This window comes from Paracoccidioides lutzii, assembly GCF_000150705.2.
Source record: "Paracoccidioides lutzii Pb01 unplaced genomic scaffold supercont2.1, whole genome shotgun sequence".
NCBI lineage: Eukaryota > Fungi > Ascomycota > Eurotiomycetes > Onygenales > Ajellomycetaceae > Paracoccidioides > Paracoccidioides lutzii.
In genome coordinates this window covers 969,068-1,113,246 of record NW_015440947.1, presented here as the reverse complement: position 1 = coordinate 1,113,246, position 144,179 = coordinate 969,068, and the positions used below count along the sequence as shown (strand labels likewise).

General features: G+C 37.9%; 24 protein-coding genes across 24 annotated transcripts; 15 read left to right on the top strand and 9 right to left on the bottom strand.

The window, feature by feature from the left end:
• Positions 1-10,052: 10,052 nt before the first annotated feature.
• PAAG_00290 (oligosaccharyltransferase) lies at positions 10,053-11,727 on the bottom strand (the record flags this gene model as incomplete). The annotated part of the gene is made up of 5 exons (XM_015843968.1): positions 10,053-10,086; positions 10,628-10,730; positions 10,806-11,161; positions 11,220-11,317; positions 11,380-11,727. 5 exons carry the CDS (start codon positions 11,725-11,727, stop codon positions 10,053-10,055), a joined length of 939 nt encoding a protein of 312 aa, XP_015700303.1.
• Positions 11,728-11,895: 168 nt separating this feature from the next.
• On the top strand, positions 11,896-15,376 carry PAAG_11082 (hypothetical protein; the record flags this gene model as incomplete). Its single annotated transcript, XM_015846790.1, has 9 exons — positions 11,896-12,054; positions 12,115-12,402; positions 12,451-13,555; positions 14,082-14,290; positions 14,350-14,400; positions 14,457-14,483; positions 14,543-15,010; positions 15,083-15,244; positions 15,302-15,376. The coding sequence occupies 9 exons, from the start codon at positions 11,896-11,898 to the stop codon at positions 15,374-15,376; spliced, it is 2,544 nt and encodes an 847-aa protein (XP_015703594.1).
• Positions 15,377-15,479: 103 nt separating this feature from the next.
• On the bottom strand, positions 15,480-17,946 carry PAAG_00287 (autophagy-related protein 7; the record flags this gene model as incomplete). Its single annotated transcript, XM_015843967.1, has 7 exons — positions 15,480-15,563; positions 15,614-15,976; positions 16,033-16,500; positions 16,556-16,700; positions 16,767-17,509; positions 17,582-17,690; positions 17,756-17,946. The coding sequence occupies 7 exons, from the start codon at positions 17,944-17,946 to the stop codon at positions 15,480-15,482; spliced, it is 2,103 nt and encodes a 700-aa protein (XP_015700302.1).
• An 850-nt stretch (positions 17,947-18,796) lies between these two features.
• Positions 18,797-20,152, top strand: PAAG_00286 (deoxycytidylate deaminase; the record flags this gene model as incomplete). The annotated part of the gene is made up of 6 exons (XM_002797701.1): positions 18,797-18,818; positions 18,893-19,217; positions 19,274-19,635; positions 19,690-19,822; positions 19,887-19,974; positions 20,030-20,152. The coding sequence occupies 6 exons, from the start codon at positions 18,797-18,799 to the stop codon at positions 20,150-20,152; spliced, it is 1,053 nt and encodes a 350-aa protein (XP_002797747.1).
• A 549-nt stretch (positions 20,153-20,701) lies between these two features.
• Positions 20,702-22,462, top strand: PAAG_00285 (imidazole glycerol phosphate synthase hisHF; the record flags this gene model as incomplete). The annotated part of the gene is made up of 3 exons (XM_002797700.2): positions 20,702-20,824; positions 20,881-22,323; positions 22,382-22,462. 3 exons carry the CDS (start codon positions 20,702-20,704, stop codon positions 22,460-22,462), a joined length of 1,647 nt encoding a protein of 548 aa, XP_002797746.1.
• A 365-nt stretch (positions 22,463-22,827) lies between these two features.
• On the top strand, positions 22,828-23,647 carry PAAG_11081 (hypothetical protein; the record flags this gene model as incomplete). Its single annotated transcript, XM_015846789.1, has 3 exons — positions 22,828-22,870; positions 22,946-23,090; positions 23,296-23,647. The coding sequence occupies 3 exons, from the start codon at positions 22,828-22,830 to the stop codon at positions 23,645-23,647; spliced, it is 540 nt and encodes a 179-aa protein (XP_015703593.1).
• A 32,295-nt stretch (positions 23,648-55,942) lies between these two features.
• PAAG_00284 (hypothetical protein) lies at positions 55,943-56,485 on the top strand (the record flags this gene model as incomplete). The annotated part of the gene is made up of 2 exons (XM_015843966.1): positions 55,943-56,194; positions 56,381-56,485. 2 exons carry the CDS (start codon positions 55,943-55,945, stop codon positions 56,483-56,485), a joined length of 357 nt encoding a protein of 118 aa, XP_015700301.1.
• A 207-nt stretch (positions 56,486-56,692) lies between these two features.
• On the top strand, positions 56,693-59,328 carry PAAG_11080 (hypothetical protein; the record flags this gene model as incomplete). The annotated part of the gene is made up of 3 exons (XM_015846788.1): positions 56,693-56,934; positions 58,380-58,701; positions 59,293-59,328. The coding sequence occupies 3 exons, from the start codon at positions 56,693-56,695 to the stop codon at positions 59,326-59,328; spliced, it is 600 nt and encodes a 199-aa protein (XP_015703592.1).
• Positions 59,329-69,105: 9,777 nt separating this feature from the next.
• On the top strand, positions 69,106-71,211 carry PAAG_00283 (hypothetical protein; the record flags this gene model as incomplete). The annotated part of the gene is made up of 4 exons (XM_002797698.1): positions 69,106-69,277; positions 69,342-69,639; positions 69,714-69,814; positions 69,869-71,211. 4 exons carry the CDS (start codon positions 69,106-69,108, stop codon positions 71,209-71,211), a joined length of 1,914 nt encoding a protein of 637 aa, XP_002797744.1.
• A 615-nt stretch (positions 71,212-71,826) lies between these two features.
• Positions 71,827-73,726, bottom strand: PAAG_00282 (autophagy-related protein 22; the record flags this gene model as incomplete). The annotated part of the gene is made up of 2 exons (XM_002797697.2): positions 71,827-73,442; positions 73,606-73,726. 2 exons carry the CDS (start codon positions 73,724-73,726, stop codon positions 71,827-71,829), a joined length of 1,737 nt encoding a protein of 578 aa, XP_002797743.1.
• Positions 73,727-74,134: 408 nt separating this feature from the next.
• On the top strand, positions 74,135-75,349 carry PAAG_00281 (PP-loop ATPase superfamily protein; the record flags this gene model as incomplete). The annotated part of the gene is made up of 1 exon (XM_002797696.2): positions 74,135-75,349. The coding sequence occupies one exon, from the start codon at positions 74,135-74,137 to the stop codon at positions 75,347-75,349; it is 1,215 nt and encodes a 404-aa protein (XP_002797742.1).
• Positions 75,350-87,984: 12,635 nt separating this feature from the next.
• On the bottom strand, positions 87,985-89,523 carry PAAG_00280 (rhizobactin siderophore biosynthesis protein rhbD; the record flags this gene model as incomplete). The annotated part of the gene is made up of 1 exon (XM_015843965.1): positions 87,985-89,523. One exon carries the CDS (start codon positions 89,521-89,523, stop codon positions 87,985-87,987), a length of 1,539 nt encoding a protein of 512 aa, XP_015700300.1.
• A 9,890-nt stretch (positions 89,524-99,413) lies between these two features.
• Positions 99,414-99,593, top strand: PAAG_00279 (hypothetical protein; the record flags this gene model as incomplete). The annotated part of the gene is made up of 2 exons (XM_015843964.1): positions 99,414-99,512; positions 99,570-99,593. The coding sequence occupies 2 exons, from the start codon at positions 99,414-99,416 to the stop codon at positions 99,591-99,593; spliced, it is 123 nt and encodes a 40-aa protein (XP_015700299.1).
• A 5,003-nt stretch (positions 99,594-104,596) lies between these two features.
• On the bottom strand, positions 104,597-106,000 carry PAAG_00278 (hypothetical protein; the record flags this gene model as incomplete). The annotated part of the gene is made up of 1 exon (XM_002797693.2): positions 104,597-106,000. One exon carries the CDS (start codon positions 105,998-106,000, stop codon positions 104,597-104,599), a length of 1,404 nt encoding a protein of 467 aa, XP_002797739.2.
• A 2,421-nt stretch (positions 106,001-108,421) lies between these two features.
• Positions 108,422-109,285, top strand: PAAG_00277 (hypothetical protein; the record flags this gene model as incomplete). Its single annotated transcript, XM_002797692.1, has 1 exon — positions 108,422-109,285. One exon carries the CDS (start codon positions 108,422-108,424, stop codon positions 109,283-109,285), a length of 864 nt encoding a protein of 287 aa, XP_002797738.1.
• Positions 109,286-109,848: 563 nt separating this feature from the next.
• Positions 109,849-111,667, bottom strand: PAAG_00276 (hypothetical protein; the record flags this gene model as incomplete). Its single annotated transcript, XM_002797691.2, has 2 exons — positions 109,849-111,159; positions 111,269-111,667. The coding sequence occupies 2 exons, from the start codon at positions 111,665-111,667 to the stop codon at positions 109,849-109,851; spliced, it is 1,710 nt and encodes a 569-aa protein (XP_002797737.2).
• A 1,168-nt stretch (positions 111,668-112,835) lies between these two features.
• On the top strand, positions 112,836-113,881 carry PAAG_00275 (hypothetical protein; the record flags this gene model as incomplete). The annotated part of the gene is made up of 3 exons (XM_015843963.1): positions 112,836-113,133; positions 113,331-113,676; positions 113,854-113,881. 3 exons carry the CDS (start codon positions 112,836-112,838, stop codon positions 113,879-113,881), a joined length of 672 nt encoding a protein of 223 aa, XP_015700298.1.
• Positions 113,882-114,790: 909 nt separating this feature from the next.
• Positions 114,791-116,417, bottom strand: PAAG_00274 (hypothetical protein; the record flags this gene model as incomplete). The annotated part of the gene is made up of 3 exons (XM_015843962.1): positions 114,791-114,933; positions 115,063-116,171; positions 116,251-116,417. The coding sequence occupies 3 exons, from the start codon at positions 116,415-116,417 to the stop codon at positions 114,791-114,793; spliced, it is 1,419 nt and encodes a 472-aa protein (XP_015700297.1).
• A 699-nt stretch (positions 116,418-117,116) lies between these two features.
• Positions 117,117-119,243, top strand: PAAG_00273 (F-box domain-containing protein; the record flags this gene model as incomplete). Its single annotated transcript, XM_002797688.2, has 2 exons — positions 117,117-118,261; positions 118,364-119,243. The coding sequence occupies 2 exons, from the start codon at positions 117,117-117,119 to the stop codon at positions 119,241-119,243; spliced, it is 2,025 nt and encodes a 674-aa protein (XP_002797734.1).
• A 680-nt stretch (positions 119,244-119,923) lies between these two features.
• Positions 119,924-121,493, bottom strand: PAAG_00272 (hypothetical protein; the record flags this gene model as incomplete). The annotated part of the gene is made up of 2 exons (XM_002797687.2): positions 119,924-121,312; positions 121,392-121,493. 2 exons carry the CDS (start codon positions 121,491-121,493, stop codon positions 119,924-119,926), a joined length of 1,491 nt encoding a protein of 496 aa, XP_002797733.1.
• Positions 121,494-122,398: 905 nt separating this feature from the next.
• Positions 122,399-126,936, top strand: PAAG_00271 (hypothetical protein; the record flags this gene model as incomplete). Its single annotated transcript, XM_015843961.1, has 4 exons — positions 122,399-122,594; positions 122,799-124,789; positions 124,843-125,951; positions 126,009-126,936. The coding sequence occupies 4 exons, from the start codon at positions 122,399-122,401 to the stop codon at positions 126,934-126,936; spliced, it is 4,224 nt and encodes a 1,407-aa protein (XP_015700296.1).
• Positions 126,937-128,933: 1,997 nt separating this feature from the next.
• On the top strand, positions 128,934-135,509 carry PAAG_00269 (hypothetical protein; the record flags this gene model as incomplete). The annotated part of the gene is made up of 1 exon (XM_002797684.1): positions 128,934-135,509. The coding sequence occupies one exon, from the start codon at positions 128,934-128,936 to the stop codon at positions 135,507-135,509; it is 6,576 nt and encodes a 2,191-aa protein (XP_002797730.1).
• Positions 135,510-136,677: 1,168 nt separating this feature from the next.
• PAAG_00268 (beta-hexosaminidase) lies at positions 136,678-138,477 on the bottom strand (the record flags this gene model as incomplete). The annotated part of the gene is made up of 1 exon (XM_002797683.2): positions 136,678-138,477. The coding sequence occupies one exon, from the start codon at positions 138,475-138,477 to the stop codon at positions 136,678-136,680; it is 1,800 nt and encodes a 599-aa protein (XP_002797729.1).
• Positions 138,478-140,617: 2,140 nt separating this feature from the next.
• Positions 140,618-140,842, top strand: PAAG_00267 (hypothetical protein; the record flags this gene model as incomplete). The annotated part of the gene is made up of 1 exon (XM_015843960.1): positions 140,618-140,842. The coding sequence occupies one exon, from the start codon at positions 140,618-140,620 to the stop codon at positions 140,840-140,842; it is 225 nt and encodes a 74-aa protein (XP_015700295.1).
• Positions 140,843-144,179: the final 3,337 nt, after the last annotated feature.

Sequence of the window (144,179 nt, the reverse complement as noted above, 5' to 3'; positions counted from 1 at the left end):
TCTGAGCTCTATCATATATTCTCTAGCTGCTGAATCCTTCAAATCTATAATAAAAATTAAATATAGAAATCAGATACTAGTTTCTCTATTAAAAAAAGCTTTATTACACATTCATACTATAATTTTATAAAGAAAATATACAATTATTCTCCTAGCTTATATTCTTATTACATCTTCTTAGAAACTGCAAAACAGTGTAAAAAAAAATTATTTATTCATTTAATATCATATATATAATCAATTAAATCTCTCAATACTAGTAGCTTCTACATCATGTAGATATTTTCATCATTCAAATTTACTGTAAAACTTATCATTCTATCAGGGGACATCATCAAAATTGAATGATTATTGCTATACACCAATTGTTTAAAAGTATAATCTTTGTGTATAAGCTTGCCAAGACTCATTAAGTTGATCTTCAGCTTTAGAATATAATAAATATTATTCAGTTGAATATTTAATTTCTCAGTTGAGATATATATTCTTTCAATAGTCATTACTGATGCTGTAGATATATTCATCATTTTCAACATGATATTTATTCTTTGAGATATAATCTCAACAATATTCTTTCAAAGTATGATGTAGACTTCTGATTTGAAGTCTAGAACTCAGATATTTTTTACCACTTTATGACTAAAATATATTATTTCTTTAATATAGAATACTTGCTTCACAATATTATAGACTGAAGCAGTGTTATTGATATTCATATTCTTGTCTTTATTCTTATGATTTTTCTTTCTTTTATGATCTATAGAGTATTTTTTCAGATATTTTATTTAACAGTCAATATTGAGATACTCTATTTTCTGATAATAATAATATATTTTTTTCATATTGTCACTATTCTACTTGAACTTTTTATCTTTATCTTTGTTTTAGTTTTCAAATTCTTATTCATATTTTTATTCTTTTTCTATAAATCTTAAATATTATTTATAAGATTTTTTATATTTGCTATAATAGTATTCTGTTCAATAGCTGATAGATATAATAAATATCTCAATATAGTCTCATGAAATCTATCTCAATATTATAGATATTAGTGTCTTTTTCAGTGTGATTCATTCTATCTTTGATGAATAATACTCATTTAGAAATGACACCAGTTAACAAATAGTTAAAAAGAATAAAATTTTTAATTTTATATTTTAAATAAATATATTCAGTCTGAATGATAATCAGACATTCTATAAATGCTCTATCTAAATTCTTTTTAACTTATATTAGAAAGTGAATGTGAATTGTTTAAAATAGAATCTCTCTGTGTTGCTAACTGCTATATAATGAAATACTAAGATTGATGAGAAAAAAAAGAGGTCAGAATCTGCTTAGATTATAAACAGCTCATATAATCACATGACTGATTATAAATAATTCATGTGATCATGTGACTGAATCATAATGTTGGAGAATTAATTCCCCGGCTACCCGAGGTCACGTGGATCTATATATTTATTAATTGTAGCTAGTTCACTTAAAGTCTCACAATGCAACAAGATTGATAATGATCCTTTAAAAGGTTATAAGACCCTTGAATTAGAGGTCTTTCACTGCAAACAACATGAGGAGAAGCTGTGAACAAACAGCTACAAATGAACAGCTATAAACAACATGAGAAAAAAAAAATATGAACAATAATTGAATAACATCAATAATCAATTTATATTCAAGTAGAATATTAGATTTGATAGAAGAATACATGTCAAAAAGAAGATAAAACCAAGGATCTGAGAATAGAACTCTGGAGAATAGGACTTCAAAATCTACAGATTCACTATCTACATCTATTACAGTCTGTAGAAGTGCCTCTGAAGTATTTAAAATAAATAAGATGATTTTGAAGGAATCAGACAAGTTTAATAATATATACAAAGATCTGATTGATAAAATATCAGAGAATATAATTGATTTTAGTGATCAGGTGTCAGGAGTTAGTGAAGAAACTTTGATGAGATTAAAGATTGCAAAACTTCAGTAAGAAGTTAAAATGATAAGAGCTAGCAGAAATACGTTTATTATCAATACTAGTGACAATGAAATGATTGAAGATCTTGCAAATTATCTACAGAAAAAAAATAGAACTACTGTCATAATGAAGATCTTGACTGAATTTAGAGATCAAATGAAGTATATCAAGAAATCTGTCATTCTAACTGATTCTGTGAATTATTCAATGTGAAGAGAAGAGATGATACTGATCACTAAGCAATCTAAAATCAATGATATTCTCAATGAGAAGCAATTTGCCCTGGAGAATGATGTCAGTATAAATATGCAATATTTTTGAACTGAAAAAAATATATGACTCTATAATCATATGTTGTTTTCAATCTCCTTGCAAGTAAGATCTTATTTTATAATACTTTTAGATCATTAGTTGTTAGCATATATTCTATAAATAATTATAAAAGAGAACTTCTCAAAGAGATCTGCAGTCTGCTATATCTATCTTTTTGAGAAATTGATTAGCTTAATAGCTAAGATAAAAGACTCAGATAAAGCTTTTATAGAATATCTGATCATCATTTGAACTGAATATACTTGTTTGAGATATAAAATTGAAGATTTTGTTCTTTTTGATCACTTGTTAACTGATGTCAGTGCTGGATGAGTATCATTCATCAGAGATAGAATGGACCACATCAAAAAAGATGTCAACACCTATGATATTGAGACACATTTCATGAAATTATATTAAAATATTCTATTGCATCTATTAGTTACTAGATAGAATACTGCTTTGACAAATATAAAAAATTCTGCAAATAATATTCAAGATTTATGAAAAAAGAATAAAAGTAAGAATAAGAGTTTGAGAACTAAAGACAAAGATAAAAATAAAAAGTTCAAGCAGAATAGCAATAACATGAAAAAGATATGCTATCACTGTCAGAAGATAGAGCATTTTATGATTAATTGTTGAACAAAATATTTAAAAAAACACTTTACAGATTATAAAAAAAAGTTAAATATAAGAATAAGAATAAAGACAGCACTGCTTTAGTTCATAATATTGTGAAACAAGTATTCTTTGCAAAAGAGATGATTTATTTCAGTGATAAAGTAATAGAAAATACTTGAGTCCTAGACTCTGAATCAGAAGCTCATATTACACCTTTGAAGAATATTGTTAAGATTACACCTCAGAGAATAAATATTATATTGAAGATAATAGATGAATCTACAATATCAGTAGTAGATGTAAAGAGAATATACATCTCAACTGAGGAATTAGATATTAAACTGAGTAACATCTATTATATCTCAAAGCTGGAGATCAATCTAATGAGTCTTAGAAAACTTGTATGCAAAGATTATACTTTTAAATAATTAACATATAGCAATAATCATTCAATTTTGATGATGTCTCCTGACAGAATGACAGACTTCACAGTGCATTTGAATGAAAAGAATATCTATGTGATGAAGAAAGTATCAGCATTAAAAGATTTGATTTATTTTATAATATCAAATGATAATTTTGAACCTGCATGTATCTTATAATCAAATAGTAATTCTCTAATGAAGCTATACAAGGGAGACATCAAGATTTTGAAATACATGATGATACAGTAATATCAAAAGTTAAATTATTTAAATTCAGTGAATATATCAAAAATGACTGCAGATTCTAAACTAAGAATGTGAATAAGAGATCAAAGGACTTTATCATTCTGCAAGATATATGTGCAAGCAAAAATGACTCATCTGTTCTTTGTCTCAATGAGCAGAGCTATCAAATCAGTAATGAAATTTTTTGTGGACCTTGCAGAAGAAGGAAAAACACTATATAATGAAAAAAACCTACTCACTGAAGAAGGTGCAAGATACTAAATGAGGATTATAGATAATATCACTTGCTTTAGATAAATTATTCTGATTGTCACAAAAGCAGAGGTTATACCAGCACTTATGAACTTCATTGACATGATTAAGATAATATCTCAACAGTCTGTAGAGACTTTATATTAAAATGATGACAGAGATTTCAAAAGTGATAATCTCAAGATATTTTACAAGAATAAGAGAATAGTATATGAAGTGACAACTTCAGATACATCTCAATCAAATAACCTTGCAGAATATGTAAATCAGTTAGTAGTGAATAAAACAAGAAGTCTACTATTTGATAGTGAGCTTGTCAGAGAGCTTTAGAGTAAAGTAATGCAGGCGGCTGAATGTTGATAAATACATTCTCTACATCAACAAAGATTTTTAACTGCAAGATGATAGTTCATTGATATCTTTTAAAGTCTGAACAGAGATTCAATTATCAGCTTATTGAATCTGCAAATGAAGATACAAGATTTATAAAAAGAATCTAAAAGTGACAAATAAGCTTATAGATAGAATAGATGATAAGAAGTGACAATTGATAAATTATTAAGAATTGCATTAATATCATATATAAGATTAAAAAAAATGCAAATTAGAGATTATTAAAGATGTTATTTTTGATGAAGATCTTGTTACAGAATCTGTTTCTGTCAATACTATAAGTAAAGCTATTGAGATGATGAGAGAAGATATCAAACTATTAAAGAAATTAGATGTTGTTAACTCTCTGAATGACTGATGTCATTGTCTGCTAGGACAACTAGCAAAAGATAAATCAGAGATTCTGAAGATATTGATTAATAATAACTTGAAGAATATTATTGATTCAGTTTATCTGCTCAATGAGACAGAGCTAGTCAAGAATAATGAATCTGAGATACCTGTCAGTGATACAAATTCTATCCTGAGTATGTTTATGAATCACTCAAATAACTTGACAGAAGTGAAGAAGAGCTCAGATTAAAATCACTGACTTGAGACAATGAGAAAAGAAGTTAAAATATTTAAAAATAAAAAGATATATATTATCATTGAGAAGATGCCTGAGATGAATATACTGATAGACAAATGAGTGTTTGATTATAAATTGAATAATAGAGGTGAGATAATTTATTTTATAGTCTGCTAAGTGATTAGAAGATTCCTGCAGCAGCAGAGCATTCATTACTTCAAGTCCTATGCTACAGTTGTGTAAAGAGTTAAGCTCTAAGAACTAGAGGCTAGTCCTCCTATATAATAAGGACGAATTGCTTGAGAAAGGGAAGAAAAGAATGAGATGAGAACTCGAGCTTAAGCAAGCTCGTGTAGCATGATCACATGCGCACGTGCAAATGATGGCTAGGCTGAGTCAGCCAGCCAGAGCAAATCTAGGGGTTCAACCCCTTATAAGTTGTCTCAGAGCCTACAAGTCACTTTCTATTCACTATATCAACTATCAGAGGTTAGAAATTGAAGTTGATTAACTATGTATTAGCATTTTTGAATGATGTACTGCCACAAGATGAAATAGTCTATATGCAGTTACCTATATGCATTAAGCATGAAAGGAGGGAACTGGTGAGCCTTATTAGACAGAGTTTGTATGGCATGAAGCAAGCTGCAAGGACCTGGTATTTTGTGATTACAGAGCACCTCACATCACTGAGGTTCAGAATTTCAAAATATAATGAAGGATTTCTATTTTATTCTATCTGCAAGATCTATCTAATATTGCATGTTAATTATTACACGGTAACAAACCCTAAAGAAGTAGAATTAGATTGAGTGTTGAGTGAAATATAGAAGAAATTTGATATAAAAGATATTGAAGAAGATAACTTTTATCTTGAGATGAAGATCAAATGCAGGTCAAATGATGACTTAGTGATCTCACAAATCTACTATAATGAAGAGATCTTTGAAGATTTTAAAATGAATAAGGTTAACTCTGCTGATACATTTATGATGACAGATATACAACTTGAATTCATCTTAAAAAAGGATAATGAATTGGAAGATGAGTTTATAGCTATGAGATATTGTCAGAGACTTGAATCACTCTAATATCTTATATCAAGCACAAGGTCAGATTTGGCATTTACTGTGAATTTCTATTAAGGTTCAACTCACACCTGAATAAGAACCGCTGAGTGGCTCTGAAGCATGTCCTTCACTATATAAAGAAGACTAAAGCCCTGGGGATAATTTACAAAAATAAGGGATATGATAGAAACCTACAGCTAGTTGCTTATTGTAATTTAGATTGAGCAGATGTAGACCCTCAATATAAATTAACATCTGACTATATCATCATAATTAATAAATTTTCAATATTATAGTGCTCATAATATCAAATATCAACTGCAAAATCAACAATAGAAGCAGAATATATTACTGCTAATGAGACTGTGTATGAGTTTACTTGATTGAATGATATACTGCAAGATGCAGATCTAATGAAAGAGAAGTCAAAGATCTATACAATATTGCAGATGAATAATAAAGATGCTATTGATTTGACAAAGAGAAAGTTCTTGACAAAGAGATTCTATTATATAAAAATTCATTACTATATACTTCATGACCTAGTTGAGAAGAGAGAGGTAAAGCTCTTACATATAAATTCTATAATAAATAAAGTAGATAGATTTACAAAGTCTCTGCTAAAGCCAGCTTACAATGAACTTATAGAGAAAATAGAATTGATAGAGGTTTAATCTCATTGATGAGAATGATTAATTTTACATAGTTTTACAGCCTTTAAGAAGGTATAATAAAAATATAGATTAGAAGAATAATTGTATACTTTCTTTACAAAGTTACAGTATAGAGACATAATAGAGCTTTTTCTAATAGGGAAACTAGCATCTGATTCCTGTATTTAATTTTTATTGTGGAGTTAAGGGCATTCAGTAGGAAACAGAGTAGAGCTCAGGCTCACTATAGCATGAGAAGGTGTTGAAGAATTTCCCAGCTACTTGAGATCATATGCACTTATATATTTATTAGTTATAGCTAGCTCGCTTAGAGTCTCACAATAAAATAAGGTTGATGATAGTCCTCTAAGACTTATATTCATACTGCTTATTAAAGTATTTTAAAATCAGTATCATTTTAAAATTCAGTATTTAGAATCAGCACAGATCAGCACTTTTTAAAAATCAGTTCTTTAGCACCAACATTTCCTAGAAGATAGAATCAGCACTTCATGAAGATTTAGATCATTGTATTGCTAATTCCTCATTTCATAAAAGATTATAGATAAAATCTATTACTACTTATTCATATATATAAATATTTTGAATTCTCAAAGTTCCTTCAAGAGATTCAGTAATTAGCTATTATTCAATCCTACATATACATTTTATCTGTTGTTGTTCTTTTCCCTCTATAGCGCTCGCAGCGCCTATATATCTACCTTATTATGATCTTAGTTATAGAGCTTCTCATGCTTCTTTTTGATATTTAGTTTATCTACTTTAGTGTCCTCATATAGAGATGATTGAAAATCAGATAAGATTAATATGAGCAATTAAATATGATTAAAGTCAAAATGTATCAACCTTTAAAGTATAGCAGAGCGGATCAATTTTAATCCATATATAAGTAGTTGCGCCGTAACAGTCTATTTTTAGATATTTATAATAATGTGACTAATGTTAATTTATGATTATTTTTTCTTACAGAAGTACTTTTATAATTACTTTTTCTATAAAATTATTTTTTTAATTACTCTATTATTGATAACAATTATTTATTAATCATTATTTGTTTTAATTGAGCATACTTTTGAGATAGTAAGTAGTTCAAATATAAATTTATTGAATCTTATAAAAGATGATATAATTAATATAGATTTCTGCAATTATATATTAAAGATTAAAGAAAAGCTTATAAAAAAAATCAGTTTTATAATCTTGTAATTTTAAGCTTTTTCAGTTAAATAAAAGAACTTAATTATAAATATATAATAATTATTTTTATTTCTTATTATCAGCTGTTAATATTTCATCTTTGTATTTTCAAACTTATTAATATTCTCATATATTTTTTGCAAATACTCAAATATCTTCTTTACTGTTTTAAACTTCTCAGGGTGATCATTTCTCATTTTGAGATTAGATATTTTGTAGATTTATCTGTGATGTTAAGACTCTCTACACTAGCTTCTTGTCCTCACACTGCTTATTATACTACTTATCAAAGCATTTTAGAATTAGATTCTCTAGATTCTCACACTTACTTACTAAAGTACTTATTTTTATACTGCTTATCAAAGCACTTTAGAATCAGCATCTTCTAAAGAATCAGTATTATCTCAAATTTCAGCATTCAAAATCAGCACAGATCATCACTTCTCAAAAATCAGTTCTTTAGCATCAGCACTTTCTGAAGAATAGAATCAGTACTTCAAGAAGATTCAGATCACTGCATTGCTAATTTTTTATTTCATGAAAGATTATAGATAAAATCTATTGCTACTCATTCATATATATAAATATTTTAAATCTTTAAAGTTTCTTCAAAAGATTCAATAATTAGCTACTATTCAATTCTACATATACATTTTATCTATTGCTATTCTCTTCTTTTTATAGTACTTGCAGTATCTATATATCTACTCTTTTATAATTTTAGTTATAGAGCTTCTCATACTTTCTTTTGACACTTAGTTCATTCATCTTAGTATCCTTATATTATTTTTCATTTAATTTTTAATATAGATAGTATAGTTTTCTTTGATTAAAAAATGATCAATATTGATATTAGTTTATATTTTACTTATAAAAGTTAATTTTTAAATATCAATTCTTTATTATTAATAAGATACTTAAAGTTATTAATATTTATAAATTATTATACTCTCTGTATTTTTGTTGATTTAAGTTATAAAATTAAGAAATTTACAGTCTGCTGTAGTATATTTTATATTTTTATCAGATTATTTATCTACTGATCAAACTTATTTACTCATCTTTACTTCTTATTTCTTTTATTTTTAACTCTGCTTAGAGTTTGGTATATTTTATTTATAAGACTGATAATTTTTCAATATATTTACTTTAAATTCTTTTTAAATATATTAAAAAATATTTTTTTTAAATATAAATTCTCTTAATTTTATATTTCTTTTAATCAGAGTTATTATATCTCAGTTTGATTTTTATAAACTATCAGAATTTTTAACTATTTTTAATATTTTAGCAGTTTTTTAAAAGATTTAAAATAAAAGTAATAAAGATTTAAGAGATTTTTTATTTAAAAATCTTTTTTAAAAAAAGTAAAAAAAAGCAATTGATAATCTCAATATTATATTATAATTTCAATTTAAATACAGATAAAATAGATATTTAAATATTAATTAAATAAGCTATTTTGATAAAATATTAAGATAATTTTTAAAAAATTAAATTTAAAAAAAACTCTATTTATATATCTGTTTTTTTTATATAATTGTTTTTTTTAGTATAATTGCTGGACAGTTACTGTATTTACAGAGTATTTATTTATAAGATAACTGTAAAGTTGATTATTATATCATTATTAAACAATTGTAATTGATTTTTTTAACTCAGTGATTTTACACTATTAAGAAGTATAAATAAAGTTTATTTTATACTATTATATTCAACATAGTCATAATCACTAAGAAGCTTATTCAGATATGAGTTATAGATATAAATATAAATATAGATATATATCTAGAATATGAATATGAATATAGATATAAATATAAATATAAAATTTATTTATTTAATTTTTATTAATTTTTTTTAAAAAAAATTTAATATTATATTATGATTCTATTTAGATTTAAAATAATAATAATATAAAAGTTTTAATTTATTTATTTAACTAAATAATTATAATAAGAATATTAAATTAATAATTATAATATAAAATAAAATAAATGATTAAATATAAAGAAATAATTAAAAATTAAATTAAAGTAAATTAATTTTAATTTATATTATAAATAGCTATGTTGTAATAAATATTATAAAAAAAAATAATAATAAATGAAAATATATATATATATAATCACTGAATAAATCTTTTCAAGAATTTCAAAAAATTTAAAAAATTTATATATATAAATAAATATTAATAAATTTTACTTTTAATCTTTCATAAAATAGAAAAATAATAATAAAATAATTTAATTCTTTAAAAAGTGCTGATTTTGAAATGTTAATTTTAATTTTTCAGAAAGTATTAAATCTAAATTACTTATTCTGAATCTTCAGAAGCTGCTGATTTCTAAGACAATACTAATTCTATAAAAAATGTTGATTTTTAATGAAGTTTTTTAATAAATAATATGATGACAAGAAGTTAATATAAGATGTTTTGACATCATATTTTCAGAGTAATTGTGAGATGATTGCTATACTGTTGTTAGACAATTGCAATTATTTTTTCAGCTCAGTAATCTTATATTGTTAAGTAATTTAATCAAAGTTTGTTCTACATTGTCATAGTAACTTACTACTGATGAACTACAATATAAATATTTTAATAAAATATTGATAAATAATATTATACTTTAAAAAAATCTAATTTCTGAAAAAATTTTAAAATAAATTAAAAATTTAATTTTTTAAAAATTTTAAGCTATATATATATAATAATATCAATTGTTGAACTTATAAATCTCTGATATAAAGAAGTAATCAAATCAGGTAATATTTATGAATTGATTTTACAAATAATATCTGTTCTTTAAAAGGGAGGAAGGGAGAATGGATAATCAACATTTTTTGTTCTGAATACACTTAATAGAAAACTGTATATCACAAACATAACCACTTCCCAGATAACCACGTTGATCTGCTGTGATTTAGGATTTGAAATACGAGGTATTTTTATTGCAAGAGCTATCGTAGCAAATGAAAGGCTAGCATCTGCGTAGTAGAGAAAGGTTAGAATATCCAAATATGAATAGGTTTTCTGGACGCCTATTGTGAGGGAAAACCTACAAATTGCAGCAACTATTTGTGTTTCAACGCCTAGTTGAGATAAAAAGCCAGGGGCAAAATAGATGATACCACCTTTTCCATCCCCAGTTACGTATGGTACTTTTCTTATGTGGTTGAACATATGTCCACTGGTGAAAAGGAGAATTGCAATCAGACTTAGTGCAGCCCACAGGTTTCGACTTTGAATGACAGGCAAAATATATTTTGACAACACTGTGAAGAGGGTTACGACACCCAGCAGTAATGTCGTCATTGTTGCGATTCGGCCATAGTTTATCGGGCGAACGATTGAGGGTTTATGCCCATCTGGTAGGTAGCGGTTCATCCAATTATTAATCTGGTCTGCGGAAAGTGGCCTTATTATCGTAGAGTTAGAAAATGGATGGAAATTAGAGTGGAAATGTAATTTCTTACCCGTTGAAATTATATTGGATGGGAGATGCATCAGCTTTTGCTGCGGGGCCAGCAGAGGGTGGAAAGAATAACAGAACGGGTGCAGTTTTAAGCATGAGCTGCCAAATGCAATTGTCAATTATCGGAAATAGGTAGATGGTATGGCATAACATTTACATACCTTCTGGAAGGTATCCCTCCCCTTTGAGAAATCGAGAGTGCCAAATAGTAATTTGGGAGTATCCTGCCGGGCTCCCTTAATCCAGCTCCGAGCAAGAAGCTCCCACTCCGGCTGAATTTCATGGCAAAGCTGACACCCATACCTCATGTCTCCAGCAGTTAGAAGTACAGCGACATGGTAATCGCGTGGGTCCGAGATCAAATCATTGTAAGTCGAATCATTAAGCACAATTGGTTTGACCGATTTTGCTAGAGTTTGGTAGGTTTTGTATCGGTCGGTAGTAGATATGGCAACAGATAAAGATATTATCAAGCAAAAAAAGGTCGTAAATATTGGCAATCCCCTCATGTTGACTCCTTTCTTCTTCACCCTCTTCGATGTTTAGAGAGAAACTCGCAAAGTTGGTCGCAAAGTTTGGTTAGAAACTGCTCAACGGAGGTTGTAGTTATAACCAAGTGTCTCTTTATCGCTGTTCGGGTAAAAAACTGTCACGGATCTCGGATCACGGTAAAACTAATGTCCGGGCATTGTTTACTCTCCCTGCTCAGCGTTCTTAAAAGGATACTAAATACTAACCCAAACATCGCGGTCATAACCACCTATACGCAACTGAAGGAAAAAGATTCAACGCTGATGTCATTGTCAAAGCAAAATAATTTATCAGCTCGACATGAGGTGGGCCAGTTCCGCGGCATCTTCTATCGTCTTCTCTTGCTTACAAAAGACCTTTATTAGTCGCTCTCAACTCGCACTGCGCAGCTTGAGACAGAATATGAAAAAGCTCTTTGCCAGACCGAATTAATAGTTGGGAGTGAGCAAAACCGGATCCTACACGTTCATTTCTTGCTCGCGGATCATGATAGAGATTCCCTTTATTCTGAACTGGAGGAAACGAAAGGCCATCTGGAGAGAGCAGAGAAAATAGGCTGCGAAGCGCAGGAGCAGTTGAGTCAAGTTCAGAATGATGTTGACTACCTTCGAAATTCGCTCCAGGTCCGGTTACGAGAAATCGATGATTTAAAGGTAAGTATTCAGAACATCTACTTTGATATTAAAGCTAATACCCAGTAGTCGAACATACGAGAACTCCAAGCCACGTCGGCCGACTCAGCCAAACTACTAGCAGAAAAGCGTTCTATGTTGCGAGAATTATCGAATTTAAATCACGAAATCGAGCGCCTAAAATCCCAAAACTTGTCTCATCAAAGTTTGGTTTCGGAGAAATTGTTGCTTCAACGACAGCTGAGCTCGCTAGAAGTTGAGCTTCAAAGTGAAAAACGTGCTTTGGAAAAGGTACGACTAAAAGGGTTGAAACAGAGCGAAGAGGACAACAAGAAAAGTATCCGGCTGGAGGAGTTAACTAAGGAGATCGCTAGAGAGCGGCGGGAGCGGGAAAAAATTGAAAAAGACATGAAAGCTGAAGCTGTTGAGTGGACTCGCCAACGAGCGGTGTTCGAAAACAAGTTAACTACACTCCGAAATAGGTTACGTGGATCAGAGGATGAACTAAGGCAATTTAAAGACAAGAGCAACTTAGATGGCCCTCCGCTACTGGAAGATGCTGGAACATCTCATAGAGAAAATAACCAGAGACGTAAGCGGAGCGCTTCTAAGTATGAGCCAGACATAACAATCGACACACCCAGAGCAGCTGCGCATCCTCAGAAAAATACCAGACTTCCGACGATACCTGGCGAAAAATCAACGTTCTCCACAACACCATTTTTGAACAGAACTAGCACAACAGCAGAATCTTCGGACACGTCCAAGAGCGATGCTGATGAGAAGCCCGCCCGTAGGCTGCCCAAACGGATCGAAAACGATATCGATATGCATGACCCTCCAAAGCATCGCAAATCTTACAATCAGAAGGCCGCGAAGACAACGAACTGGAGACGTCCAACAAAGCCACAAGAAGAATGCGCTAAGGTAGTTTCAGATGATGACGGTGCAGTTGATCAACCGGGACAATCACAGGCCGACTCTTCAATCTTGACGACGCATAGAGTGGCTGGAAGGAAACGGATATTACTTCCAAAGAAACCTGAAAGAACATTGTTTGACGATGACGACGGTTTTGAAGATTCCAACAAGGAGAGACGGCGTGTTCCAGGAGGGTTCCGAGCTCTCGGGGGAGGTCAGTTTGGGTTAGGTGCGTCAGGTCGACGGCTTGGGAGTATAAGAGGATTGGGCGCTTATACAGGGATCTCTCCTTTGCGACAGAATATTCGCACTGCAAAAGATTAAAAATACGTTGCGTATATGTGCTGTTTACTTTCTAATGTCCTTGACACATACCCTTAGCCACGTTTGCTTGAACTATACCAACCTGAAGTAGCTTGTTAGCATCACTTTTATCCAACTAGAATGATCGTTTCGCGATTTCCTAGAGAACAAATACAATCTTTCTCTTTAATAGCCAAAGAGCGGGCTTGATTTTCAAGGTCCCACACATACTAAATTATTGGTGTAGCCGATATATTAGACTGATTCTATCAGATTTCAAATGTCTGCAGGCTCAACAGTCCTCTTTCTGGATGCTTTCGCCTCACGTGATATCATGACTGCGACCTTCGAAAGGGAGGTAGGTCATTCGGTTTTACATTTTTCATTTTTAATTTTAACGAACGCGGGTACTGCAAACATTGAAACAAGAGCAATTCAACCAATACTAGGTAACCTGTATCTGATATAACCTCAAGTACCTATGAAACTGTGCGGCGTCCGCACACTCTACCGTGCATGGTTGCCAACTGGCGAAAATTGGCGGGTGCAACCTAACCAAATATTTGAGTTATCTATACGGCATTCCTCTTCCAAGAGATGGCAGGCCCGGCAGGCAAAGGATAGATATTCGAGAGAAGCAATAGTAAAGGGATTGAAAAGCCGTGCTGCTTTTAAGCTCCTCCAGGTTTCTAACCCCTCCAATGTTATCGGTCTTGGAAGTCGGACTGACAGAGAATCTTATAGATCAATGACAAACATAAAATATTCAAAGTGGGGCAGAGTGTCGTGGATTTGGTATGAATCAAAGTACCCCCTTTTACAACACGCTTGCATATTAACAGTGATGCAAGGGTTATGCCCCTGGGTCTTGGTCACAGGTCCGTTATCCCCGCCCCTTCTCTCTTTCAAGCTTGAAATACTAATTATCTTCTTCTAGGTCGCTGTCGAGCTCACACAACCCAACGGACGTGTGGTCGGGGTTGATATTATTCCTGCTCAGCCCCCGAAAGGTGTCTCGACGATCCAAGGAAATTTCCTTTCACCGCAGGTGCAAGCTTACGTGCAAGAATTCCTTCGGAATCCTAATCGGGGAAGAGTGCAACGTCTCAATCACTTCGAAAACACCGATCCTGATTCCCAATCAATAACCGGTTACCAGATCGAGGAAAGCGAGGGGTATATTGATCGAGAACGGAGTGCAAGCTCGCACATAACCCAGGTTGGCGGGGACGCGGAAGATGTCTCCGATACTGCTATGGGAGATAAGACGGTTGATGTGGTTCTAAGCGACATGTCTGCCCCCTGGGATCAAACAACTGGTTTCTGGAAGAAAAGCCTTAGTGACCCATATCATAGGATGATGAACACGAGCGGAATGAGTTTTCGAGATCACGCCGGGAGCATGGTATGATTTAGACACCCTACCGCTGAAATTCGTTTCCCCTTTCGTTGTGTTTAATTAATAATTTAGAAACAGGATCTCTGTAGGGCGGCACTGGAATTCAGTTTCAACGTCCTAAAAACAGGAGGCCATTTCGTTTGCAAGTTTTATCAAGGCGCAGAAGATAAAGCACTCGAAAGGCAGTTGAAAGAACTTTTTCAGACTGTCCATCGAGAAAAGCCCGAATCTTCTCGCAGCGTATGTTTTCAGAATACTTTATAATCTTTGGTTGCTCTCTGACAAAATTTCTATCAGGAATCAAAGGAAGCATATTTTATTGGTCTAAGGCGGAAACATAACGCTGTCAGAGACGCCGTTCTCCCCCCATAACTAGGATCTCCCTTCAATTGTACCCGAGTTTACTTTTAATATCTGGCCACTTATCGTAGATGATCATGAACAGAATTTGCATGGTCGTTTCATTTCTAATATCCTATATTATCTCCCCATCACCTTCTTCAAAATCGCTCTCGTCGAAGTCGATTGAAGCCGAGGCTTCTTCTGCTGCGCGTTGGACCTACGGAATTTAGTTGCGATTCTGATGTGATTCCCGAACTGAAAACTCACCTCCTTAAGCCCGCTTAGCTCTTCAACATAGCCACTTTCATTCACAGCATTTTTGACGAATTCCCACTCATGTTGCCTGTATGCGTTAATTATATTACCTGAACAAGCACTGCAGCAATTATAGCTCCTCCCTGATACGACCACGTTAGAAAAATTAGACAGGAATCCCCTAATTTGGTGAGGTATGATCCCAAGAGGATGATAAGAGCGGTTCTCGTCAGAGCAAGAGGATGCAGGAGCAGCTGGTCCGTCTGGATGCTGCAATACGGAGACAAATAATTCAACCAACAAGGCTGATGCGATCGCAGCGATACCAGGGCGTGTCACTGTACACTGTTGGTCCAACGTCTGATCCTTGATAGACTTATAGATGAATTAGCACACACACTACCTCCACGAGGCTAAGGTTGACGACCTACATCAGCGGGAGCCACAACGTCATTGCAAAAGTAGCATCCCAGTTCAGTTTCCGGTGCCTCACTATTTTCGACGCCGTGACGCATTACAACGTATGTGTCAAAACCTAGCGCTGCATTCATCACTATTTTCCCCGTCGCTTTTCCCATAACCGTCGGTAACCAACGAGATTCTCGAGTATCCAATAGCACGAATATCGCGTCGTGCTCGTGAATGAGTCTCCGAAGTTCCTCGAATTCACGTTCTGCTTTCGAGGCGTCTGTTATCGGATGGCCTGGCATCGGCACTGACAGCACATGACCGGAAGCATCAACACCTGGATAAATTTCCGCAAGCGCGGCGGCAGCACGATGCGCTTTCTTGGCGCCTCCTTCCAGGCAATCCTTAAATTCGAAAAGAGGTTGTCTCACTGGGTTGGAGAAAGACACGGTTCCGTTGTCTACAAATGTGATCTTTCGAACACCCCATCCCTATGGCTTTTGGATTAATCTTTGATAGAGACCCAATAAATTTAGTCATACTCACAAGCAAATTCCGCGCAACGTAGCTTCCAAGAGTTCCTGCACCTAGCAAAAGGCACTTTGTATTCTTTATCTTCTTGAGGTTGAGGTTGGGGCTGATCCTCCACTTCATAAGTTTCAAATTTAGATCGACGGATTGATCAGCCAATCTATTATATGTATTAGCAGCGGTGTATTTGAGTGCTCCAATAACAATATAAAAACTTCGGACCAACCTTTTCGGGTCCATGTATTCTGTGAGATCAATGATTCGTCCAATAAGTTTACCCGCGGCGTTTCGCTCCCACCCGGTGACTTTAGGCATAGTGCTCTCAGATCCAAGCTGGGTTTCCTCATGTTCAGTTTGGGCAGCATCTGATCTCAATTTTATGACGATACTTCGACCTTGATCCCTTTTTGATTGAACATCACGATATCTGAGAATTTGGACTTGACCAAGCTTCCAGCGCTGGCGTACCAGAACCAACAAATTCCTTAACATCCAACCTGGTGCGTCCGGGTAGTTCGAGGGATCAGCGAAACATACGAAGCAATCCTCAGCCAAAGCATTGCGGAAAAAGCCCGTTTCGAAACCTGAAAGGGATGAAATTTCCCATGAAAACCCAACTTCTTTAGCAATTGGAGAAAGTGGCTTTTGATTTGTTCCAAGTTCTCTGCTAGAACGAGTGTCGCTTGGGAGATCGTTGACATGATGTCTATACTTCCGAGCAAGAAAGAAGCCGTGTTGACGGGCATCCACCCCGTATCGCCATGTTTGAACAGCGTCAACTAGGGTGGAACTTTCGTTGCCCGCCAGATGTTTAGGTTCTGTAACAGGGTTCCACGCTGAATGGATTGCTGGGAAAGCAAACCAATACAGAAATTTGTATTTCTTTAAATCTGCGAAGGAAAGCACAACAAATGAGACTAGCAAAGATGGGCAAGAATAAATTGTTCCATCATTAATAGCGTCCCATATCTACCCCAGATATAGACAGTCAGCAACAAAGGAGGATACTTTAGATGCTGTGAGTCCGGGAGGGTTGCGTACCGTCTTCCCCGTTTGAAGTAAAAGAGCATTCTTGTCTGTATTGCGGTATTCTTCAATGGTGTTAACATTTTTTATCATCCCTTCTCCTCTATAGAGCCCTGCGGGCACCCTGCAAAATCATGAGTTTACATACTCCGTAGTTAATAAATGTTAGCCAGAAATGCTCCAACTTACTCATCTCGGGTCAATGCGGTCCCATGGATTTGCATGCGACAAGAAGACTCCGGAGGATCGGTAGATTTGATCTCGTAAAGACCAAGAAGCTTACGAGCGGAGTCATTAAGTTTGTCATGGTTTATTTTCAATGAGGCCAGGGATGTGTAGAAGGGAAGCTCTATATTAGAGATGAATGGTGAATACTGCATGTTGGCGATAGATGTAGTTAAAAGTTGATGGAATGGAGATTTCGCTTATGATAAATAAGCAGCCAAAGATTGTTCGATTCCCAATCTCAGTTCTCGGCAGGTGATCGATCGTGGCCTCGTGGGAATATCAGCTGTTGGATGATTGAGAAACAGAGCAGTGATTCCATAACAGAATTACTTTCCATACGTATACGTACTGTGCATAGATCTCCATAAGGATTGTCAAACGTTTCAAACTGAATTATGAAACTCCGCAAAAGAGAATCATATTAGAGCCTATAAATCTGGCTGGTAAGGCTCTCGTCAGAAGGTTGTGGCTGTTTAACCCCAGAAACTGCAAATACCCCCCACCCCGGAACGCAGCCTCCCTGACAAGTACTTTAACTAACTATTACTGCAGTTTGCGGAGTAACTAAGTTACGTCACGCCCGGAATCCCAACCAACACCGCTAGCTAGCTCCGTGGGGTTAGTCAGTTCGCATGGTTGGATTACAGCTGTCGGTACTGCAATGTATACAGTACAAGTACCGTACGTACTTTCTATAGTTACAGACGTTTGGCTCGCGAGTTTCTCCCGCAGTCACCTGACCTGTTTACATTTCAAGCAACTGTTGGCAGGAGGACAGCTGTTGAAGTTTTTCATCAGTCTACATCAATGATATAAAGTATTGTTTCCTAGCTAAAGCTGGGGAACCCTTGTGCATCTAAGTGTCTCCTTGATAATCACTATTTTGAGAACTATTTCTCCCTCACGTTAGATTCCATGACAATCTTGGAAGAGTAGTTTCTTAAGCATAGGTATATATTCACCCAATTTTCTACTCAGGGATTATTCTGTTGGTCTGTGACAATGTTGCTTGGTCTATGCGGAGGTCTGTTGCCAGAATCCTATTATTTATACATCTTGTTCTCACGAAGAGCAAAGGAAGACTGATGTAGCAGTTAGGAATATGTTCCGGAAAACACTCTGTTTCTGAATACTTGATCCAGAAACATGGATTCCGGCAACTGCAGCTCGCCCGTAAACCTGATCTTCTGGATGAAAAGGAACTTGCCCTATCCTTCGGAAATCATTCGGTTAAAAGCGGGTCTCAGATATTTCAGACTGTCGACGAGCTTCTCAGTTTCGTGACTAAAAATTGGCGGGAACGATGGGTTACTACCGATATCTGGGATGAGACAACTTTGGAGAGGCTCCTGATGAGACCATATTTTCTTCTGGTCAGCGTCGATGCCCCGGTTAGCCTCCGTTGGAGCCGCTTCACTGAACGGTACACCAGATCCACCATTCCTTGCATAATACACCCGTCAATGCTAACAATATCAGGTCTTGGCGTCGACAATTGGATCCCCCTGATCTTGAAAAGTTCGTCCTCTGGAACGACAAGCATCTGTACGACAGGGATATTGGCATAGTTTACATGACACACCGTGCCCAAGTTCGATTGTTTAACTCGTCCTCTTCATTGCATGAATTGCATGCAGCCCTGGATGAACTAGATTTAGTTAGTGAACATCGCCTGCGCCCTGGCTGGGATCAATATTTCATGCAGCTTGCTTCTCTAGCAGCTCAAAGGAGTAACTGCATGAAGCGACGAGTAGGGTGCGTTATCGTCCGAGAAAAACGAGTCATCAGTACGGGATACAATGGCACTCCTCGAAATACAAAAAACTGTAACGAAGGCGGATGTAAGATTTGCTCTAATGTAGAAGCCATATTGAGCCTCTACTAATCACTAACAGGTCCTCGTTGCAACTGCGGCGAAGGTGGTGGTGCTGCGCTGTCTACCTGTCTTTGCATCCACGCAGAAGAAAATGCCCTACTGGAAGCAGGGCGTGAGAGAATAGGCGAAGCGGCAATTCTATATTGCAATACGTTAGTTCCCGCAAGTTTCATCTCTACATACACGAGAAGAGGACTCTGACTATCTTTCCTACAGTTGTCCTTGCCTGACGTGTAGCGTGAAAATTGCGCAGCTCGGTATCTCTGAAGTGGTCTACTCTCAAAGCTATAACATGGATAAAGAAGTTTGTATCCATTCCGTTTATCATACCTGTGCAATGAGTGACTAACGCGTCTCAGACCGCATCAATTTTGGAGGAAGCTGGAGTGAAACTTCGACAATTTTCTCCTGTGCGTCATGTCTCCCCTGAAGTCAAATTTTCTATATCTTCTAACAAAATCCCTAGCCACGAAATGGGTTAATTTACCTTCAAAGGTCAGATATCACTTCTTCTGATCATGAGGTGTTGAATTCGGAGCCTATTATATGATAGTGGCGAACTTGTTGGTTTGATTTGTTCCTTTCAGCTCAATTTCAGGAGTTTTTCTGACAATCATTCCGTGCCTTGAATATATCAAACTTAGATCGCAGAATATGCTATTATACCTTTCTCCATTCGACAAACGATACAGTGGGGAGTAGCTCCCTAGTATACTGTACGTTCCTACCTCAAGTACGGTAGGAGATACTAATGAAAAGCTTTGAGTAGAATAAATTACAGGTCGTAACCTTAATACGCACAATTATTGGTTGGTCATGTGTTTAACTGACTAGCTGATCGTTTTAAAGTTTCTCCAACGTCTGACTCATTCATGACCTTCAGGGTAGATTTCAAGGATGTTTACGCTGATTATACGCTTTGGAATCTCTTGACAAACACCACCAAGCCAACTCACTAGTAGTGCAGTGGTTTTTTTCTTTTTTTAATTTATTCTAATTTTTTTTTATATTTATTTATTTTCTCATACACAATGCCTGTTGTTCATCTGCTGGATTATGTAGCGGGAAATATTCGATCCCTCGTTAACGCCATTGAGAAGGTTGGTTATCAAGTTGAATGGGTGAAGTCTCCAGATGACGTGCAGAATGCGGAGGTCAGTAAAGTAATCCTTAGGCTGAGGAGGTCTCTCTAACATGGGCTCTTTTTCAGAAACTTATTTTGCCTGGTGTTGGCCATTTTGGGTACTGTTTAAGCCAACTCTCAAAGGGGGGATTTCTTGGGCCAATAAGAAACCATATAGCTTCTGGCAAGCCATTTATGGGCATCTGCGTTGGCTTGCAGGTTCTCTGCGAAGGCTCTGCAGAGGATCCAACAGTATCGGGTTTGGGGTTAATACCTGTCCGTCTAGCGAGGTTTGACTCTTCCTGTAAGAGTGTCCCGCACATCGGATGGAACTCGGCCAAATGTCCCAGCAAAAGTCCAGAGAAATATACCAGTTTCTATGGGCTTCATCCACAAAACAAATACTACTATGTTCATTCATATGCGGCTCCCTACAATGAAAAGGTGCTTGCGGACCAAGGATGGGCAGTTGCAACCGCAACGTATGGGGATGAAACATTTATTGGTGCCATCGGCCGTGATAACATTTTTGCAACACAATTTCATCCTGAGAAAAGCGGCAAAGCCGGCCTCCGCACACTTGAGGCTTTCCTGAATGGGCAAAGTATTCAAAATTTGGACGCCCCTTCAAATTCTACATTTGTTAGTGGTCTGACAAGGCGAGTCATTACATGTTTGGATGTCCGCGCCAATGACAATGGGGACCTAGTAGTAACAAAGGGCGATCAATATGACGTCCGGGAGAAGAGCGGGTATGAAAGTGGAGGCCAAGTCAGAAATTTAGGGAAACCTGTTGAGATGGCGAAACGTTATTATGAACAAGGCGCGGATGAGATTACTTTCTTGAATATTACTTCTTTCCGAAATTGCCCTGTGGCAGATGTTCCAATGCTGGAAATTCTTCGGCGAACGTCAGAAACCGTTTTCGTACCCCTGACAATCGGAGGCGGCATTAGGGATACTGTGGACACCGATGGCACTAAAATTTCAGCGTTGGAAATTGCGACGATGTACTTCAAGTCTGGGGCTGATAAGGTTAGCATTGGATCAGATGCAGTTAGCGCTGCTGAGCTCTACTATGAAAACAACTGCAAACTCAGCGGTGGCACCGCAATCGAGACCATCTCGAAGGCCTACGGCAATCAAGCGGTCGTTGTCAGTGTCGATCCTAAAAGAATTTATGTTAGTAAGGTGGAAGATACAACCCATCGGACAATTCGAACCCAATATCCGAATGAGGCCGGCCAAGAATATTGCTGGTATCAATGTACCATTAAAGGAGGCAGGGAAGGCCGGGATATGGATGTTTACCAGCTTATTAAAGCAGTAGAGGCCATGGGGGCAGGAGAAATCCTTCTTAACTGCATTGATAAGGATGGGAGCAATAGCGGGTTTGATATCGAGCTCATCAATGATGTGAAATCTTTTACAACCATTCCGGTTATTGCATCGAGCGGTGCGGGTAACCCCAGTCACTTCGAGGAAGTTTTTAGGAAAACTACTACCGACGCAGCTTTGGGAGCTGGCATGGTAAGTATATCATTCTGAAATTGCACTCTAAATTATATATACTAACGTGTTCTACCAGTTCCACCGAAATGAGTACACAGTGAAGGACGTTAAGGAATACTTGACATCCAAAGGGCTTCTCGTCCGTGAGAATGAATAATAAACTCAGGTGAGATGGACCACGAAAATAATGTTCACTGTAACTGCAGCTTGGCAGATCTAGGAAATCTTCAAATCTTATACTACCTTCTGCGTATCTACGCATGAAGTTGTTCAAGATTTGATTCAGTTTGTTCAATAGATCCAATAGACACTCTTGCTGCAATCCAAAACTGCAGGAAAATTCAAATGGGATTGAAATAGTTATAACGAGCAGTTAATTAGCATGCCATACACGGGCTCGCGGAAACAGAACCCAGGTACACCCATAGCCCAACAAGATACAGAGCAGAGTGTCAAATAGCGATCTGAAGGGAATCAACCTTATATAACCTAGGTCCTTGGGTAGAACTACCTGGGTAAATCATGGATATTCTCCCGTCCAATAAGATTTATCGCGTGGAACCAAGTTTATGTCTGTGCTTTCTGAACTTTCTGTACTGTATGTACTGTACAATACGTACATACATACATACTCTAAAAGGAAAGGTTCCGATTCAAAAGCCTGCTGCTGACTCACCGATGCGGCTGAGCCCTTGGTTCCCTGGAGTTGACCTCGCTAAAAGGTGTAGCGGCGCCCGCCTGGGTGGCGTTGCCCTAGCGACCGCCCCGCCCACACGTGATCGCTTGTATGTAATATAGCAATAACCTAGCTAGCTCCTCCGAATAGAAGGTTCAACCATCCCACAGGTTATAGCCTGGATAGCTGGTTTTTAATAAAAATCGCGTTAAGAACTGCTGTGTACATGTCTGGATGAGTTCACCCTCTGATCTAATGACTGGACTTTCTACCTCTTTAACAGAGAGAAAGTGATCTTTATGATTGCATTCTAGAGCTGTTGGAGTGTTCCCATCACTAGATGAGGATGAAGAATTAGAAGGCCCAGAGCAGGAACCAAGTTCAAACCACACCATGGATTCATCAAGCTGCGAGCCTGGTGAAACGCCTGCTCCCAAGTCTATATGTGAATCCATGGCAGCTAGTGAAGGAACCTCAAGCCCCCAGCCTCAAATGCCTACTTCTAACATGAGTGGTATGATTACAATGAGTGTAGCAGATTTGTTGGCCTTTTGCCAACAAATGACATGCCAGAATGCTTCAAATATCAACAATGATACCTCTGTGAATGATTTCAAATCTCAGATCCATGAATATCAAAAGAATTATAAGGGGTTGAACCTCTAGATTTGCTCTGGCTGGCTGACTCAGCTTAGCCATCATTTGCATGTGCGCACATGATCATGCTACGCGAGCTTGCTTAAGCCTGAGTTCTCATCTCATTCTTTTCTTCCCTTTCTCAAGCAATTCATCCTTGTTATATAGGAGGACTAGCCTCTAGTTCTTAGAGCTTAACTTTTTACATTACAAATTGCTTCACTTCTTTCATTGATAGACTACTGAGAGCCTTAATTCTGTATCATGAAGCTTAGCAAATGTGCTGACATATGATAGACTATTGAGAGTCTTAAATTCTGCATCATGAAGTTCAGTGATAGCACTGATATATAAATAGACTGAGTTAGCAATCATGCTAACAAATGAACAAGCAACATTGAAAATATCTAGCTGAATGAGATAAAGTGACAGAGTTGTACAATAAATATACAAATGAATCAACATGAAGCAATGAGCAGGGACATTCTCAGCAGCTTTGAACAACAATGAATGATCTTTCTTCAACAGCAGAAACAGGTTCAGTGTGAGAACAGAGATTTAATAGCAGCTCAGCAAGCTGAAATAGTTAATCTATGACAAGCTTTGAACATCTCAACATCAATTCTCTCTCAATTGAATCTGTAATCACTCATTGCAGTCAGAAGATCAAAGACCAAGCTACTGAACTGCAAGAAGTATGATGATTTTAATCTGAAGCACTACTCTTAGTGAGAGCTAAAGCTTCAATCAAAACTTAAGATTGATAAGAAAGCTTTAGGTAATAATGAGGAATGTACTTGATATGTGTACTTGAGACTGAAAGAAATGACAGCAGATCAAGTTTACTTCTGAGTTGAAAATAATAAGAACAAGATCAACTTCATGATAGAAAGCTTACTGAAGCAGACACACATGCTTTTTAGTGATTCTGCACAATAGAAAAAGACTATGCAAAAGCTCAACAATATACAACAGAGTAGAAGAACTCTTTTTAACTTTCTGCTCAAATTTAATCAGCTACTGCTGGAAGCTGATGATCATGAATGAGATAATCACATTAAAAAGAGGTATTTGAAATCCACTCTAAGCATGGAGCTGAGGGAAGGCATGATGGATGTAAGAGAATCATCTCTCTACAAGAATTACTGCAAGAAGTTTAGATTAGTTGATCATCAACTCTCTGAGCTTAAGACTTTAAGGCAGTGATCTAAATGTCACAAGAACAGATCTTCTTCAGATTATATGACATCTAATTCACACTCTCTACTTCATCATGCTGTTCTTGACTGATGAAATCAGTCTCAAGCTTCTGCTGATAATCTAATGAATCTCTCTCCTGGTGTTGTGATCTCAAGCACCTGCCACATCAAATTAATAAATCAGACAGAGGTTAATTGATGAAGAGAGCAAGGCCTGTATCTGAGATGCAGAGTCAGAGATCATATGATTAAGAGCTGCTCATTCAAACCTCTTAGATGCCCTGCCACTCTCATGATAGCTAAGGTGATTCCCAAGCCAGTAGTAGACAATGATGATGTGGATATGAGCAAGGATTCAGGAAAAGAGTAGCTCCAATCAAAAGACACTGAAAGGAGTGAAATAAGAAGCTTATGAGAAAGCAATGAAGAAGATTTAAATCTAAGATAGTATTCAAACCTTTCACTGTTGATGCTCTAGTAGATAATGTCTTTTCAACTAGAGCAATGATAGACAGTGAATGTAATATCTATGATCTTATTTCTCAATTCTACATTAACAAGCATAAGCTCCTGTGCATTGAAATTCCTCTTGTTAAAATGACTGGCTTTGAAGACTTCATGGGACTCTCTACAAGCATAGTGACTAATATTCAAATTGATATAGATGGTCACATAACTGAATGAGCTTTTTTCTACATAGTGAATGAGTTACATGATCATGATATGTATCTAGATGACCCCTGGCTGGCCCAGCAAAAGGTGACCGTGATCCCTCATTGAAGAATTGTGAGATTTGAAGAGAGTGACATAGAGATAGAGCCTAGTTCAAATGCAAAAGCTGATGTGATTCTCATCTCTGCCATAAGCTTCTCTAGGCTTGTGAGCACTTGAGAGAAGTGAAACATCAAGATCTTCACTGTCAGTTTGACCAACATTCAAAAAACTCTAAAAGTAAAATCAAAGATTGACTCTAGAGAAAAGCTGCCTGAACATTATCATGAGTTTTTGAACATATTTGATAAGGAAGCTGCTGACACTCTACCCTCACTTTGTGACCCAGGTAGAGATCATGGGATTGAACTGATTAAAAAGACTGATGATAGCATAGAACAATCCCCTTGAGGCTCATTATATAATATGTCTTGAGAGGAACTACTGGCTTTGTGAAAGACTCTTACAGATTATCTGAATAAGAGTTTTATTAGAGTGAGCAACTCCCCTGCAGCTGCTCTCATACTATTTGTGAAGAAGTCTGAAAGTGGGCTAAGATTCTGTATGGACTATTGAGCTCTTAACAAAATCATCTGAAAGAATTGATATTCTTTATCATTAATCAGTGAGACTCTACAGTGAATTAAACAGGCTAAATGATTCACTAAGCTGGACATTATTGCAGCTTTTCACAAGATTTGAATCACAGAAGGTGATGAGTGAATGATAGTCTTTAGAACCAGATACAGGCTATTTGAATGGCTGGTTACATCTTTTGATTTGGTCAATGCTCTAAGCACATTTCAAAAATATATCAACTGAGCATTATGTGGATATTTGAATGACTTCTGCTCAGTCTATTTAGATGACATCTTGATATTTTTCTCAAGAAGCTTACAGGAGCATCATGAGCATGTACAAAAGATACTTATATGTCTACAGAAAGCAGGCCTGCAGGCAGACATCAGAAAGAGTGAGTTCAAGGTGAACAGCACAAAATATCTTGAATTCATCATTGAAGTGAGCAAGAATATATGAATAGATTCAGAGAAGGTTAAAGCTGTTTTGGAATGAGCAATACCTACTACTCTTAAAGGTGTATAAGGATTTTTAAGCTTTGCCAATTTCTATAGACAATTTATCAGAGATTTCTCAAAGATCATGATCTCACTGATGATTCTTACATGCAAGAATGTTCCTTTTTTGTGGATGAGCAAGGCTGAGAAAACTTTTAAGTGTCTAAAATCAATGTTTATCTCTGCTCCAATCCTGCTTCAATTTGACCCTGATCATGAGACTATATTGAAAATGAACTCCTCAGATTACATCTCAGGAGGAGTGCTGCTACAATATGATAAGTAGAGCATTCTACACTCATGTGTCTTCTTCTCTCACAAGCATTCACCTGCAGAATGCAACTATGAGATTCATGATAAGAAGTTATTAGTGATAATTGAGTGTTTAAAGAAATGAGACACTGAGCTATGAAGCATAAAGAAATTCAAAATTCTCACAGATCATAAGAATCTAGAATACTTCATGACTACACACAGACTAAATGAAAGACAGCTATGTTGAATGAATATTCTCTATTGATTCAACTTCAGAATTGATTACCAGCCAGAGAAGTTGAATGCTGAACCAGACACTCTATCATGAAGAGAGCAGAACATGTCACAGGGTGGTAATGATGAGAGAATCAAGCAGAGACAAGCTCAACTACTTAAGTTTAATGTACTGGCACCTGGAATGAAACCAATAGTAGTCACTGCTAGTGTGGAACCTGAGATGTCTCTTCAAGCTCAGTGAAATAAGGCTCACAAAAATGACAAAATTCTGCAGTGTCTGGAGCAAACTCTTCATGAGAGAAGATTCAGATTTCCTTCTGAACTCAGCATTAAGGCCTATGTCTCTGAGTGCTATTTAAATGAGAATGAGAAGCTTCTCTTTCAAGATTGTAAGTGAGTGCCAGACTTCAAACCTCTTCAAACCAGGTTAGTGCATGAGACTCATGACTCACCTCTTATCAGTCATCCCAGGTGAGAGCAAACAGCAGAAGTTCTAAGACATGAGTTCTACTGGTCAGGCTATGCCACTGATATGAGAAGAATGACCAGGAACTGCCATCTTTGCAGATCAAACACCACATGAAGAGATCAACATCAGGGACTGCTTAAGCCTCTGTAAAGGGTTAAGCTCTAAGAACTAGAGGCTAGTCCTCCTATATAACAAGGACGAATTGCTTGAGAAAGGAAAGAAAAGAATGAGATGAGAACTCAAGCTTAAGCAAGCTCACATAGCATGATCACGTGCGCACATGCAAATGATGGCTAGGCTGAGTCAGCCAGCCAGAGCAAATGATGGCTAGGCTGAGTCAGCCAGTCAGAGCAAATCTAGAGGTTCAACCTCTTATAATATCCCCCTTCTCCCTCTTTGTTGTGAGTCTTTATGACTATTTAAAGCCCTCTTTACATCTAATTTTGCCTGCTGAGAGGCCTCTCAAGTGTTCAAGGCCTTCACTTCTTGTAGAAGACTCATGTCATTCCATGTAGGCTTAGCTCAATCTACCCATTTAATGAGGTATTGCTTTTTCCTCTGGTAAGTTTGTTCACTCTGAATTTCCTCAATCTCAAACTCAGGTCCTTCTGAAGTCTCTATAGTGGATGGCTGCCAGTCAGTTTGCCTCTGACTAGACAGGGAATTCATCACTGCAGCATGTAGAAGCTTTATATTAAAGATATTGTGAATGTCAGGTGAGACATTCAGTCAGTAAGCATGAAATTATATCTTTTCTAGCATAGTATATTGATTGTATTTTGCATTCAGCTTCTTGCACAGGTGATTAGTTCTCATGTTCTCTAAGCTCAACCAGACTTTATCTTCAGGTTGAAAGCTTGAAGCTGGGTCTCTTCATCTATTTATGTATTTCTATTGAGATTGCTGAGCATCTGTCATTTTTACTTGAGCTCACTTCAACACTTCACAGGCTTTTCTCATATAATCATCTGCAAACTCAATGAGATTATGTGATGTTTCAATGAGAGATGCATCAGCTATATCAATGAAGGAGACATAGAAAAGATGTATTAAAAAGAATGAGCTCATGCCCATTGAGGCAGTATCTTTATTATTGATGGTCAGCTCTGCTAGAGAAAGTCATTCACATCAGTCATCCTGTTGAAAGCTAATGTACTTGTGTAGATAGATTTTCAGAATCTGATTCATTCACTCTGTAGCTCTGTTAGTCTCTGAGTGATAGACTGTAAAGAGTCATCTCTTAATGTCTAATTTCTCACACACTCAAGTTCAAAACATGCTTGTAAAAGCTGACCCTCAATCTGACACTATCATCTTAGAGATACTATGTTGAGAGATGATGTTGTAAAGGAATACTCTAGTCACTGTCTCTGCATTAGTTTTCTTAACTGCTTTTAATATAACTCTATTGATCAGTCTGTCCATTATAATCATGATGTTCATATATTCTTTAGAGCTCAGTAAGTTCATAATAAAGTTCATAAAAAGCTCTTGCCATATGTGTTCAGGAATAGGGAAAGGCTTAAGCAGTTCCTGATGTCAATCTCTTCATGTGATGTTTAATCTGCAAAGGTGGCAGTTCCTGATCATTCTTCTCACATTGATGGCATAGCTTGGCTAGTAGAACTCACATCTTAGAACTCCTACTGTTTGCTCTCACCTGAGATGATTGGTAAGAGATGAGTCATAAGCCTCATGCACTAGCCTGGTTTGAAGAGGTTTAAAGTCTGGCACCCACTTACAATCTTGAAAGAGAAGCTTCTCATTCTCATTTAAATAGCACTCAGAGACATAGGCCTTAATGCTGAGTTCAGAAGGAAATCTGAATCTTCTATCATGAAGAGTCTGCTCCAGACACTGCAGAATCTTGTTATTTTTGTGAGTCTTATTTCACTGAGCTTGAAGAGACATCTCAGGTTTTACACTGGCAGTGACCACTCTTGATTCCATTTCAGATGTCAGTACATTAAACTTAAGTAGTTGAGCTTGTCTCTGCTTGATCCTCTCATCATTAGTGCTCTATGACATATTCTGCTCTCTTTGTGATAGAGTGTCTGATTCAGTGTTCAACTTCTCTGGTCAGTAATCAATTCTGAAGTTGAATTGATAGAGAATATTCATTCAACATAGCTGTTTTTTATTTAGTCTGCATGTAGTCATGAAGTATTCTAGATTCTTATGATCTGTGAAGATCTTGAATTCCTTTACACTTCATAGCTCAGTATTTCATTTCTTTAAATACTCAATTATTGCTAATAACTCCTTATCATGAATCTCATAGTTGCATTTTACAGGTAAATGCTTGTGAGAGAAGAAGGCACATGAGTGTAGAATGCTCTGCTCATCATATTGTAGCAGCACTTCTTCTGAGGCATAATCTGAGAAGTCTGTTTCTAATATAGTCTTACAGTCAGAGTCAAATTGAAGCAGGATTAAAGCAGAGATAAACATTGATTTTAGATACTTAAAAGCTTCCTCAGCCTTGCTTATCTATAAAAAAGAAACATTCTTACATGTAAGAATCATCAGTGAGGTCATGATCTTTGAGAAATCTCTGATAAATTATCTATAGAAATTGGCAAAGTCTAAAAATCCTTATACACTCTTAAAAGTAGTAGGTGTCACTTATTTCAAAATAGCTTTAATCTTCTCTGAATTCATTCATATATCCTTACCTACTTTAATGATGAATTCAAAATATTTTGTGCTGTTCATTTCAAACTCACTCTTTCTGATGTTTGCCTGCAGACCTGCTTCCCATAAATGCATAAGCATCTTTTGTACATGCACACAATGCTCCTGTAAGCTTCTTAAGGAAAATATCAAGATGTCATCTAAATAGACTGAGCAGAAGTCATCTAGATATCTATGTAATGCCCAGTTGATATATTTTTGAAATGTGCTCAGAGCATTAGCCAAATCAAAGGGTGTAATCAGTCACTCAAATAGTCCATATTTGGTTCTAAAGGGTTCTAAAGGCTATCATTCACTCATCACCTTTCATGATTTGAATCTTGTGAAAAGCTGCAATAATATTCAGCTTAGTGAATCATTTAGCCTGTTCAATTCACTGTAGAGTCTCACTGATTAATGGTAGAGAATATCAATTCTTTTAAGTGATTTTGTTAAGAGCTTGATAGTCCACATAGAATCTTAGCCCACTCTCAGACTTTTTCATGAATAGTACAGAGGCAGCTGCAGAGGAGTTGCTCACTTTAATAAAACTCTTATCTAGATAATCTGTAAGAGTCTTTTGCAAAGCCAGTAGTTCCTTTCAAGATATATTATATAATGAGCCTCAAGGGGGTTGTTCTGTGCTATTATTAGCCTTTTTAATCAGTTTAATCCCATGATCTCTACCTGGGCCACAAAGTGAGGGTAGAGTATCTACAGCTTTCTTATCAAATATGTCTAAAAACTCATGATAATGTTCAGGCAGCTTTTCTCTAGGGTCAATCTTTGATTTCACTTCTAGAGTTTTTTGAATGTTGGTCAAACTGACAGTGAAGATCTTGATGTTTCACTTCTCTCAAGTGCTCACAAGTCTAGAGAAGCTTACAGCAGAGATGAGAATCACATCAGCTTTTACATTTGAACTAGGCTCTACCTCTATGCCACTCTTTTCAAATCTCACAATTCTTTGATGAGGGATCATGGTCACCTTTTGCTGGGTCAGCCAGAGGTCATCTAGATACATATCATGACCATGTAACCCATTCATCATGTAAAGAAAGACTCATTCAGTTATGTGACCATCTATATCAATTTGAATGCCAGTCACTATGCTCATGGAGAGTCTCATGAAGTCTTCAAAGCCAGTCATTTTAACAGGAGAAATTTCAATACACAGAAGCTTATACTTGTTAATGTAAGATTGAGAAATAAGACCATAGACATTACATCTACTATCTATTATTGCTCTAGTTGAAAAGATATTATCTACTAGAGCATTGACAGTGAAGGGTTTGAATATCATCTTAGATTTAAATCTTCTTCATTACTTTCTCATAAGCTTCTTATTTTGCTCCTTTCAGTATCTTTTGATTGGAGCTACTCTTTTCTCAAATCCTCACTCATATCCATATCATTGTTGTTCAGTACTGGCTCAGGAATCACCTTAGCTATCATAGAGGTGGCAGAGCATCTAAGAGGTTTGAACAGATAGCTCTTAATCATATAACCTTCAGCTCTGCATCTCAGGCACAGGCCTTGCTCTCTTCATCAATTAACCTCTGTCTGATTTATCAATTTGATGTGATGAGTGCTTGGGATTACAGCATCAGAAGAGAGATTCATCAGATCATCAGCAGAAGCTTGAGATCAATTTTATTGATCAAGAACAGCATGATGAAGTAGAGAGTGTGAATTAGATGTCATATAATCTGAAGAAGATCTGCTCTCATGACATTTAGACCACTATCTTAAAGTCTTAAGCTCAGAGAGTTGATGATCAACTAATCTAAGCTCCTTGCAATAATTCTCATAGAGAGACAGTTCTCTTACACCCACTATACCTTCCCTCAGCTCCATGCTTAGAGTGAATTTCAAATACTTTTTTTTAATATGATCATTTCATCTGTGACCACCAACTTCCAGCAGTAGCTGATTAAATTCAGACAGAAAATTAAAGAGAGCTCTTCTACTCTGTTGTAGATTATTGAGCTTTTGCATAGTCTTTTTCTGTCATGCAGAATTACTAAAGAGCATGCATGTCTGCTTCAGTAAGCTCTCTACTGTGAAGTTGATCTTGTTCTTATTATTCTCAACTCAGAAGTAAACTCAAGCTGCTGCCATTTCTTTTAGTCTTAAGTACACATACCAAGCACATTCCTCATTATTACCTAAAGCTTTCTCATCAACCTTAAGTTTTGATTGAAGCTTTAGCTCTCACTGAGAGTAGTGCTTTAGATTAGAACCATCATACTTCTTGCAGTTCAGTAGCTTGATCTTTGATCTTCTGATTGCAATGAGTAGTTGCAGGTTCAATTGAGAGAGAATTGATGTTGAGGTGTTCAAAGCTTGTCATAGATTAGCTATTTCAGCTTGCTGAGCTGCTATTAAATTTCTGTTCTCATGCTGAACCTGTTCCTGCTGTTGAAGAAAGGTCATTCATTGTTGTTCAAAGCTGCTGGAGGCATCCCTGCTCATTGCTTCATGTTGATCCATTTGTTGTACAAGTCTGCCACTTTATCTCATTCAGTTAGACATTTTCAATATTACTCATTTGTTTGTTAGCACAATTGCTAACCCAGTCTATTCATATATCAGTGCTATCACTGAACTTCATGATGCAGGATTTAAGGCTCTCAATAGTCTATCATATGTCAGCACGTTTACTGAGCTTCATGATACAGGATTAAAGCTTCCAGTAGCCTATCAATGAAAGGAGTGAAGCAATTCATAATGTAAAGGGTTAAGCTCTAAGAAGTAAAGGCTAGTCCTCCTATATAACAAGGATAAATTGCTTGAGAAAGGGAAGAAAAGAATGAGATGAGAACTTGAGCTTAAGCAAGCTCACATAGCATGATCATGTGCACACATGCAAATGATGACTAGGCTGAATCAGCTAGCCAGAGCAAATCTAAGGGTTCAACCCCTTATAGCCTCTTCTCATTCCTGAACATATGTGGCAGGAGCTTTCCATGGACTTTATCATAGACTTACCAAGCTCTAAAGAATACATGAACATCATGATTATAATGAACAGACTGACCAAAGAGATTATATTAAAAGCAGTTAAGAAAACTGATATGAAGACAGTGGCTAGAGTGTTCCTTCACAACATCATTTCTTGACATGGCATTCTTAAGGCAGTAGTGTCAAATTGAGAGTCAGCTTTCACAAGCATGTTTTGAACTCAGATGTGTGAAAAATTAGACATTAAGAGACAACTCTTCACAGTCTATCACTCAGAGACTGACAGAGCTACAGAGCAAATAAATCAGATTCTGAAAATCTACCTACACAAGTACATTAGCTTTCAACAAGATGACTGGTGTGAATGACTCTCTCTAGCAGAGCTGGCCATCAATAATAGAGATGCTGCCTCAACAGGTATGAGCTTATTCTTTTTAACACATCTTTTCTACATCTCCTTCATTGATATAGCTGATGCACCTCTCATTGAAACATCACATAATCTCATTGAGTTTGCAGATGATTATATGAGGAAGGTTCATGAAGTGTTGAAGTAAGCTCAAGTAAAAATGATAGATGCTCAGCAATCTCAAGAGAAATATGTGAATAGATGAAAAGATATGGCTTCAAGCTTTCAACCTGGAGATAAGGTCTGGTTGAGCTTAGAGAATATGAGAACTAATCACCTGTGCAAGAAGCTGAACATGAAATACAATCAATATACTATGCTAGAAAAGATAAAATCTCATGTCTATCAACTGAACATCTTACTCAGCATTCATAATGTCTTTAATGTAAAGCTTCTACATGCTGTGGTGATGAATCTCCTGCATAGTCAGAGGCAAACCAACTGGTAGTCACTCACTATAGAGACTCCAGAAGGACTTGAGTTTGAGATTGAGAAAATTCAAAGTGAATGAACCTACTAGAGGAAAAAGCAATACCTCATTAAATGAGTAGATTGAGCTGAGTCTATGTGGAATGACACAAGTCTCCTACAAAAAGTGAAGGCCTTGAACACTTGAGAGGCCTCTCAGCAGGCAAAATTAGATGTAAAGAGGACTTTAAATAGTTGTAAAGGCCTGCAACAAAGAGGGAGAAGAGAAGTATTATAAAAGGTTGAACCTTTAGATTTGCTCTGACTGGCTGACTCAGCCTAGTCATCATTTGCATGTGCGCATGTAATCATGCTACACAAGCTTGCTTAAGCCTGAGTTCTCATCTCATTCTTTTCTTTCCTTTCTCAAGCAATTCGTCCTTGTTATATAGGAGGACTAGCCTTTAGTTCTTAAAGCTTAATCCTTTATAAGGATGTCCAAATAGCTATGAATACTAAGGCTATAACTATATTCAATGACACTAATTATCAAATCTGGTGTATAGGAATTCTTGTGGACACTGAAGTCATCAGTGAAACTGATATTCTAATCAAGAATCAACATATCTGTTTAGATGATATTAGTCAAAATATGTTGAATGCTGAAAAATGAAATATTTGAATCAAAGTACTCTATTGATATTTGTTGCAATCCTTATTGGGGCCTGTACATACAATTATTGAAGTCTGGAAACCTGACAACACTGCTATGTTATAGGAAAAGATTAGTGTCAAATATGTGATGTCTTTGATAGAAGAATATCTCAATGTCATGAAGGAGCTGACTATCCTACATATCAATAATGATTACTTGGTGTTTCAAAGAAGATTCCACTACTTAGTTGCACATCATAAGAAACTGATGAATGATTCAGAGGACTTCTATCATGATCTTTTCCTTATTGATTTGAAAGAACATCAAAAGTCTTTTGTCAATACATATTTGAATGATTTTTACATGATCAATCAGAACTCTATTGATAATATTGATATTAACAATCTCATGAAGCAGTTAATAAATTGTACAAGCAAGTTTAATGAACACTTCAAACTTTCATGAGTCAACATGACTACTTTCTTCATGTCAAACTTCAACTCATCTAATATCACAAATTTGAATAGTTTTAAATGTGAGATCTGTCACTTAAATCAGTACATTAAGAACTCTTGTTGATGATTACATCTCAAACTTGCCACTGAAGAGTGAAGAAAGATAAATAAGAATAAAATTATTAAATTCATAGAAAATAGCAACACCAGCAGTCACAATAAATAAAAGAGCAAAAAGAAGAATAAAAATAATAAAAAGAATAAATCTTTTAATCTTCTAGTGACATAATCTACTGCTGTCAATGCTGCAGTCACTTTGTCAGCAATCACTGATATTATCTTCATGTTTTGATTTTTCAACACATGTGCAAGTTTTTATATGATGAGAGAAAAGCAGTTTATTATTCAATGAAAAATCTATGACAATGATCTCAAAATTCATACAGCAGATGATAAATATAGTCATATCAAAGAGATTGAAAATCTCATTCTAGAATCTGACAGAGGGGATATATCTATATATGATATTCATTATATTTCAAATCTTACTGTCAACTTAGTATCTTTTGCTAAGTTGAAGGATCAGAGTTTTCAATATGAACTTTCAAATTCAAATATTCTGTTTTACTTCATCATCAAGACTCTCAATGATGTTATTTTCACTGTGATTCACACAGCTCAGAGTTCAATTTATAAAATAGTTGAAAGAATATCAGAAGTTGACACTTATCATAAGTCAAAAGTGATCTATTTCACAGTAAAATCACATATATATGATAATGATTATGCTAAGACCTTGGTTATCACTGACAACAATGATCTTATCAATGTTCAATCTTAATCTCAAGAATCATCTACAGCTATGAAAACACTTGCTGAGTGGCATGTTGACCTGGAGCATATACGTACAGAAGTCATTATAGCTTTGACAAAGAATTCACTATTCAGTATCTGCATCAAAAGTCTCAATACTAGTTTCTTTTACAATACCTATGTCAAAGCAGGTATGATATGTAAATACTCGATCACCCTTATACCACAGGCTATAAGGCCAATAGAACAGATTCATATTGATCTGACAGATGGTGACTGCACATTGAGTAATACAAATAATCATTCTATAGAATCTTATCAAGGCACAAAATATTTTATATTAATCACAGATGATATGACACAATTTAGATGAATCTATTTCCTATATAGCAAAGATCAAGTATTTGATTATTATTCTCATTAGATTAAGTTCATTAAGAACTTCAGTTTTTCAGCCCCTGCCTACATCAGGACAAATGTAGATAAAGTTTTTCAATCATAAAAGATGACAATATTAATGATTGCTGACAGCACAGTATGAGAATCAACTACCTCTTAATCACCTCATCAAGACAGCATATCTGAATATGGTATTCACATCATTATGACATGAGTCAGAGCAATTATTATAGAAAAGGAAATTTTAAAGAAGTTCTAAGTAAACATTCTAGAAATAGTTATTTCAATCATAAATAATATATTCACATCTATAATCTTATATAATAAGAAGTATTAGCCTGCAATCATAAATAATAATAGCAAGAAGTCTGTCTGTAGTTCTCATATAATTTCTTTTTTAGCATTGATGAACATGTCACTGCAGATCATTCACTTCTATGAGCTTGAATCTGATGTTTTTGTCTATCTTCATGAATCACAAAAGCTGGTAGATAAGCTATTCACTCAGACTAAATTATACAAACTTATTGAATTTCACAGCTAGTCAATCTATCATGTGTGAAGTCTTATCTCTGATAAGATTATTGATATGTCTGATGTGATTTTCCCTACAAAAGTGCAGGAAATACAAAAAGATTTCACTATTACCATAACAATCAAAGTTGAAAACACCCTGACCTCTATTATTTATTTAATAGAGGATGATTCTGATATTTCTGATTTTTTAGAATCATATATTCCATGAATGAGGTCTGTGAAAGCCTTCATGATGTACATACCTTTCTCAATTACAGGTGGCTTGTTGAAAAGCTTCAAGAATATGATTAATCATTTTCAGATGAAATCACATTAGAAGAAATCTATACAATGTGAAATTAACAATCTTGAACATCAGAAGACTTGAACATTAATTTCACATTCTGATGTCCCTCACAGTGAGTCAATAGCACTCAGCTGCTGAGTTTTTGTCAAAAAGAATCACCCTAGTGACCTCAATGCCAATGAAGATGGCATCTTGTAGAAGTTCAGATGAGTAATTTATAGCAATTGACTCAAAAAGAGAACATATCAAGAAACATACACCCCTGTAGTTACAGATATCACAAATCACATGATGTTCATGATCACCACAAAACACAGTTAGACCCTACAGCAAGTGGATATAGTGATAATATATTTACACAGAAAATTTAGAAAAATAGTCTATATGAGACAATCCACTGACTTCAAAGAAGGAGCTTCATGTATGCTTGTTTGTACAGTTAAAGAATCTCAATACAGGTTGAATTCAGCTGTTAAAATATGATATGATTACTTGACAGCTCTGCTACAGTAGAATGACTTTATTTCAAGTTCTTATAATCTTATCCTTTGACAGCATTCAGCCTGAAAATATCTATATATGATCATATACATTGACAATCTTCATATTTTTGTGGATGCTCTGAAGGATGTCAATTGACTAGTTGATGTTCTGCATCAGAAGCTTGAGATCAAAGATTTGAATGAACTCATAAAATATCTAGGTACGAAAGTAAAATGTACAAATAGTAGCATTGAATTGACCCTCTAACATTATATCAATTGATTGATAGAAGATTTCCACCTGGATGATGCAACTACTGTCTGAACACTCATGAATGAAAGTCTATGTTTGAATGACTCCTCTGTTTCTGAAAAGAAGGCTGGTTTTACAAAACAGTGATTTCTATAAGGGGCTGAACCTCTAGATTCGCTCTGGCTGACTGACTCAGCCTAGCCATCATTTGCACGTGCGCACGTGATCATGCTACGCGAGCTTGCTTAAGCTCATATTCTCATCTCATTCTTTTCTTCCCTTTTTCAAGCAATTTGTCCTTGTTATATAGGAGGACTAGCCTCTAGTTCTTAGAGCTTAATCCTCTACATTACAAATTGCTTCACTTCTTTCATTGATAGGCCACTGAGAGTCTTAATCCTATATCACAAAGCTCAGCAAATATGCTGACATATCATAGACTATTGAGAGTTTTAAATTCTGTATCACAAAAGTTCAATGATAGCACTGATATATGAATAGACTGAGTTAGCAATCATACTAACAAATGAATGAGCAACATTGAAAATGTCTAGCTGAATGAGATAAAGTGACAGACTTGTACAATGAATACACAAATGAATCAACATGAAGCAATGAGTAGGGACATCTCCAGCAGCTTTGAACAACAATGAATGGCCTTTCTTCAACAATAGAAACAGGTTCAGTGTGAGAACAGAGATTTAATAGCAGCTCAGCAAGCTGAAATAGCTAATCAATGACAAGCTTTGAACATCTCAACATCAACTCTCTCTCAATTGAATCTGTAATCACTTATTGTAGTCAGAAGATCAAAGATCAAGCTATCAGACTGCAAGAAGTATGATGATTCTAATCTGAAACACTACTCTCAGTGAGAGCTAAAGCTTTAATCAAAACTTAAGATTGATGGAAAAGCTTTATATAATAATGAGAAATGTGTTTGATATGTATACTTGAGACTGAAAGGAATGGCAGCAGCTTGAGTTTACCCCTGAGTTGAGAATAATAAGAACAAGATCAACTTCATGATAGAGAGCTTACTGAAGCAGATACACATGCTCTTTAGTGATTTTGCATTACAGAAAAAGACTATGCAAAAGCTCAACAATCTATGACAGAGTAGAAGAGCTCTCTTTGACCTTCTGTCTGAATTTAATCAGCTACTGCTGGAAACTGATAGTCATAGATGAAATGATTGTATTAAAAAGGAGTATTTGAAATCCACCCTAAGCATGGAGCTGAGGGAAGGCATGATGAGTATAAGGGAATCATCTCTCTATGAGAATTACTACAAGGAGCTTAGATTAGTTGATCATCAACTCTTTGAGCTTAAGACTTTAGAGCAGTGGTCTAAATGTCATGAAAGCAGATTTTCTTCAGATCATACAATATCTAATTCACACTCTCCACTTCATCATACTGTTCTTGATTGATGAAACTGGTCTCAAGCTTCTGCTGATAATCTGATAAATCTCTCTCCTGGTGCTGTGATCTCAAGCATTTACCATATCAAATTGATAAATCAGACAGAGATTAATTAATGAAGAGAGTAAGGCCTGTGCCTGAGATGTAGAGTCAGAGATTATATGATTAAGAGCTGTCTGTTCAAACCTCTCAAACACTCTGCTACCTCTATGATAGTTAAGGTGATTTCCAAGCCAGTACTGAATGATGACAATGTAGATATGAGTGAGGATTCAGAAAAAAGAGTAGCTTCAATCAAAAGATACTGAAAGGAGTGAAATAAGAAGCTTATAAAGAAGCAATGGAGAAGATTTAAATCTAAGATGATATTCAAATCCTTCACTGTCAATGCTCTAGTAGATAATGCCTTTTTGACTAGAGTAATGATAGACAGTAGATATAATGTCTATGATCTTATTTCTCAATTCTATATTAACAAGCACAAGCTCCTGTGTATTGAAATTCCCTCTGTTAAAATCACTGGCTTTGAAGACTCTATGAGACTCTTCACAAGCATGATAACTGGCATTCAAATTGATATATATGATCACAAAACTGAATGAGCCTTTCTCTACATAGTGAATAGATTACATGGTCATGATATGTATCTAGATGACCCCTGGCTGGCCTAGCAAAAGATAACCATGATCCTTTATCAAAGAATTGTAAGATTTGAAGAGAGTGGTATAGAGATAAAGTCTAGTTCAAATGCAAAAGCTGATGTGATTTCCATCTCTGCCATAAGCTTCTTTAGGCTTGTGAGCACTCAAGAGAAGTGAAACATTGAGATCTTCACTGTCAGTTTGATCAACATTCAAAAGACTCTAGAAGTGAAATCAAAGATTGACCCTAGAGAAAAGCTGTCTGAATATTATCATAAGTTTTTGAATATATTTGATAAGGAAGCCGCTGACACTCTATCTCCACTTCATGACTCAGGTAGAGATCATGAAATTAAATTAATTAAAAAGGTTGATGATAGCACAGAACAACCTTTTTCAGACTCACTATATAATATGTCTCAAGAGAAACTACTGACTTTGTGAAAGACTCTTACAGATTATCTAGATAAGAATTTTATTAGAGTGAGCAACTCTCTCACAGCTGCTGCTGTACTATTCACAAAGAAGCCTGAAGATGAGCTAAGATTCTATGTGAACTATTGAGCTCTTAACAAAATTATCTGAAAGAATTGATATTCTCTATCATTAATCAGTGAGACTATATAGCAAATTGGACAGGTTAAATAATTCACTAAGTTGAACATTATTACAGCTTTTCACAAGATTCAAATCACAGAAGATGATGAGTGAATGACAGTCTTTAGAATCAGATACAGGCTATTTGAGTAGCTGATTACACTCTTTGATTTGATCAATGTTTTGAGCACATTTCAAAAATATATCAACTGGGTATTATGTGGATATCTAAATGACTTCTGCTCAGTCTATTTAGATGATATCTTGATATTTTCCTCAAGAAGCTTACAGAAGCATTGTGAGCATGTACAAAAAATACTTATATGTCTACAGAAAGCAGACCTGCAGGCAGACATCAGAAAGAGTGAGTTTGAGATAAATAGTACAAAATATCTTGAATTCATCATTGAAGCAGGCAAGGATATATGAATAGATTCAGAGAAGATTAAAGCTGTTTTGAAATGAGCAACACCTACTACTCTTAAGAGTATAAAAGGATTTTTAGACTTTGTCAATTTCTATAGACAATTTATCAGGAATTTCTCAAAGATCATAATCTCACTGATAATTCTTACATGCAAGAATATTCCCTTTTTGTGGATGAGCAAGGCTGAGAAAACTTTTAAATGTCTAAAATCAATGTTTATCTCTGCTCTAATCTTGCTTCAATTCAACTCTAACCATGAGACTATATTAAAAACAGACTTCTCAGATTATGTCTCAAAAGGAGTGCTGCTACAATATGATGAGCAGAGCATTCTACACTCATATGCCTTCTTCTCTTGCAAGCATTCACCTGCGGAATTCAACTATGAGATTCATGATAAGAAGTTATTAACAATAATTAAGTGTTTAAAAAAATGAGATGCTGAGCTATGAAGTGTAAAGAAATTCAAAATTCTCACAGATCATAAAAATCTAGAATACTTTGTGACTACACACAGACTAAATAAAAGACAGCTATGTTGAATAAATATTCTCTATCAATTCAACTTCAGAATTGATTACTGGCCAAGGAAATTGAATGCTAAACCAGATGTTCTATCACAAAGAGAGCAGAACATGTCACAGAGTACTGATGATGAGAGAATCAAGCAGAGGCAAGCTTAATTAATTAAGTTTAATATACTGGCATCTGAAATGGAATCAAGAGTAGCTGCTGCCAGTGTGGAACCTGAGATGTCTCTCTCAGCTCAGTGAAATGAGACTCATAAAAATGACAAGATTCTACAGTGTATAAAACAGACTCTTCATGAGGAAAGATTCAGATTTTCTTCTGAACTCAGCATTAAGATTTTTATCTCTGAGTGCTCTTTAAATGAGAACAAAGAGCTTCTTTTTTGAGATTGTAAGTGAGTGCCAGACTTTGAACCTCTTCAAACTAAGTTAGTGCACAAGGCTCATGACTCATCTCTTACTGGTCATCCTGGATAAGAGCAAATGGCAAAAGTTCTAAGATGTAAGTTCTACTGATCAGACTATGTTACTAATGTGAGAAGAATAATTAGAAACTATCATCTTTGCAGATCAAACACTACATGAAGAGATTGACATCAGAGACTGCTTAAGCCTCTTCTCATTCCTGAACACATGTGACAGGAGCTTTCTATGAACTTTATTGTAAACTTATCAAGCTCTAAAGAATATACAAACATTATGATTATAATAGACAGACTGATCAAGGGAGTTATATTAAAAGCAGTTAAGAAAACTGATGTGGAGACAGTGACTAGAGTGTTTCTTCATGACATCATTTCTTGACATAGCATTCATAAAGCAGTAGTGTCAGATTGAGAGTCAGCTTTCATAAACATGTTTTGAACTCAGATGTGTGAGAAATTAGACATTAAAAGATGACTCTTCACAGTCTATCACTTAGAGACTGATAGAGCTATAGAGCAAATGAATCAGACTCTAAAAATCTATCTATGCAAGTATATTAGCTTTCAACAGGATGACTAATATGAATGACTTTCTCTGGCAGAGCTGATCATCAATAATAGAGATGCTGTTTCAACAGACATGAGCTCATTCTTTTTAATATATCTTTTCCATGTCTTTTTCATTGATATAGCTGATGCACCTTCTGTTGAAACATCATATAATCTCATTGAGTTTGCAGATGATTATATGAGAAAGGCCTATGAAGTGTTGAAGTGAGCTCAAGTAAAAATGACAGATGCTCAGCAATCTCAAGAGAACTATATGAATAGATAAACAGATTCAGCTCCAAGCTTTCAACCTGGAGATAAGATCTGATTGAGCTTAGAGAACATGAGAACTAATTGCTCATGCAAGAAGCTGAACATGAAATACAATCAATATACTGTGCTAGAAAAGATAAAATCTTATACTTACTGACTGAATGTCTCATTCAGTATTCATAATATCTTTAATGTAAAGCTTCTACATGCAGCAGCAATAGATTTTTTACCTAGTCAAAGACAAATCAACTGGCAGCCACTCACTATAAAGACTCTGAAAGGACTTGAGTTTGAGATTAAGAAAATTTGAGGTGAATAAACCTACCAGAGAAAAAAGTAATATCTTGTTAAATGAGTAGATTGAGCTGAGTCTACATGGAATAATGTAAGTCTCCTACAAGAAGTGAAGACTTTGAACACTTGGAAAGCCTTTTAGCAGGCAAAATTAGATGTAAAGAGGACTTTAAATAGTCATAAGGACTCACAATAAAGAGGGAAAAGAGGAGTATTATAAGAGGCTGAACCCTTAGATTCACTCTGACTGGCTGACTCAGCCTAGTCATTGTTTGCATATGCGCACATGATCATGCTGCACATATGCACATGATCATACTATGTGAGCTTGCTTAAGCTTGTGTTCTCATCTCATTCTTTTCTTTCTTTTCCCAAGTAATTTGTCCTTGTTATATAAGAGGACTAGTCTCTAGTTCTTTGAGCTTAATCCTCTACAGCAGCATCTCTATTATTGATGATCAGCTCTGTCAGAGGGAGCTATTCACACCAGTCATCCTGTTGAAAACTAACATACTTGTGTAGATAGATTTCCAGAGTCTGATTCATTTATTCTGTAGCTCTATCAGTCTCTGAGTGATAGACTGTGGAGAATTATCTTTTAATGTCTAATTTCTCACACATCTGAGTTCAAAACATGCTTGTGAAAGCTGATCCTTGATTTGACACTACTGTCTTAGAAATGTCATGTTGAGAGATAATATTGTGAAGAAACACTCTAATCACTGTCTTCATATCAGTTTTCTTAACTACTTTTAATATAACTCCCTTGATCAGTCTGTCTGTTATAATCATAATGTTTGTGTATTCTTTAGAGCTTGATAAGTTCATCATAAAGTCCATGAAAAGCTCCTGCCACATGTGTTCAGGAATGAAAAGAGGCTTAAGCAGTCTCTGACATCAATCTTTTTATGCAGTGTTTGATCTGCAAAGATGACAGTTTCTGATCATTCTTCTCATATCAGCAGCATAGTCTGGCCAGTAGAACTCACATCTTAAAACTTCTGCTACTTGCTCTCACTCAAGATGATCAGTAAGAGATGAGTCATGAGCCTTGTGCACTAACCTAGTTTGAAGAAGTTCAAAGTCTGACACTCACTTACAATCTCAAAAAAGAAGCTCTTTGTTCTCATTTAAAGAGCACTCAGAGACAAAAATCTTAATGCTGAGTTCAGAAGAAAATCTGAATCTTTCCTCATGAAGAGTCTGTTTCATACACTGTAGAATTTTGTCATTTTTGTGAGCCTCATTTCACTGAGCTTGAAGAGATATCTCAGGTTTCACACTGGCAGCAGCTACTCTTGATTCCATTTCAGATGCCAGTATATTAAACTTAAGTAATTAAGCTTGCCTCTGCTTGATTCTCTCATCATCAGCACTCTGTGACATGTTCTGCTCTCTTTGTGATAGAACATCTGGTTTAGCATTCAATTTCCTTGACCAGTAATCAATTCTGAAGTTGAATTGATAGAGAATATTCATTCAACATAGCTGTCTTTCATTTAGTCTATGTGTAGTCACAAAGTATTCTAGATTTTTATGATCTATGAGAATTTTGAATTCCTTTACACTTCATAGCTCAGCATCTCATTTTTTTAAACACTTAATTATTGTTAATAACTTCTTATCATGAATCTCATAGTTGAATTCCGCAGGTGAATGCTTGCAAGAGAAGAAGACACATGAGTGTAGAATACTCTGCTTATCATATTGTAGCAGCACTTTTCCTGAGATATAATCTGAGAAGTCTGTTTCCAATATAATCTCACAGTCAGGGTCAAATTGAAGCAGAATTGAAGTAGAGATAAACATTAATTTTAGACACTTAAAAGCTTTCTCAGCCTTGTATATCTACAAAAAGGGAACATTCTTGCATATAAGAATTGTCAGTGAGATTGTGATCTTTGAGAAATCCCTGATGAATTGTCTATAGAAATTGATAAAGCTTAAAAATCCTTGTACATCTTTAAGAGTAGTAGGTGTTGCCTATTTCAAAACAGCTTTTATCTTCTCTGAATCTATTCATATACCCTTGCCTGCTTCAATGATAAATTCAATATATTTTGTGCTATTCATCTCAAACTCACTCTTTCTGATGTCTGCCTACAGGTCTGCTTTCTGTAGATATATAAGTATCTTTTGTACATGCTCACAATGCTTCTGTAAGCTTCTTGAGGAAAATATCAAGATATCATCTAAATAGACTGAGTAGAAGTCATCTAGATATCCACATAATACCTAGTTGATATATTTTTGAAATATGCTCAGAGCATTAGCCAAATCAAAGAGTGTAACCAGCCACTCAAATAACCTGTATCTGATTCTAAAGACTGTCATTCACTTATCATTTTCTGTGATTTGAATCTTGTGAAAAGCTGCAATAATGTCCAGCTTAGTAAATCATTTAGTCTGTCCAATTTACTATAAAGTCTCACTGATTAATGATAGAGAATATCAATTCTTTTAGATAATTTTGTTAAAAGCTCAATAGTTCACACAGAATCTTAGCTCATTCTCAGACTTCTTTGTAAATAGTACAGTAGCAGCTGTGAGAGAGTTGCTCACTCTAATATAACTCTTATTTAGATAATCTGTAAGAGTCTTTCACAAAGTTAGTAGTTTTTCTTGAGATATATATTATATAATGAGTCTCAAGAGGGTTGTTCTGTGCTATCATCAGTCTTTTTAATCAGTTCAATTTTATGATCTCTATCTGAGTCATGAAGTGGAGGTAGAATGTCAGCAGCTTCCTTATCAAATATGTTCAAAAACTTATGATAATGTTCAAGCAGCTTTTCTCTAGAGTTAATCTTTGATTTAACTTCTAGAGTCTTTTGAATGTTGATTAAACTGACAGTGAAGATCTCAATGTTTCACTTCTCTTGAGTGCTCACAAGTCTAGAGAAACTTATAGCAGAGATGGGAATCACATCAGCTTTTGCATATGAACTAGACTTTATCTCTATGCCACTCTCTTCAAATCTCACAATTCTTTGATGAAGGATCATGGTTGTCTTTTGCTAGGCCAGCCAGAGGTCATCTAGATATATATCATGACCATGTAATCTATTCACTATGTAGAGAAAGACTCATTCAGTTATGTGACCATATATATCAATTTGAATGCCAGTCATCATGCTTGTGAAAAGTTCCATAGAGTCTTCAAAGTCAGTTATTTTAACAGAGGGAATTTCAATACACAGGAGCTTATGCTTATTAATATAGAATTGAGAAATAAGATTATAGACATTACATTCACTGTCTATCATTGCTTTAGTTGAAAAGGCATTATCTACTACAGCATCAACAGTGAAGGATTTGAATATTATCTTAGATTTAAATCTTCTTCATTACTTCTTCATAAGCTTCTTATTTTTCTCCTTTCAGTGTCTTTGAGTTAGAGCTACTCTTTTCCTGAATCCTCACTCATATTCATATTGTTGTCATTTAGTACTGGCTTGAGGATCACCTTAGCTATCATGAGAATGACAGCATATCTGAGAGGTTTGAATAGACAACTCTTAATCATATGATCTTTGACTGTGCATCTCAGGCACAGGCCTTGCTCTCTTCATTGATTAATCTCTGTCTGATTTATCAATTTGATGTGGCAGGTGCTTGAGATCATAGCACCAGGAGAGAGATCCATCAGATTATCAGTAAAAGCTTGAGACTGATTTTATCAATCAAGAACAGCATGATGAAGTGGAGAGTGTGAATTAGATGTTATATGATCTGAAAAAGATCTGCTCTTGTGATGTTTAGATCACTGTCTTAAAGTTTTAAGCTCAGAGAGTTGATGATCAACTAATTTAAGCTCTTTGCAGTAATTCTCATAGAGAGATGATTTTCTTACACTCATCATGTCTTCTCTCAGCTCCATGCTTAGGGCAGATTTCAAACATCTCTTTTTAATGTGATCATCTCATCTGTGACCACTAGCTTTCAGCAGTAGCTGATTAAATTCAGGCAGAAAATTAAAAAGAGCTCTTCTACTCTGTCATAGATTGTTGAGCTTTTGCATAGTCTTTTTCTATCATGCAAAATCACTAAAGAGTATGTGTGTCTGCTTCAGTAAGCTCTCTACTGTGAAGTTGATCTTATTCTTATTATTCTCAACTCAGAGGTAAACTTGAGCTGCTGCTATTTCTTTCAGTCTTGAGTACACATATCAAGCACATTTCTCATTATTATCTAAAGCTTTCTCATCAATCTTAAGTTTTGATTGAAGCTTTAGCTCTCACTGAGAGTAGTGTTTCAGATTAGAATCATCATACTTCTTGCAGTCTGATAGTTTGATCTTTGATCTTCTGACTGCAATAAGTAGTTGCAGATTCAATTGAGAGAGAATTGATGTTGAGATATTCAAAGCTTGTCATTGATTAGCTATTTCAGCTTGCTGAGCTGCTATTAAATTTCTGTTCTCACACTGGACCTGTTTCTGCTGTTGAAGAAAGATCATTCATTGTTATTCAAAGCTACTGAGAGCATCCCTGCTCATTACTTTGTGTTGATTCATTTGTGTATTTGTTGTACAAGTCTGTCACTTTATCTCATTCAGCTAGACATTTTCAATGTTGCTTATTTATTTGTTAGCATGATTGCTAACTCAGTCTATTCATATACCAGTGCTATCACTGAACTTTTGTAATGCAGAATTTAAGACTTTCAATAGTCTGTCATATATTAGCATGTTTGCTGAGCTTCATGATACAGGATTAAGACTCTCAGTGATCTATCAATGAAAGGAGTGAAGCAATTTGTAATGTAGAGGGTTAAGCTCTAAGAACTAGAGGCTAGTCCTCCTATATAACAAGGACAAATTGCTTGGAAAAGGGAAGAAAAGAATGAGATGAGAACATGAGCTTAAGCAAGCTCGCGTAGCATGATCACGTGCGCACGTGCAGCATGATTATGTACGCATGTGCAAATGATGACTAGGCTGAGTCAGCCAGCCAGAGCAAATCTAGGGGTTCAGCCTCTTATAATGACAGCTTGTTCTTTCTTCTGTTTTTGCTTTTAAGTCTTTCTTACATCTCTAAGCTCCTTCTTAATCTGTTATTGAGTGACTCATATGATCTTATTCATCTTCTTTTGCTTCTTTGCTGCCTGGTGAGCTGTTCTTCACTTCATTCACTGTGATATGATATCTATCTCCTTCTGCTTCTTAAGAATAATATGTTGTAACTTGGCATTTTTCTTATGAATCTGTTCATTCTTTTTGGTAGCCTCTGCAGCAGTCATCTGCTTGTGAATGCTCTGCACCTTTACTGATGAAAAGAACTGTGTCAATAATAAATTTGAAAAATTTAATAATTTTATTACTTTATCACACTTGCAATATCTTCTCTTTTAATTAAGAGCTTGCTATAATTGTCTGTTCTCTATTAGAAGAATCTCTTTATCAAGAGCAAGATTTTCCTCTGCATGAATCACTCAGTTGAGATTATTAAATATTTGATGCTGCTGTTACTTGATTTACTTCATCAATTTTCACAGATCAATGATAGAAGTAGGTATTCTTGATTGATATATTGCATCTGAAAGAGTGCAAGATTGTATTTGAAGCTTTTTAAGAATATGTTTTGAATTGAATGAATGTAGACTAGTAGCAGCAAATGCAGCTTCAATATTTGAAGATGTAACTGTCTCCTTCCACACAGTGTCAAAAAGCTGTCAAAAAGACCTCTTTGTAGTATATATGAATCTTATTCCAGTTCTTATTCATTCATTCAGTTGTTTGAAATATGATTTACTCAATGATTTAAGTATCTCAATATCTAACAGCTGTAATTAGTATGTAGAATAAGAAGAAAAAACAGTAAATAGAATTCAATTCTAATTTGTATAATTGATGAATATCATATTAACATGAGATGAGTGATCATTCAATATAAGAAGTTTATATTCATAACTTGTCTTCTTTTTTGTAAATGGTTCAAAGATTTTTTTAATCACATTAACTTATATTTATCATTGCTTTACTCATTTTCTAAAGCAGTAAAGTAGATCTGATTCTTTTCACTATCAAAATCTTTGAGTCAAGTATTTTGCATATCTTTTGATTCTCTTTGATATATGAGAGCAGATAGGAGTGAAGTTCCATTTGCACAAATTGAGACAAGTAGTGTTATGAATTCTTGACTGCTATTCTGGCTGACACTTATCATACAGCTCAATTTGAGTAAATTAATCAATATAATATATTTGAGAATGTGAATGAATTCTAATAGAAATTCTTTCTTATTAAAGTTGTTGATAGTCATAGATTCAAGATTGTATTTTGTGATTTTTGTCTGCAGCTGAAAAATTAAGATAAATTAACAAAATAAGAATTAAAAAAGCAGTATAAAAAAGAAATCTATTACAAGATCAAAATAATGCTTGATGTATGCAGAATTGTCTGCAATCTTGTGTTTTTGATCAATATTTCACAGATAGAGTGACTTGATCACATTTCTGTAACACTTATAGAACTGAGTTACTCAGTTAACTTCAATAGATGCTTTTAGAATCTCAATAATAAGATTATTAAAGATTTGAGGTGTACAAGGGAAACTGCAATCTGTCAATTGATTAATATGAAAAAGAAGTCATTTTTCTTGTGAATCAGTAAGGGCTTTGCAGTGAATAAAGCTTGCTTCCTTTCTTGACATTTGAACATCTCTATAATATCTTGACATGTATATCAGCTGATTCTATATTTTTTAGTGATCTCAGTGTAATTAGATATTAATTACACATTCAAATCATCAATTGTGGCTTGTATAACTGCTTTATAGTGCATGTTGTAGGTGGTTAAAGATGAATGAAAAATGAAGATTTGAGCGGGCGTTGGGTGTAAACGGGCGTTGGGTGATTGATCACGTTATCGAAGCGAGCTGGGCTATTGAAGCGAGCTGAGTGAGCCAGGCGCTCAACATGATCAGCTGAGAAGCATGTGGCAAGAATGAATAGAAGGAACTAGAAGCTAATTGCAGGACAACATGCAGGAATTTCTTGTAGATCTGAGAGAGATTTAGCTGCTGAGCTAGACAATTCCAAATTGATGTACTGAGGCCTTGGCGGAATTGAAATATCTTTGAAGAATCCAGCCAATCCTGGGCTCTGGCCTCATAGAGAATGCGTTCAAACTTAGCGATATAGGCTGCTAGGAATTCAATTGAGGTCTGGCAGGGATGGTTTCATACAGATCAGGATTGGGATTGAGATTGAGAGCTGTTGATTTTAATAAAGCTCCTTGATAGCACTTCCAAATTCCTGATAAATGACAGCAAGAGAAGCTTCCAAAATGAAGGTAAGAAAGATAAAATTTAACAAAGGTTTTGAACACTCAGCATGGTCACAACCACTGAGGAGCTCACACAGACACAGACATGGACATAGATATAGACATAGACATAGACATAGATTTGAGCACTCAGCACAGTCGCAATCACTGAGGAGCTCACATAGACATGGACATATAAATATAGACCTGCTACTCAATCTCCAGGGCTTTTTGAGAAAGAGGAGTGTAGTATTATGTTATAGCTCAACTAGAGTCAGGATGATAATAAGACAACAGCTTCAATTCATCTATCTAACTAGATAGCTATGACAAAAATACTAAACTGAGAATTAGAATGATGAATGAATGAGCAGCTGAATATATATAGATGATTAAGAATTAAATCAGATCAATATAAGCAACTGAGTATGATTGAAATTAGAACAAATTAATCTTTAGAGCATAGCAGAGCAGATCAACCTTTAGAGTATAATAGAGTAAATCAATCTTAATCTATATACAAGCAGCTACACTATAATATTTTATTAATATCAGTAATTACTTGCTTTATTTGATTTTTATATCATTTTATCTAAGTTAAAAAACTTATATTTTCTATTTAATAAAGTTTTTAATACGTTTCTGAATTAGTTGAGAATATATAAAAAATATATAATAATATTATAGAATATTCTGACTTATGACTCTGAGAAGATATATATTTTAATAAGATTCTTCTCTAAAATAGTAAAGTTTTTTTAAAATACTTTTATATTTATATTTTTAATACTTTGATAATTTAATTTAATAATAAAATAATTAATTCAGTAAAATTACTGCTTATTATATATTTATAATTTCAAATATAAGTAAATTTAATCAAATCAATTATTTCAAATTAATTTTTTATTCTTTATGAGTTTTTTTTTAAATTCTTTAAGAGCTTAATTATTTAATATATTTTTAATATTTTAAATTTTAATCTTTATATAATTTTAGTAATTATTAAATAATTTTAATTATATTTATCTTTTAATATTTTAATTTAGTTAAAGTTTGATAATAATAATTATAGTTATCATTCTTTTAGTAAAATAAAATTTAAATTAATAAATAATAGAAAAAATTATAAAGCTTTAAAACTAAAACTTCAGTTAGAAGAACTTTAAATAATTTAAGCTAATAATAATTATAATAATATTATTATTAATTTTTTTTATAATTTTATGATAGAGTTTAAAATTTTAAGATTGATAGTAAACTTTAATATATTTTTATAATGTAGAAAAATAGTTTTTATGATATAAAAGACAGTGATATATCAAGAAGATATTTTTTAATAAGATTTTATAATCATAATATTAAAAATTAAAATTTAAAATCTCAGAAGTATGTTGAATAGTTAAGTTTTTAAAAAATTTTAAAAAAAACTCATAAAGAATAAAAAATTAATTTGAGATAATTAATTTAATTGAATTTATTTATATTTAAAATTGTAAATATATAATAGAGAGTAATTTTACTGAATTAGTTATTTTTATTATTAAATTCAATTATCAAGATATTAAAAATATAGATATAAAAGTATTTAAAATGATTAATTGTCTATTTTATTAAATATTCATCATATAAAATATATAATTTTAAAGATTTTGAGTAGTTATAACTACTATTTAAATATATTATTTAATATTTATAATATATTACTTGTAAATATTCTTTAATTAGCTATTATTAATATACTTTTCTTATAAAATTTTAATAATTAACACTTATCAAAACTACTCATAGAGGCAAATAAGCTTAAATATAAAATAGAAGAAATCTATAATGAATGAGTAAATCATTTTTATTAAAAAAACTATTTATAAAATAAATTAATTTTATATAGCTGATCTGAAAGCTTAGATCTACATTGAAAGATACTGTTGTATTTACTGCATATAATATCATCTGCAATCACTGTTTTCCTTTTTAATACTCTACTCACTATTACTGAAAATATTAATATTTCTATAAATAGAAAAAAATATTATAAAAGATTATGTTCAATTTTTTCTATTTCTCAGACTTTATTTTTGTATAATTTTTTTTATCTCTTCTGTCTTTATGTATATTTTTTCATCTCTACAACTTTTATTTAATTTACTTTTGTATATACTCTGTTTATAACTTAGATTTCATCTTTGTATGATCTTTTTTTCCTTCTTCAATGATTCTTTCTTATTCATTCATATATATTAGTTATCAACTGTTTTTAGTAACTAGTTTGTTATACTTATCATAGTTACTAACTTTATATAAAAATATAAAAATGATAATGATAATAATAACTTAGAAATAATATTAAATTATTATATATATTATTAAGATAATAATAAATTAGTTAAAAATAAAACTTTAATATTTTAAACTTTATTATTTTATAATATTTATTATTTAAATAAGAGTGATGTATTATTATTTATTTTATTTTTCAGTAGCTAAATAGTTAATTTAATTAATTAATTAAAATAATTAACTATTTAAATAATATTTAGTATAAAAAGCTTAAAATCTATAGATTTAAATTTCATAAAAATTTGATAAGATTAATGTTAAAAATTAAGCATAAAACTAATTTATATTAAATAATATCTAATTGATATTTTTAAAATAATGACTCTTGATATTTAAATATTATATTATTAGATTTAAACTCATAGTTTTTAATTATTAACTTCAAATGTCATTTAGTAACTGTCTCAATTATTCAGTCATGAGGAAAATTAGCATCTAATTGTTGTTATTAATTTTTATTTCTGAATATTAAAGATTTAAACTGAGCTAGCAAGATGTAGTGGTAAAGCTTGACCACAATATAAAAATCATACATAGTTTAGATTTTGACTAGCTAGTTCAAAACACAACATGAACATTATTCTTCATGAATTTTAAGATTCTTACTCAAACTATTTTAACCTCTAATCAATTTTATTCTAATCTTATCTCAATTCTATCTTAATCTTAATCTAAACTTAATCATTATCTACCCCGTGTTGAGGGTGATAAGGTCAAAAAGTGAGGCTCAATTTATAAATCATATTTAATCTTTTTGAAACCCAGATTAACTCTAATAACCTCATAAATCAGATTTCAGGATCAGTTACCTGGATTGCCTTAATCAGAAAATTGAGATTGAGGAAGAAGAAAAGAGATAATCTGAATTCTGCACATTTCAGAAATAATAGTGCAATCACAGTAGTTTTGAATGTTAGCTGAAATGATCAGAGAGTAGTTCCTGAATCAAATTTTCTTCCTCAGCTCAAACATTCATAGCTCTTTTGTCAAAAACACTCTTTAGACTTCTAGAAAGTTAACTTTTCACAAGATTTTCAAGTGGAGGCAACTGACAGAAAAATAGGCTAGAAAATCACACCACATTCATTAATTATAATCAGGAGCTTTTGCGGATAAAGTTTCTGAACATGTTGATAGGCTCTCCATTGTCTCAGTGGTCCCTCAGCTCCCTCTATCACAAAGGAAAGTAAAGAGTTAAATCCAATCTTCATATCTAAAGATTAAAAGAATAGAGACATGTAGTGCTCCCTTAATGACTGAAGAGATGGTGAAGAAAGTTTATCTTCCACCAGCTCTTCTTTCAATTGGAAACTCTGTGCAAAGTCTATTTTAAAACCTCTGCTTTCCTACAAATTGGAAGCAATATGAATCTAAAAAAAAGGAGCATAGGAATTCATTTTAACATGGTTTGATGTACACATATCATGTGGAGGTTAACATACTATGGGATCTTCATATGAGGTTTCATGGGGGGCAAACATTCAGTAGTATTGACTGAGACTATATATTTGCTCTTCCATTCCCCATCTTAGAATTTATTCTTTTCAATGGATGCCATTCAAGTTAATCAGTTGAAGACATCATCTTGATTTTCAATTTTTGATTTCAGTGGATACAAAGAAAGCCCAACTGTGATACCTCCAGAGAAACATGCATTTTTACACACTTTTGATGCTGTTCCAGCTATTCTTAGCTGTGAATAGAATATTTGCAGCTGGTATTGTACCACGTAAAATGCCAGCAGCTTCACTTTCACCAACACTAGCCGGACAGGAACAGAACCATACATTGTATAGGCTTTGTTTCGACAATACATTTTACGCATTCGCAGAGGAGGCATCAAATGGTATCTGGATTGTGGGAGTAACTTATAGAGACACAGCTACACTGGTTTATTTTACTAGTGCAGGTGAAATAAAATTCCTCACTCAACCTGAGAGATATATGAATTTTGACAATGACACTATGACTACTGGTATGTGGACTAGAACAATCTCCTTCTTTCTCCCTCATCATCAGTCTCTGCTAGTGGAAATAAAATGATGTCTCATTTCACAGTTCCTGGGTTTTGCCAATAGGTAGTTTATATGAATGTGTTTTTCTGACAAAGACTTCAATGTATGTTCTAGATATTCTATTTGTTACACTTACAACGACTCCCGGCATAACAGGCCTATATCACGATAATTTAGCTGGTCAAGTGCACTGGTTGAGTGCAACCCAAAAAGACACAGGATGGATTCGTAAGTGGCTGTCACTATTTTAAAGTTTTTTCCTCCTCTTCAGCAGAACATACTGACAGCTCCTAAAGTTTGTTACATGTGGGATGAAGAATGGCATCTATTCTTTGATGATTCTATATGGCTTTCACCTCCTTCAGATTGTGTCTCAACCATCATGACAGTAGAACCAGTGACTTCAATTCAAGGTTTAGCCAAGCCATAGCTTCCACTTATTCACACCGCAAGCCTTGGCGCCAAGAGGATCGCATTTAATATGTTGTCTAACAACCTTGAGGCGCATTCTGCCGCATGTGACATAATCTGTGAATATTTATTAGTTCTAGTTAGTCAGCTATTGTAGTTAACTAACTAGTTAACTAGTTAGCCTTTTTTTAATACTTATTAAGATGGAATCTTGAGCTACTGATCATTCTTCTCAGTTAAACTTAACTACTTCATCAAAAAACTCAACAATTTCATGAATTCTAATAAATCTGTCATTTATCATATATGCTCGTAGACTTACTTCTAATACAGCTGCTACAGTTTTTTTGACTTGAATTTCAAACTTTCTAATTTGATTTTTAATCTTTAAAACTGTTACGGCGCAGCTGCTTGTATATGGAATAAGGTTGATCCACCCTGCTACACTCTAAAGGTTGATTTGTTCTGACCTCAATCATATTCAGTCACTCATGTTAATCCGATCTGATTCTCAATCATATATGCTCTGAAGGTTGATCTGATCTGATTCTCAACCACTATATATATTCAGCTGCTCGTTCATTCCACATTTTAATTCTCAGTTTAGTATTCTCATTGCAGCTACTTAGTTAGATAGAAGAATTGAAGCTGTTATCTTGTTATCATTCTGACTCTAGTTGAGTTATGATATAATACTAAACTCTTCTTTCTCATAAGCCCTGGGGATTAAGTAGACAGGCCTTACATCCATGTCCATGTCCACGTCCATGTCTATATCTATACCCTTGTCTGATTAAGCTTTGCTGAGTACTCAAAACCTTTGTTAATTTTTGTCTTTTTTACCTTCATTATGAAAACTTCTCTTACTGCTCTTCACCAAGAATTTGAAAGTACTATTCAGAAGCTTCACAGTCAAAATCAACAGTTGCAGGCTGAATGTCAATCTTTACAAGCTGAATGCCAATCTTTGCAGACTGCTCTAAACAGCTCCCAATCTCAATTCCAATCCCGTCTGAAGCCCTCACTGCCAGACCCTGAAAAGTTTACTGGTCAAACCCTGAAATTTGACACCTGGCTCCCCTCAATCAAAGCCAAACTACGCGTTGATCAAGCTGCTATTGGAGATTAAATTGCCCAGTTCTACTATGTCTACTTAAATTTAGATTCAAGTATATAAGCAATAGTTCTTCTCCAGCTAGCTCAAGCTGAAGAAACAAGAAATTGAGATTACAACTTCATTCTCAATCAACTTTTTTATGTATATAATAATTCAAATAAAATAATTCAGGTGGAAGACAAACTACACAGTCTAAAGCAGGTATCAGATGAATCTTTAGCAGTCTATATTACTAAGTTTGAACGCATTCTCTATGAGGCCAGAGCTCAGGATTAGCTGGATTCTTCAAAGATATCTCAATTCTGCTAAGGCCTCAGTGTATCAATTCAGAATCATTTAGCTCAGCAGCTAAATTTCTTTCAGATCTACAAGGAATTCCTGCGCGTTGTTCAGCAATTAGCTTTCAATTCTTCATTTTCATCCACACCACAAGCTCATATTGATCGCCCTGATTGCGCTGATCACTGTGAATATCATGCTCCTATGAATCTCAATCAGATTCAAGTTAATGCTTTTGATCTTTCAAATAATTCTCCACCATATACCCTGTCAATTTCACCCTCTCAACAGGATAATTCCATCAAGAAGACTGTTATGTACACTGTGAATCTCATAATCATTGAATTGAAGACTATCATTTCTATTCACATTCTCCTAAGCTCTATGACTATCAAACTGCCAAAAGAATCTCAGCCTCTAGGCAAGGATCTGATGATGACTCTGATGTTAGTGAGGTATAGAAGGAAATCTATAAGAATTTGATAAATGATGGTCAAGGTGATTAGTCTACTGATAAGCTTAGTAGATTTTCATTTTGCTCTTTTTTTGCTTCTAATGTAGCTGCTTGAAGACAAGTACTCTTTTAAACCAGGGGGTAATGTTGCAGCGCAGCTGCTTGTATATGAAATAATATTGATTCACCCTACTACATTTTAAAGATTGATCTATTCTGATCTCAATCATATTTAGTCACTCATGTTAATCTAATCTGATCTCCAATTATATATGTTTTGAAAGTTGATTCAATTTGATTCTTAACCACTATATATATTTAGCTGCTCATTTATTTCATATTTTAATTCTCAGTTTAGTATTCTTGTCACAGCTGCCTAGTTAAATAGAAGAATTGAAGCTATTATCTTATTATCATCCTGACTCTAGTTGAGTCATGACAAAAATAACAGTTTTATTAAAAGTTTTTTAATATTTTTAACATTAACAATTTTCTTTTATAATTAAACTAAATTTATTTTTTAATTTTTGAACTATAAAAGCTCTTTAATTATCTGAAAAGTTTATAAATTATAGCTTTTAAAAAAAAATATTTATTAAGTATTTAAATCTTTAATAATTTCAATAATTTAATATAAAAAGATTTTTTGACTGAAATTCAATATTTTATCAAATTTAACTATTTTAAAATTATATATATATGTTGAAAATTTTAAAGAGTAGTAAGTAAAAAAATTATTTATTTTAAATTTAATATAATTTTTATATAAAAAATTAAAAAAAAAAAATTAATTTGAATTAATAAGAAGTTTAATATATTAATAAAATTTTAAAATATTAAATTAATTACTTTTTATTTATTTTATATTTTAATTTAATCTAAAATTTATAAATATATATTTTGTCAGATCTATTTATCTTTTTATGTAATTTGCACTGTATATAACTTCTGTGTAGCTAGTGATTACTATATAATCAATCAAGCAATCTATCCTTCACAGGTTATGAGACTTATTTTATATAAATAATTACTAATTCAAGGAATTCTTGTTAAATATAGTATATATTAATTACTGCTCACTTTATTCAATATAATATTATTTTATTTTATGTCAATTGATTGATTTGACATGCTCTTATATTATTATTTTTTTTTTTTCTGTGTTCAATCTGTTTGCTTAGCAGGTGAAAGAAAAATTTACAACTCACTAATTTTTCAGTGACTGATTACATAAGAATATGTCAATCTGTTCAATCAAGCTTATAGACAAGAATCTCACTGAATAAGATTACTCCATTATAAAGAAGATTAATACAATATGGCAGAACATATAATGACTTACTCATGATCATGATTGAGTCAATTCAGTCAATCTGATTGATCTGAAAATAATCAGAGGGCTATAAGCTTACTGACCCCTTTAGAGACATTTAATAGTTTCAATATTGAACTTTCTGAAATATCTGATCAGCAAGCTGGGCTGATTACAGCCTCTATTACAGTGAGGCTGATCCGCCTACATCATGTCAAATATACTGATTCAACTTCTTTAGAAGATGGAGTGAAGACACCTGCAGTAATCTCTAACTCACTGCCAGCAACTGACTTTGAAGAATTGCAACTGAGGAGATTAGATCTCAAATGTCAAAAGATTGATTTAGAACTTCAAAAAGAGAGGTGCAAAGAATTGCAGCTTCAACTTCAATTGAAAGGACTTCACACTCAGAATGACAAGACTATGATGTCTGCAAATCTGCCAGTGAGTTGACTGTTAGCATGAGATCTGAACTTGAGATTCTGAATGCAATATAACCTTTATGATCTAGATAGCTGTGTCAATAAGACAATCAGCCAGTTCAAACAGAATACTAAGTATGTCATTAAGCTGAATGCTCTGGTTAGATCTTTGAATTATCTCTCTTGGTATGCACATATGAAGGCAAAGCTAATTGACACTTAATGCTAAGTTATATTGGAGGATAAGCAAGTCAAAAGCCCTGATGAAGACTCTGAATGAGCTTCTTTTTGAAAGGCCAAAAATCACTGACTTTACATATTCATTTTGAATATATTGACAGCCAGCATTAAGCCCTATTTTAATAAGTATGATAAGAGAAGGATTGCTTATTCCCTTTGACATGTAGTTGAGAAAGAGTTCTTTATCTTGAAAATATAGCTCTGCAAGGAAGCAGTCCTGGTGTTTACATCAATGAGTGATGTTCAAATCACTGACATATATACATTTTTTGATAAGTTCAATGATATTATTATGAAATTAGAAATACTTGATATTTTACTATCAAATGATATGGTATTCTACTTGTTCTATTCTACACTTCTCAATATATAGCAAAACTACATGCAAAAGAAAATTGAGGAGGTATAAGAGTTCAAATCAAAGTCTGTCATGTTGGATATTCATTCAATCATAAAGTCAAGCATAAATGTGCAAGTTATAAAAATGCTCTGCTATACTGTACTACTCACAAAGGTCTTAAGATCTGGGTGGATCTATTTAGAGGTGGAGAAACACTTGATAATGAAGAAGATACATCATATTATGCAGGTAAGAAGCTCATGATGATGATCACTGATAATGCTATGCGAATGTGATAAATCTTTCTATTGAAGCATCACAATGAAGCTCTAAAATATATACAGATTTTCAATCAATTTATAAAGAATCTGCTCAATCATAGTATTGTTATTATTCACTCTGACCATACTGAGTTGAATTCAAACACTGCAGCTGTCTATATAATGAGTGAGAGTATTAAATGAAAATCAACCTCACCTTACACTTTGCAGCAAAATGTGTGTTCAAATATTCTATTAGCTTGATTATTGAAAAAGCTCAAATATTATTAATAGATTCCTCCTCCTCCCTCCAGATATAAAGTGAGGTGGTAATTGCAGTGACTGAAATGCTTAATTTTATGCCAACATTAGTCAAGCTCTATAATAGTATAGAGGATTTAGATTCGAAGCTGGTTACTCCATATGAAGCTTGGCTCAAGGCCCTGTCCTCTGCACATAGAATTCACTGATGAGAGTGTAAGACTTATTTAAAAATAGTGCTCAAGTCAAATATGAAGATGGCCTTACAATCACAGAAGTTTATATTTACAGACTATGATGGTTTTACTAATTATAGATTGATCAATCCTTCTAATAATTCTCTTTACATGTCAAAAGATGTGATATTTTAAGAAGATCTTCATTTGACAGATTCTCTGACTTTGCCTGAGTAAGATGTCAAGAATCTGTCTTCCACTACCTATATAGTCACAGTTGCAATCTTCTCTACTCAACATAATTTATCAACAGATAATTTCATGGTGAAAGAGAAGTTTCTATCTACCTCTTCAGTATTTCTATACTCTACAAATAATTGATGAATAGACTATAAGATTACTGTGTAAATTCTGATATTTTTAATGTGAAACACTACTACCCTCTCAGGGTTTACTTTTGAGATAGAGAATTCTTCAATGCTCACTGAGAATATTACTTCAGTAAGAGAGATCTCAGTAAGGAATTTCACTGACAATTTGACTGATGTCCTTACAGACTCTGAGATCATCAGCTTGTCAGTTTTAAAGAATCTCACCCAGGCTCAAACATCTGCAGATTGAAAATATTACTTCTATGCCTGTGTTAAGAAAATTAATCATCTCAAGCAGATTGATGTATGGCAGCTAGTTGAAAGAACTCCAGATATGATAATTCTATGTAGTCAATAAGTGTTCAATAAAAAGATTAATAATGTAGATAGAATCAAATAATATAAGGTCTGCTGAGTAGTCTGCAGCAATTATCAAGAAAAGAATGTCAACTATTTGAAGACATTCATATCAGTTGTATCAGTCTCTACCTCTCAAGCACTTATAACAATCTTAGTATTCTGAGAATAGCATATTCTGCAGATTGACATAGTTACAGTATTCTTAAATACCTGGCTTCCTGCCAATAAATGTATATATATGCATTAACTCACTGGGTTCTATGAGGAATGTGGTGATCTAGTATGTGAATTGATGCAAAGACTATATGACCTGAAGCAAGCAGCATTATTATGATATGAGAAGCTGTGAAAAATGCTATTGAAAACAGACTTTTATGTCAATTCTCATGACATTGATTTTTTTATAAATGACATCTACAAGGTCTATATAATCATCTACATGGATGATGTTCACCTATACAGCCTGAATATATCAGATATTGAATGGACAAAAGCCCAGATCACTGCTAATTATGAGATCAAGAATGTGAGTGAATCAAACTGATATTTGGGAATGAAGATTAATCAGAATGCTGAATCATTATCACTGTCTCAGTCACTGTTTATAAAGAACCTGCTTGAGAAATTCTCAATAAATGACTACCACTCAACATCCTCTTTTATGGAGAAAAATATTGATTTCATGAGCAATAATGAAGAACTGATTGCTTATACAATGGAATTTACATTATATTTTTATCAATCAGAGATTAACTCTCTGCAATATCTCACTGCCAACACACACTCTGATATAAGCTTTGCTGCTAGATTCCTAGAGAGATTCAGCTCTCACTCTACCTTGAAGAATTTAGCAGCATTCAAGTAAATTCTTAGATATCTACAAGACACACTCAACATAGATGTGTTCTATCAAAAAGATACAAATATAGAATCTATGGTGTTCACTGATGCTGATTGAGCAGACTGTGATTCAGATTCTCACTTTACCATCAGATATGTTATTTATATAGCAGAGAGTTCTGTTGCTTAGTGAAGCAGCAAGCAGACAGATGTTTTAAAATCATCTACTGAGACTGAATATATCACATCTTCAGAGACTGTCTATGAGCTTGTCTGCCTCCAGGAATTGCTAGAGGATGCTGGCTTCATGCCATCTCAGCTCAATAATCTTGATGATAATGATAGCTCAATCAAATCACCAGTCAATAAGCTGATGTATATGATTTAGATAAATAATAAATCAGTGATTGAACTAATCAAAAGTGAGGCTATTTCACACTGATCTAAGTATATAAAGGTCTGCTTTCATACTCTTCAGAATCTTGTTTGCAAGAATGAGATCTTGATTGATTAAATTCTATCCACTGAGAACACAGCAAACAGACTGACTAAGCTGCTTGAGCAACTAGATACACTCTATGATAACAGATATTAGAAGATATAGTAAGCAGACAGAAATGATTATATGAAGAAAATAACTGATTTTTCAACAATATAGATTTTTTCAGTCAAATTATATACTGATACCTAGCTACAGGCTATTTTTTTTTGTATGTAATCTCATATACAGTTACATCAGTGAGTGGAGATGTCAGATCTATCTGTCTTTTTATATAATTCACATTGTATATAACTTCTACATAGCTAGTGATTACTATATAATTAATCAAGCAATTTATTCTTCATATATTTGAATAAATAAAAATAAATTTTAATTTTTTTATTAAAATTAAATTATTTAAATATATTTAATATTTTAATAAAAGTTTAATAATAGAATTATATAAATAAAATTAAATAAATTTAATAATTATAATATATAAAAAATATATTAATAAAAAACTATATATATTTTATTATTAAATAAAATAAATAGTAATTTTTTAATAGTTTAAAGACATATAAAGTGTATTTTTTATTATAAGAAATGATATAAATTAATTTTTCAGTACTCTAAAAGCTTATAAACTAAAATATAAAGAGAAAATCACTATAATTTTAATATTAATCTTTAAAAGATTTTCACAAATAAAAATTTCTTTAAAAATAAATAATAAAATTATATATTGATATAATATAAATAATATATAAATAATATATTATAGAAATTTAATAGTTATATAATTTTTATAATTATTTAGAGTAATAATATAAAGTTTTAATTATAGATATAGTTTTTTTAAATAAAATTTTTTAAAATTATTTAATTATTAAATTATTTAATATTTATTTATTTTTAATATTAATATAAGTCTAATTTAATACTTTTTTAGTTTTAAATTTAATAAATTAAAAATATTTATTTTAAAAAATTATTAAAAATTTAATCAATTAATTAATAATATTAATAATTTTTATAGTTAAAATTCAATCTTAATTTTTTAAAACATTATATAAATTAACTTTTCTTCTAATTTAATTAATATTTTAGTATTTAAATAAATTTTTTAAATTATTTTCTATTTTTTTATATTTTTTATATTTTATTAAAAAATTATAAAACTATTAAATTATCTTTAATTAAAATTTTTAATTTTTTTAATATTTATTTTTTTATTAATATAAAAAAAATATTAAAATTATATTTTAAAATATATTAATTCACTTTTTTTAAATGATAATATTTTTATAATTTTTAAAATTTAATAGATTATTTTTTATAATTATAATAAAAAAATAAATTTTAATATTCTTATTTAAAATTTAATTTTTATATCTATTAATAAATTATATTATAAGTGATTTTACTAGTTAATTAATTATATAAAATAATTTATAAAAGTTTATAAATTTTAACTATAGTTTTAATTTAAAAAAATAAAGTTATTTTTAAACTTTTATAATAACTTATTGAATAGATATTTCATATTAAAAGTTTATTTAAAAAAATAATAAAGATAAGATAAATTAAATTAAAAAATAAAGAATTCATATAGATAGCAATTAAAAGAAAATACTAATTAACTTAGATTTGATTTTATGAGATTGATTTTTTATATAATTAGCTTATTACTATGTAGCATTTAGATAATAACTTATTTAATATATATTTAAATAACTAACTTCAGATTATTAAAAGAGAATTTTAATAAGTATATAAATTATTTAATTTTATTAAAAGATATGACTAATCTTCTCATATGACTACATATTAAATTAAAACTTATATAAATAGAAAATAGATCAGATGATAAAAACATTATTATAATAATTTTTCTTCATAATTATAATAATATTGACTATTATATTCTGATAATTTATAATTATTAGATTGCAGAAACTGATAATAATAGAATTAATATAGCTTCAAAAGTTATAAATACTATAAGTACTTTATAAATACTTGATAATTAATATTTAATTACTTACTAAATAAGTAATTAATAACTACTCAATATTATTTTTTTTAAGTATTTAATTTTAAGTTATTATTACTTTTACTATAATTGAAGTATATAACTACTATCTAAAATTATTTATAAAGTATTTATACTAGTTACTTATTAACTATTTTTTAATTATTTATTAATTATTATCAATATTAATTTATAAATTAGTATAAAACTTTTAATAATTTTAAATAAATAATTTTTTTATAATATAAAAAATTATAAAAAATATTAACTTTTTTAATATAGATTTAAAATTATTTATTTTATAATACTTATACTAGTTATTTATTAATTGATTATTAAATATTTATTAATTATTTATTAATTTTTTTAATTAATTATATAGATATAAAAATAAATTTTTAATTTAATAATTAATATAATTTATCAAAGTATACAATAAAAGTATTATTAAATTATTTAAAGTACTTATCAGTTATTTGTTAAATAGTTGTCAAATAAATTTTAAGTACTTATAATTTAAAATTAAAAAGTATGAAAATATTTAAAATTATTTTTTAAAATAAACTATATATTAATATTTATATAAATTTATTAATTTTATTTCTCTTTATTTTTTCTAATTCTTTTGAATATTATTCATATTTTTTTTATTTTATTTTAGAGTAAAAACATCTAGAAATAAACTTGACTAAGTGATTTCTTTAGAATAATAATTTAACTGCGTTATATACACTTATCATTAGTGAGTACATCTTATTATAAAGAAAATATCACTATAATAAAAATCTTTTAGAATTATCAATCTTCAAAAATTAATTACTAATCAATATTATATTTATCTATAATATAAAGATTATTTATATACTTATTAGAGTATATAAAATCTCTAATAAATTGAAATTTATTAATAGTGTTATATTGTAATTGACTGATATTTGATTTGAGAACTTTGATTTCAACTGATTATAGAGCTCTATTTTTCTCTTTTATTAATTTCTCTTTCTTACAATACTTAATTTTGTTATTAATATTTTTAATAGTAAGAACTATTTCTATCTGCATCTGTCAATAGCTCTTTTTGATAATCTGATATCTATTCATTAAATAATAAGTAAGTAATTCATTCTCTCAATGTATATTTAATTTTGTATATGTCAAACTCTTCTTGAAGATTTTATTCAATTACTGAGTCAGATTAGATGTCAAAACTTCAATTTAGATATAGATAAAACAGATGTTTAATTGTCAGCTAGATAAACTATTTAGATGAAATATTAAAATGATTTCTAAGAGATGAGTTCAGAAAAGACTCTGTTTATATAGCTCTTTTTCTTAGCGTCGTTCCCACGTTTACATATTATTCATATGCGGGGTAATTATAGGGTTAGTTGCTATGCCAATGCCTAGGCAGTTGTAATTACTGATTGTCTCAGCCCGTGGCCTTACGCTGTTGAGAAGGCTGGACAGAGCCCGCCTATTCTACATCATCATATCAGATGTCAAAGTATTTTTTATCTCTTATATGATCTTATCTGCTGTTTCTATTTAATGATATAGTTTTATAACTGTATCTGAGAATGTCAACTGAAAAGATGCAATAAAGAATCAAATCTCAAAAGATAAAGTAAATCTGAAATATTTTTCATCATTATCATTATAAACAAGCAGCTTTAAGCTGTCATCTATATTATATTATTTCAAGCATTGAAGAATTACTTCTCATTTGATTAAATAAATCTTATGATCAGTAAATTTAGCTTTGATAATGATAAATTTGAAGATTTAATAATAGATATTTTTTAAATTAGTAAGAAATTATCTTTTATTATATTATTCATATTCATATTGAGTAGTTTTGTTAATTACTTTTGTATGATAATGTTTATATTGCTGAAAAAATATACCATTGAGAGATTGCAATAGATAACTTATATGTAATGAAAATTTAAATACAATAATATTATAAAAATTATAATATTAAAGAAATTTTTTAATAAAATAAAATTTATGATTGTCAAGTAGTAATAATTGATAATTGTCAATCTAATATTTTTAATAATAGTATTAAAATATTTTATCTATTCAAATTCAATCTAATCATTAATGAAGTCAGTATTAAATATAATAATAATATAATCATTAGATAGATTAAAATGTATATATCAATCTTATAAATGAATATTTGATTTTATTATAATCAATGACTTTAATACTATATCATTTATAGTAATATATTTTATCATTATTATTAATTCATAAAAATATAGTAATTATATAATACTTATTGTTCATGCTTTTTATCTTCTTGAAACTTAATCTTATCAAAATTATAAATATCACTGATGTGAAACTTATACTGATTAAAGACATATTCATAGTAGTCAAATTAGTTGATAACAAAGCTTATATTCTTATTTGATATTTGTTCTGAATTTATAGATTTCTGCATGATTTTTTTATAACCTGGCAGATATTTAATGAATTAATATACATATATTTTGTCTATGATAGAAAGAGAGATATTAGAATTAATATAATAATAACTCAGTATTTAATTTGCAGCAGCTTTAATATGTTCAACTGTAGAAGAATAAAAGTTTTTATTTAATTGATAAATTCACTTCTTGATTACTTTCTTCTTGTAGAGAGTTAAGCTCTAAGAACTAGAAGCTAGTCCTCCTATATAACAAGGATGAATTGCTTGAGAAAGGGAAGAAAAGAATGAGATGAGAATACAAGCTTAAGCAAGCTCACATAGCATGATCATGTGCACATGTGCAAATGATGATTAGGCTGAGTCAGTCAGTCAGAGTGAATCTAGAGGTTCAGTTCCTTATAATATCTCTCTTCTCCCTCTTTGTTGTAGGCCTTTACAACTATTTAAAATTCTCTTTACATCTAATTTTGCCTGCTGAGAGGTCTTTCAAGTGTTTAAAGTCTTCACTTCTTGTAGAAGACTTGTGTCATTCCACATAAGCTCAGCTCAATCTACTCATTTAATAAGATATTGCTTTTTTCTCTGGTAGATTCATTCATCTCAAATTTCCTCAATCTCAAACTCAGATCCTTCTGAAGTCTCTATAGTGAGTGACTGTCAGTCAGTTTGCCTCTGACTAGATAGTGAATTCATCACTGTAGCATGTAGAAGCTTTACATTAAAGACATTGTGAATATCAGATGAGATATTTAGTCAGTAAGTATGAAATTCTATCTTTTCTAGCACAGTATATTAATTGTATTTTGCATTCAGCTTCTTGCACAGATGATTAGTTCTCATGTTCTCTAAGCTCAATCAGATCTTATCTTCAGATTGAAAGCTTGAAGCTGAGTCTCTTCATCTATTCATATATTTCTCTTGAGATTGCTGAGCATCTGTCATTTTTACTTGAGCTCACTTCAACACTTCACAGGTTTTTCTCATATAATCATCTGCAAACTCAATGAAATTATGTGATGTTTCAATAAGAGATACATCAGCTATATCAATAGAGGAGATGTGGAAAAGATATGTTAAAAAGAATGAGCTCACACTCATTGAGACAGCTGTAAAGGGTTAAGCTCTAAGAACTAGAGGCTAGTCCTCCTATATAACAAGGACAAATTGCTTGAGAAAGGGAAGAAAAGAATGAGATGAAAACATGAGCTTAAGTAAGCTCACATAGCATGATCATGTGCGCACATGCAAACAATGACTAGGCTGAGTCAGCCAGTCAGAGTGAATCTAGGAGTTCAGCCCCTTATACTTCTGACTGTCACTCAATATTCAATTGATTGAAGCTCTCATATTTCTTAATCTTTTTCTCTTAACATGTTCATATAGCATTTTATATAGAATTTTAAATTCTTATATCACATCTGTGATTTTTAAATTTGATTTTAATTTTATAGTATTTAATGTTATTTGAATCTGATCTTCCAATTATTTAATATTATTAGACATGAGGGTGGTGGTTATTAATTTTTGAAGATTGGTGATGAATATACAAGAAAAAGATTTTCATTATAGTGATATTTTCTTTACAGTGGGGCGCACTCACTAATGGTGAGTGCGCGTGGCACGGTTAAAATGTATTGTGAGAGGTTGGGGTCTGGCTAGGATGGGGGTTAGGTCACGTGGAGATGTGAGCCAAGCCTTTTAGCAAGGTCGACTCATCTACATCCTGCCTGGAGTTCGCCTCTTGCTGATTAATACTTTTAAAATCCTTCCAACCTCAACTCCCTTCGCAAACTCCCAACTCCCAACTCTCCCCCCCATCATCATCAACAACAACAGCTCCATCCAGTCGTCTTCATCTTCATCTCCTTCAATCGTGTTTTGAGATTGTCGTCCCGTCCCGTGTCAACCTCCCCATTTGAAGTCAAATTCTATCTGCTAGCGATTGGGTGTCGTCGCTCGATGGTTAAATGTACAGTAGTCCCGCCGGTCGTTGATAACAGTGTTCATTTGCCTCTCGCATAGACGCACCTTTCCTTGTCATTATTTGATATCCCGAATCGCCGTGTTGCTTTTTCATTGCATCAAGAATCTCAAGTTATTCTCGAGGGCATTTTGGTAAGGAGACAGAAAACATCGGTTGGGTTAAAATAAGTGTTGGGAACCGGCTGGCTTCAAGTCTATACTTGTTATTGTGTTGCTAGGTTGTGAAAGACAATTGAAAACTTCTTATTGTCCTTCCCCTTTACTTCGCAGAACCCGAATACCATTTATGTACAGACCCGCTGCTTAATTTTCTTCCTTGGGGGTATATCAGTCCACCTTCACTAGCCTACTTGTCTCTCTTTAATCGCAAGGCAGTCCCATCCAGTTATCGATACAACCATAACCCAGCTGAGGGTATTCCTAATCTCGTTCTGGCATTCAAAAATTACCTCTCTGTCCTTGCTCAATATATCGATCGTCAAAACTTCTAAAAAATCAAATCAAACCCGTCTGTGGTAGTTGGCAAGGTTGAGACGACTCGGAACATTGCAGTATTTTCTATCTTTGTTTAGACACATCCTACCTGATCGCAGTTCCCAAATCCAAATTATTGTCAATTGTTAACTCCTCCCATCAATTATCATGACTTCTTCTGTTCATTTCAAGTTCAAATCTCAGAAGGAGCCTTCGAGGGTAACGTTTGATGGTACGGGTATATCGGTTTTTGAGCTGAAAAGAGAAATCATCAATCAAAATCGACTAGGCGACGGAAGTGATTTTGAGCTTGCGATATATAATGAAGATACTAACGAAGGTAAGTCCCAGCTGTTTATCCAGGCTGGAAGTAGGACGTTGGAGACCTGACTTCGTTCTCATAGAGTATGACGATGATACCACCATTATCCCACGATCCACATCTGTCATCGCCCGCAGACTTCCTGCTGCCAGACCTGGCAAGGGCGGTGCTGCACGTTATGTCTCCGGTAAGATGCCAGTGAACGCTCGTAGCTCGTCTAGGATTGAGCCCCCTGCCGCTGGCCGAACGATAGGTGGTGGAGGTGCGGTTATAAACAATATTTCCGATTTGAATAGCGCACAGTCCGAAGATGAGAAGATCAAAGCATTATTTAGTTTGCAAGAAACTCAGTGGAAGGAACAGCAAAACGAAATGGCCAAGTAAGATGAGCGATATTCCATCCTATATTGTAGTCACCCATTATATACTGTGTTGCTAACGGATATCCGTTTAGTGCCACTCCAGTCCCGTTTCATCGGGGAAGGGGAAAACCTGTTAATATTCCTGACCATCCACCCCCACCTGGCTACCTATGCTACCGTTGCCGAGAGAAAGGTATGTCTCTATAAGCCCACACAGGATATTTTTATAAATTTAACAAACTTCTAGGGCATTGGATCCAGGCATGTCCTACTAACAATGACCCAAAATTCGACGGCCGTTATCGAGTTAAGCGATCGACGGGAATACCCCGCTCCCTCCAGAAACAGGTTGAAAAGCCTGACTCCCTGGCATTAGATGGTTCAAACGAAGATTCAAAACTTTCCGGGGTCATGGTAAACGCTGATGGCGATTTTGTGGTTGCCCAACCAGACAAGGCGTCGTGGGAACTGTACCAGGAAAAGGCCAAAGCTTCTGCAGCAGCCGCAGCTGAATTTGCGGCGGCTGAGGGGAGCAAGGAGATACAAGCGCGTGGTCTACAGTGTCCAATTGATAAACGCTTGCTACTAGAGCCAACGAAAACTCCATGCTGCAGCAAGACATATTGCAACGATTGCATCACAAATGCATTGATTGAAAGTGATTTCGTTTGCCCCAATTGCTCGACTGAAGGCGTATTACTAGACAATTTAGCAGTGGACGAAGAGGCTATTACTAAGCTAAAGGATTATGAAAAAGAAAAATCAGAGAAAAGGGATAAAGAAAAAGAAGAAGGATCAGTTAGTGAGGAGAGTACCAGATCCCCTCGACCAAAAGTGGCTTCGGAATCCGCCAACCACAAACCCTCCTCTGCTTTGTCTCCAGAAACTCTGACGCAACCCAATTCAACATATCCAAAGAAGCGGCCCGCAGGTGAGGGTGACGAAAACAATAATGAGGAACCAATCGCTGCACCAGCAATGAAGAAGCAAAAATCGAACGATAGCCAGTCCCAGGTTAACAATCAACATAGCTCGAGATTTAAGCCCCTGAACAGATTCTCTCCAACCCCGTTCAATCAGCAACTATCGTCCGGAAATTTTAACTCACCATCACCTCAAAATTTTCCGTTGATGGGGTTCCCTCCAAATAATATCATGCCAATGACTGGGTTTGTTGGGGGCGTAAACCATTCTCCTATATCTAACGGATATCCGCATGGCGAAAGTGGATGGAATCAAATGGCTAACAACAACATGAGTTTCGGGCCACCAAACGTTTCCTATATGACTGGATTCAACCAAACAATGATGCCAGTTGGTGGATATGGGCCCCCCAATTTCGGCCCTGCTGCGGGTGGGATGCCTATGAATAATATGAATTTCATGAGTCAACCACTTAGTCATTTGCCGCAAAGACCAACTTTCCAGCAAAATCCAGGAATCACCACCTTCTCGAACCAACAGCGAACCAGTTTCGGTAGACCATTCGCGAAGGAGGAAGACAATGCATACTTACGCCAGCCCGTAAATCCTCATCGGCATCAGGCAAGGCAAAAACGAATTAGGCCTAGTGACTATCGGGAACTGTAGGAGTAACGCTAGGGAATGGATATCTTATCTCAGCAATGACAATTTATAATCACATCATTGTACAGTACTTGTTTCGGAATATCTTGATATTTTCAGCATGGAGTTCATCGGCGGTGAGTTCTCAGCCCGTGATGGAGAGGAAAATGTGGATACAATATATTTTAACAGCATTCTGGTAATTGTCAAAGAGTCGATTTGAAGTTTATTGTGCTTTTCCCGCAATTGTCATCAACCTGTATAATTAGGCCATTACTTTCAGTCTTCAATCATGACAAACAATGGATCAGAAACCATATAGAGGTTGAATAATAATGGGAAACGCATATGTAGTTAAAACAATATATATCATGATTCCTGCCAATCCATTTATCAGAAGGAACAGAAACTTAAATCGAATTGAATCCATTTCCGTATTAGTGTCTTCTCTCGCAACCCGGTGGATAAGTTTCAATAATCCAAGACATCATCATGAATGGAAGGGCTGGGAATGAATAAGAAACTCAATCATTAACGTCAATCTGAAATTATATGGCAGTGACACGAGGGGATTACGGCGTATCCATGGATGGGATGTTGACCATTCAAATTCCTAACCACGAGGGAATGTATTTAATATTAGCCCTCCTGCTCCCTTCCTTCCAACTCATCAGCCAAAATTTTAGCATCCCGCTTCCCTCGGTCTACGTCGACAAGTAACATGAGTGGTAATGGGACCAAAATGAGGACGGCCAAAAATCCAAATGCAGGACGAATCTCTCCGTATCCATCCGTAATCATTCCGACGATCGCGGGACCAAAAATACTCGACCCCTTATCGGTGATGGCATACAATGAGTAGAAGGATGCCTCGAACCCCGGTGGTATTAACTCGCCAAAAAAGCTTCGACAATAGGATGACAATCCTCCTATTACAACGCCATAAAACGCTCCTAGCATGTACATTTCCCAAGGTTGCTGAAGCCCAAAGACTCCCAGCTTTTTAATTGATGGAATGAATCCGAGAAGTCCGTAAAAAGGTATGAGCTCAAAAACGCAAATACAGGCGATGATAGTTTGCGAAGCTTGCAAGTTCAACCGACGAGATAGATAGTTCCAAAAAAACGCACCACACACTCCGGAAACCATTGCTATTACGTTGATTAGTCCAAGGGCGGCAAGCTTCATACCCAGCTGGGTTTTAGCAAATAACACAGCAGTGCCGCTCACTGTGGCAATACCATCGGAAAGGAGAAACCACGCAGCTAAGAAGATAAGCACATCTTTGAGATGACGGACTTGAAGAGCTGTCCGACCGAGAGACTGCCATGCATAGGCAATATAATTCACCCACTGCCACATGTGGGCTCCTCGAACCGAGCTGGAAAGCGGGGGTCCGGGGCGTGGACGGAGCCACATAGCTGCAGGTATCGTAAAGATTAACCACCACAGCCCAATTCCGAAGAGAACGAGCCGTAGAGAGAATGTTGTTGAGCCCGTGGCGGCCACGACAAAGATGGATATAATTTGGAGAATAACAGCTCCAATATAACCAATGCCAATCCCATAGGAAGATATCCTCGTCGATAACTGGAGCTCCGCCGACGTTTGGGGAGATTTTAATAAAGAGTCGTGTGTAGACAGATTGGGATTGTTCTGAAGTAGAGTCGATGTGGCTGATGCCAGACAACTAGACCGGCGTCTCTGGTTAGATCTAAGCTGCTGAGGTGCAGCAGCGGATTGTCCATCATCGTACGTAGGGTCAGCCGGAGTCGATTGAATGGAAGGGTGATGACGAACAAGCAAAGGTAGAAATGAATTGAGTAATACAAAAGAAGCGCCAAAGCAGGTATTCGCTACAATTGCTAATAATGCGCCAAGGAGATAAACCTGCGGAACAACTGCCAGGAAGAGCATGGTTGAGACCGCACCGACGACAGCGAAGGCCAAGAGATATGTCTTGCGGTAGACTCCATGATCCGCCGCTCCAGACATGGAGATGATTAATAGTGACTGGACTAAGACACTGACTGAGAATGTGTACATCGCAAAGCTGGCTGTGTTTATTTGAAACCCTAAGATATATACTATACACTGTGTAGTCTCGGGAGAGTGTGGGCTGCTCAGAGAAGACGAGGCAAGACTAGGTACATCATGAGTCGTTCTCCAGGTCGCACTGCATGGTGTCGTTTTGTTTGAAAGGAGGACTCCTCGATCCCTTGCCATCTGCTCGAGGGTGATCGGGAGGAAGGATCCTACGTGCAAGCCAGGAGTTAGTGAAGAGTTCCAACAGAGAGGTGGTGGCTTTTGGCGCTGTACGGAAAACAGGCAAGTCGGTTTTGATTACCAGCTCTCTAATGCTCTCTCGATGCATTCTCATCATTGATGCAGGGAAAAGAAAGAAGCTGGATAACATACCCATAGCACACGCTGTGAACACCTCCGCTGCCCAGCCATAGCAATACCATCCTGCCAGCTCCTTTTTGCTCGTTGGACGAGAATCATCCCCAGGATACCTACCGTCTACTTGCTCATCCATCATCAAACAAGAGACGGTACATAACTTCAGGAGGCAACAGGTTAGAGAAATGAAGATGTCATTCAGCTGGCAAGTCAGCCTAAATGCAGAGCCAACGACTAATCACATGATGTAGATAAAATAATTGAGAAAATGAAGCTAGAGACAGCTTCTAGTGTAGTATACTATTAACGAGACTATATAGAACATAATAATATAATTAAATAAAATGCAGAGCTCAGCTGTTTACCTAACTACATAACTTAGCCGCCGGGCACTTATACAAACACAGGATGCTTGAGGCATCTGAACAGTTTTGGGGCCGGAGGCCTGGGATTCCTATTCCGGACTAGCGCCCCGCATGCCCATACCAGCGACTCCCCGTTCTTCTTCACGACTCAATTATCATTGAATACCTAGTCGTTGAAGATGGCCTCCACCATATGCTACAGCTGCAAATCCGCCCGCGCCCTCATAGTTAGACCCAAAAACAGACACAAGCTTTGCAAACTATGCTTCCTGGAAGTTTTCGAACAGGAAATTCATGATACCATCGTCTCCAAAGCCCTTTTTTACCCTGGTGAAAGGGTTGCCATCGGCGCAAGTGGTGGCAAGGACAGCACGGTTCTTGCCTCTGTGCTCAAAACACTGAATGATCGCCACAACTATGGACTGCATCTCACCCTGCTCTCCATTGACGAGGGAATCAAAGGATACCGAGATGACAGCCTGGAAACGGTCAAGCGCAACGCGGTGCAATATTCTATGCCATTAGAGATAGTGGGGTACGATGAATTGTATGGATGGACAATGGATCAAGTGGTTGCAGAGGTTGGGAAGAAGGGAAACTGCACGTACTGCGGGGTGTTTAGACGACAAGCGCTCGACCGTGGAGCCGCGAAACTCGGAATTAAGCATGTCGTTACAGGACACAATGCGGATGATGTCGCTGAGACAGTGATGATGAATCTATTGCGTGGTGATCTGCCACGACTATCTCGGGCAACGAGCATCGTGACGGAGTCGTCGGCGAGTGACATCAAGCGGAGTAAGCCACTCAAATATGCCTACGAAAAGGAAATTGTTTTATACGCCCATCATAAGAAATTGGATTATTTTAGTACAGAGTGTATCTATTCGCCAGAAGCGTTTAGAGGGAGTGCGAGGACGTTGATTAAAGATCTGGAGAAAATGCGCCCAAGTTCTATACTGGATATCGTTCGAAGTGGGGAGGACATGGCAAGACTTGTGCCTCCAGAAATAAGTAGTTCAGGCAAACATATTCCTCATACATCTGTTGCTGCGCTTGAGGGAGATGCAGAAGATTATTCTACCGGAGGCTGTGGAAGCCAAAATGGACTGCTGAATGGCAGAGAATTGGCAGATATAGAAAAGGATCTATCAGAAGATCAAACAACGGTCACTCATGAAACCCAAATTTTACCAACTAAGAAACCTCACGTTATTAGAGGGCCCGGCCAAAAGCCGCTGAAATTACAAACCATGGGGCGCTGTGTACAGTGTGGGTATCTTGCTAGCCAGAGGATATGCAAAGCCTGCATGCTACTCGCGGGATTGAATAAGGGGCGGCCGAAGACTTCGATCGAAGTAGCCGTGGGGAAGAAAGCAGCACAACACTTGTGAGGTAGAAGACATCCAAGTAGCCAGCAGGAAAAATAATATGGAGGATTCGATATTTTTCCTCGCTTGAATGCTATTTCACCCAATAGTTACAGGCCAACCACGAACTGACGACCTGACGGCTTCATTCTATTACGAGGGATTTCATGCCGGGATATTTTCCTGTGTTTGCCTCAGGCAAGGAAACAGAATGTGATATTCGTCTCAGGAGGATTTCCCATCAAAGAATCCGCTTCTGGATTCTTTGAGCTTTCGTCAGATGGGTATATACCCAGGAGACTACAGACAGGGAGGCAAATTTTCCTGAATGTTAACTGAGTCCATATAAGTTCTTGCGAATCCTCAATACAAACTTTATTCTACAACGCTCTTCTATTCATCGAATAACGATGGCTAATCTCCTCGAACTAAGTTACTCAACTTTGGCTAATGCCCTCTTTTGAATGTAGCAAAACCAACAGTGATCGAACGAAAAACTTTCTCGATATATTTTACACCATGAAATTTCGACCTCAGATATAATATACTCCACTACCGTTTTCTTTCACTCCAACTCCATCATATGTGGTATTTAAGTGGTGGGCCAAGTTGAATCAAAGTTTTTACTATTCGTATAAAACATGTCGAAATGATAGACACATTTCTTCTCATCAAAACTCAAAGCTGGACATCAATTGACAACATATGCATGTCAGTGAATAGGGTTCTCATATCTCACAATGTATATGAAGAAACCTTTATGTAAATACTTTGATCCTTCATTTCTAGCTTGCAACAACTTCTTCTCTGACACTTCATAATAAAGAACTATAGACAGAGAAAAATGAAATATTAACTGAAAAATATGATTCAAAAACTCAAAATTAATGATCTTTATGTGAAGGATAGATTGCTTGATTGATTATGAAGCGATTGCTAGCTACGCGGAAGTTATATACAGTGCAGATTACATAAGAAGGTGGATAGAACTGACACCCCCACTCACTGATATAACTGTATGCAAGATTACATACAAAAAATAGCCTGTAGCTAGGTATTGGTACATAATTTGACTGGAAAACCTATATTGTTGAAAAATCAGTCATTTCCTCTATATAATCATTTCTGCCTGCTTATTGTGTCTTCTAATATCTGTCATCATAGGGTGTATCTAGTCATCTCAAGTGGCTTGATCAGCCTGTCTGCTGCATTTTCAGCAGACAAGATGTAATCAATTAAGATCTCATTCTTGCAGACAAGATCTCAAAGAGTATGGAAGTGAATCTCTATATGCTTAGATTAGTGTGAAATAGCCTCACTTTTGATCAGTTCAATCATCAATTTATTATCTATCTGAATTGTATATGTCAGCTTATTGACTGATGATTCAATCAGACTGTCATTATCATCAAGATTATTGAGCTGAGACAGCATGAAGCTGGCATCCTTCAGTAATTCTCAGAGGCAGGCAAGTTCATAGACAGCCTCTGAGAATGTGATATATTCAGCCTCAGTAGATGATATTGAAACATCTATCTGCTTGCTGCTTTGCCAAGCAAAAGAATCTCCTGTCATATAAATGACATATTCAGTAATGAAGTGAGAATCTGAATCACAGTCTGCTCAATCAGCATCAGTGAACACTACAGATTCTATATTCACATCTTTTTGATAAAACATATCTATGTCAGGTGTGCCTTGTAGATATCTAAGAATTCACTTGAATGCTGTTCAATTCTTTGAGATAAAGCAGAAGCTAAATCTCTCTAGAAAGTCAGCAGCAAAGCTTATATCAGAATATGTGTTGATAGCAAGATATTGTAGAGAGTCAATCTCTGATTGATAAGAATATAATGTAAATTCTGCTGTATAAGTAATCAGTTCTTTATTATCACTCACAAAATCAACATTCTCTTTCATAGTAGAGGATGTTGAGTGATAGTTATTCATTGAGAATTTCTCAAACAGGTTTTTTATAAATAGTGGCTGGGACAATGATAATGATTTAGCATCTTAATCAATCTTCATACTCAAATACCAGTTTGATTCACTCACATACTTGATCTAATAATTAGTGGTGATCTGGACTTTTGTCTATTCAATATCTAATATATTCAGACTGTATAGGTGAACATCATTCATATAGATGATTATATAGATCTTATGAACATCATTTATGAAAAAACTAATATCATGAGAACTGACATGAAAATCTATTTCCAATAGCATTTTTTGCAGCTTCTTATATCATAATAGTGCTGCTTGCTTCAAGTCATATAGTCTCTGCATCAATTCACATATCAGATTGTCACATTCCTCATAGAACCCAGTAAGTTGATGTATATATATATATTCATTGATGAGAAGCTAGGTATTTAATAATACTATAATCATATTGATCTGCAGAACATATCATTCTCAGAATACTGAGATTGTCATAAGTATTCAATAGATGGAGACTAATACAACTGGTGTAAATGTCTTTGAATAATTGACATTCTTTTCTTGATAATTGCTGCAGACTACTCAACAGATCTTATATCATTCAATTCTATTCATATTATTAATCTTTTTGTCAAATACTCATTGATCATGTAGAATTATCATATCTGAGATTCTTTCAACTAGCTGCCATGCATCAATCTACTTGAGATGATTAATCTTTTTAATGCAGACATGGAAGTAATATTTCCAATCTGTAGACATCTGAGCCTGAGTGAAGTTCTTTGAAACTGGTCAGCCAGTGATCTCAGAGTCTGCAGAGATATCAGTCAAATTGTCAGTGAAATTCTTTACTAAGACCTTCCTCACTGAAGTAATATTCTTAGTGAGTATTGAAGAATTCTTTATCTCTAAAGCAGATTTTGAGAGGATAATAGTGTTTTACATCAAAAATGTCAGAATCTACACAGTAATCTCATAGTCTATTTATTAATTATTTGTAAAATGTAGAAATACTGAAAAGACAGATAGAAACTCCCTATTCACTATGAAATCATCTGTTGATAAATCATATTAAGTGAAGAGGATTATCATTGCAGTCACATGAGCAATGAAAGACATGTTCTTGACATCTTTCTCAGACAAGGTCAAAGAATCTGTCAAATAAAGATCTTCTTGAAATATCATATCTTTTGACATATAAAGATAATCATTAGAAGGATTGATCAATCTATAATTAGTAAAGCTATCATAGCCTGTAAATATAAGCTCTTGTGATTGTAAGGTCATTTTCATATTCAGCTTGAGCACTATTTTTAAATAAGCCTTGCACACTTATTGGCGAATCCTATATGCAGAGGGCAGGACCCTGAGCCAAGCTTCATATGAAGTAATCAGCTTCAGATTTAGATCCTCTATACCATTATAGAGCTTGATTGATGTTGACATAAGATTAAGTATTTTGGTCATCATAATTATCACCTCACCCTACATTTGGAGGGAGGAGGAGAAATCTATTAATAATGTTCAGACTTTTTTGATAATCAGGTCAACAGAACATTCAGATACACCATTTTGCTGCGGAGTGTAAGACAGGATTGATTCTCATTTAATACTCTCACTCATCATATAGATGACTGCAGTGTTTGAATTCAACTTACTGCAGTCAGAGTGAATAATTGCAACATCATGATTGAGTAGATTCTTTATAAATTGGTTGAAGGTCTGTATATATTTTAGAGTCTCATTGCAGCACTTCAATAGAAAGGTCTACTGCATTCATGTGACATCATCAGTGATCATCATCACAAGCTTCTTATCTGCATAAGATGATGTATCTTTTTTATTATCAAGCATTTCTCCACCCTTAAATAGGTTCATTCAGATATTAAGACCTTTGCAGGTGACATAGTGTAGTGGAGTGTTTTTATAACTTGCATATTTATGCTTGGCTTTAACACATATAGTGCAGAATGAGAGCTTCTTTGAGTTAATGATGACAATTTCAAAACAGAGCTCTTACAACATTTTAATTAGATTCTTCTCATCAATTGATAGCTGCTTTAGTATAATAGCAGGTAGTCAGATTGATGAGGACAAAATAAAGATATCAGTATTCAGATTCTTCAGGTTAATTAGCTGCTCCATGTCATCACAGTTGAAAAAATCTATTGATGCAGCATTCAGATCATAATCTGTTGAAATCACTCTGAGCTTTAGAATCATCAAGTATGCCAGTGATCTAAGCTTCAGATCATTCATAATACTCTTAAACATAGAGAAGATGTCAGATAGAACATATATATTATTGAAATTCAAATTCACATAGAAGATGTCATTTCCTATAGATACTATTATCTCAAAGTAATTTCCTATAAGAGGTTGAACCTCTAGATTTGCTCTGGCTGGCTGACTCAGCCTAGCTATCATTTGCACGTGCGCACATGATCATGCTACGTGAGCTTGCTTAAGCTTGAGTTCTCATCTCATTCTTTTCTTCCCTTTCTCAAGCAATTTATCCTTGTTATATAGGAGGACTAGCCTCTAGTTCTTAGAGCTTAACCCTTTACATTATGAATTGCTTCACTTCTTTCATTGATAGGCCACTGAGAGTCTTAATTCTGTATCATGAAGCTCAGCAAACGTGCTGACATATAATAGACTATTGAAAGCCTTAAATCCTGCATCATGAAGTTCAGTGATAGCACTGGTATATGAATAGACTGAGTTAGCAATCATACTAACAAATGAATGAGCAACATTGAAAATGTCTAGCTGAATGAGATAAAGCAGCAGACTTGTACAACAAATACATAAATAAATCAACATGAAGCAATGAGCAGAGATGCCCTCAGCAGCTTCAAATAACAATGAATGACCTTTCTTCAACAACAGGAACAGGTTCAGTGTGAGAACAGAAATTTAATAGCAGCTCAGCAAGCTGAAATAGTTAATCTACAACAAGCTTTGAACACTCTGACATCAACTCTCTTTCAATTGAATCTGCAATTACTTATTGCAGTCAGAAGATCAAAGACCAAGCTACTGAACTACAAGAAGTATGATGATTCTAATCTGAAGCACTACCCTTAGTGAGAGCTAAAGCTTCAATCAAAACTTAAGGTCAATGGAAAAGCTTTAGGTAATAATGAGGAATGTGCTTGATATGTGTATTCAAGACTGAAAGAAATGGCAGCAGCTCAAGTTTACCTCTGAATTGAGAATAATAAGAACAAGATCAACTTCACAGTAGAGAGCTTACTGAAGTAGACACATATACTCTTTAGTGATTCTGCACAATAGGAAAAGACTATGCAAAAGCTCAACAATCTACAACAGAGTAGAAGAGCTCTCTTTAATCTTCTGTCTGAATTTAATCAGCTACTGCTGGAAGCTGATTGTCAAAGATGAGATGATCACATTAAAAAGAGGTATTTGAAATCCACTCTAAGCATGGAGCTGAAGGAAGGCATGATGGGTGTAAGGGAATCATCTCTCTATGAGAATTACCACAAGGAGCTTAGATTAGTTGATCATCAACTCTCTGAGCTTAAGACTTTAAGACAGTGGTCTAAACATTGCAAGAGCAGATCTTCTTCAGATTATACAACATCTAATCCACACTTTCTACTTTGTCATGCTGTCCTTGACTAATGAACCTGGTTTCAAGCTTTCACTGATGATCTGATGAATCTCTCTTCTGATGCTGTGACCTCAATTGCCTGCCATGTCAAATTGATAGATCAGACAGAGATTAATCAATGAAGAGAGCAAGGCCTGTGCCTGAGATGCAAAGCCAGAGATCATATGATTAAGAGCTGTCTGTTTAAACCTCTCAGACACTCTACCACCCCCACAATAGCTAAGATGATCCCCAAGCCGGTACTGGACAATGACAATGTGGATATGAGTAAGGATTTGAGAAAAGAGTAGCTTCAATCAAAAAATACTGAAAGGAGCAAAATAAGAAGCTTATGAGAAAGCAATGAAGAAGATTTAAATCTAAGATAATATTCAAACTCTTCACTGTCAATGCTCTAGTAGATAATACTTTTTTGACTAGAGCAATGATAGACAGTGAATGTAATGTTTATAGTCTTATTTCTCAATTCTACATTAATAAGCATAAGCTCTCATGCATTAAAATTCCCTCTGTTAAAATGACTGGCTTTGAAGACTCCATGAGACTCTTCACAAGCATAGTGACTGGCATTTGAATTGATATAGGTGGTCACATAACTGAACAAGCCTTTCTCTATATGGTGAATGAGTTACATGGTCATGATATGTATTTAAGCAACCCCTGGCTGGCCCAGCAAAAGGCGACTGTAATCTCTTATCAAAGAATTGTGAGATTTGAAGAGAGTGACATAAAGATAGAGTCTAGTTCAAATGCAAAAGCTGATATGATTTCCATCTCTGCTATAAGCTTCTCTAGGCTTGTGAGCACTTGAGAGAAGTGAAACATCAAGATCTTCACTGTCAGTTTGACTGATATTCAAATGACTCTAGAAGTGAAATCAAAGATTGACCCTATAGAAAAGCTGCCTGAACATTATCATGAGTTTTTGAATATATTTGATAAGAAAGCTGCTGACACTCTACCTCCACTTTATGGCCCAGATAGAGATCATGGGATTGAACTGATTAAAAAGATCAATGATAGTGTAAAACAACCCCCTTGAGGCTTATTATATAATATGTCTTGAGAGGAACTACTGACTTTATGAAAGACTCTTACAGATTATCTAGATAAGAGTTTTATTAGAGTGAGCAACTCCTCTGCAGCCACTCCTGTACTATTCATGAAGAAGCCTGAGGGTGGGCTAAGATTCTGTGTAGACTATTGAGCTCTTAACAAAATCACTCAAAAGAATTGATATTCTCTATCATTAATCAATGAGACTCTATAGTGAATTGAACAGGCTAAATGATTCACTAAGCTGGATATTATTGCAGCTTTTCACAAGATTTGAATCACAGAAGGTGATGAGTGGATGACAGTCTTTAGAACCAGATACAGGCTATTTGAGTGACTGATTACATCTTTTGATTTGACCAATGCTCTGAGCATGTTTCAAAAATATATCAACTGAGCATTATATGGATATCTGGACAACTTCTGCTCAGTCTATTTAGATAACATCTTGATATTTTCCTCAAGAAGCTTACAGAAGCATTGTGAGCATGTACAAAAGATGCTTATGCATCTATGAGAAGCAGGCCTGCAGGCAGACATCAGAAAGAGTGAGTTCAAGATGAACAGCATAAAATATCTTGAATTCATCATTGAAGTGAGCAAGGGTATACAAATGAATCTGAAGAAGGTTAAAGCTGTTTTGAAATGAGTGACACCTACTACTCTTAAAGGTGTATAAGGATTTTTAGACTTTGCCAATTTCTATAGATGATTTATCAGGGATTTCTCAAAGATCATGACCTCACTGACAATTCTTACATGTAAGAATGTTCCTTTTTTGTGGATGAGCAAGACTGAGGAAGCTTTTAAGTGTCTAAAATCAATGTTTATCTCTGCTTCAATCCTGCTTCAATTCAACTCTAATCATGAAACTATATTGGAAATGAACTTCTTAGATTATGTCTCAGAAGAAGTGCTGCTACAATATGATGAGCAGAGCATTCTACACTTATGTGCCTTCTTCTCTCACAAGCATTCACCTGCAGAATACAACTATGAGATTCATGATAAGAAGTTATTAGCAATAATTGAGTGTTTAAAGAAATAAGACACTGAGCTACAAAGTGTAAAGGAATTCAAGAATCTCACAGATCATAAGAATCTAGAATACTTCATGACTACACACAGACTAAATGAAAGACAGCTACATTGAATGGATATTCTCTATTGATTCAACTTCAGAATTGATTACCAGCCAGGGAAGTTGAATGCTAAACCAGACACTATATCACAAAGAGAGCAGAACATGCCACAGAGCACTGATGATAAGAGAATCAAGCAGAGACAAGCTCAACTACTTAAGTTTAACATACTGACACCTGGAATGGAATCAATAGTGACTGCTGTCAGTGTGGAATCTGAGATGTCTCTTCAAGCTCAGTGAAATGAGACTCACAAAAATGATAAGATTTTGCAGCATCTGAAGCAAATTCTTTATGAGAGAAGATTCAGATTTTCTTCTGAACTTGACATTAAGATCTCTGTCTCTGAGAGCTCTTTAAATGAGAACAGGGAGCTTCTCTTTCAAGATTATAAGTGAGTGCCAGACTTTGAATCTCTTCAAACCAGGTTAGTATATGAGACTCATGACTCACCTCTTACCAGTCATCCCAAGTGAGAGCAAATGACAGGAGTTCTAAGACATGAGTTCTACTGGCCAGGCTATGCTGCTGATGTGAGAAGAATGATCAGAAACTGCCATCTTTGCAGATCAAACATCACATGAAGAGATCAACATCAGAGACTGCTTAAGCCTCTTTTCATTCCTGAACACATATGGCAGGAGCTTTTCATGAACTTTATCATGAACTTACCAAACTCTAAAAGTTACATGAACATCATGATTATAACAGACAGACTGACCAAGAGAGTTATATTAAAAGCAGTTAAGAAAACTGATGTGAAGACAGTGACTAGAGTGTTCTTTCACAATATCATCTCTCAACATGACATCTCTAAGGCAGTAGTGTCAGATCAAGGATTAGCTTTCACAAGCATGTTTTGAACTTAAATGTATGAGAAATTAGACATTAAGAGATGACTCTTCACAGTCTATCACTCAGAAACTGACAGAGCTACAGAGCAAATGAATCAGACTCTGAAAATCTACCTACACAAGTATATTAGCTTTCAACAGAATGACTGGTGTGAATGACTCCTTCTAGCAGAGCTGGTCATCAATAATAGAGATGCTGCCTCAACAGATGTGAGCTCATTCTTTTTAATACATTTTTTTCACATCTTCTTCATTGATATAGTCAATGCACTCTCTGTTGAAACACTATGTAATCTCATTGAGTTTGCAGATGATTATATGAGGAAAGCTCATGAAGTGTTGAAGTGAGCTCAAGTAAAAATGATGAATGCTCAGCAATCTCAAGAGAAATACATGAATAGATGAATAGACCTGGCTTCAAGCTTTCAACCTAGAGATAAGATCTGGTTGAGCTTAGAGAACATGAGAACTAATCATCTGTGCAAGAAGCTGGATGTGAAATACAATCAATATACTGTGCTAGAAAAGGTAGAATCTCATGCTTACTGACTGAATATCTCACTCAGCATTCACAATGTCTTTAATATAAAGCTTCTACATGCTATGATGATGAATTTCCTGCCTAGTCAGAGGCAAACTGACTGACAGTCACTCACTATAGAGATCTCAAAAGGATCTGAGTTTGAGATTGAGAAAATTCAGAATGAATGAATCTACTGAAGAAAAAAGTAATACTTCATTAAATGAGTAGATTGAGCTGAGTCTATATGGAATGACACAAGTCTCCTACAAGAAGTGAAGGCCTTGAACACTTGAGAGGCCTCTCAGCAGGCAAAATTAGGTGTAAAGAGGACTTTAAATAGTTGTAAAGGCCTGCAACAAAGAGGGAGAAGAGAAGTATTATAAAAGGTTGAACCCCTAGATTTGCTCTGACTGGCTGACTCAGCCTAGTCATTGTTTGCACATGCGCACATGATTATGCTATATGAGCTTGCTTAAGCTTGAGTTCTCATCTCATTCTTTTCTTCCCTTTCTCAAGCAATTCGTCCTTGTTATATAGAAGGACTAGCCTCTAGTTCTTAGAGCTTAACCCTTTACATTTCCAGTATTGACCTGCAAATCACAGTGAATATAGCTTTAATGCTCTAATAAATTAGCAGATATGAGATTGGCAGATAAGTCTGGCATCAAATAGATGTGGTCAAATTCAATTAATCTTTCTCTGATTAAGATGTAGATGACTTCAATTCCTTGAACTTTCAAAGTAGTCTTATTGACCACTTGAATCATAGAGCCACTAATCTCTGTTATTTGAGAAAATCATGATTGATCACATGCAATATGACATCTAGCCCCACTATCCCATATAATGAGTGAATTGATAATTGATTTGATAGAGTACATAGACACCTCAATGACCTGCACTAGATTCATCATTTGAAATGTCTCAGAGCTGTTATTTGCAGTTGATGAGGTCTTTTTGCCCTCACTACTCTTTTTATTATTATATTTCTCTATTCTCATTGTGTTGGTGATTCTTCATTCTTCAGTAGCACTATCTGAATTGGCTGCTCAGCAGAGCCTTCCATGATGATGCTCACATTCCAAGCAGATTGAGAGGTCAGAATTTGAACATTCACTCATTCAATAGTCTCTGTGTTCTCTGGATCAGCCCTTACAGGTCAAATTATTTTGGACATTGCTGCTATTATTGGAACTCACAGCTGTATTTTCAGCCTGAGCCACATTAACTGAAGAATTAGTCATCTAGACAGCCTTTTTGATCTCTTTGAAGGAGTTCAATTGAGAGTGTATTTTCTCTATGATCAAATGAACATCCAACATGACAGACTTTGATTTAGATTCTTGTACCTTCTCAATTTTCTTTTGCACATAGTTTCACCATATATTGAGAAGTGCAGAATAAAACATGTGGAATATCATGTCATTTAAGAGTAAAATATCAAGTATTTTCAATTTCATAATAATGTCATTGAACTTATCAAAAAATGTATGTATGTCAGTGACTTGGATACCACTCATTGATGTAAACACCAGGACTACTTCCCTGTAGAGCTGTGTTCTTAGAATGGAGAACTCCTTCTCAATCACATATCAAAGAGAATAAGTGATTCTGCTCTCATCATACTTATTAAAACAGGGCCTAATGCTGGTTGCCAACATGTTTAAAATGAATGTGTAAAGCCAGCAATTTTTGACCTCTCAAAAAAGAGCTCATTCAGAGTCCTCATCAGGGATTTTGACTTACTTGTACTTCAATATAATCTAGCATTGAGTGTCAATTAGCTTGGCCTTCATATTTACATGCCAGGAGAGGTAATTCAAAGATCTGACCAGAGCATTCAGCTTGATGACATACTTAGTATCCTATTTGAACTGGCTGATTGTCTTGCTGACACAGCTATTTGAGTCATAGAGATTATATTGCATTCAGGACCTCAAGTTCAGATTCCATGCTGATGATTGATCTGCCAGTGAATTTGTAGACATCACAGCCCTGTCATTCTGAGTGTGAAGCCCCTTCAATTGAAGTTGAAGCTGCAATTCTTTGTGCTTCTATTTTTGAAATTCTAAATCAATCTTTTGACATTCAAGATTCAATCTCCTTAGTTGCAATTCTTCAGAGTTGATTGTCAGTGGTGAGTTAGAGATCACTGTAGGTGTCTCCATCCCATCTTCTGAAGAAGTTGAATCAGCATATTTGACACAATATAAGCAGACCAGCCTCACTGTGGTAGAGGCTGTAATCAGCCCAGCTTGCTGATCAGATGTTTTGAGGGGTCCAATATTGAAACTCTTGAACACCCCTAGGGGGGTCAGTGAGCTCAGGGCCCCTGATCATTTTCAGATTGATCAGATTGACTGAATTGACTTGATCACAATCATGAGTGAGTCATCATACATTCTGTCATGTCATATTAATCTTTTTTATAATGGAGTAATCTTATTCAGTGAAATTCTTGCCTATAAGCTTGATTGAGCAGATTGACATGTTCTTGTGTGATCAGTCACTGAAAAATTAGTGAGTTGTAGATTTTTTTCACCTGCTAAGTGAACAGATTGAACACAGAAAAAAAAAAAAAATAATAATATAAGAGTATGTCAAATCAATCAATTGACATAAAATAAGACAATATTATATTGAATGAAGTGAGCAGTGATTAATATACACTATATTTGGCAAGAATTCTCTGAATTGGCAGTTATTTGCGCAAAACAGGTCTCATAACCTGTGAAGGATAGATTGCTTGATTGATTATGAAGCGATCACTAGCTACGCGGAAGTTATATACAGTGTGGATTACATAAGAAGGCGGATAGGCCTGACACTTTATAATTCGTAAGTTCTGCTATGCATTTAATTACAAACTGTCATTCATCATAAGCAGAGAGACTGCATAAGATTTATCTTGATTCAATAATTACTCACTGCTGAAGAGTAGGGCTGCACAACTAAGAGGATGAATTTAAAGGAGAAATAGAGGGGACATATTATCTAATGCTTTTCAGAATATTTAAGGGAATCATAAGTAAGGTGTTGGTAGAGTTGTGCATCAATGGTGCACAGACTTTATATATCACTCTTAAGCTGTTCACAAAAAAAGCAACTGGAATCCACGCCGGGCTCTCCGGACTCTAGAATGAAGTGCACCCTTTAGGTAAATTTTCCAACGGTCTCCTGTGGCATGACACCCACCAACAGGCGCACGTATAATTATTTGTCTACGTTTTCTTATCACTGCTCTGGTGGGCGTCTAGAGGTTGGAAAAGCGAGAACGGCTATAAAACCGGGGCCTCCCAGTTTTCGCGCCTAATTCTCATCAGAGCCGATTGTTTGTGGGGAAATGTAATTTCACCATCCTTGCCAAAGCCTACATCCTGGAGGTAGGAGATAAGTCTGCTCTCAAATGAAATTAACAAGGGAATTAACAAGGGAATCGGAGGAGGCACCATGACTGGTCACTGATAATGTCGGCTTGATCCAGAAAGGATAGATTCGACTTACTTTGTGTTGTCGACCCTTGGCTCCATCATTACAGTTTCCGTCCTACTATCGGCCAGCCAGCAGAAATGAACCAAGGATGAGAGCCAAACTGGCACCCGGTGCGGTCCTCTGAAGTTTTCCTCACCTACAAGACAGTGGATACCCCGATCATAGTTGCCAACCGGCCCAGGTACCAATCTTCCCAAGAGATCTTCCTTTACCCAGTATATTTCAAAATACCCAAACGGCTGGCCATCCCAGCAACCAAAAGCAGGGAAGGAATGTCGAGAGTTGAGTTGATCACGGAGAAAGTTTTCTTGAACGGATTGGGGCCCGGCAACACCCCAGGCTTTGCTCACTCGAGGATTATTCATCCATTTGGACAAGAGTTCGATATCAGAGGGGTAATCCTTTGGAGATGCATCACCAGAACTCGTGGTTGAAAGTGAGGCAACGCTCCTAGATTTTGAGTGGTAATATTTTAGGCTGTCTAAAACGGTTGGGAGCTTGGGAGGTAAGAGTGGAACCCGAAATGACAGTGTCTGGCCTAAACTAGGGATATAGCGGGTGTAAAACACTTCACCTTGTCGTGGAGGTTTCTGGCGGACAGGATGTCGGATTCCTTTTGTGAAGATAAATTCCGAAGGCGGCGGTGGAAAAAAGGTAGGTAAACAACTCCCGGAAGTAAATGGATCCCCGTGTCTAGTGGGGACACCGTAGTACATACTTTCTGTTGGACTGATCAGCCCCGAACCGCTGATGTTTCCGGCAATTTCCGTAGCAAATGGGCCAGAACTCGGGCGTGGGGTGATGGGAAACTCGACCGTATGTGGTACGGTCGTCTGGGGACACAACTTGAAGAGAAAAATGCGAGGATCAATTTGCCAAAAGGTACGATGGCTTATAAACATGGTCGACCATCCTGTGGCATCGTGTACATCAAAAGGCTGGCAGCCCACGAAGGATTCTTCGCTTCTAACCAAACCCATCCGTTCCAGCTTTTGCATTAGATGTTTTCCGGTGAAGATACCCTGCCGCTTGATATAAACGCGCCATTCCCCCTTTGGTTTTGCAGGGTCTGGGGTTGATTTGGACTCTTCGGTGGAGACAAACCGGCTTGGAGCAGGTTGGTGGAAATACCACCAAAGAGTCGCATAAAGCAACATGGCAATTTGACGAGTTGGCGAAGTGGCGGGCTTGAAATCGCTGGTAGAGGGAAGGGATATCGAGGAAATGAATAGGTAGTCGCCGTTCAGAGTGGGCTTTGTGAACGGGCCATGATGGTGCTTGTCCTCCGTTGGTGTCCCAGGTGGAGTGGACGATAACGACGCTTCCCCAGAATGGATTGCACCGGATCCAACGGAATGCGGGGGTGAGAGATGCTCTTGTTTAGGATTAGAGTCGCGTTTCTCTGTTCGAATGACAATAGTCCAGCCAGGAGGTAGGACGGAGGTGCCTATGGCCATTTCATTCAACTTGAAGGTGATACCTCCGAACACGGGGGTGATGGAGAGGGATAGGTCATTGGGAAGATGGACAACGGAGGGAGATGACATGTCAGAGGCTGGGGAAGCTGAACAAGCATCCAAGAATATCTCGATAAGACGAAGGTCAGCGTACTATATATACACATTCGGAATTCTCAGGGTTTCAAAACGCCCTCAAAAAGAACGAAAAGAGAAGAGAGGAGGGCGCAATGACAGCGATGCGAGTCACTGATGGACTTAGTGGTTATGCGAGCAGTATATCTAGTTAGAAACGTGAGCACAGCAGGTATTGAAGACAGAGGAGGAATAAAAGAGAGGAGTCTTGAAAGTCTTCTCGAGCCTGCGGGATAGCAGAAATGACATCAATTGAACAGCCAATCATTATGTCAGTTAGTGGATACCCGGCTATGCCCTAGTCACGTGCCTATCTGCCGTATTAAGTTTAGAAACGCTTTAACGGAGCTCGTGCATCGTTGACATTTCGCCAAACTATGTGACTAGTTACTTATTCTGAACAAATCACTTATAACTATTATTAATTAAGGGTGAAGAACTAGGTTAGCTTCTCAGGGGTCCCTTTTGCCCCCCTCAATCTCACACCGGCAGGAAAAAAGGCCCACTTTATTGGCTCAACTGTTATTAGTAAAAAGTCCTAGGTTTCAACCAGCCATTGGTTGCACTTGGGCCTAAGAGTCCTTATGATAAGCATGCCTATAATTCTAGGCATGATAATCACAACCATTCCAATTTGTATTTTTAGTGCCACCTCAGAGGAAGTCGACAGCGAAAGGAAACTGGTTTGCAGGACCATCATGGAAGCCGCTGCTGGAATTCGGCTCTCTAATCTTTTTTTAAGTAAACAAAGGTGGTTGCTCCCAAGGACAAATATTCTCAGGAAGTAAATACGTACAAGTATGTAAATACATAACGTAATCCACCACCCAACGCCCGTTTACACCCAACACCCGCCATTTCACCATCACTATGATGAAATATTTTCAACATTATTTCAACAACGCAATTAGATTTTAAGATGATATATTATAGGATGAAAATATATATAGAAAATTACATATAAAAATATATAGCTAATTCAGTAAATGTTTGTTTGGCTTAATAACTCATCTGGAATATGAAATCTTGAGTAGAGGCAGATTCAGCAAGCAAGCAGTCATTAAATCAGTAGAGATTGCAATATCATCATATCCCTCTGGCAGTGGATCCATGGGCACCCTGGCAGGGCTCTGAAAACATGATTTAGCCACTCTTTGTGAAATCAAGGGTTTACTTTCCTGATTAGAAAGGTGATTTTTAAATTCTTCAATCATCTTCTTATTCAATTATGATTGTAGCTGTATGACAGCTCATTCTTCCTTTTCTTTTTGCTCCTAAGTCTTTTTCTCATCTCTAAGCTTTTTGTCAATCTGCTGTTGAGCAGCTCTTGCAGTCTTATTCATTTCCTTTTGCTGTTTTGTGATCTGATGAGCTGTCTTCTACTTCATCCTCTGCTGAATGATATTTATCTCCTTCTATTCTTTAAGAATAATGTGTTGCAGCTTTACATTCTCCTTATGAGCTTGCACATTCTTTTTGACAATCTCTAAGGCTGTCAAATTCTCATGAATGCTTTGCACCTTTGCTGGTGAGAAGAACTATATCAATGATGAATTTAAAGAATCTAGCAACCTCATTGCCCTGTCATGCTTGTAATGTCTTTTCTTTTGATTAAAAGCTTTTTGAAGCTGCTGATTCTTTATTAAAAGAATCTCTTTATTAGAAGTAAGATTTTCCCCTGTACAGATCATCTAATTGAGATTATTAGATATTTGATACTGCTGTTGCTTGATTTGCTTCATCAATTTCCATAGATCAACAATAGAAGTAGATGTTTTTATTTGATAGTGTAAAGGGTTAAGCTCTAAGAACTAGAGGCTAGTCCTCCTATATAACAAGGATGAATTGCTTGAGAAAGGGAAGAAAAGAATGAGATGAGAACTCAAGCTTAAGCAAGCTTGCATAGCATGATCATGTGTGTATGTGCAAATGATGACTAGGCTGAGTCAGTCAGCCAGAGCAAATCTAAGAGTTCAACCTTTTATAATACCTCTCTTCTCCCTCTTTGTTGCAGGCCTTTACAACTATTTAAAGTCCTCTTTACATCTAATTTTGCCTGCTGAGAGGCCTCTCAAGTGTTCAAGGTCTTCACTTCTTGTAGAAGACTCACATCATTTCATGTTGACTCAGCCTAACCTACTCATTTAATGAGGTATTGCTTTTTCCTCTGGTAGATTCATTCACTTTGAATTTTCTCAATCTCAAACTCAGGTCCTTCTGAGGTCTCTATAATGAGTGACTGCCAGTCAGTTTGTCTCTGACTAGGTAGGAGATCTATCACCACAGCATGTAGAAGCTTTACATTAAAGATATTGTGAATGTTGAGTGGAATGTTCAGTTGATAAGCATAAAATTCTATCTTTTCTAGCACAGTATATTGATTGTATTTTGTGTCCAGCTTCTTGCATAGGCAATTAGTTCTCATGTTCTCTAAGCTCAACCAGATCTTATCTCCAAGTTGAAAGCTTGAAGCTGAGTCTTTTCATCTATTCACATATTTCTCTTGAGATTATTGAGCATCTGTCATTTTTACTTAAGCTCACTTCAACACTTCATGAGCCTTCCTCATATAATCATCTGCAAACTCAATAGAATTATGTGGCATTTCAATGAGAGGTGCATTGACTATATCAATAGAGAAGACATGGAAAAGATGTATTAAAAAGAATGAGCTCATGCTTATTGAGACAGTATCTCTATTATTGATGATCAGCTCTGCTAGAGAGAGTCATTCACATCAGTCATTCTGTTGAAAGCTAATGTACTTGCATAGATAGATTTTCAAGGTCTGATTCATTCACTCTGTAGCTCCATCAGTCTCTGAGTGATAAACTGTGAAGAGTTGTCTCTTAATGTTTAATTTCTCATACACTCAAGTTCAAAATATGCTTATGAAAGCTAATCTTTAATCTAACACTACCACCTTAAAGATGTCATGTCAAGGAATGATGTTGTGAAGGAACACTCTAGTCACTGTCTTCATATCAGTTTTCTTAACTACTTTTAATATAACCTCCTTGATCAGTCTGTCCATTATAATCATGATGTTCATGTATTCTTTAGAGCTTGATAAGTTCACAATAAAGTTCATGGAAAGCTCTTGCCACATGCATTCAAGAATAAGGAGAGGCTTAAGCAGTCCCTGATGTCAATCTCTTCATGTGGTGTTTGATCTGCAAAGATGACAGTTCCTGGTCATTCTTCTCACATCAGTGGCATAGCCTGGCCAGTAGAACTCATGTATTAGAACTCCTGTCATTTACTCTCACCCAGGATAGCCAGTAAGAGGTGAGTTATGAGCTTCATACACTAACCTGGTTTGAAGAGGTTTGAAGTCTGGCACTCACTTATGATCTCAAAAGAGAAGCTCCTCATTCTCATTTAAAGAGCACTCAGAGATGAAGGTCTTAATGCTGAGTTCAGAAGGAAATCTGAATCTTCTCTTATGAAGAATTTGCTCCAGATGCTGCAGAATCTTATCATTTTTGTAAGCCTCATTTCATTGAGCTTGAAGAGACATCTCAGGTTTCACACTGGTAGCAGCTACTATTAGTTCCATTCCAAGTGTCAGTACATTAAACTTAAGTAGTTGAGCTTATCTCTGCTTGATTCTCTCATCATCAGCACTCTGTGACATGTTCTGCTCTCTTCACAATAAAGTGTCTGGTCCAGCATTCAACTTCCCTAGCTGGTAATCAATTCTGAAGTTGAATCAATAGAGAATATCCATTCAACATAGCTGTCTTTCATTTAGTCTGCATATAGTCATGAAGTATTCTAGATTCTTATGATCTGTGAGAATCTTGAATTTCTTTACACTTTGTAGCTCAGTATTTTATTTCTTTAAATACTCAATTATTGCTAATAACTTCTTATCATGAATCTCATAGTTGCATTCTACAGGTGAATGCTTATGAGAGAAGAAGGCACATGAGTGTAGAATGCTCTGCTCATCATATTGTAGCAGCACTCCTCTTGAGATATAATCTGAGAAGTTCATTTTCAATATAGTCTCATAGTCAAGATCAAATTGAAGCAGGATTGAAGCAGAGATAAACATTGATTTTAGACACTTAAAAGCTTCCTCAGCCTTGCTTGTCCACAAAAAAGAAACATTCTTGTGTGTAAGAATCATCAGTGAGGTTACAATCTTTGAGAAATCCCTGATGAATTGTCTATAGAAATTGACAAAGTCTAAAAATCCTTGTACACCTTTAAGAGTAGTAGGTGTCACTCATTTCAAAACAGCTTTAATCTTCTCTGAATTTATTTGTATACCCTTGCCCACTTCAATGATGAATTCAAGATATTTTATGCTGTTCATCTTGAACTCACTCTTTCTGATGTCTGCCTGCAGGCCTGCTTCCTGTAGATATATAAGCATCTTTTGTACATGCTCACAATGCTCTCATAAGCTTCTTGAGGAAAATATCAAGATGTCATCTAAATAGACTGAGCAGAAGTCATCCAGATATCTATATAATGCCCAGTTGATATATTTTTGAAATGTGCTTGGAGCATTGACTAAATCAAAAGATGTAACCAGCCATTCAAATAGCTCATATCTGGTTCTAAAGACTGTCATTCACTTATCACCTTCTGTGATTCAAATCTTGTGAAAAGCTATAATAATGTCCAGCTTAGTGAATCATTTAGCCTATCTAATTCACTGTAGAGTCTCACTGATTAATGGTAAAGGATATCAATTCTTTCAGATGATTTTATTAATAGCTCAATAGTTTACACAGAATCTTAGCCCACTCTCAGACTTCTTCACAAATAGTATGAAAGTGGTTGCAAAGGAGTTGCTCACTCTAATAAAACTCTTATCTAGATAATCTGTAAAAGTCTTTCACAAAGTCAGTAGTTTCTCTCAAGACATATTATATAATGAGCCTCAAGAGAGTTGTTCTATGCTATCATTGACCTTTTTAATCAGTTCAATCCCATGATCTCTACCTGAGTCATGAAGTGGGGGTAGAGCGTCAGCAGCTTTCTTATCAAATATGTTTAAAAACTCATGATAATGTTCAAGTAGCTTTTCTCTAGGGTCAATCTTTGATTTCACTTCTAGAGCCTTTTGAATGTCAGTCAAACTGATGGTAAAGATCTCAATGTTTCACTTCTCTTGAGTGCTTATAAGTCTAGAGAAGCTTATGGCAGAGATGGGAATCACATCAGCTTTTGCATTTGAACTAGACTCTACCTCTATGCCACTCTCTTCAAATCTCATACTTCTTTGATAAAGGATCACAATCACCTTTTGCTGGGCTAGCCAGGGGTCACCTAGATACATATCATGACTATATAATCTATTTACCATGTAGAGAAAGGCCTGTTCAGTTACATGACCACCTATATCAATTCAAATGCCAGTCATTATGCTTGTAGAGAGTTCTATGAAGTCTTCAAAGTCAGTTATTTTAACAAGAGGAATTTCAATGCACAGGAGCTTATGCTTATTAATGTAGAATTGAGAAATAAGATCATAGATATTATATTCACTGTCTATCATTGCTTTAGTCAAAAAGGCATTATCTACTAGAGCATTGACAGTGAAGGGTTTGAATATCATCTTAGATTTAAATCTTCTTCATTGCTTTCTCATAAGCTTCTTATTTCACTTCTTTCAGTGTCTTTTGGTTGGAGCTACTCTTTTTCCTGAATCCTTACTCATATTCACATCATCATTGTCCAGTACTGGCTCAGGGATCACCTTAGCTATTATGAAGGTGGCAGGGCGTCTGGGAGGTTTGAACAGACAGCTCTTAATCATATGACCTCCAGCTTCACATCTCAGGCACAGGCCTTGCTCTCTTCATCAATTAACCTTTGTCTGATTTATCAATTTGATGTAGTGGACACTTGAGGTTACAGCATCAGAAGAGAGATTCATCATATCATCAGCAAAAGCTTGAGACCAGTTTCATCAGTCAAGAACAGCATGACAAAGTAGAGAGTGTGAATTAGATATTGTATGATCTGAAGAAGATCTGTCCTCACAACATTTAGATCACTGTCTTAAAGTCTTAAGCTCAGAGAGTTGATGATCAACTAATCTAAGCTTCTTGCAGTAATTCTCATAGAGAGATGATTCTCTTACACTCATCATGCCTTCCCTCAGCTCTATGCTTAGAGCAGATTTCAAATACCCCTTTTTAATATGATCATTTCATTTATGACCACCAGCTTCCAGCAGTAGCTGATTAAATTCAGATGGAAAGTCAAAGAGAGCTCTTCTACTCTGTCATAGATTATTGAGCTTTTGCATAGCCTTTTCCTGTTGTGCAGAATCACTAAAGAGCATGTGTGTCTGCTTCAGTAAGCTCTCTATTATGAAGTTGATCTTGTTCTTATTATTCTCAACTCAGGGGTAAACTCAAGCTGCTGCCATTTCTTTCAGTCTCAAGTACACATACCAAGCACATTCCTCATTATTATCTAAAGTTTTCCCATTGATCTTAAGTTTTGATTGAAGCTTTAGCTCTCACTGAGGGTAGTGCTTCAGATTAGAACCATCATACTTCTTGCAGTCTGATAGCTTGATCTTTGATCTTCTGACTGCAATGAGTGGTTGCAGATTCAATTGAGAGAGAATTGATATTGAGATGTTCAAAGCTTGTCATAGATTAGCTATTTCAGCTTGCTGAGCTGCTATTAAATCTCTGTTCTCATGCTGGACCTGTTTCTGCTGTCGGAGAAAGATCATTTATTGTTGTTCAAAGCTGCTAAGAGCATCTCTGCTCATTGCTTCATATTGATTCATTTGTGTATTTATTGTACAAGTCTGCTGCTTTATCTCATTCAGCTAGATATTTTCAATGTTGCTCATTCATTTGTTAGCATAATTGCTAACCCAGTCTATTCATATACCAGTGCTATCACTGAACTTTGTGATGCAGGATTTAAGACTTCCAATAGCCTATCATATGTCAGCATATTTGCTAAGCTTCATGATACAGAATTAAGGCTCCCAGTGGCCTATCAATGAAAGGAGTGAAGCAATTTGTAATGTAAAGGGTTAAGCTCTAAGAACTAGAGGCTAGTCCTCCTATATAACAAGGATGAATTACTTGAGAAAGGGAAGAAAAGAATGAGATGAGAACTCAAGCTTAAGCAAGCTCGCGTAGCATGATCACGTGCGCACATGCAAACAATGGCTAGGCTGAGTCAGCCAGCCAGAGCAAATCTAGAGGTTCAACCTCTTATAATGATCTGTTTTTTTTTTTGTAAAAGGTTTAAAGATCTTCTTTAATCATATTAACTCATATTTATCATTACTTCACTTATTTTCTAAAGCAGTGAAGTAGATCTGATTCTTTTTACTATCAAAATCTTCAAGTCAAGTATCTTGCATATCTCTTGATTTCTCTTGATATATAAGAGCAGATGAGAGTGAAGTTCCATCTATACAAATTGAGACAAGTAGTATTATGAATTCTCAACTATCATTCTGGCTGACACCTATCATACAGCCTGATTTGAGTGAATTAATTGATACAATATATTTGAGAGTATGAATGAATTCTAATAGAAATTCTTTCTTATCAAAGTTGTAGATATTCACAGATTCAAGATTATATTTTATGATTTTTATTTACAGCTAAAAAATTAAGATAAATTAACAAGATGAGAATTAAAAAAGCAGTATAAGAAAGAAATCTATTGCAAGATTAAAATAATGCTTGAAGTACACAGAATTGTCTGCAATCTTGTGTTTTTGATCAATATTTCACAGATAGAGTGACTTGATCATATTTTTGTAGCACTTGCAGAACTGAGTCACTTAGTTGACTTCAATAGATGCTTTTAGAATCTCAACAATGAGATTATGAAGGATTTGGGACATACAAGGGAAACTGCAATCTGCCAATCAATTGATATGAAAAAGAAGTCATTTTTCTTGTGAATCAGTGAGAGCTTTGCAGTGGATAGAGCTTGCTTCCTTTCTTGACATTTGAACACCTCTATAACACCTTGACAATGTATATCAGCTGATTTCATATTTTTTAGCAGTCTCAGTGTAATTAGGTGTTAATTGCACATTCAAATCATCAATCACAGCTTGTATAACTGCTTCGTGGTGCATGTTGTGAGTGGTTAAAGATGAATGAAAAATGAAGATTTGAGCGGGCGTTGGGTGTAAACGGGCGTTGGGTGGTTGATTACGTTACATGTAAAGTATTTAGCAAGCCTCAATTGGTATGAGTCAGGCTTGTTTGACTACGAGGACAGCTGAGGCAGCTCAAACATCAATCAAACACAGATTTGTCAGGCCTATCCGCCTTCTTACATAATCCACACTGTATATAACTTTCGCGTAGCTAGTGATCACTTTATAATCAATCAAGCAATCTATCTTTGACAGGTTATGAGACTCATTTTGCACAAATAACTGCCAATTCAAGGAATTCTTGTCAAATATAGCATATATTAATCACTGCTTGCTTCATTCAATATAATATTGTCTTATTTTATGTCAATTGATTGATTTGATGCACTTTTATATTATTATTATTTTTTCTGTATTCAATTCATTCACTTAGTGAGTGAAAGAAAAATCTGCAACTTGCTAATTTTTCAATGACTGATCACACAAGAACATATCAATCTACTCAATTAAGCTTATAGACAAGAATCTCACTGAATAAGATTACTCTGTTATAAAGAAGATTAATATGACATGATGAAATGTATGATGACTCACTCACAGTTATAATTGAGTCAATTCAGTCAATCTGATCAATCTGAAAATGATCAGAGGGCTCTGAGCTCACTGAGCCTCTCAGAGGCATTCAGAAGTTTCAATATTGAACTCTTCAAAACACTCAATTGGCAAGCTGAGCTGATTACAGCCTCTACCACAGTGAGGTCAGTCTGTCTACATCATGTCAAATATGCTGACTTAACTTCTTCAGAAGATGAGGTGAAGATGTCTGCAGTGATCTCTAACTCATCATCAACAACTGACTCTGAAGAATTGCAACTTCAACTTCAATTGAAGAGGCTTCACACTCAGAATGACAGAACTGCAATACTCACAAATTCATCAGTGGATTAAATATCAGCATGAGATCTGAACTTGAGGTCCTGAATGCAATATAATCTCTACAATCTGGATAGCTGTGTCAGCAAGGTGATCAACCAGTTCAAACAGAATACTAAATATGTCATGAAGCTGAACACTCTGGTCAGATCTTTGAATTATCTCTCCTGGCATGTAAATATGAAGGCTAAGCTAATTGACACTCAATGCTAGATTATATTGAAGTACAAGTAAGTCAAAATCCCTGATGAGGACTCTGAATGAGCTCTTTTTTGAGAGGTCAAAAATTGCTGGCTTTACACATTCATTTTAAACATGTTGGCAACCAGCATTAGGCCCTGTTTTAATAAGTATGATGAGAGCAGAATCACTTATTCTCTTTGATGTGTGATTGAGAAGGAGTTCTTCATTCTGAGAATGCAGCTCTGCAGAGAAGCAGTCCTAGCATTTACATCAATGAGTGATGTTCAAGTCACCAACATACATGTATTTTTTTATAAGTTCAATGACATTACTATGAAATTAGAAATACTCAATATCTTACTGCTAAATGATATGATATTCCATGTGTTCTATTCTGCACTTCTCAATATATGGTGAAACTATGTGCAAAAGAAAATCAAGAAGATACAAGAGTTCAAATCAAAGTCTGTCATATTAGATGTTCATTCAACTATGAAGAAAATACACTCTCAATTGAATTCTCTCAAAGAGGTCAAGAAGTCTGCCCAGGCGGCTAATTCTTTAGTCAATGTGGCTCAGGCTGAAAACACAGCTGCAGGTTCCAATAATAGCAGCAATGTCTAAAATAATTCAGCCTGTGAGGACCAAACCAGAGGATGTGAAGGCTATCAAATGGGTGGATGTTCAAAGTCTGACCTCTCAATCTGCCTGGAATGTGAGCATCATCATGGCAGGCTCTGCTGAGCAGCCAATCTGAATAGCATCTCTGAAGAATGAAGAACCACCAACATGGTGAGAATAGAGAAATATAATAATAAAAAGAGTAGTGAGGGCAAAAAGACCCTATCAACTGCAAATGACAGCTCTGAGACATTTCAAATGATGAATCTAGTGCAGGTCATTGAGGTGTCTGCATACTCTGCTGAATCAATCACCAACCCACTCATCATATGAGATAGTAGGACCAGATGTCATATTGCATGTGATTGATCATGATTTTTCCAAATAACAAAGGTTAGCAGCTCTATGATTCAAGTGGTCAATAAGACTACCTTGAAGGTTCAAGGAATCAGAGTTGCCTCCATCCCAGTCAGGGAAAGATTAATTGAATTTGACTATATCTATTTGGTGCCAGGCTTATCTGCCAACCTCATATCCACTGGTCTATTGAAGTGCCAGGGCTATATTCATCATGATCTGCAGGTAGATGCTGGAAATTACTTTGAAATAATAGCACCTACAGGAAATGACATCTTCTATGTGAATTTGAATTCTAATAATATATACATACTATCTGACACTTTCTCTATGTTCAGAGATATTATGAATGATCTAGAGCTTGGACCACTGGCATACTTGATGATTCTGAAGCCCAGGGTGATTTCAACAAATTATGATCTGAACACTGCATCACTGGGTCTTTTCAACTGCAATGATGTGGAGCAGCTAATTAACCTGAAGGATTCAGATACTGATACCTTCATTTTGTCCTCACCAACCTGCTTACCCACCATTATGCTGAAGCAGCTATCAATTGATGAGTGGCACTGGCAGTTGAGCCATATTGATGAGAAGAATCTAATTAAAATATTGTGGGAGCTCTGTTTTAGAATTGCTATCATTGACTCAAAGAAGCTCTCATTCTGCATCATATGCATTAAAGTCAAGCATAAATGTGCAAGTTATAAAAACACTTCTCTACACTGTGCCACCTGCAAAGATCTTAATATTTGAATGAATCTATTCAGAGGTGGAGAAATACTTGATAATGAAGAAGATACACCATTCTATGTGAGTAAGAAGCTCATGATGATGATCACTGATGATGTCACATGAATGTGATGGATCTTTCTATTGGAGTGCTGCAATGAGACTCTAAAATATATACAGATCTTCAATCAATTTATGAAGAATCTGCTCAATCATGATGTTGTGATTATTCACTCTGATCATGATGAGTTGAATTCAAATGTGACAGCTGCCTATATGATGAGTGAGAGTATTAAATGAGAACTAACTCTGTCTCATACTCTGCAGCAAGATGATGTGTCTGAATATTCTATTGATCTGATTATCAAAAAAGTCTGAACATTATTAATAGATTTCTTTGCTCCCTCTCAGATGTTAGATGAGACAGTAATTATGATGACTGAAATGCTTAATCTTATGTCAATGTCAGTCAAGCTCTATAATGATGTAGAGGATTCAGATCTGAAGTTAATTATCTTATGTGAAGCTTGACTCAGGGCCTTGCCCTTCACACACAGAATTTGCCAATGAGAGTGCAAGGCTTATTTAAAAATAGTGCTCAAGCTGAATATGAAGATGATCTCATAATCACAGAAGCTTATATTTACAGGCTATGATGGTTTTACTAATTATAGATTGGTTGATCCTTCTAACAGTTGTCTTTACACATCAAAAGACATGATATTTCAAGAAAATCTTCATTTGGCAGATTCTCTGATCTCATCTGAGTAAGATATCAAGAACCTGTCTTTCACTACTCATATGACTGCAGTTGTGATCCTCTTCACTCAACATGATTTATCAACAAATGATTTCATAGTAAATGAGAAGTCTCTACTTACCCCTTCAGTATTTCTACACTTTACAAATAATTGATGAATAGACTATGAGGTTACTATGTGAATTTCAACATTTTTGATGTGAAACACTACTATTCTCTCAGGGTCCACTTTAAAGATGGAGGATTCTTCAATGCTCACTGAGAATATTACTTCAGTGAGAGAGATCTCAGTGAGAAATTTCACTAACAATTCAATTGACATCTCTGCAGACTCTGAGATCACTGACTTGTCAGTTCTGAAGAATCTCACCTAGGCTCAGGCATCTGCAGATTGAAAATATTACTTTCATGTCTGTGTTAAGGAGATTAACTGCCTTAAGCAGATTGGTGCATGGCAGCTAGTTGAAAGGACCTCAGATATGATGATTCTACATGGTCAATGAGTATTTGACAAAAAGATTAATAATGCAGGTAGAATTGATCAATATAAGGTCTACTGAGTAGTCTACAGCAATTATCAAGAAAAGAATATCAACTATTCAAAGATATTCACATCAGTTGTATTGATCTCCACCTTCTGAGCACTTATGACAATCTCAGTATTCTGAGAATGGCATGTTCTGCAGATTGACATGATTATGATATTCTTAAATGCCTGGCTTCTCATCAATGAATGTATATATATGCATCAACCCACCAGGTTCTGTGAGAGATGTAGCAATCTGATATGTAAATTGATACAGAGACTATATGGTCTGAAGCAAGCAGCACTATTATGATATGAGAAGCTGTGAAAAATGCTATTGAAAACAGACTTTCACATCAGTTCTCATGATGCTGATTTTTTCATAAATGATATTCACAAGATCTATATAATCATCTATGTGGATGATGTTCATTTATATGAGCTGAATATATCAGATATTGAGTGGACAAAAGCTCAGATTACCACTAATTATGAGATCAAGAATGTGAACAATTCAAACTGATATTTGAGTATGAAGATTGATTGGGATGCTGAATCATTATTGCTGTCCCAGTCACTGTTCATAAAGAACCTGCTTGAGAAATTCTCAATAAATGACTATCACTCAACATCTTCCTCTATGAAGGAGAATGTTAATTTCATGAGTGATAATGAAGAATCAATTACTTATACAGCAGAATTTACATTATGTTCCTATCAATCAGAGATTGACTCTCTGCAATATCTTGCTGTCAACACACATTCTGATATAAGCTTTGCTGCTGACTTTCTAGAGATATTCAGCTCTTATTCTATCTCAAAGAATTGAGCAGCATTCAAGTGAATTCTTAAATATCTACAAGGCATACTCAATATAGATGTGTCCTATTAAAAAGACACAGATATAGAATCTGTGGTGTTCACTGATGCTGATTGAGTGAGCTGTGATTCAGATTCTCACTTCATCACTGAATATGTCATTTATATGACAGGAAATTCTGTTGCTTGATGAAGCAGCAAGTAGACAGATGTTTCAAAATCATCTATTGAGGTCAAATATATCACATTCTCAGAGGCTGTCTATGAGCTTGTCTGCCTCTGGGAATTGCTGGAGGATGCCAGCTTTGTGCTGTCTCAGCTTAATAATCTTGATGATAATAATGATTCAATTGAATCATCAGTCAATAAGCTGATGTATATGATTTGAGCAGATAATAAATCAGCAATTGAACTGATCAAAAGTGAGACTATTTCACACTGATCTAAGCATATAGAGATTCACTTCCATACTCTTCAGAATCTTGTCCACAAGAACAAGATCTCAATTGATTACATTCCATCTGCTAAGAATGCAGCAGACAGGCTGACCAAGCTGCTTGAGATGACTAGATATGCTCTATGACAGCAGATATTAGAAGACACAGTAAGCAGGCAGAAATGATTATATGGAGGAAATGACTGATTTTTCAACAATATGGGTTTTCCAGTCAAATTATGCACTGATACCTAGCTACAGGCTATTTTTTGTATGTAATCTCACATACAGTTACATCAGTGAGTGGGGGTGTCAGGCCTATCCACCTTCTTACATAATCTGCACCATATATAACTTCCGCGTAGCTAGCGATCGCTTCATAATCAAGCAAGCAATCTATCCTTGACAAGATTTTCTTCAAAAGCAGTGGAATTCAGATAGGTAAGGATTTATCCTTTGGATTGTGAAGAGGTTCTCGCTTTAGAAATGTACATGCTTGATCTTTTTTTTTTTTTAAAATCATGTCTTTTGTGAAAGTCGAAAGGCAATGTGGGAATAGGTTAATATACATCCAATGATTGTCTGCAATAAATGGATAGTTGTTTTATCATTTTTGTTGAGCTGGACAAAATCGATACATTAGCCCCTCAAGATGTATTATAAGTTTATCCCGCTTGGTGCTCCAACTGACACTGAGAAGGTGAGAAGGCGGAATCCCCGAATAAGACCTTTGCAATGGGTCGACGTCATGTTGCTGGCGAATTGAGGACGGAGGATACTACTGATAGAGTCGAGAAGGGCCATCGCAAAAGATCGGCAATAGAACATTAAAAGGTCACCATTCATGTTGACGGTTGAATTCTACGTGCTTCTCACCCGATGGCCCGTCTTCAACTCTTTTAATGGTTTATTCATTCTCTGGTGGCCTCTGGAAAAGAAAAAGAAGATTCAATTCCTTCGGGATGAGGGTCTGGCGCATAAGCATCCACAGATCGAATACTCGGTAAGAAGAAACGAAATTAATCTCAGATGACGGAGAAAATGGTCTAGGGGTACCATACTGTAAAATCCTGTCTTATGGGTACATTAGATAAATCATGCAGTTAGCTTGATGATATAGCTTGGATATTTACTGCGTCGCCGATCTATTGCACTGATATTTCTGTCTTTGGACGCCCACCGCCGAAACTGCGAGAGGAATTAAGTAACTAGTTAAGTATACAAAGGATGATATCAGACAAAAGGGTGGAATGAATCAGCCTCACCAACCAGGATGTGATAAACGATGGATAAAGCAATGAAATAGGAAATAAATGGAACAAAATAAATATAAAATGAACTGCCTGGATATCTACCGAAATTGTAATGGAGGTGAGGTTCGCTGTTGATATAGTAAAGATACTTAAGGACAAGTCCCTCCTGGAGACTTATCAACATTATTAAAGAAACCAGCGAGTTTGAGAGAGAGAAGTGATATGGGAGTAGAGGGGGGTGAAAACAACATCCAGTTGTTAACAATACATGGATGGATTGGGGTGTTCTTCACACCTATGTCCCCCAAATATCCTCATCGCTCATCACAAGGTCTTCTTCTTGCTGTACTCGTAGTCCATTCTCTTTCTTTTGTTGCTTCCATTCTCTCCTCGTAACTATGTGGCTCGGTGTAAGGGGGGTGATTGGGGTGAAGGGCATGTAAGGGGAATATGGCGTTTGCGGGATACCAGTCCGAGGGCCCCCCGCTCTCAACATACTCTCACGACGTTCGACAAAAGTAGTTTTCGTTGGCGCAGCGCTGGCAGGTGATGCGAATGCGCGGAACGGTAATGTAGAGTTGCTACTACCGGATCGGATGTGGAGAGGAGAAGGAAAATTCCTGTGGGGAGGTTCAAGGGATTTCTGGTTTGGATTGGGTGGAGGAGGTCCCGGGGTATATATGCGTGGTGACAATGGTAGGCTTTCGGAATAGTTGTTCGCTGTAAGATCAGGAGAACCCATGGGTGGTGAAATTGGCAGATTTCGCACTGACGTTCGACGGGATTTTCTACCGCTCGAACCGTCGCGGGATCGGGAACTGAGGAAAGAGAGGTTGGAAAGTCTCGATAATCTTTGAGCTATTGGAGAAAGGGGCGAGGTTGGAAGCATCTGCTGCTGCTGTATCGCTGAAGGATCTCTCGGTGGTGGGAACGTGGGCTGTTGTTTCACTCGAGACTGTTGTGGTTGTGATGATCGTCCCTTATGTCTGAGATGTCGAAACTCTGGGGGGCCTTCGAAAGACTCGGGGGATGATGACGAGGGCTGATGCACGGACGAAGCAATTCCGTCTTCGTTTGCATCATTCACAACACGAGACTGCTTTGCATCATGCTCCATGACTGCGGCGTAGAGCCGCTCCATCTCATCCTGTGCTCTTACGCGGTCTGCCTGGACTACGGTCTCGTCGAAGGTGGCCATACTTCCATTCTGAGAGACAGGGGAGGTTGGGCTCCGAGGTGTGGTAGACCAAGGCATGGTGAAGGTGGGTTTCCCTTTCTTTGGGCTTGGCCAGAGTTGACTCTCTGTTCCGCTTTCTGGGGTTGGCGAAAGTCTGTTGGGAGATACTGGGCTTATTGTGGTATCGAGTGCTGGCCTTTGCGGCTTGACCATTTCCATGTCAAGCGTCCGGTTGGATTGTTGTGCGCTTCGACGCAGTCTTCTCCCGGTCGTCAGAAGACACCCTAGGAATACTACCACCGTGCCCACGTATGCACCTACTATGGCGACAATATCTCGCCAGAGCAGGTTTAGGTCGCGGTTTGCAGAAGCCGAAAATGGAGGATGTTCCTCGGGAGCAGGGGCAGGGCCGTTGAAGATATTGACAACCCGAATCGAGGCAGTATGAACGACGCTGGCCTGGATCAGAAATAGCAGAAAGCAAGAAATGATGGGGAAAAATGTCGAGTGTGAAGCGGACATGTCGCAGCCTCCCGTTGTTATACTGCATCCGACATATTACTAGCAATCAAAATCACAAACAATCCAGGATTCCCTTCTCAGCTCTGTAACAAAAGAAGTTGCATTTACCACTGTGGTGGGGTCATGCGAGATATAATATCCATGCGAGAAAGAGCAGATCTAAACCTTGCGTTCTCACTTGAGGAATTGAATCAGAAAGCATACAAGCACAGCGGTGGGTGATGTGATCGACATTGAACTTCCTCAAATCCATCGTTGCAGCATGTTAAAAGGGTAAAAGAGCAACATGATGGACCTGATAGGAAGCTGACCTCAAGGTCACGGGCTAATTCGCGAATAACAGTTAGCCACTGCATTGAACTCCCTTCATTTTTCTCTGATTGCTGGGTTTTTCAGGTCAAGGGAGTTAGCCGCCCGACTCGCATTGGTTAGGAGGTTTTTCAACAACCATCAGTGATTGATGTGGTTGGCCATTTACTTGAATTGGATGCCCAAGGAAGAGGGGTTCACCAGCAGCAAAGACTGATTTGCTGTGGTTAAGCGCCGGGGCCAAGGAGGAGATCCATATTTGATCAAGTTGGCTGTAGCCAGTCGCTGGCGAGACCGCTGTGCAAATCCCAGATCCCCAGTCTGCGCTGACCGGCGCGACCCCTCAATGGATGTGGTTTCGGACGCATGATTGGACAGGAAACCAGAGTAGCCACCAAAAGGAGGAACCATTCCTCATAGGCTGAAAGTTCCTTAGCTCCTCGTCCAGCTGCATGAATGCCATGGCGATCACACCAGAATTTCGGCCATCACATCAGTCACATTTCACGGTCTGTTGTCTGAGATGTCCGAGAGAGTTAGTTACCTGTGCTCAAAACCTATTAATAGAATGGCTGGATTCCAGAGTAATGTGATGCTGGATGATGCGTTTTTTGCGCTGCTTCTTGTTGAAGTCAAGGATGGGTTCAAAAAAGGTCTTCGAATATTTATCTAGTTACGGAGGAGTGACTCTGTATGTATGGAGCAGGAGTCAAGAGAAATCCTCAAATTTCCTCACCTTGGCATATATATATATATATATGTGGAGTAACTACTCCTCCGTACCTCGTCCGTGCTTATTTGCACACTTTCTGTTGGTTGGATTGATAGCTTCGCCCAGCTTTGGTTCATCATGTCAATGATGCTACCATTGCTGTGTCCAACTCACCACAGCCCTTGTACACTCAGTTGTTGACCAGTGTGACAAATAAGAGAACTCATTGATGGGAGAGGACCCGATATAACTTGTGATATCGGTGATATGCCCCCTTTCCCTCTCGAATCTCCGTGACTCTCCGTTTATGTAACTCAACACTTTCATTTGTTGTTCCTCGGCATTTCACACCATGCCGTTCCACAGAAGAACGGCTGTGCGAGGGACTATCCCGGTTGAACAGAAATGCCTATTGATGATTCGTTTCAGTAGGGTAAGAGACCTGTGATGATCTCGATCCAATGGACAGCCCATGAGGAAGAATCTCTTTACAGTTTGACCGAAGTTAGATGCAGCTTGACGTTGGCTCGACTTGATGCTTGATTGTGACTCTCCTGCCGGACAAGGGAGATTGGGCTGTGCGGTGCTACAAACGGTGCTACAAACGTCATGTTGCATCCAATACATCTCCTATCTCCTTTATTCCATTTCGGCTATTCATACCCCTTAAACCGTCCAGAGAGGGGGAAACTATATGTTTGTCCAGCTTAAAGCTGCTTGGACTGTGTGCTTGCAAACATCCTCCGGCGGCGCTCAAGGGCGGTAAAGTACCTATAGGTAGATTTGCCGGCAAGTCTGGTGGTATGCTACTTTGTCTTGCACATTTTCTGAACTCAACCATTGATCAGGAGAGATATCGGTTGGCGACTCAGCGCCACGGGAGTTAAATAGCTGCGTGCTGGAAACTGCTCCAAATCGAGCACACCGGGACATACAAGCCGCACTGCCACCAGGGCAATTACAGGCATTTTATATCTCGCAGAGAGAGGATTGCCCGACCCGGCGACTTTCTCTCTTCCTTCTGTCTCCCCAAAGTGCTCGGAATACATTACAGTCCCTGCCTGCTGTTTCTGGGTGGGCTGGGACCTGCTTTGCACGCCCGCGGCCCTGAATGATGCCTTCCGCAAGGGAGGGCTGGCTACGACATCCTGACAACTTCGACTTCTGCTGGTTGGCATTTTCCATGGGGATGATCAAGTGCTGCATTTTCAACGTCCAACAGAGTAATGAATTTCAACCTCTTGCCTGCGGGGAGGAGATTTTTCCCCCGGCACACTGGCATGGACGGTTTACTTCCACATTCGTTCCCCTCTCTATAGTTAAACATACACCGACGGTTCTTGATTTACAATTACTCATTTGTTCTTCTCCTCGAAACATCCTCTTATCTCCTTTCCAAGATGGGAAACAAAGTTTCTGCAGTAACAGGAGTCCGCTCTTCTAACTTCTTTGAGCCAGGAAACGCTGTAAACGAAATTTGGGTTGGCGATTTAGAGGTGGTATCGCGGTTCCCTTTTGGCGATTCAGACATGGCACAGGCTGCTTGGCCCAAAAATGACTACCCTAAGATTCCATGGCGTCCATTCATTATCCCCCTTCGTGCTCTCTTCTCAACGGTTTTGAAATCCCGATCTCTCTCCGCGATGGCAAGCCCTGAGTTCGGGTGGTTGGCTTCTTTGCGTACGTTCGCAGATACTAAAATGCTCTTGGTGTGCTGGGTTGTGATGCAAATTTTTGCCATCCCCCTACTTATGGTGCCGATTGCTCTACACCTTGCTCCCCGCGATATCTCCACGTGCATTGATGATGATGTTGATGATACGTCGTCATCTTTGCCTATTCGACCCGATGGTCGTGATACAAGATCGTTGGACGATTCTCCACGGAACAGGAGAGAAACAACTTATATCCGTGCTTTGTTGGGTTCTGTTTTCCATGTATCCGGTGTACTCGTAGCTTACGGGTTCGATCATCGACTTGTCATGGATTCTCTTCGCCCCTCTGAGCCTTTGTCTGACCCATCCGAGTTTGGTGTTTTTACCCCCGATGATCCTGGTGGACTGGACGCTTTTGCTGTATATGCAGCAGTGTCAATGGCTTTAACTCTGAACTCAGCCTACTCAGTGTTCCGTCTGTGGTGGAAGTTCTTTAGATTGAACCATGACCCTGAGAATGGAGAGCAATATATGGGCAAAATGGACCTGGCCATTTTTCCTCCGCCCCCGGACTATACAGATGAGCAAGTAATCACTCTCCTTTTGTGATCGCGACCCTGAATCACCTTACCACCGGCACCATACAGTCGAAGGTTCTGTTAAAAAGCGTCATTTTTGAGTCGATCCTATTATTTCTCGTGACACAATGACGAAAATCGGGAGATAGTTTAAGGGATTTGAACATTTCCCCTCGGCAGGAGCCCCGGGACGTTTGGAGCAGATGATCTTTAGCCAGCCTCACCACATGTACCTTCCTCTAAGCTCATCATTTGGAGCCCCTAAAAGACAGTAGTACCTCGAATTTCATTACAAATTTCGCCTAAAAGCCGAGTCCAGCAGCAATAGATATCATTCTTAACTTTACCTTCCTTGATCACCATATATCATTTCTATCTGTTGCTTTCTCGACATAACCTCGACAGACAGAAGAGACGACAGAGGAATGGCCAATGATATCATCGCTCATGATTCGTTATAGAAGACGTCCTGCATTGGATTGCACTGGAAATTCTCTTCCCTATTATGTACAGTCCTAAAATTACATCTATCATGCTTTATAAATTTCTTCACAGGTTACCTCTTTTGTGTGTATACATGATCCATGTGAGAGCTTAGCTGGCTGCTGTGTTATTCCGATTCCACAGATCCCGCCAGAACTGCTTAAATCCATACCGCTTGGAGGGTTCCTCCTCATGAAGGCATAGATTTTTCTTTGAGGTTAGCATATTGAGGAAACCACCTTCACTTCCCTTTTCAGGGACTTTACGTATAGAATCGCGAGACCTCTCCGTTGCTCTCCGTCGTAGCTCGACGGAAAGAGTGGGCGCGACGTCAGCGTAACAGGAGAGTAATTCCCGCTCAAGTTTCAGGTATGGCTTTTGGGCGACTGCGGGAGCCATGAGGTTATAGGATCTGATTAGAGAATTGATATTTTTGATTGTCAGGTCATAGTATGGTCGTTCGGTTTTTAGATATTCAGGATCCCGGAGCGGCGCGACACTTGGGAGAGGTTCTGAATGAGTATTGATGGAGTCATTAGGATTGGGTTGGGAGCAGTTTGTCACGGTTTTTACTGTTGTTGCATGTCTGGGATGGGATAATTCTTGGGCCGATTTGGGTCGAGATTGCGAGTAAGGAGTACCACATAATCTCCCGTCCAGACTAATTTGAGACATGTACTCAATTTCGGTACCCAAGACCTTAGAAGACGCATCATCTTCACTTCCATTCATGCCAGTATTGCCCAGTCGTGATTCCGCAACAGCATAAGCTCTCGCTCGCCGCATCTGAGCATCCAGGGAGCCACCATGGCTTACAATCAATCGTACAGCATGCCCTTTCCAGTCACTACGTAGCCGTCTCCGAAACCGCTCGACCTCCTTCGCCAATTCCTGCTGCTTCTCAATCCAAGGCGGCGTAATGTCCTGTTTCTGAATTATCTTATTCAGCAGATATTCCGTCGTGTCGATATATGGGCTGCTAGCATTATGATCACGCTCGATATTAATACCCTTGCCGCGTTTGATATTCCTGAACTGGCCGCGGGCAATAGCGTCTTCGATTCGCTCGTTGGCAAGCGAGCTGAGTCCCTGCGGAGTAATTGCACGAGCCACAGGCGTAAATCGCTCCTGCAGCTCTCTGCGAATAGCTTCGCGTTCCTGATCAGACATGTTGGCATTTTGGCTTAGGGCATAAGTTGACGTGCCGTCACGGGCAGCCGCCAGTCGTTCAGCTGGTGACTGTGACCGGGAATTTTTGAGAGTGAGCTGTAGGTTCTTTGGACCGGGTTGGGGTGGTTTAAAGGGGACGCGCATTGGCTTGCTTGCATCGTTTAGCATACGGAGAGAGACGTCGTGAATGGATTCGGTTCCCGTCCATGGAGTTGCGGTGGCAATATCTTGGGTTTCTCTACTGGCATTGGCCTGAGGGAGTTATTTGTTAACCATTTTAGTACCTGGTGCAAGTAAGAGGCCACAGAACTGTATCTTTCAACCAAAAAGCATCAATTGATATATATATTGGATTTCATACCGGCATATTCGCAAGAGAAAATGCTGCAGCGTTCTCACTTCGAAAAGTGCTTTCTGCGATCCTCTCTTCCAGTTTTTTCTTCAGGTCTTCCGAGAAGCTTGCTTCTTGCAAGTTCTTGCGTACAGATTTACCACCCTCTAGCATTGCTTCGTCAGCCATTTCAGATAATCTTCTGGACATGGCACCCTCTTCCGCTGAACTAGGAGTTCCATTTTGCTTTTCTTGTCCGGTCCTTGTGTCGTTTGGAGCATGTTCATGTTGCGAGTGGGCTCTGGGTAGGCTGAAGAAGCGCCTTGTTGGGATGACACAGGAGTCATGAACCAGAGGAGTCCTTAGTCGTTGGGTCCGAGTGCACGCAGCACATATGTGGGAAGTAATAAGCCGCTGCTGACACCTCATTATTCCATTTCCTCCGTGCAGTTCAGATAAGAATATAGTCTTCTCATCGTTCCGAATTGTAATCAGTTTGGTGCGAGAAAAAACTTTTTGTGGCGAGCCGCCGCAACTACGGGGTTGATGGGGTTGACACACCAAATCTAAGCATACCCGCGCGCCTCATTAGTTAACTTAAATAAGCCTACCTAGAAACTGTTGGGCATGTTTGCCCGGGGCAGCCGCCCCCCTCGCACGTGCTATAGGCGTATATTAGTTAGCTTAGCTAGTCCCCCTCCCTAATAGGAATCAACCATCCCACAGAAACCTACCGGTGCGCATCACCTAATTTAGTAGTTTGGTCCCTATGTACAGTTATTTCTGGACGCCCTCATGCGTATGATACCAGTGGCCCAGAGGATCATTTACGAGGCGAGAAGATTCGACGACGACCTCTCTGAAGGTTTCAGGGGCATCATCAATATTCTCTATGAACTATAATGGTGAAAAGTTGTATGTTCCTTGACTATTACTCATCTTAAATCTATCAGTTTCCAATCATCTACCTCTATAACAATGAAGATATTAAATATGCTGATAATGTGATCCATGACTTGAATTATATTTACTGTGGGAAATTCAGACTTATTGCAGTCTCAAGGGATCTGATATATATAATAGGATTTATATATATCATAGTCTTATAAATATATATTATTCTTAAGCTCAACTGCTCTTACATCTTGTCTGAATATCTTTAAGCATAATATTGATCTCACAAGCAAAGTTTTAATAAAATATTTATTAAATCTTCTAATAATAAACTAACCTATAGCATAAATAGATGATTAAAATAGTTAACCGCGTTTAGCAAATACATTTAAAGTACAATAATCTTTATTTCAAACACATTGTGACTAACTATTTCTGATGACGCAAAAAAAAGGTGTGTAAATAGATTTTAATATTACAATCACTTATTCTGACAGCAGCTACATTGGAGACAGAGAACATGGCGTAATGAAGATTGAACCAGGCATATCAAGAAGTGTTGAGGTGAAGCTTGTTGATATTTCTAGGATGGAGGTTCGTTCATGCGCGCAGCACCTGAACAAGCAAGGCTCTCAAACAAGTGGGCGATTGAGTGAGCAAGACCTCCTCACGATCTCCCTCTATATGAATGCCCAAGCTTGGGATGGGAGGTATTGATCGCATTAGCATTGAGATCGAATTTCAACACCTGCACGAAGCAACCACGGAGTTGGTATTTGAGGTGGCTTGTCCCATGGAAATTGTTCCTGATTTTCTACCAATGTACCTGTCAATGGTTGAAATCCAGGTCAAGCCTTATGAAGACCAAGAAATTCATGTATCAATATATACACTTTTCGCACCTGTCATCTCTACAATCTTTCCATTCCAATTTGTACCAACACCAAATGATCGTCAACGCCTAGTAACAAGTCAGGATAGCGTTGCTCTGTGCAGTGGACGTTCTACATGCTGAAGTAAAGTCTCACAAAACTGCATAATGTGGGCGTAGGTAAATTCAGACCATTGACCAACAGCGGACCAACGCTGTTGACCTGCCTCCGCCTATATATGGCCTAAATAACTGGTCGTTTGTTGCTGTGTTGGGCGTTTTGCTCGTTTCTTCCAAGTACTAAACTATGTACCTTCCTTTAAATAGGTACCGAGGGACTCCACTCTGCGGAAGGTGGGTCTTGGCATCGGCGAAATCAGAAAAAGGCGGCTCTGATTCGTTTCGGCCAACCGATTCGTTGCTGCCATAGCTTTCAACGCTTCAAACTCCTCAAGACTTCTGCAACTCTGTATCTAACCAAAGAAGACGGTCTTCTTGACCTCTTACCTACGTCCCCAGGTTTCTCGTCTCACCACCACCGTAACCATGCCTCCAAAGGGAGCTCCAACGCGCATGAAGCCATTGCGCCTCCAGACAATACAAAAGCTACGAGTGAAAAGTCCGAATACTCACCAAGCGAACCCATGTCTTGCAGTCATGACGAGTGTGTTAAGTCAGTCTCCTGTTTCCCTTTCCGCAGTCTCTGCTCGTGGCATTGCCACCTCTTTTATATATATACCCCGCCAGTTCTATCAACCAAAAAAAAAAAAAAAAATTCACAGTACAAGCGTGGAAAAAGATCTTGCATGAATAATGTTCGCTAATGCATTTCCTCTATTGTATCTTATAGGTTGCTGGGCCTCGAGCCGATCGGGTAGCGGTGGGTGTTTCTCCTTGGAGCAACAACTAAGAGCTTGTATGGATACAAGTGTACGTGCGATCCGTCTTTCCCCGTTTGTCAATTGTTGCTGCAAAGTGCACGTTTCTTCTTCACTGCACAGAAGCCATGTCAACTAACTCGATAATACACTTGGATTGGTTGTATAGAAACCACAACGAGCAGGCAAGAGCACGATCAATTACCATCTTATGCGAATGTTTCCGAAAATATCAGGACCGAGAAAGAAGGAGGGGGTGTTTCATTAGGGAGACTTTGTATTTGTTTAATTCATTTCTTATTTCTGTCCTGCCTTCGATGCGGGATATATTATTTTCACCTTTCTTTCCATATTTCAGCATATATCGGTTCTATAGATTCTGTATAGAGCTTTCTTCGGTTTTTCTTAAACGAAAATGAAGATGTTGATGAGGTTGGTGTCTGGGATTTTGTGACAATGACTATATTCTGTTGACTTATCACGGATAACTCACGGAAGTGGCCGGCGACAGTCGCTATTACCTCATGCACGGCGCTACAAAAGAGCTGGAGTTTGGGATATTTTCCCCTGATGCATCTCTTAAAACGGACATCCGCCATGTGACCCCACACAAAGGAAAAAAGAAAGGAGTTAGGGTGCTATTCCTCGCCTGTGTATATTCCAAATTTAAAAGGTTACTTGTGATTTATGTTCTGTTCCCATAAATACGCTATTTACAGGGTAAAAATTCAGGCTGAATGTCGTGCGGAGGGAAACTTAACAGTTGGAGGAGCAAGGGCGCACGAACCATATCCGCAGGAATAATCCTGTTGCTTTGGAGATGTTATCGAAATCCTGAATTTCATGCCCCCTCAACATATAAGGGGGTCGGGAGTGAGGGACGGCGGCTTATGACGTCGAGAGAACTACCTAGTGTGGTACAACTTCGAACTTCAAAACTAACTTGTTGCTAGTTGGTCGGACGGTGTACGCATCGATAGCCTCGATTCCCTCGTCGTCAACGATTTTGGTTGTGAAGTTCGAATAGATTACGGCCGCCACGAGTTTAATTTCTGTTTTGGTCCGGAAGGAGGTTTTATTTCCCTTGGTCAGTTGTCACGGCCTCACACGTCTGATGGACGGTTTACAATGGGCTCACTCAATGAACGGGGAAGAAAATCAGGAAAGATTCCGCATCTTACCCTGGAGGGCCAAGTTGCTACCAACACACATCCGTCCTCCACTTCCGAATGCCCAAAACCATCGCCTCATAACCTCCAGGTCAGCCGAACCTTCTGCTTTGAACCATCGGCGGGGGAAGAATGATGTTGGGGCAGGGAAAACGTCGGGATTCAAATGCAGCGAATAAGCTTGTGCGTTTACTCGAATGTTTTGTGGGATATTATGGTATCCTGCTAGCGATGTAGGTGTTGCTGGTGTTATTCGAGGTTGTCCACCTGGTATTGGAGAGTGAAGCCGTAGTGTCTCCAAAACGATGGCATTCAAGAGTGGCAATGCATCGATGGATTTTGGATGAGGTAGCTCAGTGGGAGGCTCAGCACCCAAGGGGGCTGATATCCTTGGTGAAAGGGTTTCCAATTCCTGGCGAAGTTCTGCTTGTAATTCCGGGTTTCTTGATAGTTCCCAGTACAGATATGTGAGGGCAACTGCACTGGTTTCATGGCCGGCGGTGAGATGGTCATACATCTCACAGGCTATCTCAAGGCGCTGCTGTTCCAATATTCCCTTAATCGCCTCAAGGTCAGCCTCAGGCAGCTTTTTTAGCATTGCTTGCTTTATCTGTTTGTATACAACCGGTTCGCAGGCGGGGTCCGTCGATGAAAGGAACTTTTCTGCATTATCGCACATCTCCAAACCCCAGTCTTCCATTTCCCGGTTTGCCTTGTCACACCATTTGGGAATTAAGGGGATCTTCAAAATTTTGGCCAAAGCAGTTATATTGGGAACTTCCTGATGGTAAAACTCAAAGGGTTTGCGTGATTGATAAACCCGGAGCCATTCCCTTGCAGCAGCAACATCCTCCAGGAAGTTTGTGCCAGATTTTAAGCCAAAGATATAAGCGCAAACGAAGTCCATCGTTATTGCGTTGTTCAGCTCATGGACTTCAACGTCAGACTGAGACATCGCATTCTGCTGCAGTATGGGTAACAGTCGCCGGAGGATGACTTCTCGGGATATGGTAGCTATATGAGGGGACGCTTGCAGATAGGATTTAGAGTATATATTTGACATCATCCGTTTACGTATTGAATGGGTTTTGCTTCCTACCATCGAAAACATGCTAATGGTCCTTCAACTCGAGTTAGCATGACAGACATACCCAAGTGCTAACTACCCCCACGACGTCGATGTGTAAGCTATACACCTACCCATAAGCACCAAACACACGAGGGTACCAGTCATGTTTCTCAAATCCACCAGCATAGACGGTTCGAATGCCATTGTCTACGCAGTTTATGGATATCTCTGAAGGGCCCAATCGGACTATGGGGCCGTATTTTTGATGTGCTTCATGTATAGTTCTATTCCCCCGCATCCTGAAGCGATTCCACAGTATCCATGCGGGGGAGAAGGGAGAAGAGAAATGGGCATTTGGTATTTTAGAGAGCGGCGACAGAAAAGCAGGATATAAAAAGAACCTGTACAAGCAGAGAATTAAGATGGCAATGACAAGTACTGCCGGCGAAAGGAATCCCGTGGAAATCATTTGTGGAATGAGGACTTGATGTCAAAAGGTGCTCGGAGACTCGCCGTTGGCAAACGCTATAAGGTATTATTGGACCCCAGTAGAAAAGTCTATTATTTAAAATATGGTGTACTTCATCCGTTCCTCTGGATATATCAAAAGACTCCTGGCCAACATCTCCGGTTTTAAAACCCAGGATATTAGGTTTATTACTTCATTGCCGGCTTTGTCTCATGCATTGCGATTGATTGCCGAAGCCGAGTCCAGCAACTCTATCAGCTTATCTAATCCGCGCATCTTGATAACTAACTAGTTAACTATTAACTAGTTAGTTAGTTAGTTATCACGGGGGGGGAAGAGTCGCCGACCCAATGACGTTAAACCTCACTTTGTCGGGTGAATTTAGCCTTCAACTTGTCAAGCCCAAAACAACGTTATCCAAAACATATAAAGAGCCAGAAGCAGCCACAAATTTGCTGGCTCTTGATCTCCCTTATACCGAGAAAAAATACATATTACATTAAAATTACTTTCCACTGAGGCCTGGGAATGTTACCTGACCTACCAGCGGATATCATCTACCATATTGTTGGTTTTCTGCCTACAGCCAGCTGCGTAAAGAACCTGGGCCAAACCTGTCAGCGCCTGCACGAGCTGATCTCTGCAAACGATTATCGCATCTTCCAGGCCTTCGTGCAAAGCCGTTTTGCATCCATTGACACCCCGCCCTTCTGGGTCGACGCTGCTCGCGCCCTGACCTCGCGGTCGAGAGCATTTGAACGCAAAGCCATCATTGGTCGTTTCGTACTTCCCCCTCAAAATGCCAGGCGAATCGGCCATCCAAGGACAGTCAGGACTGACCATCCCACTCTAGGATACAGGCCGGTGATTGATAGCTATGAAGAATGGTGTGGTAACAGTTGGAATGATAGAAAAGAAGTCCTCGTCTGGGGTGCAGGTGCAGATTTAAATATCCGCGTTACGGATTTGAGTCTCTACGGGAAAAGCCGTTCAAGGGACACTCGTACCGGTTTTGCGGGACGGGGTCACAGTGTTGGACAGCCTTATGAAGGAGTTACGTGGGCCGTTTTTAATAACCTTCATGGGGTAAATAGCTGGGATGATATTTCTGGAGTCCATGCTTTACCTTCAGCGCACGGACCATCCGGCATAGAAAACGAAGATATCATATTTGGGCGGCGTAATGGGAGCCTGGTTCGGATGTCTATTTCTCCTAGAACCGGGCGCTGTGAACTGAAGAAGCGTTATGTTACAGGAAACTCCAACAATCTTGAGAAGACAGATCTTAGCACAGGTTCTCAGAGAGTGCTGGCCGCTTCTTTGGGAAGACGATCGATTTTGTTTTTTAGAGTTGATGCTGAAGAAGATGAAGTAAAACCCTTGGATGAACTTAAAAACCCTGCGAATGAGTTTGCAAGACATCATTGCTCGCGGCTTTTGTGCGATGACCGGATCGCCGTTGGATCTGACAGTGTCATTGATAACATATCTGTTTTCAACCTAACAGCCACAGGAGTTACCAAAACTCGTGAGATCAACATGGATGGCTTATATGACAGTAGTTTAACAACGAAGTCTCAAGTACATACAATTGAACCGCTGCTAGTGACTTCACATACTGGAGGAAGAGCAGGTGATCTTTTCCTTGCAGGGTGGGGAGATAGCCAAATCCGGTATGCGTATTTCCTCCCAGGGTGGAAAACGGACTGCTCCCCGAAATGGGCTCATCGTTTCTTTTTCAGATCTCCTTACTTTTGCTGAAAATTTGGTTACAGGCTTCATGATCTGCGCTCCTCCAAACCATACGTATCCTCGTTCATAGATACGGTGGACAACAGTCCGATATATACCATCCAGCCAATAGGCCGCGAATGCTTCCTTGTCGGCAGTGGTGTCAACGCAACCGTCAAATTTTTCGACATGCGCATGGCTAACAAATATTCCTATCTCGAGGCATGTCGTAGTCCTATACAACCCCCCCTGCAGGGCCACCAACATCACAACCATCAATTTCATGGAAAGAACAGCCACAACAACCTTCACCAGCAAAACTCATTAATCGCCCCCGTAGACTCAGTCCCGAAAGACCCCATTATGTACAGACGTCGCGATGTTTCCGTTTTCCTCTCCAGCCGGGCTCCTTCTCACCCTTTAAGCCGCGCACCATTGCTGCGCGACAGCCTCCGCTACCGGGGTCCCATATACACCATGTCTCTACCCTCCCCGTCCTCATCGACACTCTACGTGGGCGTGGAAGCGAACGTCATCCGGCTCGACTTCGCCTCGACAGATGACATAACCGGACGTCATCGGAAATGGTACGAGCAGAATCTTGGCCTTGGCCTTGACCTTGAAGCTGCCGCAAGTGCGGATGCAAGTGCCGGTCCGGGTCCAGGCCTAGGGTTAAATTACCCGTTGGTACATGACGCTACGTTACGACCCTTTGACCTGTCATGTTATGAGCGACCCTTGCCAGAGGATTTGTGTAAAGGGGTTAGACTGATGATGCAACGTCCGTTTTATAAGGCGGTGGGAAATGGGGAAGGGGAGAGTGATTTGGTTGATGAGGGGAGGGTTTGGGGCTGGGATCAGCGGTGGTGGCAGCCGCTGATTAAGGGGAAGAAGAAGATCCGGGGGAGGTGGACACGGGGGTAAGATACGCACGAACGCGGGGATGAGTGAGTGGGTTAGGTGTTGGTTTTTATAATATTGGTGTTGGATATTTTTCTTTGCCTCTGGGTTATATCTTCTTCTCTTTGAGATACGCTGATTACTACCCTTCCCCTACTGTTGGTTGCTAGAGTATTGACTGGTGTTTTACGTCCCTTGAATTTCCCGGGAGGCACTTTTACCATTATCCATAAAGAAGTCACAGCACATAATCTATTCTATATCAAGTAATTTGGAAAATATCAATAGGATAAACTGTAAGGTAACAACAGCAACAGGATGAGAGTGCTGAAGCGTAATCAAACCCTCTTAGATCTTCCATTAAAAGCATAGCTGGGACACTGCAGATTTAACAAGAGAATTATTCTTTCATTTTTTAAAACACCAACATAAGTTGGCCAATTCACGCATTAAACCTTTCCAAAATTAAAATATGTATGGCGAGGAATTGTTATTATTATTATTATTCTATTTATTTACTCTATTTCATTTAAATTAATTTATTTATTTTAAAAGGAGAAGACATTGAACAGGTAAGTAACGTAAGATTTAACTAACTAGGAGCTAGCAACTGACAAATGGGTTAATAGTAACTTTAGGTCGTGAGACATGAAGAATATTTTATGTGCCCGCTGGCAAATCAAGGATTTAATCTAATTGCAACTCTAATCTTCAAACTTAAAGGACTTCCCTGGACCAATGTCGATAGGTCCACCACGGTAAGAACCGCGCTTCTTCTTGTTCTTCTCCTTTGTGAACCCCTTGCCTCGAGTAACCGAGAGGTCCTTATGTGCTCGTTCAGCATATGCATACGGGACATATGCGTTAGAGGGATGGTCATCGTGAGGTTTCATGCTGGCTAGTGCCAATGGAGTCGGTTTAGCACCTGAATGTTTGACTTGGGGGGTAGATCCAGCTGGGGTAGAGAGGGGCGTTGACTTTGCATTGGATGTGGAGGTACTGGAAGGGGGATTCTTGAGGGCGCTGGGGCTGGAGAATTTGGATTTGGATTTGGCAATGGAATTTGTCTGTTTCTTGGCTTCCTTGGGTTTTTTCTTGCCCACGGAAGATTTGGAAGATGACGAGCTGGACGAGGAGGAGAAGTCAGAGGAATCGCTGGATGAGGAGTTGCCGCCAAGTGTTGCGCTTGAATCGGCCGAGGGCTTGCGGTCCGCACTCATATCCTCACCATCGGATGAACCTGAAGAGGAGAATGATGATGATGAAGATGACGAAGAGTTGGCTGAATCGCTTTCTTCGGACTCGGGAAGCGGGATTTTGGCCGCAATTGCGGCAACGTCAGCGGCGGTAGCTGATTTTGGAATTGACTTCTTTTTCGACTTCTTCTTGTCAGACGCAGATGAAGAGTCGGAATCGGAGTCTGAGGAGGAGCCAGAGGATGATTCTGACGTGGACTCCGAGGACGAATCTGAACTGGAGGATTTATCTGATGCGCTTGACTTTAATTTCCCTTTCCCGTTAGTCGGCAGCTTTGTCCGCTTTGCCGGAGGACGGCCCTCATCCGAGTCAGAACCAGAAGATGAAGAACTCGATGCGTCATCCTGTTTGCGCTTTAGTGTTTTCGATTTGGGAGCAGTTGCCTTGTTGTCCTCCTGCCCTTTCTCCTCCTCCTCTTCATCACTACTATCATCATTTGAAGACGACGAGGAAGAGGTTGAAGATGAAGATGCATCCTCCATGGAGACGTCAGAGTCACTAGAGGCAGACGAGCTTGAATCGGAATCGCTGTAATTGCTTCCATCACTGTCTTCCTCACTGGATTGCTTTGCGACAACCTTTTGTTTCGGACCTTGTTTTCTAAGGTTACGGTTCCAGTTCTCAAAAAGCTCGACTAGCAACGGCGTATTGGCGGTTGCTGAACCGCTGGACTTGTTTCCTGCCTTCCTAATCATTTTGCTCTCCTTTAGTTCTTCACCGAAAACATTGCTGGTCTTGTCAAACCCATAGGCGGTGAGGAAGCTGGTGACCATCGCTAGGAGAGCGGGCGACAACGCCGGTCTTTCAGAGGCAGATGTATCTTTCTCATTCTTCCCCTGTTTGCGCAAAGCATCTCTTAGAATGAGGGCATACTAATGTACAACGCAAGAAAAGAGGTTGCATGAATTGACCTACCATTCCGGTGGTTGATTTTATGCCTGTGGAGTTTGAGGCGGGAGACGCGCTTGCCTTCGCAGTCTTTGAGGGTTTCTTCTTCACGTCTTTCAAGACTGCCATCTTAGCTACCGCGCAGTGTGTCGGAATACGCTCTCAACCTAAATAGCTAAATTTGGGAGCGGATTGACGTGTTGGCGTGCGCGAACCTGTCGTCGCAACATCACAGCAAGACCAAAACATTCCACCAGAAAAAAAAGAAGCGAGAATATAAATAAGGTTGGGCCTAACACCAATGACAGGCTTTGGACTGCTCGGAGGACGCTAGGCAAAACACGGTAACCAAGCTAGTCCATAATAGGCATGACGCTTGCTGGTACAGCTTATGTAATTTTTACGAGTCACGTTAACTACCTAACTAGTTATTGACTAGTCAGCTGGTAGTTGCGTTGGGTGGTAATTACATAACATATCGTCATACTGAGATACACAAAAGTACAGCCCAACTAAGTATCTGGTACCTAAATCCAGCACAACGATGCAAAAGAGAAAAACCAAAGAATATATAAAAAGGAATTGTAACTGCGGGCAGAGAAGACTGTATAAGATTATAACCAACTTGGCTATCCTTTCTGGGTATTCACATTTCAGTTCTCACTCTTTCTTCCGAACTGGCGGTGCTTTCTGCCATCCGTGGACAGTATATATCTGGAGACACCGTTCAAAGTACCAGGTACCACTTGGTGCCTGAGCTGCCAAGTCACGTACGCACTCTCCCACTGCAACAAGCAGCCTCCTTAATTAACTCTTATTTATGCGCCCTTCATACCAACCACGGTCAAACAACCAACTATCAACCAACCAATTGCTCCTCGCTAAGTAGCGGCTATCCAACTACTGCCAATCTCAACGTCGCATATATTCTCTCATTCTACATTTTGAACTACTTTACCTCCTTGCAATGTTTAAACTATGCCCGGTGTATCGATGAGCCTCCCGAAGTGTCTCTTTTGGGCGAGCCTGCGAATATGAACGGCCGCGAACGCCCTTGGGGGCTGCCTTCAAATGGCCCCGGCCCCAAGGAACGGTGGCCCTTGGTGGATGCATGCAACGGCAGCGGCACAATCCCCGGAGCAGCTGGGATGTCAAGAGCAGAGAAATTCGAACATGAGAAGCGGAGGCTCATTCAGAGCTGCTTTGCCAAACAGGATGCAGATGGCTCCAGTAGGTCCTTATAAGATTGTTCTGTTCCGCTCTCAATCGAATATCCCATATCCGGTGTATCGTTAGCATTTTTATGGGCAGTAAATACTTCTATATAGTTGACACGACCTCCCGCAAGTCCTATCCCGCAGACTGTTTATCATCGGAATCATTTATCACCCCAATTATGCCCATTCCAATACTGATATGAACTCTTTTGGATAGCTATTGAATCCTATATCACACACATACGAATTACGGAAGATGCGGCCTATCCTTCAAGCCCTCCCCCGCCAGACTCTCCCCCTGACAATAAAAAACCCCGTTTAGTAATAGTCTCTGTTAGGAAATCCGGAAGGGTTCGCCTCCATAAGGCAAGGGAGAATAGCGACGGTTCATTTTCAGTTGGGAAAACTTGGATGCTGGATGATTTGACGCGTATTCAAATTTACGAACACATACCTGCATCGAACCCCTCGGAGCAGCAGCAGAAAATGTGGGCATCCAATCTTGGGTTCGTGGTGACCGTATCGAAGCCCTACTATTGGCAGGCCGCCTCGCCAAAGGAAAGGGACTTCTTCATTGGAAGTTTGGTGAAGATATATAAGAAGTATACTGGAGGGAAGGTACCGGAATTACTTGGTTTTGATCCTCGTGATCGAGACGTGATAACCGGCGCTGCATCTCCTGGCCAGCAAGCTGGTCCTCTCATGGGACCTCGCGATTCTCCCATGGGACCTCGTGATCCTCCCCCAGGCCGTTCAGGTGGTTCGGGGGGGCAGCAATCCATATCTCCGCAAACTCAATCCAATCTCTCGCAACCTCCATATGCAGGCGGTCGCCTTCCTGGCCGTGAAGGTCTAAGAGAGCTGGGCTGGCAGCCATCCAGGGAACAGTTCCCAAGCAACCCCCCTGGTCAGGATGAAGGACAGCGACCTCGTCCTCAATTTCCTCCGTCTAACCATCCTCAACCACGGGGCTTTCGTGGTGAGCTGCGTGGTGAGCCGCCTTTGAAACCAGTCGAACACAATATTCCCAATGATCCCTCAGCCCTATCACCACTCCACGCTGGCCCGGCGCCTCGAATGCCACCCGTTGGCGTAGCTCCTTCGCCAAATCCGCTATCAAGTTCAATGGGCAACCAACACAGAACGAAATTTAACAATGAAAATGGCATTCATCCGGTAAGAACGCCTGCGCCGAGTGGCAAAGTTTCACCCATCGAATCCAGCAAACAAGCCGCCCCAGATTCTGAACTCAATTTCGATTTGGAGGGCCCCGTTAAACATACTAAAGAGGCCGCTAGAAACTCTACCCCAGAGGAAGATGAGAGCCCTATCGTTCCTGAACCATTAGATTTGCCTAAAATACTTCCATCTCCAATCACCCCCGCTACACCTGCTGAGTCAACTGCAGCGTCCTCGACCGAAGCCGAAGCAGAAACGCATCGTCCAGGCCTTGGCCCAATGGTAAAGAAGAAGCAAACAAAAGATGTGGCCTCTTCACTTCGGAGGGCCGCTAATGCTTACGGCGCTTTTTTTCCTAGAGCCGGAGGAGCGGCAGACAGATTACTGGCAAAAGAGAAGAGCGGGTCTGAGCCAGATAATGCTATCGGTGTGATTTCGGCGCCCCTATCCAGAACTATGACAGATGAGTCCACTAAAACTACCGCTACTTCAACGGAGTCATCAATTAAAGATGTAGAACCAATCGTGACACCCAAGGAAATGGCTACCGTGCAGGAAGCACCGAGGATTCATGAAGTAGCCAAGGTTCAGGTTTCTGAGCCTGCGTTCTACAGCCCACACCAGCCATCAAACAAGAATGCTGCTCCAGCAAATGATAGCCCGGGAGTTGCTCTCTCAAAAACGGCGCCGTCGCAAGCAGAACGCCGACGTCAACGCCGTAAGGATAATACAGCACAATATTGTGCCGCTCTTTCCATTGACCCCAGTATTTTGGAAGGTAGAGGAGGATACTTCGATGATATATTAAGTGATCTCGGATGGGATGGGAAGTTGAGCGAGGACAAACGGATTGAGGACCTTGAAGCAGATGTTCGGCGAGAGATTGGACGGGTTCAGGCAAGCAGCTGGCTGGGTCACCTCGAGCTTCAGGAGGGCAAAGTGGACCAGCTCGCAAAGCTGTTTGACAAAACAATTGCCGAGTGCGATGAACTAGATGGTCTCTTGATGTTATATGCACATGAACTAAACGTAAGCCCGCATGTGTTTAATCCCCTAATTGTTTGCGTTCTGACAGTCTTTAGACCTTGGCGGACGACGTTGCCTACATCGAAGCTCAATCTCAAGGTTTGCAGGTCCAAACCGCAAACCAAAAGCTTCTGCAAAATGAACTACAAAATCTCCTTAAGACGATTTCAATTTCCTCAACTGACCTCAGCGCCCTTCGGGAAGCATCCCTCAGCAACCCGGATGGCATCCAAGAAACAGAATCTTCCCTTGCTATCTTGTACAAAGCGATGGCGACGATTGATCCTGATATTGGAATAAACAAAAAGAGGCTTGCTGACGCAGCTGGTGATCGGGGTGTCCTTGGCGTGTATGCTGATACTGAAATTGGACAGATGCGCGCAGTGAAGGAGAAAACGGTTGACTACCGTAATGAAGTCCAGCTCTTTCTACAACGTTTGAAGCAATATATGAGCCTTGCTTTTAGAATCGCGGAGCAAAAAATGATGGATTCAATTGCAAACTCCAAATCAGAGAAACTTATTTTGGGTGCCCATGACCACGCCCGGCAAGAACTCTGGATGTATAGCTCGTTGATGCTTTTTGCACGTGAAGTCAGCCCACCGGATTGGAGCGCCATTGCCACACAATATGAGCAGCAGATGAAAAAACCATTTCAGAATGAATTTAGGGACAATATACTGGCATGGAAGCGTGAGGCACGGCAACCTACCGGCGATGAGCAAGAATTATTATTCACTCACCAAGAGAAGGAACGGGATGGAGATGGCATCACAACTGCCGCTCGGAAATTGACAGTGAGGCGAGGCAAAACGGTCCGCGTTGCCGGAAACCCGCGAGCTCCAGGACCAGATAATAATGGGAAAATTGAGCCTTATGAGGTGTTTGGCGGCTCATTGGAAGACACAACGAAGCTCATTGCAGAAGAACAAAACTTCGTGGTGAAATTCTTTCACCTCAACTCACTGTCAAACATAGAGTTTCCAGATCTGGTCGCAGCTGCTCGACCAGAGGATAGAAGACCGCCAATATTCAGCGTCAATGAGTTATATGATCCGGACCGTGACATGGCTAAGAAAGTCGAGCAGATTATGGATGAAATATTTTCGCCCTGGACTAGTGATATGCAGAATTTAGCGGAGTGGGCCTCTAGAGCTGAACCTTTGTAAGTTTACTTCACTAACATGCCGAACTCATCTATTACGACTGACACGATACGTAGGCAAGGAGTTGGTGTATTATTTGCTTTAGAGAGGAAGATATCTGCTTTTGATGAAACGAACCAGGAATTCATCGTTCGCAATCTCCAGAAAATACATTCTCACTTTATGGGACTCTTCAATCGGTTTGTCGAAGAGCAAATCCGTGCAATCGAAGAGACAAAGGTCAAAGTCAAGAAACGTAAAGGGGTTATCTCGTTCATGCGAACTTTCCCTAATTTCTCAGCAACGATCGAAAACATGTTATCATTATCCACCCAAGAGACGATCGACATACGGTTCTGTGTAAATGAAGCCTACGAGAAAATAAACCGCGCCATGTGGGATAGTTTGAAATTTATCGCCAAAGAAGCGCCCGGTCAGCAAACCGTCTCATCAGGAGGTGCTCAAGACCCAGAAGACAAAGAAGCGCTTAATTATCACATTCTCTTGATTGAGAATATGAATCATTACCTCGAAGAGGTTGACTGCCGCGATAACCTTATTCTGACCGAATGGAAGGATCGTGCAACACACGACGTACAAGAGCACTTGCGGCTGTATATCGATGCAGTAATTCGCCGACCCCTCGGTAAACTGCTTGACTTCATCGAATCGACAGAATCCCTCCTTCAGACCGCAGCCACACCAACCGATATCGCCCTCCGCACCAGCCATTCGCGCATCCTCGTTAAGAAACTTCTTACTTCGTTTGACGCCAAGGAGTTGCGAAGGGGCATCGATGCACTGAAGAAGCGTATCGAGAAGCATTTCGGAGACGCGGATGATCCGGGCGTTTCACGCAGTTTGGTGGTGAAGGTGTTGAAGGAATGTGAATCGCGGTATTCCGATGTACATGATCGTACGAGACGTATTATTGAGCTGGTTTATGAAGGGCAGGTGGAATTGGAGTGGCGGAAAGAGGAGGCTGCATCGATGTTCAAGAGATGATGATATACATTGGGCTTTTTCATACGTTTGTCACGCTCGATTATTTTCTCTTATGTTGCGATTTTTTGGATGTGGTATGGCGTTCCTCCTGTAGGGGGGTTGAACCCGAGTTTGCCCCTTGATTGTGTTTTAACCTTTGCATAATTTTTGGTACCTACTCTTATTCTCCCTCTTATTCTCCCTCTACCTGCGGTTTATTTGTCAATTCGTCATATCCTCCCACAATTTTTTTTTCTCCATTATCTATATTCTCTTACAAATACGATTTCCATCTTCTGGTTACTTCCTTTTTGATCCGACTTTAACCTACACCTTCACCCTTTTTTTTCAATCTATTTTCTACATCGAATTCCTTTGACGAAACTCATTGTGAAACTACGACCTATTGATGCTTGCTTGCTCTTACAAGTTTACTCATAAATATCAACTAGGATGTCGAGTACTAATATTCCAGGGGGCAAATTCGGAGGATATCAGGAATAAGCATAAATAATGTTTAGAACCGTCAAGGGGAAAAGTTAGAATACGGATACTCTCCACACCATCTCCAAGAGAACGGGGATACGGGATTGAACATGAGCAAAATTGAGAGGGCTCTGAGCCAATAAAAAATGAGTGACAATCAGAGACGTCATCATCATTATTTTTTTATTTATGTCCAAGAAGCACCGATAAATGACTGACTATGAGTATATTTCAATATTCATCTTAATCCTAGCACAAGGCTTGTCAGTTAAACAATTAATCCTACGGTCTCAGGTCCGATTCTCCGAGGGCAGTTTAGAGTTGAGCGGATGATAACGTTTAAATATAGTTAACTACACCGTAAATATTTACGAATTCAGAAACAGAGTTTGTTGCAGACTCGAGTCCATTATTGGTATGCGCAAATGCGGTTCCAAGGATCAGACACATGCCTTTCTTTATTTACATGCACCTCCCAACCTCACCTGCACCAAGACGGTTGTTGCTCTCAACCCCCAACGTCGGCCGAGCAATGCATGCAGCTGGTTATGCTGCTATCCACCCATTGTCGAATTCGTGCTCTTCCCCATCAATCCCACCTTAAATAACTAACTAGAAACCAACTAAACTCTGCCACCGGGTCATCCGATGTCCAACAGAGATTCGAATAGAGGGAGGGAAAGAAAAGGAAAAACTAGTTAAGCTCCAGACTAACGCAACATCCCTCACTCCTCCAGACCCAAGTGGGAAGAATTGAGGGCACAGAAATCAACGGCGGCTGAATATCAAGAACAAACCTTGGAAACCTGCAGGATCTTCGATCAAATTAATTAATTGACTGACGACGGAGTAAATAATTCTTGTGTCCTTCCAACATCTAGCGCCTGTTGACAACAACCAATTGACCAACAAGAAGGCAAGCTTGGAAGTTTTTTGACCAAGATATCTCCCCGTCTGGCCAGCACAGAAAAAAGAAAAGAAAAGAAAAGGAAAAAAAAAAAAAAAAAAAAAAAAAACTACTGGTATTAACATCCATCCTTTTGTTTTGGGGGACCCTTAAATGTCTGTGCGCCTCAGGGGCGTTGATCTGGCGAGGTTCTTCTACCGATCTCAACCCATCTGTTGTCCGTCCTTCTCTCTCGCTAGCATCGATCGAACCCGTGCAGTGGGCTTGATCCTCTCCGTCCGTCTGGTATGTATCATTATTCATTGCTATCTGAGCTTTCTACCGAGGGTTTTCTTGCAATTGATGCGATTACTGATGTGACTCTCTCTATTTCTCCGTAGTGGTTGCAAGTCGCGGGTGTTTTGGCCCTTCAATTATCCGGTGAGAGTGCCACAGAGCCCTTTGCTTCTGAATGTAACCGCCTTACCAACCGGACAAAGGCTTCGTTGCGCTGCCGACCGTGCTCTCTCTCCTCTTCTATCCTGTCTTTTGCCTATAACACTTGGCTTCTTCTTCTTCTTTCTCACCTTTAATTTTTAATTAACGCTTCTATATCACATTCCATTCCCTCATTACATCATACACCATGCCCTGGCGACCACTTCCACGAATCGCTTTTGCCGTCGCTATCTACCCTTTCCAACCTTCCTCTCCTGCAGACCTTCCATTAGAACTGGGCGATGAACTTTACATAATTGAACAGGGTGGGATCAATGGCTCGTGGTATCGGGGTTATCTTGTTGCGCCTCCTTCGCTGCTTGCCGGCCTGACTAGCGTCAAAGGCCGTACACTCGAGGCACGCGTGTTTTCAGGAATCTTCCCCAAGAATTGCGTGGAAGTGCGGGAAGTCTTGGGTGATTCAGATGGGTCAAAGGATGGCAGATTAAGCACTGAGCCTGTCTCGAGGAGATATGCTGGCTCAATAACGAGCACCGAGTCTTTGGAGGACAGCTTTTCTGCCGTGGATAGCAAGACGCTTCACAACGGTGAAGGGGATCTGAAAGCGTCACAGAAAAAGATGTCCCAAATTACGATTATCAAATTAGAGGAGGATGGCACCAGACGGCGGTCTGTGTCTCCATCTTTACCATTGACGCCAGTATCCCTAGGCCCTCGCGACCCAAACACTACAAAACCACCTGCTCCAGTGCCCATGCTTAAAATCGGTGACGAGACCCCCACATCGGTTTCGGAACCTCTCGTCGATGAGATCGCTTCGTGTTTGCGCGAATGGCATTCCACAAACATCCACCAACTGCTCTTGGCTCGCCAATACACAACGCTGGAGAACATGTCGAATATTGTCTTGGAGCTAGATCTTGCGCGACGACAGCTGCTGCACAATGTCCTAACAGCTCAAGAGCTTGCAGCTTTGCGTGAGGAGACAGTTTGGAATCTTGTGCGGGGAAATAAAATGCTTAGCGGAGAAGTGGTTGTGCGAGACCCGAAGCAACGAGGGCGCCTACTTACCGGAGATGATTCAGCCACGGAACTCACCAAGCTGCAGTCTGAGATGAGCATGCTCGACAGTGGACCCACTCCTCAAGTCGACAATATTTCGCTTCATCACGTTCTTTTCGAAGTGAACGCTGTTTCTGGAACCGATGCGAATTCGGTAATCCTTGGTATCAGCTTATGGTTGAAACAAGCCAATGGCGATGCTAGACAACTTTCAGAAACTTACACTTTAGATCTTCCAGCCGCTGAAACCTTCTCAAACCTGGTTGACAATACAAAGATGAAGACGCTCTTTACAGAATTGAGTGCATCGGATATTGGCGAAGGTTCCAACTCCGATTCCAAGCTTTACCTTGTCATCAAGGCCATGGGACCTGAATCACCAAGAGTTGATGTGCCGCCAAAGACTCGATCATCAAGTTCCCGCGATGGATCGTTCTCAAATAAAGTTTCTTCTAGTCTCAACAGTGCAGGAAAGGGCAGCTTAAAGGGTAGACGGAGTATGATGTGGGGCCCTAAATCTAGGGGTTCGAGTCTCGAGGTGGGAAAAGAACCGTCAAGATCTCTATCACAATCAAGTGACTCCGTTACAGCTAAGCCCAACAAACCCGACACTCCAGGAAAAGAACCTACAGTTATTCGGACCGTGGGAGTTGGCGCTCTGGAAATCGGGCCGCTGCTCAAGCAAAACAAGGAGGTCGAGCAGGTCATAAACTTTTGGTCTCCCGTTGGTGAAAATGATGAAGAGGATGACTATTCAGAGGGCTTCGATGAGGTCATACGGTCCCTTCTTTATAGCCCAACTGGTCAATATGTGAGATCCCATCGCATCTCGAGAGTGCATTCACACCTCCACCCATTCATTAGCAACGATGCTGAGACGCTTGTGCGAAACAACCCTACATCGCTACATAACGTTGCACAAACGAAGCGAATAGGATTTCCCGGTGCGCCCACTAAACCAAGATCTGATATCTATATCACGATAAATCGTGCAACCATTTCACAAGACGCATTGCTTTCTCATCCGATTAACGGCCAGCTTCCTGTTCCACAGATGACCGGTTTACGAAACCTCCAGTTGACCGTTGAAGTCCGCAACGCGGCAGGTGTGCGTCTTGAACATTGTATCTACCCTTCTTCTAATGGGCTAGGTCAAACTGCGTGGAGAACTACGGTTACACAAAGAGGCTCACCCTGGAATCAATCGATTCGATTAAACATTCCTGCTGATGAAGTCCCCGGTTCCCATCTTATAATGAGCGTAGCTGACGCTCCCGAATTTCCATTTGCTCTAAGCTGGATGCCATTGTGGGATCAACAGGCTTTTATTCGTGATGGTCCTCACTCTCTATTATTGTATGCCTATGACAAATCTACCTCAAGCATTGAAAATGGGCGTGGAGCCTACCTCTCCCTTCCCTGGAGTGCACTTGGAAAAAACGAATCTACTAAAGATGAAGCTGTTACTGGTCCCCTAGCAACGTTATCTATAGAAACCGACCTCTGCAGTACGGAGTACTCTCAGGATCAAGTTATTCTGGGCCTTATCGGCTGGCGAGAACGGTCCGCATCGGAAGTTCTAGCACTTTTGAAAAGGATCGTTTTCGTCCCAGAAATAGAAATAGTGAAGCAGTTGCGGGATGTGTTCGATGCGCTGTTTGGGATTATTGTGGAGAATGCTGGGAATGAGGAGTATGAAGATCTCGTCTTCAATGACTTGGTTACTGTCCTTGGCATCGTTCATGATCGTCGATTTAACCTTGGTCCCTTGGTCGACCATTACGCTGAAAAGCAGTTCAACTTTCCCTTTGCTACATCCTGTCTAATCCGGAGCTATTGCCGCCTTCTCCAAGCTACGCCTGATTCTCAACAGTCTCGTAACCTCCGTGCAGCTTTCAAGGTTGGCCGACATCTGCTAAAATTTATAATCAATGCCAGGGAGCAACAAAAGGTAAAGGAGGAAGGTATTGGTATCACCAAAGTTCAGTCGACCTTCAACCGGGATTTGCATTTTATCTTCCAGTCTGTGGAATCCCTCATGCAAAATCCTTCTCCGATCCTAGTCGGAAGTAAGACTTTGGTAGTTCAGCATTTCCATACCTGGCTGCCCGAACTTTCAAATGCCTTGACCAAGGAAGAAATCATGAATATTGCCCTGAGCTTTATGGATGCCTGCAAAGATGTGAAGAGCATGCTTATCCTTTACAAGCTGGTTCTGATTCTTAATTATATCCAACTTCCACTTTTTGAGTCCGCGAAAGATAGGCAGACTCTATTTACCTGCTGTATCGGTTGGCTTGCTCCGTACTGGGGACGAACCAGTGATGCCAATGACCAGTATCGAGACCAAGTTCGGCTCTGTTCGTCAATTGTTGCAGAGCAGCTGAAGCACCCCTCTCCTGAACTGTATGCATACATGCCGAAGGCTGTAGCATCGTACTGCGCTCTTGTTGGGGATGGTGTTGAAGAAACAAATTGGTTGTCAATGCTGTTCAGTAAATCTTTCCCTTTCCAGCTCAAGCAGTCAAAAGTAAAGCAGAAATTCGAAGAAAGTCTCGTTGAACTTGCAGCCATTATTGCCTCTCTTGCGAAAATACCGAACCCGACACCGCTTTTGCTCAAGGATGAAGATCTCGCCTTGTTTTTGACACAGTCTCTCCAGACCCATAAATCTATTCTTAGCTGTGAGGCTTATCCCTCTACATGGCTGAGTGTACACATCTATCATCACCGATCGACCATGAAGAGCTTGGAATACCTGTCAACAATGCTCATCAGCTCATTCCTTCCCCCTCCCGATGATGCGGATAATTTCGACATGGAACTGTGGAAATTATTCTTTGACACATTACTGAAGCTCGTATCAAGTGATGCCCTCGCACTCGAAACATTCCCCGAGCAGAAACGCCGGGCCGTATGGAAGATTGCTGGTGATGTCCGAGAGCATGGCGCTGATTTGTTACAGAGGACCTGGGAGTCTATTGGTTGGGATACCACTGCGGACGAACAAGAGCGCTATGGTTTGAAGAAGCTGGGCGGGTATCAGGTTCAATATGTTCCTGCCCTTGTCTCTCCGATTATCGAACTCTGCCTCAGCATACACGAAGGCCTTCGACACGTTGCAGTGCGAATTCTGCAGACCATGATAGTTAGCGAATGGCAATTGAATGAAGACCTTTCTATAGTGGAAGCAGAAATAATATCCAGTTTGGATCTCCTATTCAAAACTAAGAACATTAGCGAGAGTGGGACTCAGAAATTGTTTATCAGCGAGTTACTAGATCTTTTTGAAACAAGGACTTCAAATCCTGATTCTGAGCTTCTTGTTGCGTTGAAGGAACTTGTTGCGACTGTCGATGAGTTGCTAGATCTTTTGGTTGCATCTCATAATGGAAACATTACGGAGAGTCTCAACACCTTGAAGCTGATGGAGTTTATGAAAGACATGGACAAGGAAGATATATTTATAAGATACGTGCATGAACTCGCCCGTGGACAGGTTGCGGCACGTAATTATACCGAAGCTGGACTCGCCCTTCAGCTCCATGCTGACCTTTATGATTGGGACCTTTCCAAGCTGGTCCCTACTCTCACGAACCCCGTTTTCCCCGAACAGACATCATTTGAGCGAAAAGAGGCGCTCTATTTTGAAATAATTCAACACTTTGAAGATGGTAAGGCTTGGGCACATGCCCTATCCTGCTATAGGAAACTTGCCCATTATTACGAGCACATGACACTTGATTTTTCGAAACTGTCAAGAACTCAGGCATCGATGGCCAAGATCTATGATCAGATTGTGAAAGATACCAATCCACCTCAGAGATATTTCTGCGTCACGTTCAAAGGTCTTGGATTCCCAACTACTCTACGGAATAAGCAGTATATCGTCGAAGGGTCTCCGACTGATCGGATGGCTACTTTTACAGATCGTATGCAAAAGGAATATCCAGCAGCTCAGATCATATCCTCGGATGAGCCTGAGGACGTTGAGGGACAATTCTTGCAGATATCTGCCGTCAGTGTACACAGGGATATGAATCATACCGTCTACCAGCGGTCCAAGGTGCCTCATTCAGTTCGAGAGCATCTTTTGGCCTCCCTACCTTCTCAATTTTCCGTCACATCAAAACGACATACTGGCGGAGATAATGTAAAAGAACAATGGGTCGCAAAAACGATTTACACGACTACTGAACCATTCCCGAATATCCTCCGGAGAAGTGAAATTGTATCTACGGATGAAATTGTCCTGACTCCTCTCCAAACGGCTATTGAGCGGACTTGGCGTAAAACACACGAGCTCCTGCTTTTAGAGAGACGAGCCTCCTCTGAGAATGACTCGAATCTGACGGGTCTAACTGATGTGTTAACCAATCTGCTTGATCTCGAATCATCGCATTCAGGTTGCGTTGCTCTTTACAGACAGTTTTTGGTAGATGAAAGTCAGGCGACCCTGAATTTGCATGATGGTGAGGATGACGAGGGCCAGATTGCACACCCCATCGATCCTTTAAACAACGCTCTGGCAGTTGCACTCATCGATCACGCTCTTGCAATAAAGCGCTGCTTAGCATTGTACAGTCGCCCCGCTTACCAGGCTACCCAGGAGGAACTCACGCGTCGTTTCGAGTTTGCCTTTGCCCCTGAAGTTGCCTCTCTCACACCTGTCTGTAACATACCAGAAACGGAAGAACCTCCCAATCTACCGGGGGACCACTCGGAACCTTTAATCTCCTCTCGACCACAGCCCATCACAAACGCCCGCTCCATCAGTCCCGAGCAGGAACTCATTCGCGCCGCTCGCCAGCAGGACAATCCTTCCCACACCAAACATAACCACGAGAAATCCATCAGCACTCATCGAATCAGTTTGAATCCCTTCAAACGCTCCAATCATACCGCCAACAACTCAACCTCCACCATTACAGCCACTGCCAACGATGCGCGCCAACAATCTGAACGTAAGCTCAACGGAACACACACATCGCGTCCCTCAACCGCGAAAACAGATAGCGCGGACGCCGTCTCTGTCACCCCTAGCCGTGCAGCGAGTCGACGGTCACGTACACGAGGCGGCGACACCCCCTATAAAAGACGTAGCTGGTTTGGAGGGGGCGGCGGAAATGATACACACAAAAATAGCTCATCCATATCTGCACCTGCCACATCCACGGAGGACATTCGTACAACGCAGCAGCGGATCATGAAACGGGCACGATCATCTCGATCACATAAAGCGCGGAATGAGAACGTTGTTTCCTTCCCCTACAACACGGAAAAGAGTACTGGCGGTGTCGTCATCAGCAGCATCAGCAATGCCGCTGCGAAGGTGAGCCAGATTACACGGACGGTGTCTGGTGGGGCACATGGGAACAATGGCAATAATAATGTTACGAGTGCAAGCAACTCTCACCCCGTGACATCGGAGCGGCTTGGGGCGAAAATTGCGATGGGGGGGACGGCCACCAGTTCCCAGAATAATCATGGAAAGAATCACATTTACGAGGCCAATAGTGCGAATAATAGTAGGATGATTACGGCAAGTAGTGCGCCTGTCGATGGCTCTGCTAACGCTAATACCGGGGGTGGTGGAGGTGGAGTTCGAGACTCTGTGATGAAGCGATTAAGCATGTTGAAGGCTGGGAGGAAGGCAACTAGATTTAATGTTCGGGACGGGGTTGGGACTGGGGAACGTTGAAGGAGGAGTGAGAGGCTTTTTTTATTATTATTATATTGGATACATACTTCGGTTCTCTCACCAGAGAATCTTTTGAGATTCTCTTTTTCTGGTCTTGTTTTGTTCAGGTTTCATTTCATTCTGCTCCTCTCTCACTTATTCTCTTCTTATTGTCCTTATTTTCCTGCTAATACTCTCCTCAGCCTCCATTTCCGTTTCTATATTCACATATATTTTGATCTATTTTATATGATTTATACCTGTTTTATATGGAGGCAGCATAAGAATGAATCGCATCATGAGGAAAGTGATAAACACTTAAAAGACGGACCAGGGGTATATTTATATTTACCTCTTTCTCTTCCCCTCTATTGTCATCCTCTCTCATTTCTTCTTCTCGGTTCGTGTTGTGTTTATATTCCATTCGTCATTGTCTTTCCCTTGCCATAGATTCCTAGGCAAATCTGTCTCTCAAAGAGACTGACTGCATACCATATTTTCGTGCCAACATACGTGGAAAGTGATGATGGATTTGTTGAGTTTGAAATAACTATGGTTGGCTTCTTGGCTTGTTTTATTACATCCCTCTTTCTTCACAAGGGTTTGTTTTTTGCTACTGATAATGTTTCTTTTCTGTCCTATACATTTCGTTGAGTGAGTCATTATTGTTGATTTTCGTAATAACCTCATTTTCTAATTTTTTGATTTGATATTATCCCACTTTGCTTTTTATTACTCGTTTTATATGGCTGCTCTTTTCTCCAAAATACAAAGTCATGCTTAATATTGCATTCGTTGGTGGTATTCATCACTTTATTCATCTACCTTGAGGAGTTATAGAAGCCAACTAGTAACTACTCCGTATTTTCATTACCTAAGCACTTTTCTCTCCATTCTTCCAGTAGTATCACACACCTTTAAGACACGTTGCGAAGCTGATTTATAATTCCAATATTTATTCTCATTGTTACCTAACGTTACCTGCAGCATTGGCAAACAAGGAGACAATTAACAAGTAATTCAATGACTAATGAATTGAATATGGCATCACATATGCCATGAGTGCAGAAGTAAAAATGAGTCAAACTAAGACCAAAGAGAATATGTAAAAATGTGTTATGTCCATGAAAATAAAAAAAGGGAGAAGAGACTGTCACCATAAGGTGGACCACCTATAACACCCTCGCCCTCATGTAATAACTGACTGGTTATAGTTCAAATCACATGCGTGCGGATGCTGCAAGCAATACTTGGGCTGCAGCGGTGCAGCCTGAACCTTATTCGCCAACAAATACTCTCGGAAATTCAGAATACGCGCCGTCATCTCAGTCGTCCTCTTATGGCCCGTAGCATTGACATTGCCAGACCAAACGAGTTCACCCAACGCAGCGGCACGTGGCCAAAACTTGGATGAAATCACCACATCGTCGACCTGCTCAGACCACAGCGGTGCGGTAACGCCAATAACATGCTTCTTTTCATCATCAGTCAGGCCGTCGGTGAAGTCGTAGTCGTAGATACGCTGCCAGGTTTTATAAGGGGCGCACCAAGAGCCACCGGGGCCGAGGTAGTTGAAGTTGGGGGTGTCTGCGTCAGGGTTGAACATTACATTGTAGCGGTGGTCATTGCCAACCCAGCCACCGTGGCCGCAGTCGAGATAGAAGAAGTCTGCAGACGAGACAATGACATCGTGGCCCATGCTAGTTAGCTTTTTGATGTTGGTAAGGCCGTTGTTCCAGCTCTGCATGATGACATCTTTGGGGATGTTGTCAGCGTGCATGCCGGCAAGTACCATGTCTTCCCACATGATGAGGCGGCGAGCTTTGTGGTCCTGGAAGATCGGCATGGATTTCTCAACCCATAGCGCGAGGAGGTCGTTGAAGTCGCGCGATTGGTCCTCAGCGAACCATTCGCGGATATTGCTGCTGAAGTTGAAGCAGTTGGGGTGCACTTCGTCGCCGCCAACATGGAAGAAGTTATCAGGGAAATAGCTGGTAAGTTCCTTGTAGACATTTCCAACTACTTCGTAGGTTTTGTTGTAAACCATGTCGAGTTGACCCGGGTTAGGCTCGACAGCTGTATGCAGTTCCCAGACGTCGTTTGACCACCAGGAATCCGCACAGGTGACCATCTTCGGATCGACTTGTTGCCAGCCCGATGCTGAATGGCCTGGCATGTCTGCTTCGGGGATGACGCGAATGGCACGTGCGCGGGCATACTCGACAATTCTTATGATGTCTTGCGCAGTGTAAACTTCCCGAGGTGAATAGGCGTCATTGGTCATCTCTGGGTAGGAGTTCATTTTTATTGGCCAAGACTGGGAGTCGTAGAGATGCCAATGGAGAACATTGAGTTTTGCCAATGCCATGCCGTCGATCTGCTCTTTGATTTTATCGACGCTGATGTAGTTGCGGCCGGTATCAATCATGATTCCCCGATATGGATACAGAGGCTTGTCTTTGATTGAGACTGGCTGTTCAACAATGAGGCCTCCTTTCCCGCAGGCAATAACAAGCTGCTGCAAAGTTGTAAAGGCATGAATAGCTCCCCAGATAGTGTTGGCTAAGATCTCAATAGCACCTGAGCCTTTTTTAATATCCAGAGTGTAAGATTCGTCGACGCCGTGCTGTAATTCCGACTTATGGTCTTTGATTATAACATTGACTTGTCTGAGAGTTGGGTCAGGTGAGCCGTCACGTTTGCTCTTTGGGAATGGAACGAATGTCGGAATTTGTTTTTCGAGAGCAGCCGGAACCCATTTGATAGTTGTAATGGCACTGAACGCACGGTTCCATGCGTCCTTGACAAGAGGGTGGTCGCAACCTTTGCACCAGATAGCTCTAGAAAATGGAATTGGCCCCGATTTGCCCCACGTTATTTCAGCGGGGGCCGGCAAAGGGTTGACCTTGACACGGTATTCAGCATATCCCACCGCTGTGGCCAAGAGGGTAGCTGTGACCACAGCCTGAAACAGCCCGTGGGCGTGCATATTTCAAACGGTTGAAAAGATCAACTGAAGTGAAGGTTGAAGGCTTATTGAGTGCCTTTCTTTGATCGTACATTTTGTTTTTCAATGTTGGAGACGGATGCAGTACCCTTTATATGGTTGCTAGGGTTGGAGATGGAGATCGGCACCCATGGTTCTCAGCTACCAGCCATCCCGCACAAAAGAGAAGTTGGTCCCTTGAAATGCGCGAGAAAGAAAAAAAAAACCAATGAAAAGGCGCCGCAAAAGCTAGGTAGGACAGATCCTTTCCCATGCAACCTCGTCCTTGAATTAAAACGGGGAGAGGCGCGGATGCGTGGGAAGACATGCAGTGTGACATGGCAAGCAGTAAATGTTTACAGTGCATGTAACTCACTGCTTTTTCTCCACAGAACAAAAAATGATTGCATTTGCGTCAAGAAGCCTTCATTGTTGGTGAATGGATGAGTCGTTGATTCTCTGAATCTCCATCAACAGTCCTCCGTAGCCGGAACAAATGCTAGGCAGGTTGCTAGCTGTGGATGCAACGTAAAGTTTGCAGGTTGGGCCCCTGTTGGCCGCCACTGCAACTGTGAAGAACATCATCTAATTAGTGGACATGTAGTTAGGGGAAACGTTGGCTGCCCTATATTAACCTGTGCTGATACTAATGGTGTATTAGCTGAAAGTGGTTTTAAAAGGTTGAACTGTCAGGCCTATCCGCCTTCTTATGTAATCCGCACTGTATATAACTTCCGCGTAGCTAGTGATTGCTACATAATGAATCAAGCAATCTATCCTTCACAGGTTATGAGACCTGTTTTGCGCAAATAACTGCCAATTCAGGGAATTCTTGCCAAATATAGTGTATATTAATCACTGCTTGCTTCATTCAATATAATATTGTCTTATTTTATGTCAATTGATTGATTTGATGCACTCTTATATTATTATTAATTTTTCTGTGTTCAATCTGTTCACTTAGTAAGTGAAAGAAAAATCTGCAACTTGCTAATTTTTCAGTGACTGATCACACAAGAACATGTCAATCTGCTCAATCAAGCTTATAGACAAGAATCTTGCCAAATAAGATTACTTCATTATAAAGAAGATTAATATGACATGATGGAACATATGATGACTTGCTCACAGTCATGATTGAGTCAATTCAGTCAATCTGACCAATCTGAAAATGACCAGGGGGCCCTGAGCTCACTGACCCCCCTCAGGAATGTTCAAGAGTTCCAGGATTGAACCTCTCAAAACACTCAGTCAGCAAGTCAGACTGATTACAGCTTCTATCACATTGAGACTGGTCCATCTATGTCATGTTGAATATATCAATTCAACTCCTTCAGAAGATGAGGTGGAGACATCTGTGGTGATCTCTAACCTGCTGCTGGCAACTGACTCTGAAGAATTGCAACTGAGAAGATTGAATCTTGAACATCAAAAGATTGATCTAGAACTTCAAAAAGAGAGATGCAAAGAATTGCAGCTTCAACTTCAATTGAAGAGGCTCTGTACTTAGAATGACAGAGTCACAATGTCTGCAAATCTGCTGACAGGTCAATCATCAGCATGAGATCTGAACTTGAGATTTCAAATGCAATATAATCTCTACAATCTGGATAGCTGTGTCAGCAAGGTGATCAGCTAATTCAAACAGAATACTAAGTATGCCATCAAGCTGAACACTCTGGTCAGATCTTCAAATTACCTCTTCTGACATGTAAATATGAAGGCCAAGCTAATTGATGCTCAATGCTGAGTTATATTGAAGGACAAGCAAGTCAAAAGCCCTGATGAAGACCTTGAATGAGCTCCTTTTTGAGAGGTCAAAAATCACTGACTTTACATATTCATTTTGAACACATTAGCAGCCAGCATTAGGCCCTGTTTTAATAAGTATGATGAGGGCAGAATTATTAATTCTCTTTGACACACAGTTGAGAAGAAGTTCTCCATCTCAAAAACACAGCTCTGCAGAGAAGCAGTCCTGGCATTTACATCAATAAGTGATGTTCAAGTCACTGACATACACACATTTTTCAATAAGTTCAATGACATTATTATAAAATTGGAAATACTTGATATTTTACTGTCAAATGATGTGGTATTCCACATGTTCTATTCTGCACTTTCTAATATATGGTGAAACTACATGCAAAAGAAAATTGAGAAGGTACAAGAGTTCAAATCAAAGTCTGTCATGTTGGACATTTATTCAATCATAGAGGAAATACACTCTCAATTGAATCCTCTCAAAGAGGCCAAGAAGGCCATCCAGGTGGCTAATTCTTTGGCCAACATGGCTCAGGCTGAAAATGCAGCTGTGGGTTCCAATAATAGCAGCAACATCCAAAATAATATGGCCTGTGAGGGCTGACCCAGAGAACACAGAAACTATCAAATGAATGAACATTCAAATTCTGACCTTCTAATCTGCCTGGAATGCAAGCATCATCATGGTGAACTCTGCTGAGCAGTCAATTCAGATAGCATCTCTGAAGAATGGAGAACCATCAACACAGTGAGAATAGAGAAATATAATAATAAGAAGAGTAGTGAAGGCAAAAAGACCTCATCAACTGCAAATGACAGCTCTGAGACATTCCAAATGACAAATCTAGTGTAGATCATTGAGATGCCTGCATACTCTACTGAACCAATCATCAACTCACTCATCATATGGAATAGCAGGGCTGGATGTCATATTGCAGGTGATCAATCATGATTTTCCTGAATAACAGAGGTTAGCAGCCCTATGATTCAAGTGGCCAATAAGGCTACTTTGAAGGTTCAAGGGATTGACATCACCTCCATCCCAGTCAGGGAAAGATTAATTGAATTTGACCACATCTATTTGATGCCAGGCTTATTCACCAACCTCATATCTGCTGATCTATTGAAGCACCAGGGCTATATTTGCTGTGATCTGCAGGTGGACACTGGAAATTACTTTGAGATAATAGCATCTACAGGAAATGACATCTTCTATGTGAATTTGAATCCCAATAATATATATGTTCTATCTGACATCTTCTCTATGTTCAGAGATATTATGAATGATCTGAACCTTGGATCACTGGCATACTTGGCAGTCTCAAAGCCCAGAGTGATATCAACAGATTATGATCTGAATGCTGCATCACTGGGTCTTTTCAACTGTGATGATGTGGAGCAGCTAATTAACCTGAAGGATCTGAATACTGATATCTTCATTTTATCCTCATCAATCTGACTACCCGCCATTATGCTGAAGCAGCTATTAATTGATGAGTGGCACCAGTGATTAAGCTATATTGATAAGGAGAATCTAATTAAAATGTCATGGAAGCTCTGTTTTGAAATTGTCATCATCAGCTCAAAGAAGCTCTCATTCTGCACCACATGCATTAAAGTCAAGCATAAATGTGCAAGTTATAAAAACACCCTGCTACATCATGCCATTTGCAAAGGTCTTAAGATCTGGATGGACCTATTTGAGGGTGGAGAAACACTTGGTAATGAAGAAGATACATCATCTTATGCAGATAAGAAGCTCATAATGATGATCACTGACAATGCCACATGAATGTGATGGACCTTTCTATTGAAGTGCCACAATGAGGCTCTAAAATATATACAGACCTTCAATCAATTTATGAAGAATCTGCTCAATCACAGTGTTGTGATTATTCACTCTGATCATGATGAGTTGAATTCAAACACTGCAGCTGTCTATATGATAAGTGAGAGTATTAAATGAGAATCAACCCCATCTCACACTCTGCAGCAAGATAATGTGTCCAAACATTCTATTGACCTGATTATCAAAAAAACCTGAATATTATTAATAGATTTCTTCTCCCTTCCCCACATGTAGGGTGAGGTGGTAATTGCAGTGACTGAAATGCTTAATCTTATGTCAATATCAGTCAAGCTCTATAATGATGTAGAGGATTCAGATTCAAAGCTGGTTATCTCATATGAAGCTTGGCTTGAGGCCTTGCCCTCTGCACACAGGATTTACCAATGGGGGTGCAAGGCTTATTTAAAAATAGTGCTTAAGCTGAATATGAAGATGGCCTCATGATCACAAAAGCTTATATTTACAGGCTATGATGGCTTTACTAATTATAGATTAATCAATTCTTCTAATGATCATCTTTACATATTGAAAGATGTAATATTTTAAGAAGATCTTCATTTGACAGATTCTCTGACTTCATCTGAGCAAGATGTCAAGAATCTGTCTTTCACTGCCTGTGTAACTGCAGTTGCAATCTTCTCCACTCATCATGATTTATCAACAGATAATTTCATGATGAATGAGAAGTTTCTATCTGTCCCTTCAGTATTTCTACACTCTACAAATAATTGATGAATAGACTATGAGATTACTGTGTGAATTTCAATATTTTTGATGCAGAACACTACTGCTCTTTCAGAATCTGCTTTTGAGATGAAGAATTCTTCAATGCTCACTGAGAATATTATTTCAGTGAGAGAGGCCTCAGTGAGAGATTTCATTGACAATTTGACTGACATCTCTGCAGATTCTGAGATCATCAGCTTGTCAGTTTCAAAGAACCTCATCTGAGCTTGAGCATCTGCAGATTGAAAATATTACTTCCATGCCTGTGTTAAGGAGGTTAACTGCCTCAAGCAGACTGATGTATAGTGGCTAGTTGAAAGAACCTCAGATATGATGATTCTACATGACCAATGAGTGTTCAACAAAAAGATTAATAATGCAGGTAGAATTGAATGATATAAGGCCCACTGAGTAGTCTGTGGCAATTATCAAGAAAAGAGTATCAACTATTCAAAGATATTTGCATCAGTTGTATCAGTCTTCATCTTCTGAGCACTTATGACAATCTCAGTATTTTGAGAATGGCACATTCTGCAGATTGACATGGTTACAGCATTCTTAAATGCCTGGCTTTCTGTCAATGAATGTATATATATACATCAACCTGCCAGGTTCTATGAGGGATGTGATGATCTGGTATATGAATTGATGCAGAGACTATATGGCCTGAAGTGAGCAGCACTATTATGATATGAGGAGCTGTGAAAAATACTATTGAAAACAGGCTTCTATGTCAGTTTTCATGATGCTGGTTTTTTCATAAATGACATCTGCATGGTCTATATAATCATTTATGTGGATGATGTTTGCCTATACAGCTCAAATATATCAAATATTGAATGAACAAAAGCCCAGATCACTGCTAATTATGAGATCAAGAATGTGAGTGAATCAAACTGATATTTGGAAATGAAGATTAATCAGAATGTCAAATCTTTATCACTGTCTCAGCCACTGTTCATAAAGAACCTGCTTGAGGAATTCTCAATGAATGACTACTACTCAACATCCTCCCCTATGGAGGAGAATGTTGATTTCATGAGTGATAATGAAGAACTGATTGCTTATACAGTGGAATTTACATTACATTTCTATCAATCAGAGGTTAACTCTCTGCAATATCTCACTGCCAACACACACTCTGATATAAGCTTTGCCACTGACTTCATAAAGAGATTCAGCTCTCACTTTACCTCAAAGAATTGAGCAGCATTCAAGTGAATTCTTAGATATCTACAAGGCACACCTGACATAGGTGTGTCCTACTGAAAAGATGTGGATATAGAATCTGTGATGTTCACTAATGCTGATTGAGCAGGCTGTAATTCAGATTTCTGCTTCATCACTGAATATGTCATTTATATGA